At 46.7% G+C, this 144,179-nt stretch overlaps 1 protein-coding gene and 1 pseudogene across 2 annotated transcripts; both read right to left on the reverse strand.

The window, feature by feature from the left end:
- Nucleotides 1–1,852: 1,852 nt before the first annotated feature.
- On the reverse strand, nt 1,853–18,021 carry LOC141243146 (cytochrome c oxidase subunit 5B, mitochondrial-like; annotated as a pseudogene).
- Nucleotides 16,021–66,694, reverse strand: LOC141243144 (uncharacterized). Of its 2 annotated transcripts, none has more exons than XM_073668895.1 (4): nt 66,318–66,694; nt 47,570–47,666; nt 16,731–17,141; nt 16,021–16,561 (listed from the first exon to the last, which is right to left on the reverse strand). In XM_073668895.1, exons 3-4 carry the CDS (start codon nt 17,139–17,141, stop codon nt 16,052–16,054), a joined length of 921 nt encoding a protein of 306 aa, XP_073524996.1. In that variant the 5' UTR covers nt 47,570–47,666; nt 66,318–66,694; the 3' UTR covers nt 16,021–16,051. The 2 variants fall into 2 exon arrangements, with proteins under 2 accessions (XP_073524996.1, XP_073524997.1); XM_073668896.1 differs by having other exon boundaries at nt 65,347–66,694.
- Between the last annotated feature and the right edge of the window lie 77,485 nt (nt 66,695–144,179).

The raw sequence follows: 144,179 nt of genomic DNA on the forward strand, positions 1-144,179 counted from the left end.
CTGATGTAAAGTAGACATGTGGGCAATGTTATTTATTAACTATTTTGTGTGACATCTCTCTGATGTAACGGCATAAAAATTAATTTTGAAAATTGCAAAATTTTCCGAGCTTTTCACAAATAAACGCAAGTGATATCGAAGGAATTTTACCACTATGATGAAGTACAATATGTCACGAAAAAAATAAACATTCTCAGAATCAGGGGGATCCGTTGAAGCGTTTGAGTAATTACCTCATAAAGTGACAGTGGTCAGAATTGTAAAAATTTGCCTAGTCATTATTGTGCAAACCACCCTCGGGGGTAAAGGGGTTCTGCCACCATAAAGAATACTGGTTAACCAACCAGAAAAGGTAGAAATAAATTGTTTTGTAATTTATAGTGATTCAAAATTATGCCCCATTCAAAAGATACCAAGCTTTCATTTTTTTGAATTCTGCTCTCTGGTGCCCCCTGACTTTATTCCAATATGTCCTGGTAGTGGGTGATCAGCTGGTCGCGTTTGCACAGTGCCTGTCATAAGAGCCCCCCCAAGTCCACACCCGCAGTGTGCACAATGTATTCTGTCACAAGTCTGACAGTCTGCTGTAAGCACAGTGTGTGATTCACCCCTCCAGAACCATCTCACCGGGAGGGGAGCTGTGAGTGCAGGGGGAGGGGGGTGAATCACAGACACTGTGCTTACAGCAGACTGTCAGACTTGTGACAGAATACATTGTGCACACTGCGGGTGTGGACTTGGGGGGGCTCTTATGACAGGCACTGTGCAAACGCGACCAGCTGATCACCCACTACCAAAACGGAATGGAACACCACCAGGGGGCGCCAGAAAGCAGAATTCAAAAAAATAAAAAAGTTTGGTATCTTTTGAATGAAGCATAATTTTGAATCACTAAATAAAATTATTTCCACCTTTTCTGGTTGGTTAACTGTATTCTTTATGGTGGCTCGATCCCTTTAAGGATAAGGCAACAACTTGGCATGGCTGACAGGGTTAAGCCGTTTAAAAATTCAATAGGAAAACACTCCCTTTTATCATCTACAACATGACTCCACCGTCAGCTGATTCTTTTCTCGGACTCACCTCAACATTAAGATCTTTATGTAGTAAGATTCTAATAGAATATCTAAAATTTTAAATAAAAACTCCCTTTAACAGTTGATCTCCACCCTGAAATGAAGAGTCAGCAACATCCGCTTCAGGGGGTGGGCAGTCCCTGCTGTACTCTGCATGTCCCCTCACCTTACAATGCACACCAAGTGCACTCTTGTCGGCTAGTCTCTTCCCATTAGGGCTAGCGAGGGAGCACACTGTGTGCATTGAAAGTACTACACAGTGACAAGGAAGCTCATACAGAGTCAGAATGGACAACCGTCACATGCTCCGTACAGCAGGGAATAACCCTACCCCTGAAACTGATGTCAATGATGACTCCGTGTTTCAGGGTGGAGACAGGGGCTGCGGCAGTGACCAAGCCAAGGCTCCCAGATAACCAGGAGATTCTGGGGATTCTCAAAAAATGTCATCAAAACAAAGTAGGTAAAAAAAAATTAGACTAAGAAGTCACTGCTGTTCCCTCTTTAAAGTCAATTAGAAGAGCGATTAGATTAGTACAATAGAAAGACATTTAGGATTAAAATCCTTATTAGTTTCGAACCACTCCTATAATTTATCCTGCAGAAGCCACTAGTGGAAGCCAGAGTGGAGATCCAGACCACAGAACGCATCTTGCCCATCCAAACTGCCAAATTCTTACAGACCTTTGTCAACTCCAATTCAAAGGATGGGAGAACGTTAGCTTTTTTAAGTATTGTTCTGTATGCACGACCAATGCTAATGAAAATAAAACACATTACAATATATCAAGTATTTAATAAAAGATTTTTTAACTTTAACATATGGCTGTCAATAGTAATACAAGTCCTCTTCAGTGTGGAAGCTCAAAGGACAACCTTGTAGTGAGAGCCACACTGTGGGCAGCGATTTACCTGCCCATCATGGGCCCAGAACCAGATAACTTGAGAATTATCTTCTTCACCTGGAAGAAAGAAAATGATAAAAGGTTATGTTTCAGTGCTTGAATTTATTGTACAACTACAAACTGAGTCCTTTAAAATTCACATTGGTGCCAGACTTCATCATGCTGCTGCAATATCCACCATTTTAAAAAATAATGGCATTTTCTCTGAGAACTTTCAACAACAATATACACAACTATCTGAACCTGAACAGGCATTGCTTAGGCGGCTGGAATATATGGACTTCTATAAATAGGTAAAGAGTGATTGCAGGGCCATTGGAATTATACAGTATATTTTTTTGTATTTTATACCAGTTTTCTAGATTCAATCCCTTTGAGCGGATTTCTGTGAGTTTATGGTCTTGTACATTATTCTAGATGTGTGTATGACCAGTATATCTAAACGTGGTAGTACCCCATATGGGGGTGTAAACTGCTATTTGAGCACACGGAGGGATCGGATGGGAAGGAGCGCTACTTGGCTTTTAAAACGCAGACTTTGTTTTAATAGATTGTGGACTCCATTAGCCAAGCCCTTGAAATGCCAGAACAGCAGAAACACCCACCACCCCCCGGTGACTCCATATTGGAAACTCCACTGCCTAAGGAATTCATCTAGGGGTGTAGTGAGTATTTTGAACCCACAGGTGCCTCACAGAATTTTGCGATATGGGGACATGGAACTAACATTTTAGTGGTAGAACTGTACATTTTTTATTAGCTGAAAGTTTGTCATTTACACAAGGGTTATTAGGTGAAACTGGACCCCATAATTTATTGAGCAATTTCTCCCAAATGCAGCAATGCCCCATATGTCATCAGAAGTTACTGTTAGGCCACACGTCAGGGCTGAGAAGGAAGGAGCGCTATTTGGTGCACAAATTTTGCAGGTGACATTTGCGAAACCCCGAAGGTGTCAATAGAAAAACGCACAAAATGACCCCATTTTAGAAATTGTACCTTTCAATGAATTCATCAACAGCTGCAGTAACTATTTTGGCCCACAGGAGTTTGCTTTGCAACATACACGCCAGGCTTTTTTCCCCTTGAGAATTGCAAATCTGCCACTTAAATGCCCATACATTGTGCCCCCATACAGTGTAGTAGCCCCATATATTGTGCCCAGCTTGAGCTTATGGAGACATACACCCCGTAAATTGTTAAGTGCACTCTCCCAGCTACAATAATGCCAAACATGTGGCCGCTTACTGTGGTTTTAGGCATAGGGGGGCTCAGAAGGAGGGGAATTTGGAAGCACAGATTTCACTGGATTTTATTTGATGGGTTGGGATCCGTCGCTTTTCAAGAGTCTTTGTTCTACCAGTAATGTGGGACCCCCTATGTTTCCAGTGACAGATATCCTGCACAAAACTCCACTCAGGTCTAAGTTAGTGTTTTATTGGTAATATTTTGGGGGACATCCCTTGTTTTCAATAGAAGGCTGGGATCATATTATTGTGTTCTACACTAAGCACTTACGCTGGAGTTTCCGTGTAAATCCTACAAAAATGTGATTTAGATGAAACCCCCCAATGCAACCGCTCTCCATAATGAGGCAGGTGGAGACACTTTGGACTCAGTTTGGCATCTGTTCCGGTGGTATCCATCTTGAGACATGCACAGAACAGTGGTCACCCACACTTGTGCGCTAAAAAGACACCTAAACTGATGGGACTTTGGTGGAACACAGACCAGATGGAGTCCAAAGTGACCACCTGCCTCATTATAGCGAGTGGTTCAGTTGGGGGTTCTATCTGAATCACATTTTTTGGGGAATTTACACTGAAACCCAGACGCAAGTGCTCAGTGGAGAGCGCAGGATAAATGTGAACCGAGCCTTATTCAGATTATTGGGAATCAGAATGAACAAAAACAGCAGTAAAATAGTTTTTAAATTTTACGCAATTTTCGTGTGGTATAAGTGATAAGACTGCTTTATTATTCTGTTCAATACATTTACAGCGATGTCAGATTTATAAAAAAAAAAATTTTGGTCTACATTCTGAGAGCAACAACTTATCTGGCCAAGAGCTGTACGAGAGCTTATTTTTGCAGGAGGAGTTTGATCCTTTTTTAAGTACCATTTTGGGATACAGAACATTCTTTTGATCACTTTTTACACAGATGCAGGATGAACAAAAAAACAAAGAACAGCAATTCAGTTATTGGTTTTATATATTTTTATGTGGTTCACTGTGTGGTAAAAGCTATTAGTAGTAAGAATGATTTATTGTTTGGTTCAGTATGATTATAAGGATACCAGTTTTAGCTCTTTATGCTTTGCTACTTCTGCACACTAAAAACAATATTTTACAAACATTAATTTGTTTTTGCATTGCCATATTCTAGAAGCTGAAACTTATTTACCACAAGAGCTAGGTGGGGGATTTTTCTTTGTGGGAAAGTTAAGAGTAATTATACTTTATTTAATCCTTTTACTTTAACCTAGTACCACTGTGGAACATGAACATTTCTCACCAATTCCTGGTCCCATACACTGCAGTACTCACGTAGTACTCACAATACAGTGCATGAGACCTGTTAGATGTTCACTGACTCAGTCTGTTAGACACTGCCATAAAGAGGGTCCAACAGGCCACTGTACCCCGAGGTCATCTGATGACCTCAGGGTGCAATGCAAACTATTGGCACCCACGATTACAATCGCGATGAGCAGATAGTGTTAAAGAGGGAGTATTCTCCCTTTTAACCACTTAGATGCTGCTGTTGTGATTGACTGTGGTATCTGATGGGTTAATTGGCATGGTGTACATATCTGGCACACAGCCCAAAGTGACATGTGCTCATGACAAATCTGTACAGCTTTCAGGGGTTAATCACCCTTTCTATAAGTTTTACACTGAAATGAAACGTGTAGCAAAGAAACTTACATATGCAGCCCACAAGTCTCTGCTTATTGACTGGTGGCACAATGTGTGGATTCTCTTTGGTTCCTGCATAGGATTTTGGCTTGAGGACATTAAAAGGATCCTTAAAAAGACAAAATGAGTTGTAAGTGTTATACCACTTACAGGTGCATCTCACTGAATTAGAATATCAAAAAATGTATTTATTTCAGTTCTTCAATACAAAAAGTGAAACTCATTATATAGAGTCATTACAAACAGTGATCTATTTCAAGTGTTGATTTCTGTTAATGTTGATGATTATGGCTTACAGCCAAAGAAATCACAAAAGTCATTATCTCAGTAAATTAGAATACTTTATAACAGCTTGAAAAATGTTTCCTCTTGACAATACCCCATAGAGAATCTATGGGGTTAAGGTCAGGCGAGTTTGCGGGCCAATCAAGCATAGTGATACTGTTTGTAAACCAGGTATTGGCACCTGTCCACACTGCCAGAAGTACCAAGTCCTGCAGGAGAATGAAATTTCCATCTCCAAAAATCTTATCAGCAGAGGGAAGCATGAAGTGCAATAAAGTTTCCTGGTAGACGGCTGCGCTGACCTTGGTCTTGATAAAACACAGTGGCCCTACACGAACAGATGACATGGCTCCCCAAACCATCACTGATTGTGGAAACTCCACACTAGACCTCAAGCAGCTTGGATTGTGGCCTCTCCACTCTTCCTCCAGACTCTGGGACCTTGATTTCCAAATGAAATGCAAAATTTACTTTCATCTGAAAACACCACCTTGGACCACTGAGCTACAATCCAGGTCTTTTTCTCCTTGGCCCAGGTAAGACGCTTCTGGCGTTGTCTATTGGTCATGAGTGGCTTGACACAAGGAATGCGACACTTGTAGCCCATGTCCTGGATACGTCTGTGTGTGGTGGCTCTTGAAGCAATGACTCCAGCAGCCGTCCACTCCTTGTGAGTCTCCCCAAAATTTTTGAACGGTCTTTTGTTAATAATCCTTTCAAGGCTGCGGTTATCCAGATTGCTTGTGCACCTTTTTCTACACACTTTTTTGTTCCACTCAACTTTCCATTAATATGCTTGGATTCAGCACTCTGAACAGCCAGCTTCTTTAGCAATGACCTTTCGTGGCTTATCCTCCTTGTGGATTGTGTCAGTGACTGCCTTCTGGACATCTGTCAAGTCAGCTGTCTTCCCCATGATTGTGGAGCCTACTGAAACAGACTAAGGGACCCTTTTAAACGCTTAGGAAGCTTTTGCAGGTGTTTTTTATTAATTATTCTACTTTACTGAGATAATGAGTTTTGTGTTTTCATTGGCTGTAAGCCATAATCATCAACATTAAAAGAAATAAACACTTGAAATAGATCACTATGTTTGTAATGACTATAATATCAGTTTCAGCTTTTGTATTGAAGAACTGAAATAAATTAAATTTTTGATGATATTCTAATTTTGTGAGATGCACCTGTATATGTAAAGAACACAAACGTTTATTTAAAGACACTGAACAAAATAATTTAGCAATGTCTTGTCATGAATCCAGATACACTGAGAGATTCCTGCAAAGGACTCATTATGGACTTTGACCTTAATCCACATTTGTATAAGAGGTCGGTCATTTGCTTTACTTCTCCTGGAAACAAAGGAATAACTGGAACAAGGCCTGAAACTCATGATAGGCACTGCTGTACTTACATGGTTGATCCACTGAAATCAGCACAATATATCCCATGCACAGCTATACAGTACATTGCCTAATCTCAGACCTGCACTATTTACCGTGTGTTGAAGCAAGACCACCATCTTATAATAAGGTCTGGAAAGAAGCTGTCGTAGGACAAACTTATTATAATACTCCTGCCAGCAGTGATCAATGTAATGGAGGCCAAGTATGTCAACAGCAGGAGAAACCCTTCCTCCCCACTATGATGTCTAAAGTGATGGGTACATGGTTAGCACCCCATTCTGCTTTATGACATCCATATGCACTGAGGACCTGTGGAGAGGGTGCATGAGAAAGAACGTAAAAAAAGTAATCTGGTGGCATTACCCCTTGAGTTGTTGCCACATGACAGATGTTTGGAGTCCTTCACAGTGAGAAGCAAGGTAGAACAACGTTATTAAACGATGCTGCCAAAGTATCATTAAATGGGTTGTCCAGGGCCATTTTATTTTTACTTTGGGAAAAGGAAGCTGGCTGTCAACAGAGCAGAAGAGAAGAAGCTGCTCTGTTGACAAGACGTCCGTGGAAGCCGCTGAATCGCCAGCAGGAGCAGTCTGACCGCTCTGTGCTGGCAGAGACAGACACCAGGCACAGACAGACAGTTAGCAACTACCTGCCTGTTAGTTTTTAGGTCATAGTAAAATAAATAAATAATAATAATAAAAAAATTCTTCTCATGCCTATTTGTGGATACGGCCATCATTCCTAGACTACATATCCCATCCTGTTTTATACGCTGGAAAAAGTATCCAGTTTCTCCTAGTTCCCCACTCTGTAATAGGGTCCTGGCTTCAAATCCCACCAAGGACAACATCTGCAAGGAGTTTGTATGTTCTCCCTGTGTTTGCGTGGGTTTCATCTAATTTACTCCCAAACTTCAAAGACATACTGATAGAGAATTTAGATTATGAGCCCCAATGGGGTCAGTGATAATGTCGGTAAAGTGCTTCGGAATTAAAGGCGCTATATAAGGGATTAAATAAAAAAGCGCGAAGAAATAGGACCTGGGAAGCATGACTACAGAACACAGAAGTGACCAGATGTGTGTTCCCTGTGGCTAGACTGTCTAGCAGGTCACTAATAATGCCCCATATACACCGGGGTGTGACTAGCAGCTACACCAATAAAGTATAGGGGATGTCACCAGGACCCAAACTTTACATCACAAGCACAAGACCTACAGATGCATCTGAAGACGGGGACCCCTCTTCAGCCAGTTTCACTTTGTCCCAGACTCATCAAGTGTCACCAGGTTTCTACTGTAAAACCTGGAATCTCGCTACATTTTTGCACAACTTTTTGTTGCTGAAAGCAAATAGTTTCTTGACACATGTGTGTCCCAGCCAGCTTAGACAACTTTGAGAAGTGGGCAAAGCCAATGTTTGTTCCTCTAAACACACAAGGATATTAAAAGGTTTGTCAAAGACTTGACAACCCCTTTCTTAAAGGCTGTATTACCCGGTATAAAACAAACTCCAGTTTCACACCAGCGTCGTTCCAACAGTGTCAGCAATAGGTCTCCCGGTCCCATATGGAATAATCAGCAGCCGCTAACAGGCTGCTTCGCTCACACTTCCTGGAGATGAACTTTGGACATCAGAGGAAAGTGTGAGAACAGTGGCCCATTAGCAGCAGACTGGCTGCAGCACTCACACGGTATACAAATATCATGGGAGACCAGGGAGACCCAGCACTCACATTGCTAGAATGGCACCCGCACAGGAGGGGAGTTTGTTTCCATTTTACACTGAGGGATATAGTAAGGAGGGTTTGTCCACTACTTGGCACAATACAAGAAAATTGTAAAAAAAACAAAAACAAACAGTAAACACAAGGAGTAAGATATAAGTGTGTGAACATGGCTCAGCCTGGTCCTAGACGCACTCTAATGGAGGGGAGTAGCACTCTAATGGAGGGGAGTAGCACTCTAATGGAGGGGAGTAGCACTCTAATGGAGGGGAGTAGCACTCTAGCATCCCCAGTTGTACATTTCAGTCTTAATTATCTTCATTAGGTCATATACCTCTCCCTTCTTCAAAGCGTTCAGGACCTTCCTCTCCAGGCCCGTCGCCTACTCCTCATCAGTGGGGATACCTAAACAGAAAAGACACAAAAAGGACAGATCATAGCAAGAATACTACAAAGAAAAAACAAAGTGACCTGAAAGTGGCTGATAACAGAGGACAATAGCCAGCAGAGCTGTGTGACAATTCAGTCTGTACAGAGGGTACAGTAGTGGAAGTGTAACCTGTGCAGGGGCTTGGCAGACCCCGTGCACAAGGTCACAGTCCTGGGTGTCACCTGCTGTCACTGGAGCAGTGAGTACGTGCTGATGGGCGGCGCACATTACTACACTGCTGCAAAGTCACATACACTGTCCCGTCCTATGCCCTTCACAGGGGACACCGCACACTCCAGCCTCACACCTAGTAAAGGCCCTGTCACACATAACGAGATCGCTAGCGAGATCGTTGATACGTCACGGGTTTTGTGACGCAACAGCGACATCGCTAGCGATCTCGCTACGTTTGACAGGTAGCAACGATCAGGCCCCTGCTGCGAGATCGTTGATCGTTACAAAGCTCCCTGGACCATTCCTGGGTCGTTGCACTCCCGCTGGGCAGTGTGCATCGCTGTATTTGACACCTAGCCAACGACCTCGTCCAGCGATTCAGAACTGAGACACGTAGGCGTGTATAAATTGGACTATTCCGCGCCCCTCGTCCCCGATTGGTGGTCGCTACGGCGTTCTCATTTCCGGACGCGCATAAAGAAGGCAACAGAATAGCGATTCCGTCCTTTGTTTCTGACCTCGTGCTTATTGCAGATCCTACCAGAGTTCTCCGGGCTGCTAATATCCGTTCATTGGACTAGTGCTGATTTTTGCGGATCATTGCAGCGTTCTCCAGCTGTGACTCCGCTTTGAACATATCAGACATCTTTAGTAAGGTAGGTATTGTTTGAGGTCTCAGATGCGTTTCCATTTTTTAATCTTTTATCACACATTTACTAATTATCTGTTATCTTTGCTTTTCAGGGAGGGAGGGCTTGGCTTCTATTTGTATATATATATATGTATGCTTTTGCATGGGCAGATATTTTAGGGGTCTCATGCACATGCACCCACACAGCGCATTTTCTGTCATGCTCACTAACAGAATGGAATATGGTTTTCCATGATATTTTTTATATACAGTTTCAATACTTCTGTTAATTGTTTTGTTGAAAGTGTTCTCATCTTTTCATGTTATGTTTGCAGTTTGCACATCATGGACGACGGGCAGTGTGCTATTGTGGTTGCTGCATTGCTGGTTGAGGAAGCTCGGCGTCAAGATGAGGCACGAGAGCTACAGAGGCGTTCCAAACGAAAGCGTCGCATGTGGACCAGAGAGTGGCTGCAGAAGAGGTCTGAATTGTCCCACATGCAACTTGTAAGAGAGCTTCAGGAGAAGAATCCTCATGATTTCCGCAACTATCTGAGGATGTCAGAGGAATCTTTTAAAGAGTTATTGGAACGAGTTACGCCACGTATTCAACGGAAGGATACAGCGATGCGTGCTGCCATTCCGGCAGATGAAAGATTGGCAGTCACACTGAGATTCCTGGCCACCGGACGCTCACTCCAAGACTTGCATTTTTCTGCAGCCATTTCAAGGCCCATGCTCAGTGTTCTAATCCCGGAGACATGTAATGCAATTTACCACAGTCTATGTAGTTACATACAGTTTCCCAACACGGAGGAGGAATGGAAAAAGATTGCCTCTGATTTTGAGCAGCTGTGGCAGTTCCCTAACTGTGGTGGGGCTTTGGACGGGAAACATGTCCGAATCACTCAGCCACCAAATAGCGGATCCTATTTTTATAATTATAAGGGCTATTTCAGCATCATCATGATGGCCCTTGTTAATGCCAATTACGAATTTATAAATGTAGATGTTGGCATGAACGGCAGGGTTTCTGATGGTGGTGTTTTAGAGCACACACTTTTTGGAGAGCGATTGGACAAGTGTGACCTACACTTGCCTCCCAACTCAAAGACTACAGGTAACCTTAATTTTGTTTTTGTCGGCGATGAAGCCTTCCCACTTCATCCCAATCTTATTAAACCGTTCCCCCAAAAAAGTCTTACCCAGGAAAGAAGAATTTTCAATTATCGTTTGTCAAGGGCACGTCGTGTTGTCGAAAATGCCTTCGGTATCATGGCCAACCGCTTCAGAGTTTTTCACACGCCAATTAACATGAAGCTTACATCAATAGACTCTGTTGTTTTGGCCTGTTGCACACTTCACAACTTTCTTCGTCGACGTGATGCAATTACGTACTGTCCGCCTGGCTTCGTGGACTCTGTGGACCTAGCCAATGGGGAAGTGGAGCTCGGTGAATGGCGTTCAAACGATCCTGCAATTGCAGGCCTTCAACCAGTGGGATATGGCAGAAACACCCAGGATGCGAAGACCAGCCGCGACAACTACTGCCAGTATTTTAACGGTCCTGGTGCTGTTACTTGGCAACATCAGAACTTATAGTGGGCAACTACTGACAATTATACACTACTTTCAGTTTTGTATTGATTTGTGTAATAAACTGTGTTTAACTTTGCAAAAGATTTGTTTATCATTGTTTCAATAGTAAGGGCCCGTATACACATACGTGTACTCCAGGGGCGGACATAGGAATCATGGGAGCTCATAGCAGAAGTTATAATTGGGACCCCCCCACAAAAAAAAAAAAAAAAAAAAAAAAGGAAATAATTGTTGGGGACACAGAAGAGCAGATCCCACAACCTTCCAGCCTTTCTTCCTTTCTGAACTCCTAAATTACTCTTTCATAGCCCCATAAAAATGTGATGCCAACAAAAGTGTCCCCCTTAACACAGTATGATACCCCGATGGTGACTTCCTCCTTTTTAGCCTCCACATGCACAGTGTAATGACCCTAATGTATCACATGAGCCATGTATGAGGGAGGTGGAGTCGGAGTAATGGAAATTGAGGAGTCGGTTTGGCTTATCGACTCCGCAGCCCTGTATACCAGGATGGGAGAGCACACAGTATAATGCAGCCCCCCATAGGGTAAAAGGCAGCCCCAGTCCTCCAGTATTATCAGTACTGACTGATTTACAAAAATATATAAATACATACTTACCACTCCGTATTCCCCGCTGCTTCAGTCTCTGCAGCGCGTCTCTCTCATCACGACAGCAGCTGGCAGCTCCACTGTCTGACACAGCGTGGTGCATCGTAGCAGCGTTGCCGCGCCGCTGTTTGATTAACCGCCACCCACCGGCACTGTACTCAGTAATGGCTGCGTGTAGTGTGTTGTGCGGCTGTGCCTTGTAGTAATGCCGCAGCAGGGCCCACTCAAGCACAATTAAAGGTGTTGGCCATGTCTGAACACAGTGGCAGTGGGCGGTGGCGGCAATCAAACAGAGGAGCGTGGGGTACAGAATGGGGGAGACTGCTATGGGGTCCGCTGGCTCACGGGCCCCCTACGGCCACGGGCCCCATAGCAGTTATGTGGCCTGCCACCAATGGCGGTACGCCACTGTTGTACTCGTATGTATACATCCATATACACATCCATATACACATACATATTCAGATACATAAAAATCTACACCCATATCCACACTTATATACAGATAACCAGCTATACACACACATACTCACAGACACAGAAGTATGCATACCGACATAAAAATATAGATACATATTTCTACATAAAACCACCTAAACACCAGTGTTCCTGTGTGACCGTCACAATAGAGACACTGCTGCGTTCTACAGATGTCGCATTATCAATACAGCGTCTCTAGTCCGACACGCTAATAATTCAAGTCACAATAGGGTTCTCTAATAAACCGCGGGTTTATTGGCGACGTTCATGCGTCGTGGGCGTGGTTACCGACGTTCATGCGTCGTGGGCGAGTCTAACGACGTAGTTGCGGCCTAGCTTATTAAGAGCATTATGGCATCCAGGGTCAGGGCATCTCCTTGGGGTGATGCTGAGGTGTGCTACCTTGTGGAGCACCTGGATGCACTTGATTATGAGTGCCATGTGCACTCTGAGCATCCAGTGCTCCATAAGCAGGCGGTGCTGCAGAGGATCGGTCGGGGCCTGGTCCGGAGATTTGGGGTGCAGCGCTCTGCTACCCAAATCCGTAAAAAGCTGGCGGACCTGAAATATAGGTCTGCCGACCGAATCGTCAGCATCCGGTCACGGTCCCTGCCCCGCAGTGGTGAGTGGTTTTAAAATATGTTAACACAATACATGGCAGCACATTAGTTACAACTGCAATCACCTTAGGTATCTAATGTTATTTGTTTTCCAGCACCTGCAGCCCCAGAGCCCCCAAGGGAGTCACCTCCAGCCCTGGAGCCCCAGCAGCATTCCTCTGCCAGCTCGCCAGCATCACTCCGTGATATAGGTGCAGCTTCATCTTTCGGTAATGCTTTGACATAAAATACGGTCCATACAACTTGGAAAGTTTAGGGCTGTCATGTACTATTAAGTGTTGTGTCTTTCTCTAGCCGGTGGTGCCAGGGGATCGGGGTGGTCCTTAAGCTCGTCATCATCCGAGCAACCTGAAAACCGTAAGTGTTAAATACCAAACATGTACCTGATAGGCTGTGTGCCCACGATGCGTTTTTTAAGGTGTTTCTGCAGCGTTTTTGCTGCTGTGGAAACGCATTAAAAGCGCATGGTAGAAGGTCTGCCATGTTCCCCAATGATAATCCGCATGTGCTGTGCACATGCTGCGGAAATTTCCGCTGCACATTATCATTGCGGAAAAAAACGCAGCACTACCAATTATTTTGCATAAGGTGGTTTTTTTGCGCCGCCATTGACTTGCATTATAATGCGCCAATTCCGCAATACTGCATCTGTACTTGCGTAATTAGCGCGTTCTAATGTGTGGATGGTACCCGGGTGTGGTGCATCGTGGGCACATAGCCTTAATTTGATGAATGTACAGAATTATTGGACTTTTAAGTTTAACTATTACCTCCGTAGAAATCCCAACACTACAAGATCTCCTGGCGTCACAACGGAGACTGAGTGAAGAGATCCACCAGCACGGAGTGATGCTGGCAAGATTTGTGGCAGCCCATGACCGTCACGGCAGCCAATAAATTCTTTTTTGTTATGTAGTTGATATTATTTGGTTGGTTATATTTTTTATATTTTTATAAAAAAAAATTAGTTTATATCCACTATTGTCTACACTTTGTTACATCTAATCCTATCCTGTGTGATACTGCCTGACGGGTTGTGTATCTAATCCTATCCTGTGTGATACTGCCTGACGGGTTGTGTATCTAATCCTATCCTGTGTGATACTGCCTGACAGGTTGTGTATCTAATCCTATCCTGTGTGATACTGCCTAAAGAGTTGTGTATCTAATCCTATCCTGTGTGATACTGCCTGACGGGTTGTGTATCTAATCCTATCCTGTGTGATACTGCCTAAAGAGTTGTGTATCTAATCCTATCCTGTGTGATACTGCCTGACGGGTTGTGTATCTAATCCTATCCTGTGTGATACTGCCTAAAGGGTTGTGTATCTAATCCTATCCTGTGTGATACTGCCTGACGGGTTGTGTATCTAATCCTATCCTGTGTGATACTGCCTGACGGGTTGTGTATCTAATCCTATCCTGTGTGATACTGCCTGACAGGTTGTGTATCTAATCCTATCCTGTGTGATACTGCCTAAAGAGTTGTGTATCTAATCCTATCCTGTGTGATACTGCCTGACGGGTTGTGTATCTAATCCTATCCTGTGTGATACTGCCTAAAGAGTTGTGTATCTAATCCTATCCTGTGTGATACTGCCTGACGGGTTGTGTATCTAATCCTATCCTGTGTGATACTGCCTAAAGAGTTGTGTATCTAATCCTATCCTGTGTGATACTGCCTGACAGGTTGTGTATCTAATCCGATCCTGTGTGATACTGCCTAAAGAGTTGTGTATCTAATCCTATCCTGTGTGATACTGCCTGACGGGTTGTGTATCTAATCCTATCCTGTGTGATACTGCCTGACGGGTTGTGTATCTAATCCTATCCTGTGTGATACTGCCTAACAAGCAGTGCAGGGGCAGTAAAGCCCACTCCAAAGTCGGCTTTCACACCCTCCTGCTTATTGATGTTATCAGCTGAAGTTGTGTAGGGGCAGGAAAGCAGTCTGAAGTAGGCTTTCATTGCCGCCTACTTATTGATGTTATCAGCTGAAGTTGTGTGGGGGCAGGAAAGCCGTCTGAAGTCGGCTTTAATAGCCGCCTGCAAATTGATGTTATCAGCTAAAGTTGTGTGGGGGCATGAAAGCCGTCTGAAGTCGGCGTTAATAGCTGTCTACTAATTGATGTTATCAGCTGAAGTAGTGTAGGGGCAGGAAAGCCGTCTGAAGTCGGCTTTCATTGCCGCCTACTTATTGATATTATCAGCTGAAGTTGTGTGGGGGCAGGAAAGCCGTCTGAAGTCGGCTTTAATAGCTGTCTACTAATTGATGTTATCAGCTGAAGTAGTGTAGGGGCAGGAAAGCCGTCTGAAGTCGGCTTTCATTGCCGCCTACTTATTGATATTATTAGCTGAAGTTGTGTGGGGGCAGGAAAGCCGTCTGAAGTCGGCTTTCACAGATGCCAGCTAATTCAAGAAGAAGAGAGAAGAGGAAAGAATAGGAACATAGTATGAAAACTATAAGGAAGACCTAACATGTTGATCCAGAGGAAGGAAAAAAAAAACCATGCTCCGTTTTGGGAAAAAAAATTCCTTCCTGACTCCACATACGGCAATCAGACTAGTTCCCTGGATCAACGCCCTATCAAGAATCTAGTATATACAACCTATAATCTGAGTCAGACTCATGGTGCATGGTATGGCAGATCATTGCCATACCGTGCACCATGACTATGACCCCAAAGACTAAAAGAAGGGAAGTAGGAAGAGGAGGGGAAGAAAACCAGCTGTGAAGAAGACCAGAGGACACAGGGAGAAGACAGAAGACAGGTGATAAAGCCTGGAGCCGGAGGAGGAGAAGGGGAGGAGGTGATCACCAGCGGAGAGCAGGGATGGGAATAGACGGTAGAGAATGGAGGGGAGGGAACGGAGATTGGGAAGGGATCGGAGGGCAGGGGTGAGGGGTCCCACCCTCGGGAAGAGGTAAAGCAGAAAATAAGGCAACCAAAAAACATTTTTATTTCAATCAGGGTGAGATCAGAGGGCAGGGGTAAAGTTAAAAAAGAGGACAATAAAACTTTTTTTTATAAACAAACAAAAATATAAACAATTTTAACAATTTAAATAAGTATTAAATTAACAATATTTACAAAATGATAAAAAAAAATTGAAATGAAACATCACTACAGTTCTTCATATCGATTACCTGTATTTGTGTATCCGTGCCTGGGGGAAACAAAAGAATCAGAACACATGGGATACTGTGGGGGGGGGGGCAAGGCTTTGTGGACGCCGGATCCTCTGCACTGGTGTGCTGTGAAGTGGGTCCGGCCTATGGGTCCAAGAATGTTGTTGAAAATGGCCAGGGTCAATCAGAGTATGTACAGTAGACGTTTCATTAAGTTCACCGGCTGCCGCTTTATTTAAAGTCTCAAACATGACCCTTTCTGCATGCGCCCTCTGTCGGTCATCCAGCCTCTGTAGTCTCTCGCCAGCATATGTTGCAAAGCTGTCCCGCTTGGCCTGGGTCTGCAGAAGTAGAATCTTGTTCGCCAGAGATACTAGACCTGGCGATGGCGGCAAGCTGGCCTTTCTTTTCCTTGATTTTCTCTGTCGCCGAGGCACAAGGTCTTCACTTGTAGAGGCCATAGGGTCTTCATTCACCGATGCCATAGGTTCCTCATTCCTTGACATAACACTCGCCTCCTCCATACCACGTTCCGTAGCCGAGATGTCGTCATCTTGCCGATGGTGCTGTGGGAACACAAAATTAAAGTTAAGATTTGGTTACAACATCCAGCAGGTATGTTATGACCAGCATGGGTACACGTGCACTAAAAAACAAATATGAGGGGCGGCTAAACTATGGCATGTACATTGAAAGTATAAATGCTATTTACAGGGAAGCAAAGAAGGTACTTACATCTTCAACAGGGGAGTCAGTCCGTATGTCGGGGTCTTCTTCCGGGGTCGGCCGCATCGTACACGCCATTCGCCGAGGTAGCTCCTGGTCACGGGTGAAGGCAAGCAAATCATAATACCATAATGTCGGCACATAAACCTCATCTGTGCCGGTACCTGACTTCTTTGATTTCTCCACCCGGTTGAGTTCTTTCTTATATACGGTGCGTAGACCCTGGATCTTTCTCTTCACCAGCTCTTCATCCACCTTCTCGTTGGGGCCATGCCTTTTAAAGAGGGAAATCAATTGCTGGTAGGCCTCCCTCTTTTTCTCTCTATTGCAGTAGTCTGTTGATTTTATTTGCCAAAGGCACGGCAGGGAGCGGTACAGGTCAATCATTTCCCTCACAAACTCTTCACTTTTGAAAGCCATCTGAAAAGGATAGCAATACAGTGAGCATACATGAAACATTTTAAAACAAAGTAAAAAGTACTACACACCATTTGCTGACTAAAAATGGCCTCCAATGTATAAGCAAATGTATACTTATTGAGTGTGATAAAAATCCACTAAAATAACTTACCGTGGAAACAAAGCGATACAGTGCCTGAAGAACCCAAAAGTCAATGTTCAGTCACAGCTGAAGAAAATCCACAAATGAATGGAATCACAGCAGTAGAACGCAACTAGGATCCAAAAATCAGGACGCTGACAAGGCTTCAACAAATCCCAGATGGACGAAACTTGCCCGGAGAACACTGCTACGATCCGAAAGCAGAGCGCAGATAGGAACAAGGGAGCGGAATTGCCCCAACGTCGCCTTTTTTAAAAACCCGGCCGCCAATCAGAACGCAGTAGCGTCCACCAATCGGAGATGAGTGGGCGCGGAAAGGTAATTTTATGCACGCCTTTCTGTCACAGTACAGTCCCTCAAAGTGTGTATCGTTGAGTGTGGATCGTTGAAATAGCTGCTGTGTGACAGCGTCCCAGCGACCAACGAGATCGTTAGTTAGATCGCTGGGGCGGCCGAAATCGTTGGCAAGTTATACATGTTTGACGGCTCCCGAACGATCTCTCCAGCGATCTCAAAACTGTGACGTAGTAACGATCTCGCTAGCGATCTCGTTATGTGTGACAGGGCCTTAATACACAGCAGTCCTCACACCACACACAGGAGGCGGCCACAGTCCACCATGGCTGTCATACCCACCTCCAGCGCTCATTGCTCTGACGCATGGTCTGCTGAGGCACACGGTCCCTGCACTCCGGGGCACAGCGCGACGGACGAGCTGAGAAACCTCCAAGAAGCCATGACTGCTGCACCTCACAGCCGACAGCTGCCACTACAGCGTCCAGGGCGCGGGGCAGTGCGCATTTATACCCGGGACCATACCAAGCGCATAGCGGAGGGGTGCACCGTAACAAGGCAGCGAGCAGAGAGGCCGTGTCATCTCCGTATATGGCCGTAATGTGCTGTACCCGCGGGGTTATTGCTGGTGCTTAATTACCACATGTAAAGGGAGTCAATGACAGGTGGAAACGCCATTTGTTCTCTAGTAGTAGCCGCCCAATAAAAGTGACCTCATCAATGGGAAGAATTGTTTATAAAAAGCAGCAGCTTTGTGATTTACTTGTTTTTAAAAAATCCTTTTCATTCTCAAGGAGAGGAGGAATTTTAGTTTTGTTTACTGCTCGTTGCCTAGGTTACCGGCCACTGCTGTGCTAGGAGTGCAGCGCTTACAAGCTGTTTTCTATAGAGCTTGTACACACTGATTTGAGGCTGCCCGGATTTAGTACCCTGCACTCTCCGGGGCTGCAGCGGTAAAGATGCCTCATGTGTCAGCATCGGAGGGTGCACCATTTGGGTTCAGCAATGCTACATTGCCACATGTCTGACCTGTCAATCAAGCAGGACAGCATCGGCAACCGGGCAACCGGAAGTCGGGAGGATGGGGATCGGGGTGCTGAAGATCAACGTGGAGACAACCTCTTTATTATCTACCTTGAGCGAAGTTCACACACAGTTTTCTACATGGATATTGTGTCAGATCCACTCCAAAATCCACGTAAAAAACTGCTTCAGATACTCTGACTACTCCTCATATTCATTGCTGTGGAATATCCACACGGCTGTTCATATTGTGAATTATTTTGAGAGTTTTTCTGACTAAACATTAAAAACCTCACTGCACAAAATAAAAAATAATAATAATTAACGTCACTTCTGTGAGGCGGATTCTCATGGAAGCTTCTCCAAACTCGACACTGTCACAGGCTGCAAAAGACCATAAGGAGAAAATACTTCAATAACGCTTCAAGAAAACAACCCCAAAACAAAGAGAAAAAGCAACGCAAATTCCTCCGGAAAATCTCATTGGATTTTCCGCTTCCAAAAAAGACATAGTTTTGTCATTTCTGTTTATAGCCAAAGCCTGAGAGATACGACGCAGGACAGAGCCCAGTGGTGCCGGGCGGACTATTATAATGGGGTACTATAGTTTTTGCCTGGGGTGCTGCCAGGACTTTTGGTGAAAAGGATTTTCTGAGAATTATTTGTTTACCCCCGAGGCTTCCAGAGGTTAAATGGGTATTCCAGATTTGGAAGACCTCTGTTCCCCAGCTGCAGTTTATTTAAAAAACAAGCAAAATGCGCTCTACTCACCCTCCACAGGTCCAGCGGTGACTCTCTGCCGCTGCTCTTGGTGTTTGTTATTGTGGGTTTCTGCTGCTGCCCCTTTCTGCACCAACTAAACCTCAGAGCCCAGTGATAGGCTATGTGCCCACGGTGCAGAAATGAAGCTGAAATTTTCCGCAGCATTTCTGCATGTCCTTGGCAGTAAAAACGCATGCTGATTTTACACGCGCTTTTGATGCATTTTTACTTGCGGATTTGCCATGCGTTTTTCAAATGCATTGTATAGGCAAATCCGCATGCTGAAACGCATAAAGAATGGACATGCTGCGTTTTTTTCCACACCTAAAATCCGAGCAGAAAAAATCCTGAGATGTGCAATGTGCTTCAGCTACATTTCCACACGGAAAAAAAAAACACACAAAAAACGCACCAAATCTGCATCGTGGGCACATAGCCATAGGCTGCAATGGCGAGGAGCTGAGAGCCCTTCATAAGTGGCAGATGCCCAGTATGCGATACAGAGCCGGCATCTTTCTCTGACAGCTTTGGCTGGAGCTAGCTCCGATCGTTGTCGTCAACCATTTAGATGCCTCTTTTCCCTATTTAAAAATTAAGAAAATACAAAGTTGAAATAAAAAAAACATTTACTTAGTATTGTCGTGTCCAAAAAAAGTCTAGTTTATCAAAATATTAAATTATTTAAACTGTATGTAAAATGACAAAAAAATATATCAAAAGTTCAATTATAGCAGGATCCTTCCTTCTTATATACAGGTGCATTTCACAAAATTGGAATATCATCAAAAAGTTAATTCATTTCAGTTCTTCAATACAAAAAGTGAAACTCATTATATAGAGTCATTACAGAATGATCTATTTCAAGTGTTGATTTCTGTTAATGTTGATGATTATGGCTTACAGCCAATGGAAACACAAAAGTCATTATCTCAGAAAACCAATCAGTATCTGGTGTGACCACCATTTGCCTCACGTGGTGCAAACACATCTCCTTCGCTTAGAGTTGATCAGGTTGTTGGTTGTGAAATGTTGGTCCTCTCATCAATGACTGTGCAAAGTTGCTGGATATTGGCAGGAACTTGAACACTCTGTCGTGTACGCCGATCCAGAGCTATACTGGCCGTGCAAATCCCACCAAGGACAGCATCTGCAAGGAGTTTGTATGTTCTCCCTGTGTTTGTGTGGGTTTCCTCCGGGTTCTCCGGTTTCCTCCCACACTCCAAAGATATACTGACATCGATGATAATGTATGTAAAGTGCTGTGGAATATGATGGCGCTATATCAGCAAGGTATAATAAATAAATAAAATTAATGCAATTTTATTGTGCATAAGAAAAAAGCTGCTCATCACTAGCGAATGGTGCGTCCAATCTCCAAGGTCACAGTGCTGGCAACACACTGCAAGAAACTAACTGTAAGTTTAGCCAAAACTCAGTACATTTCTATATGAAAGACACAGCTACCAGGGGTGGATTAAGGGTGGCCAGGGCCCCGGGCAGTTCAGATTGTGTGCCCCCCCCCCATGTGAGGGGTCATGCGGTCCAAGTACAGTAACGTGATCAATGTCATCATCATATACCTGAAACCTATAATATGTAAGTAGGATGTACGTCACTCTTTATAAAAATATGGTGCCAGAATATGATAACACTCCATGTACTCAAAGAAGAAAAAATCCGGCACTCAGAGTTTCAGAAAAAATTCTGATTCATTAGTAAAGCAATCCAAAAACAGATCAACCATCTATCTGCAGGTCAATAGTGTTCTTCAACCTCACAGATTTCCTTTAAGAGCTTCCCTGCCGCCTGCTTTCTCACTAGATAAGAGCTGTTACCTCTGCAAACAATCTGACTGATCCTCAAGGCTCGGCCTTTTTTTAACTCACTCAGGAACCTTCGCTGAACTTGCACTTTCTCAATACTTCCTATAATCAGTGGAGTAACTTGAAGCTCATGGGCCCCAATGTAAAAGCTCCAACAGGGCCCCCAATTATTGCAAGTCTTTAATAGTATTGGTCTTTTCATACAAACCAAAGGGACTTTTTGGGCCCTCTAGGCTCTAGAGTCCAGATGTGATTGCAACCCCTGCACCTATTGTAGTTATGCCCCTGTCTATAATTGCTGACCCTTCTGCAATAAGCCCCACTCCTGACAGTGCTTGACCGCGTATGCCATATTGAAGAATTTTATGAAAAAAACACTAGTAAATGCCACAAAACAAAAAAGAAAAGTGACTTGAATAAATCACAAATGATGAATCGGGCCACAGTGTTTGTATTTAATGAATCTCCAGACTCTGCTATAATTCTTTGACAAAAGGGAAACCTCCATCACCTCAGTATTAGCCCCAGTTACTGCAAATGCCCAAAACAGACTCAGGAGCTCATGCAGGCACAATGTCTAACCAATAAATGTCAGACTAAGGGCCAGAAACCAGCACGTTCCGACATGAGAACGGCCGGTCTTGGTGAATCGCGGCTAAATCTTTACTGGAAGGTTTCCCATGTAAGAGGAATGTGCTGGCTGCAGTGAGGAGGTCATGTGACTGCAGGTGATTGGCAGTTACTGGTCGCTCCTGACATCTGTAATGTTATCATTTGTATCTCAGGTGACAGTTGGGAGAGAGCGACGCAGCGACTTGTCTACAAGGAGCATCCGCAGAGTTTTCAGCCTTAGAAGCGCAGTGTTTTGTCATATTTTTCCCTTTCCTTCCCATTTGTACCCTCCCCCATTTCCCCTTTTATCATTTTTGCTGGATTGACTGGATTACATCATCCGTTACTGGTCATCATGTGGCAAGTATCATTCTCTGTGCCCCATATACAGTTCACAGAGCACAATACATTCACATTACACAGTGTATACACAGAGATGGGAACAGAACTGCTCACATTATATGATTGGGACGAGCTGTATAACAGATTTATAACTTTAGAGTCTTAAAAGAAACCTCTCTGCAAAAATATAAATCTGCAGATAAAAGCTGTTTTATACAATGTGGGTCATCTAATTGGAAGTGGGGAAAAATGAAGTTGTATTCTCCCTGCAGCCGCTTGTTTCCTGTTCTTGGGCAGCACCGGGCAGTGAGCAGTCAGCGATCACTACACTGTGAGCGAGCTGTAATCTCTCCCTTCTTTCTCATTGACATCCTGCTCTATGGATGTCGGAGCGGTGGATGTGATTACAGAGCACTCAGTGTGTAGAGATCACTGACTCTTCACTGTTCGAGCCCTAATGACTGGAAGGGAGCGGCTGCAGGGAGAGTGTAACTTTATTTTCTCCCTGCAGCCGCTCTTCCAATTAGATTGCTGCACATGTTTAATATAGTATTTATCTACAAATGACTCCTCTGCCTGCAGGCTATTGCCGTCTGTCTGCAGACAGGCTCCTTCTATGGCAGGTATACCCCTCATGTTTGATGTTTCTATGGGACCTGACCAGTAAGACAATGTTCACATCATATATAGACATTTGTTAACGTACACATTATTTATGTTTTTATGCTAAAAGGATGCGCCTGACTGGTATATAATAAGTCTATTAAAGTCATCAAATCTTCCTGCCCTCTCCCCTCCCTAGTTTTTTTTTAACCCATTCCCTTTTCTGCTTTCTTTCTCCACCTTTTCCTGTTTATTGAGGGTGGGCTGGAAAAATGATACACAAGTGTTGTAAAATGTACATGTTTCTACAAAGCGATTTTATAACAAATAAAATTACTATTAATAAATTAAAAAATAAAATATCTTAATAGTATTGTAAAATATCTTAAAAAGACAACATCTGCAAGCAGTTTGTATATTCTCCCCGTGGGTGCGTTGATTTCCTCCCACACTTCAAAGACAGACCAATAGAGAGTTTAGATTGTGAGCCCCAATGGGGACAGTGATGATAATATCTGTAAAGCGCTTTGGAATTACTGGCACTATATAAGTGAGTAAAATTAATAAATTGTATACTATTTTTTGCAATGGATAGAAGGGACACAAAAAAACAATAATTAAGTCAATATAGCGAGTCATAAATAAATGTCATAAAAGATTAACTGTATTGATCAAGTAGAAAGGTGTAGTGGACATACAAAAAACAGAAAACATCATAAATAAAAATAGTGTATATGAAAATGTAAAGGAGACTCTGTGCTTAGTAGAAAATCACAAATATAGTATATTGAACGTAACCATCATCAGAAATATATATAAGGAAATATGTATAAAAATACATATATAATATTAATGATGCAATCATAAGATACAGTGTGTATGGTGACTAAATAATGGTCAAGTATACAAGATTGGAGTAAAAGGTAAAGATATTCCCATATATTGCATGGTCAAATAGTCAGCATACACTCAGGATGGATGGGAAAAAATTAGTTTAGCACATACTTGGTTCACAGCAGGAGCTCCCTTGCGATGCGCTGACCAGAACACGCATTTTGACAATGTCTTCATCAGGGGGTGGCATCATTATAGGAAGAGGGAGTATAACAATGCAGCACTAGCAAATAGGAGAGGGACGCGGCGTGTATTGGTGCATGCGCAAACTGGTGACATCCAGGAGCTTGCCAACACTGGTGTCACGTGACCGGCCGTGTCACAAACTGGGTTGAGACGAAGAACCAGATGTGCATGCGTGCTGCCGGGTCGATCTGCAAAAGTAGTCTAGCATTCATAGTTGAGAGAAATGAACACTGTGCATAGTGGGAGCGTAATACTCAAAAAAGGCCACAAGATGGTGCACAGGAGCATTGTATTAACTGTATACAGCACAGTGGAGAGACCACATTATGCGATATTAGAAGGATATTAAGATTGTTTCTTATTTATGGCATATTAATGATAATATCTATAGTGACAAATACAGAAATATACATGGCTCTATATGGGTAAGAGTGCAATATTAGGGGTATGACTAATTGATAACTACAATTAAGGGTGTTCCTGGGTGTGGAATCTATATGTCCATAGTGATATCTACAATTATGCTATAGATCACACCCACTACATATCTTCACCGCCACAGAATTATTGTTGTACTTTCTTCCATTGAGACCAACAGTTGTGCTCAAAAGTTTACATACCCTGGCAGAATTTTTCCTTTCTTGGCCTTGTTTCTGAGAATATGAATGAGAACAAAAAACTATTTCTTCACTCATGGTTATTGGTTGGGTGAAGCCATTTATTGTCAAACGAATGTGTTTTCTCTTTTTAAATCTTAATGACAACCAAAAACATCCAAATGACGCTGATCATAAGTTCACATACCCTGGTGATTTTGGCCTGATAACATGCACAGAATTTGACACAAATGGGTTTGAATGGCTACTAAAGGTAACATCCTCACATGTGACTTGTTTGCTTATAATCAGTGAGTGTGCATAAAAGCTGAGTGAGTTTCTGGGATCCAGACAGACCCTTGCATCTTTCATCCAGCCACTGACGTTTCTGGAGTCATGGGGAAAGCAAAAGAATTGTCAATGGATCTACGGGAAAAGGTAGTTGAACTGTATAACACAGGAAAGGGATACAAAAAGATATCCAAGGAATTGATAATGCCAGTCAGCAGCGTTCAAATTTTAATTAACAAATGGAAAATCAGGGGCTCTGTAAAAGCGTAGGTAGACGGTCATCTAGACCAACAAAAAATGCGGCCACAACTGCCAGGAAAATTGTTCAGGATGCAAAGAAAAACCCACAAATAACATCAACTGAAATTCAGCACTCTCTGAAAACTAGCGGTGTGGCTGTTTCAAAATGCACAATAAGGAGGTTCTTGAAGAAGAATAGGCTGCATGGTCGAGTCGCCAGGAGAAAGCCATTACTGCGCAAATGCCACAAAGTATCTGTCCTACAATACGCCAAACAGCACAGCGAGAAGCCTCAAAACTTCTGGAACAAGGTAATTTGGAGTGATGAGACCAAAATTGAACTTTTTGGCCACAACCATAAACGTTACATTTGGAGAGAGGTCAACAAGGCCTATGATGAAAAGAACACCATTCCTACAATAAAGCACAGAGGTGGATCGCTGATGTCTTGGGGATGTGTGAGCTACAAAGGCACTGGAAACTTGGTAAAAGTTGAAGGAAAGATGAATGCAGCACGTTATCAGCAAAAGCTGGAGGCAAATTTGCACTCATCAGCCTGGAAGCTGCGCATGGGACCTACTTGGAAATTCCAACATGACAACGATCCAAAACACAAGGCCAAGTCGACCTGTCATTGTCTACAGCAGAACAAAGTGAAGGTTCTGGAGTGGCCATCTCAGTCTCCTGACCTCAATATCATTGAGCCACTCTGGGGAGATCTCAAGCGTGCAGTTCATGTTAGACAGCCCAGGAATTTACAGGAACTGGAGGCTTTTTACCATCTGAGAAAAAAAAGAACCTCATCAACAACTACCACAAAAGACTTCAAGCTGTCATTGATGTTAGAGGGGGCAATACACGGTATTAAGAACTGGGGTATGTGAACTTTTGATCAGGGTCATTTGGATGTTTTTGGTTGTCATTAAGATTTAAAAAGAAAAATCACAGTAGTTTGACAATAAATGGCTTCACCCAACCAATAATCATGAGTAGAGAAAAAGTTTTTTGTTATCATTCATATTCTCTGAAACAAGGCCAAGAAAGGAAAAATTCTGCCGAGTGATGTAAACTTTTGAGCACTGTATATGGTTTACATTAATGATATTTCATGCATATGTCACTAAGTTATGGGTGTGTGGTTGTCATCCTTTATTAATCATGTGTGTGTATTTTATATGATCGTCTAATAAAGTGTTTAACTTTTTTGCCAAAAATTCCTATTTGTCTGATTGCTATACATTGATTATTTGGAGTGGAATTAAACATTCACCCCCATTTTTGGGCCATAATATGGTGCAGGTGCATTTTTTCCTAAAATGTACCTAGTGAATCTATTGCTATTAATATGTCAGTGAGCGCCATCGATACTCCTGCGCCCTTTAACACCATCTGCATACAGCGCATCTTGTCTCCCTGGTCATATGTTTCCATCCCACATAGACATGTTGCTGAACTCCAGATTGTACTGAAGAAGGCCAGATATAGGTCGAAATGTTAATTTATGCACACAGAGGAACCTGTATAAGAAACACATTATTTTCACATATACTTGGAGTGCCAAATTCATTTTTTATTTTGTTATTCATAGTCCTCCATATAGTATAATGCACCCCCCATAGTCCGTACTGTGCGCTGTGGGGATTCGCTGGTTTCTGAGCCACGACCGGAGGGTAAAAAAAGCATAATTTTATTGATACAAGTCTTAAAACATACAAACATAACACCCCATAAAAAGACAGAATACAAACTACCTATTTAGCTTTGAAGGGTCAACTCCAAGCAGCCAAATTTAAAATAATGGACTAATGCCCAATGTTATCACCATTAAATTACTATGCTGTACAGTTTAGCCCAACTAAAGTGCTATGCTGTAGGTACTATTTCTATAGGTACTATTTCACCTTCCAGCACAAAAGGTCATAGGTAACAAGAGAAGGGGGCCACCTAAATTACTCTGGGGGAAAAAAAAACCTCTATAATCAACGTGTACCCTTTACACTATATCAGGACACATAAATTTTACCTGAAGTCATGGTGACACCTTATATGGCAGCAAAGGAGGGTACGCATGTGTTATATATACTCATGGCTATGGCCTGGCCAGTGGGCGTGGCCTCACTTCCATACAATTGTATGGAGCGAGGCCACGCCCTCTAGATGACCACAACCACTGTCGTAGCACGGCCTCGCTCTATGCAAGTGTATGGAGCGAGGCCACACCCTCTAGATGACCACAACCACTGTCGTAACACGGCCTTGTTCTATGCAAGTGTATGGAGCGAGGCCACACCCTCTAGATGACCACAACCACTGTCGTAGCACGGCCTTGCTCTATGCAAGTGTATGGAGCGAGGCCACACCCTCTAGATGACCACAACCACTGTCGTAGCACGGCCTCGCTCTATGCAAGTGTATGGAGCGAGGCCACACCCTCTAGATGACCACAACCACTGTCGTAGCACGGCCTTGTTCTATGCAAGTGTATGGAGCGAGGCCACACCCTCTAGATGACCACAACCACTGTCATAGCACGGCCTTGCTCTATGCAAGTGTATGGAGCGAGGCCACACCCTCTAGATCAGGGGTCCTCAAACTTTTTAAACAGGGGGCCAGTTCACGGTCCCTCAGACCATTGGAGGGCCGAAATATAGTTTTTAAAAAAAACTATGAACACATTCCTATGCACACTGCACATATCTTATATTGTAGTAAAAAAAACAATACAGGAACAAATACAATATTTAAAATGAAGAACAAGTAAAGTTAAATCAACCGGTATTTCAATAGGTAGGTAACTGTACCCAATAGGCAGCATATGTCCTCAATTGGCAGGTAAATATCCCCAATAGGCAGCATAGGTCCTCAATAGGCAGGTAAATATCCCCAATAGGCAGGTAAATATCCCCAATAGGCAGCATAGGTCCTCAATAGGCAGGTAAATATCCCCAATAGGCAGGTAAATATCCCCAATAGGCAGCATAGGTCCTCAATAGGCAGGTAAATATCCCCAATAGGCAGGTAAATATCCCCAATAGGCAGCATATGTCCTCAATAGGCAGGTAAATATCCCCAGTAGGCAGCATAGGTCCTCAATAGGCAGGTAAATATCCCCAATAGGCAGGTAAATATCCCCAATAGGCAGGTAAATATCCCCAATAGGCAGCATAGGTCCTCAGTAGGCAGGTAAATATCCCCAATAGGCAGATAAATATCCCCAATAGGCAGCATAGGTCCTCAATAGGCAGGTAAATGTACCCAATAGGCACCATAGGTCCCCAATAGGCAGGTAAATGTACCCAATAGGCAGCATAGGTCCCTAATAGGCAGGTAAATGTCCCCAATAGGCAGGTAAATATCCCCAATAGGCAGGTAAATATCCCCAATAGGCAGCATAGGTCCTCAATGGGCAGGTAAATGTTCCCAATAGGCAGGCTGTTTCCCCCTTATAATGCAATATGCAGGCTGTTCCACCCCTTATAATGCCCCATGCAGGCTGTTCCCCCCTTATAATGCCCCATGCTGGATGCCACCCCCCATATAATGCCCCATGCAGCATGTCACCCCCCCCATATAATGCCCCATGCAGCATGTCACCCCCCCATATTATGCCCCATGCAGCATGTCACCCCCCCATATTATGCCCCATGCAGCATGTCACCTCCCCCCCATATTATGCCCCATGCAGGATGTCCCTTTCCCCCCATATTATGCCCCATGCAGGATGTCCCTTTCCCCCCATATAAAGCCCCATGCAGGATGTCACCCCCCATATAATGCCCCATGCAGGATGTCACCCCCCATAGAATGCCCCATGCAGGATGTCACCCCCCATATAATGCCCCATGCAGGATGTCACCCCCCATATAATGCCCCATGCAGGATATCACTCCCCTGTCTTTATAATGCCCCATGCAGCATGTCACACACCCCCGTATAATGCCCCATGCAGCATGTCACCCCCCCATATAATGCCCCATGCAGCATGTCACCCCCCCCATATAATGCCCCATGCAGCATGTCACCCCCCCATATAATGCCCCATGCAGCATGTCACCCCCCCCCATATAATGCCCCATGCAGGATGTCACCCCCCATATCATGCCCCATGCAGGATGTCACCCCCCCATATTATACCCCTTGCAGGATGTCACCCCTCCATATAATGACCTATGCCTCCATACATTAAAAAAAAAAAAAATATCCAATACTCACCTCACTTCTCACTTGCTGCCGCTGCTCTACTCTGGTCTGGACTCCAGCGTCGCCCCGCTCTGCGCTGCCTGTGACGACACTCGGGAGGGCGCAGTGTAAAGACGTCACCGCACCCTCTGACCTGAGACCTGAGACGTCACAGGAAGCGCAGAGCAGGAAGACAGCAGATCTGCAGAGGCACGGGGACAGGTAAGTATCCGCCTGCCGGGGCCCTGAGCAAGCGGGGGAAAAGGGCGGGCGATGACACCGCTCCCCTCTCCTCCGCCCATAGCCCGGCGGGCCGGATAAAAGTCCTCCGCGGGCCGTAGTTTGAGGACCCCTGCTCTAGATGACCACAACCACTGTCGTAGCATGGCCTTGCTCTATGCAAGTGTATGGAGCGAGGCCACACCCTCTAGATGACCACAACCACTGTCGTAGCACGGCCTTGCTCTATGCAAGTGTATGGAGCGAGGCCACACCCTCTAGATGACCACAACCACTGTCGTAGCACGGCCTTGCTCTATGCAAGTGTATGGAGCGAGGCCACATCCTCTAGATGACCACAACCACTGTCATAGCACGGCCTTGCTCTATGCAAGTGTATGGAGCGAGGCCACACCCTCTAGATGACCACAACCACTGTCGTAGCACGGCCTTGCTCTATGCAAGTGTAGGGAGCTAGGTCATGCCCACAAGATGGACCCTGGCCAGGAGTATGTATTACACATACAGTACAGACAAAAAAGTTTGGACACACCTTCTCATTTAAAGATTTTTCTGTATTTTCATGACTATGAAAATTGTACATTCACACTGAAGGCATCACAACTATGAATTAACACATGTGGAATTATATACTTAACAAAAAAGTGTGAAACAACTGAAAATATGTCTTATATTCTAGGTTCTTCAAAATAGCCACCTTTTGCTTTGATGACTGCTTTGCACACTCTTGGCATTCTCTTGATGAGCTTCAAGAGGTAGTCACCGGAAATGGTCTTCCAACAATCTTGAAGGAGTTCCCAGAGATGCTTAGCACTTGTTGGCCCTTTTGCCTTCACTCTGCGGTCCAGCTCACCCCAAACCGTCTCGATTGGGTTCAGGTCTGGTGACTGTAAAGGCCAGATCATCTGGCGTAGCACCCCATCACTCTCCCTCTTGGTCAAATAGCCCTTACACAGCCTAGAGGTGTGTTTGGGGTCATTGTCCTGTTGAAAAATAAATGATGGTCCAACTAAATGCAAACCTGATGGAATAGCATGCCGTTGCAAGATGCTGTGGTAGCCATGCTGGTTCAGTATGCCTTCAATTTTGAATAAATCCCCAACAGTGTCACCAGCAAAGCACCCCCACACCATCACACCTCCTCCTCCATGCTTCACGGTGGGAACCAGGCATGTAGAGTCCATCCGTTCACCTTTTCTGCGTCGCACAAAGACACGGTGGTTGGAACCAAAGATCTCAAATTTGGACTCATCAGACCAAAGCTCAGATTTCCACTGGTCTAATGTACATTCCTTTTGTTCTTTAGCCCAAACAAGTCTCTTCTGCTTGTTGCCTGTCCTTAGCAGTGGTTTCCTAGCAGCTATTTTACCATGAAGGCCTGCTGCACAAAGTCTCCTTTTAACAGTTGTTGTAGAGATGTGTCTGCTGCTAGAACTCTGTGTGGCATTGACCTGGTCTCTAATCTGAGCTGCTGTTAACCTGCGATTTCTGAGGCTGGTGACTCGGATAAACTTATCCTTAGAAGCAGAGGTGACTCTTGGTCTTCCTTTCCTGGGGCGGTCCTCATGTGAGCCAGTTTCTTTGTAGCGCTTGATGGTTTTTGCAACTGCACTTGGGGACAATTTCAAAGTTTGCCCAATTTTTCAGACTGACTGACCTTCATTTCTTAAAGTAATGATGGCCACTCGTTGTTCTTTACTTCGCTGCTTTTTTCTTGCCATAATACAATTTCTAACAGTCTATTCAGTAGGACTATCAGCTGTGTATCCACCAGACTTCTGCACAACACAACTGATGGTCCCAACCCCATTTATAAGGCAAGAAATCCCACTTATTAAACCTGACAGGGCAGACCTGGGAAGTGAAAACCATTTCCGGTGACTACCTCTTGAAGCTCATCAAGAGAATGCCAAGAGTGTGCAAAGCAGTCATCAAAGCAAATTGTGGCTACTTTGAAGAACCTAGAATATAAGACATATTTTCAGTTGTTTCACACTTTTTTGTTAAGTATATAATTCTACATGTGTTAATTCATAGTTTTGATGCCTTCAGTGTGAATGTACAATTTTCATAGTCATGAAAATACAGAAAAATCTTTAAATGAGAAGGTGTGTCCAAACTTTTGGTCTGTACTGTATATACCGTCAGGTCCCGGATCAGAAACCAGCGGATCCTCACAGCGCACAGTGCGGGCTCTGGGGGAATTCATAAGTCAGCAGTCAAACAGAGTGACTACAGACTTATGGATTTGAACCAGACAACCCCTTTAAATATTTTATATCTTGTGTAGGAGATGAAGCATGAGGAGCCTAAGAATCATTTGATCTTCTGCGTAAGAAATGAAATGGAAAGTGCCCGCTATATTCTCTAATGTATTCACCAGATAATGTGGCTTTATTTGTAAACCTGAGGGGTCTCCTGAAATCAGATTACTGTTTGGTTGAAAATAGGTTTGATGTTAAATATTTTATATTATGCTCCATCCATGAAGTCACTGATATACTTACAGCCATACCTCCCATACAGCCATACCTCCCATACAGCCACACCTCCCATACAGCCACACCTCCCATACAGCCACACCTCCCATACAGCCACACCTCCCATACCGCCATACCTCCCATACCGCCATACCTCCCATACCGCCATACCTCCCATACAGCCATACCTGCCATACCGCCATACCTCCCATACCGCCATACCTCCCATACCGCCATACCTCCCATACAGCCATACCTCCCATACAGCCATACCACCCTTACAGCCATACCTCCCATACAGCCATACCTCCCATACAGCCATACCTCCCATACAGCCATACCTCCCTTACAGCCATACCTCCCATACAGCCAAACCTCTCATACAGCCATACCTCCCATACAGCCATACCTCCCATACAGCCATACCTCCCATACAGCCAAACCTCCCATACAGCCATACCTCCCATACAGCCATACCTCCCATACAGCCATACCTCCCATACCGCCATACCTCCCATACAGCCATACCTCCCATACAGCCATACCTCCCATACAGCCATACCTCCCTTACAGCCATACCTCCCATACAGCCATACCTCCCATACAGCCATACCTCCCTTACAGCCATACCTCCCATACAGCCATACCTCCCATACAGCCATACTTCCCATACAGCCATACCTCCCATACAGCCATACCTCCCATACAGCCATACCTTCCATACAGCCATACCTCCCATACAGCCATACCTCCCATACAGCCATACCTCCCATACAGCCATACCTCTCATACAGCCATACCTCCCATACAGCCATACCTCCCATACAGCCATACCTCCCATACAGCCATACCTCCCATACAGCCATACCTTCCATACAGCCATACCTCCCATACAGCCATACCTCCCAAACAGCCATACCTCCCATACAGCCATACCTCCCATACAGCCAAACCTCCCATACAGCCATACCTCCCGTACAGCCAAACCTCCCGTACAGCCATACCTCCCGTACAGCCATACCTCCCATACAGCCATACCTCCTATACAGCCATACCTCCCGTACAGCCATACCTCCCATACAGCCATACCTCCCATACAGCCATACCCCCCATACAGCCATACCTCCCATACAGCCATACCTCCCATACAGCCATACCTCCCATACAGCCATACCTCCCTTACAGCCATACCTCCCATACAGCCATACCTCCCATACAGCCATACCCCCCATACAGCCATACCTCCCATACCTCCATACCTCCCATACAGCCATACCTCCCATACAGCCATACCTCCCATACAGCCATACCTCCCATACAGCCATACCTCCCATACAGCCATACCTCCCTTACAGCCATACCTCCCATACAGCCATACCTCCTATACAGCCATACCTTCCATACAACCATACCTCCCATACAGCCACACCTTCCATACAGCCATACCTCCCATACAGCCATACCTCCCGTACAGCCATACCTCCTATACAGCCATACCTCCCATACAGCCATACCTCCCATACAGCCATACCTCCCATACAGCCATACCTTCCATACAGCCATACCTCCCATACAGCCATACCTCCCGTACAGCCATACCTCCCATATAGCCATACCTCCCATACAGCCATACCTCCCATACAGCCATACCTCCCATACAGCCATACCTCTCATACAGCCATACCACCCATACAGCCATACCTCCCGTACAGCCATACCTCCCATACAGCCATACCCCCCATACAGCCATACCTCCCATACAGCCATACCTCCCATACAGCCATACCTCCCTTACAGCCATACCTCCCATACCTCCATACCTCCCATACAGCCATACCTCCCATACAGCCATACCTCCCATACAGCCATACCTCCCATACAGCCATACCTCCCTTACAGCCATACCTCCCATACCTCCATACCTCCCATACAGCCATAGCTCCCATACAGCCATACCTCCCATACAGCCATACCTCCCAACTTTTAAAGAAGAGAAAGAGAGACAAAGTTTGCAACGCACACAGTGCACCGTGGCAATTTCTAAACCATGCCCTTAACTACACCCATATCCACGCCCCAACCACACCCATTCAGCATTTCCGATCAGATTGTTTTCTACACAATTAAAAACAGAAAAAAAAATATTTTCAAAAAATAATGAATAAAATATAAAAGCTGCACATTACATGATAGGTCAAAATATTGTGCTTTTGGTTAATAGGAGCAATTAGAGAATACAGTCAACTTATTGTTCTGCATGTCTGCTGAACTCTTGAGAAGCGTTCCCCTCACCTCTCTTAACAGTGAGGTCAAATGAAGCCGCAGAATCACCGGCAGGAGCGTCCATGACCACTCTGTCGGCAGAGATCGGTGCTGGGCAGAACAGGCAGGTAGTTAGCAACTTCCTGCCTGCAAATTCTTAGCCCCTTAAGAAAAAATATACAAAAGTCCTGGATAACCCCTTTCATTGCCCCAATTAATCAACAGCACATAATTATTATCTGTGCGATTTTGGCCTTCAAGGAGCGTGGACCTGTCATGTTAGGGCTGTGTTCATATTGTGCTTTTGCCGCTCGTCTGTTGCTCCATCTGGGCTTCTGTCTGAATCCCTGAAATACAGGATAATAGCACAACTCATGAGGGGGCTGTTGACCTTAATGAAGCAGACGGGGTCACTTTGTGCTTTACCTGACCTCACTTTTAACAGTGTCCGTCTTACTGAGGCGTGCACAAAAGCATGGTCGATAGCACTTGTGTCCTCCTCAGAAAGGTGGACGCTGCCGAAGCTGAGGCTGGACAGAGCACAAAGTGTTTAACCAAGCGCAAAACAAGCAAGCCTTTTTATAAATATAAGGGCTCGCTCACACTGGCGGATAACATGGCCGACTGCTATGCAATGTTTTATCAGATAGCACTCTGCCCAATGTTATACTTTGGGTCGGTGCAGGTCTGCAATTTTTTTCTCATGCTGATTCAGGGCATGCTGCAGGTGGCTCCGATATTCGGATTATGAGCAGCCACACAAGTCTATGGGTTCAAGTGAAACATCAGACTGCACTTGGATGTCACCCGAGTGCAGTCTTATTGCCGTGGACGCTGGCAATGAGAAGATGGAGAAATTACTGTATATTCTCTGTACCTGTGCTGCAATAACACTAGGATCAGAATTTGATCTCAGTGTCAATAGCATAATCAGCTTGATTCTCTCGCATGAGAGAACATACGCATGTGTGAACGCAGCCCTAATGTTGAGGTACACTCTACTGTCTGATATGACATTGGGTGTGGAGACACAACTGAATACTGGCAGTAGAGTTAAAGGAATTGTCCAGTACTCAGACAAACCTTCTTAATTACTATATTCCACCTTGTAAAATAAAAGCAATCCGTACTCCCTTCCAGTGCTGGCATTGTTGGCGCCAGGTGTCATGTGACGTTATGCCACGTGAGCCTTGCAGTCAATCAGCGTCTGCTATTAGACCGCTGCACTCTCACTTTCTTTGCCTGAACCTTGGATAAATTGAAATAGTGAGAGTGCAGCAGCGTGATAGCAGCCACTGATTGGCGTTATGCCTTGTGAGCCCCAAGAAACCTAGCGCCGACATCACTGGAACTGTATTTTTATTTTACAAGGTGGACTACTTTATTTTAAAAGGGGTTGCCAAAATAGTGACAATCCCTTTAATATATAATCAAATGTATTTTTTTAAAAGCTTATACTTGCCTCCCGTGCTGGCACCGTTCCAGCGGTGTCGGAGGTCCCATGCTGTTGCTGTGACACGTGACCCTGGCACCCAATCATCGCTGGTGTCACTGTCCCCGCCTTCATACAAATTGAACACGAAGAGGAGGCCAGGGCTGCGGCTGTTTGCTCCCTTCCTCTTCATGTTCAGTCTGTACGAAGGCTGAGACAGAGACGCCAACGCTGATTGGGTGCCGGGGTAATGTGTCACAACAACCGCACGAGAACCCCAAGCACAGGAGGCAAGTAGAAGCTTTCTTATTTTATCAGTGCCAAACATTTAGATCAAGAAGGGGTTGTCCAGGCTTGAGGTTAATATCAGACTTTTGAATCCTCACAGCGCCTGCATTGCGCCCTGTGAGGATTCTCCAGTGCCAGTAGCGGACGCCCATGTGACCACAAGTATGTGATTTGCATGCAAGCAGGCACATGCTGAATGGATGAGTGCTGCCTCACTCATTGCAATTGTATTGAGCGAGACTGGACACGTCTAGTTGGAATGTGGCCGGGAGTACACAAACGCTCCCAACACCAGTGTGGGCGCTGTGAGGATTCAAAAGTATGACAGTAACCTCAAGCCTGGACAGCCCCTTTAATAAACTATGGGGAAAAAAAAAAAAAAATATATATATATATATATATATATATATATGTAGAGTACAGACCAAAAGTTTGGACACACCTTCTCATTTAAAGATTTTTCTGTATTTTCATTACTTTGAAAATTGTACATTCACACTGAAGGCATCAAAACTATGAATTAACACATGTGGAATTATATACTTAACAAGAAAGTGTGAAACAACTGAAAATATGTCTTATATGCTAGGTTCTTCAAAGTAGCCACCTTTTTCTTTGATGACTGCTTTGCACACTCTTGGCATTCTCTTGATGAGCATCAAGAGGTAGTCACCGGAAATGGTTTTCACTTCACAGGAGTGCCCTCTCAGGTTTAATAAGTGGGATTTCTTGCCTTATAAATGGGGTTGGAACCATTAGTTGTGTTGTGCAGAAGTCTGGTGGATTCACAGCTGATAGTCCTACTGAATAGACTGTTAGAATTTGTATTATGGCAAGAAAAAAGCAGCTAAGTAAAGAAAAACGAGTGCCCATCATTACTTTAAGAAATTAAGGTCAGTCAGTGCGAAAAGTTGGTCAAACTTTGAAAGTGTCCCCAAGTGCAGTTGCAAAAACCATCAAGCGCTACAAAGAAACTGGCTCACATGAGGACCGTCCCAGGAAAGTAAGACCAAGAGTCACCTCTGCTTCTGAGGATAAGTTTATCCGAGTCACCAGCCTCAGAAATCGCAGGTTAACAGCAGCTCAGATTAGAGACCAGGTCAATGCCACACAGAGTTCTAGCAGCAGACACATCTCTACAACAACTGTTAAGAGGAGACTTTGTGCAGCAGACCTTCATGGTAAAATAGCTGCTAGGAAACCACTGCTAAGGACAGGCAACAAACATAAGAGACTTGTTTGGGCTAAAGAACACAAGGAATGGACATTAGACCAGTGGAAATCTGTGCTTTGGTTTGATGAGTTCAAATTTGAGATCTTTGGTTCCAACCACCGTGTCTTCCTGTCTTCAGTTTCTTCCTGAAAATGATTGAAATCACAAATTCTTTGGTATTATTATCTTCATTTAATTTGTCTTCAATGAAAAAACACAAAAAGAATTGTCCTAAAGCCAAATTGGATATAATTCCACACCAAACCTAAAAAAGGGGGTGGACAAAAGTATTGGCACTGTTTGAAAAATCATGTGATGCTTCTCTAATTCGTGTAATTAACAGCACCTGTAACTTACCTGTGGCACCTAACAGGTGTTGGCAATAACTAAATCACACTTGCAGCCAGTTAACATGGATTAAAGTTGACTCAACCTCTGTCCTGTGTCCTTGTGTGTACCACATTGAGCATGGAGAAAAGAAAGAAGACCAAAGAACTGTCTGAGGACTTGAGAAACCAAATTGTGAGGAAGCATGAGCAATCTCAAGGCTACAAGTCCATCTCCAAAGACCTGAATGTTTCTGTGTCTTCTGTGCGCAGTGTCATCAAGAAGTTTAAAGCCCATGGCACTGTGGCTAACCTCCCTAGATGTGGACAGAAAAGAAAAATTGACGAGAGATTTCAACGCAAGATTGTGTGGATGGTGGATAAAGAACCTCGACTAACATCCAAACAAGTTCAAGCTGCCCTGCAGTCCGAGGGTACAACAGTGTCAACCCGTACTATCCGTCGGCGTCTGAATGAAAAGGGACTGTATGGTAGGATACCCAGGAAGACCCTACTTCTTACCCCGAGACATAAAAAAGCCAGGCTGGAGTTTGCCAAAACTTACCTGAGAAAGCCTAAAACGTTTTGGAAGAATGTTCTCTGGTCAGATGAGACAAAAGTAGAGCTTTTTGGGAAAAAGCATCAACATAGAGTGTACAGGAAAAAAAAAGAGGCATTCAAAGAAAAGAACACGGTCCCTACAGTCAAACATGGCGGAAGTTCCCTGATGTTTTGGGGTTGCTTTGCTGCCTCTGGCACTGGACTGCTTGACCGTGTGCATGGCATTATGAAGTCTGAAGACTACCAACAAATTTTGCAGCATAATGTAGGGCCCAGTGTGAGAAAGCTGGGACTCCCTCAGAGGTCATGGGTTTTCCAGCAGGACAATGACCCAAAACACACTTCCAAAAGCACTATAAAATGGTTTGAGAGAAAGCACTGGAGACTTCTAAGGTGGCCAGCCATGAGTCCAGACCTGAATCCCATAGAACACCTGTGGAGAGATCTCAAAATGGCAGTTTGGAGAAGGCACCCTTCAAATATCAGGGACCTGGAGCAGTTTGCCAAAGAAGAATGGTCTACAATTCCAGCAGAGCATTGTAAGAAACTCATTGATGGTTATCGGAAGCGGTTGTTCGCAGTTATTTTGGCTAAAGGTTGTGCAACCAAGTATTAAGCTGAGGGTGCCAATACTTTTGTCTGGCCCATTTTTGGAGTTTTGTGTGAAATGATCAATGATTTGATTTTTTCTTCATTCTCTTTTGTGTTTTTTCCTTGCAAGCAAATTAAATGAAGATAATAATACCAAAGAATTTGTGATTGCCATCATTTTCAGGAAGAAACTGAGTATTATCTGACAGAATTGCAGGGGTGCCAATACTTTTGGCCACCACTGTAATTCCACATGTGATAATTCATAGTTTTGATGCCTTCAGTGTGAATGTACAATTTTCATAGTCATGAAAATACAGAAAAATCTTTAAATGAGAAGGTGTGTCCAAACTGTTGGTCTGTACTGTATATATATATTTATATATATATATACATATACACTGTATATATACACATACATACATACATACATTTTTTTCACAGGATTTGTCAGCAGAAACATCATAAAAAATATCTTTGGTGGTTTTGCATATTTCCCAAGTTACAAGCAGAGCTAAACTGGGTGTGCTAGAACCCAGTAGCTCTGCCAAGCAGGCAACCATGTCATCCCCTAATCTCTCCAAATAACTGACCAAGTGAAAACAAACACCCCCAGCAGCAGCAGCTCCTTGCCGCTTCCTCTGAGTCCCCATGTGTACCTGCTTCTTCACCCCAGTGTCTGCTGCAGGCACACGGGGACCCTGAGGAGCAGACACAAGGGCTGTATCACCACTCATCTCCTCTTGCAGGCGCACAGTTGCTAATTCTAATTACCACAATAAACCTCATTTCAAGGCAGAAACATTACTGTGTCCAACAGTTATTACATATATCAAACTGAAATAGCTGTTGCAAAAACACCAATTTTTATAAAACATTAAGCTTAAGATTAATAGGGGTGCCCAAACTTTTTCATATAACTGTATGTACAACACTATCACGGAGGTTTTTACTCCTCTGAAAGGTGATACTAGATTTATTAGGTGAGTATTTGGATAGAGCACAATCTGCCAAGATGATGGGCCACGATTTTTCTAAACATTTCCTCATCAAGGAGGCTTGTGAAAACTCTTGATTTTACAGTTGTATTACAGTATTAACACTAGACAATCAGACCCCAAGTCCCTCAAAAAGAAAAAAAAATAAAGTAAAAAAAAAATTTAATTTTTTTTAAAGAATTATAAAAAAAATGTAGAAATTGAAAAACATTTGTGATTTTTCAGCTGCAGCAACTCCGTAAAAAATGCGATAAGTGAACAGAACATGATATCTACCCCAAAATAATATCAATAAACACGTCAGCTCGCCAGGCAAAAAACAATCCCTTACACCGCTCCATTCACTGAAAAATTAAACTAAACAGCTCTTGGAAAATGGCAATATCACTTTTTTTTTTACATAAAGAAGAAGAAAGAGAAGCGCACCTTGTGCAGATCAAACAGGACAAGTAAAGACTGAATGGTGGTATTACTCACCAGAGTGAGTTCATCTCAGGCACAACACTGAGCCAGGTAGCATGTATACTCCAGTTGGCCGCTCCTCCACCCACTGGATCCCGCTGGGAATCCAGGGATATAGTCAGGAAATGGCAAAAATCTTTAATATTTGCCTGAAGAAGGGGCTAGAACAACTCTGAAACGCATAGCAAATAATAAACTTTTAAAAAGTCATTACCTTAGTGGTATTGCGTTTTAAAAATCCTTGGCAGCGCTATTTCCAACAAACCAAATCCCCCATTTTCTGATATTTTTTTTCCAACTTCCAAATTTCATTTCATTAAATAAAAAAATATGTAAGTTTGGTTTTGTTGTAATCGCACTGACCAGGAGAATCAAACTGCTAGGACATTTTACTGCACAATGGATGCCATAAAAACGAAACCCAAAACACTATTGCTGAATTTTCCAGTACATCCCAAGGTAAAATGAAGGCTGTCATTCAAAAGTACAACTCATCCTGCAAAAAATACAACCTCAGATGGCCATGTCAGTGGAAAAATAAAGAAATCTTTTGGCTCTTGGAAGAAAATGAGGAAAACACATAATTGCAAAAATGAAAATTCGCCCTGTTCATAAAGTATTAAACAGAAAACCCACTGGACTGAATAAAGGCCATAACTGGTGTAAAATGCTGGGATCAGAAGAGTAATAAATGCTTCATGTTCAGAAAGTGAACTAAGTCCGTACCTCTGACTTCATGGCGCAGGGGAATATAGATTTGTACAGTCATCCTTTATCTTGTACTTATGTGATCGGGCATCAGATATTGTATTCTCTCTATTATATCCATTTACTCAGCACATTTCTAACCTTATGTTATGGTCTCACATTTTCACTTTATACTGGTGGCTCTGGAATATGACATATTCTTACACGTTTAAACATATTTTTATCTCTTCCCAGGAACCTGGGATCCACCTCCTTCCATTTAGAGATGGACCTCCAGCCACAGGACGATGGATGGAGTAACGTGACCACCATGATGGCGTCAGCATTGCTGGACTGCTACAAGAATACTGTCAGTGCCAGGCTCTTTCATCCATTAAATTGGCTGTGTAATGTATAAACTTGATTTCTTTATGAAATGTCCTAAAATATGAGTATCTCCTGTTATACTGTAGCCTCCACCACTCCACACTATGGAGCGTATCCTGAGGACCGCTGAGGACCGTGTAAGTGACAGCAACAGATAACACACCGTGACGTATCTATGAATCCAGACGCCCATATTTATCAGGCACAAAACATGCATCAGTTTATTTGGCATTATCACTAATCTACACAGAACCAAAACCAAACATATATAGAACCAGAACCCCAGCCTGACCCCAGAATAAGTGGAAGTGCCCCCTTACCTGCCTCAGAATAAGTGGAAGTACCCCCTCACTTAGCCCCAGAATAAGTGGAAGTGCCCCCTCACCTACCCCCAGAATAAGTGGAAGTGCCCCCTCACCTACCCCCAGAATAAGTAGAAGTGCCCCCTCACCTACCCCCAGAATAAGTAAAAGTGCCCCCTCACCTACCCCCAGAATAAGTAAAAGTGCCCCCTCACCTACTCCCAGAATAAATGGAAGTGCCCCCTCACCTACCCCCAGAATAAGTGGAAGTGCCCCCTCACCTACCCCCAGAATAAGTAGAAGTGCCCCCTCACCTACCCCCAGAATAAGTAAAAGTGCCCCCTCACCTACTCCCAGAATAAATGGAAGTGCCCCCTCATCTACCACCAGAATAAGTGATAGTGCCCTCTCTCATACCCCCAGAATAAGTGGAAGTACCCCCTCACCTACCCCCCGAATAAGTGGAAGTGCCCCCTCACCTACCCCCAGAATAAGTGGAAGTTCCCCCTCATCTACCCCCAGAATAAGTGGAAGTGCCCCCTCACTTACCCCCAGAATAAGTGGAAGTGCCCCCTCACCTACCCCCAGAATAAGTGGAAGTGCCCCCTCACCTACCCCCAGAATAAGTGGAAGTGCCCCCTCACCTACCCCCAGAATAAGTGGAAGTACCCCCTCTCCTACCCCCAGAATAAGTGGAAGTGCCCCCTCACCTACCCCCAGAATAAGTGGAAGTGCCCCCTCTCCTACCCCCAGAATAAGTGGAAGTGCCCCCTCTCCTACCCCCAGAATAAGTGGAAGTGCCCCCTCACCTACCCCCAGAATAAGTGGAAGTGCCCCCTCTCCTACCCCCAGTATAAGTGGAAGTGTCCCCTCTCCTACCCCCAGAATAAGTGGAAGTGCCCCCTCACCTGCCCCCAGAATAAGTGGAAGTGCCCCCTCACCTACCCCCAGAATAAGTGGAAGTGCCCCCTCACCTACCCCCAGAATAAGTGGAAGTGCCCCCTCTCCTACCCCCAGAATAAATGTAAGTGCCCCCTCTCCTACACCAAGAATAAGTGGAAGTGCCCCCTCACCTACCTCCAGAATAAGTGGAAGTGCCCCCTCTCCTACCCCCAGAATAAATGGAAGTGCCTCCTCTCCTACCCCCAGAATAAGTGGAAGTGCCCCCTCAGCTACCCCCAGAATAAGTGGAAGTGCCCCCTCTCCTACCCCCAGAATAAGTGGAAGTGCCCCTCACCTACCCCCAGAATAAGTGGAAGTGCCCCCTCTCCTACCCCCAGAATAAGTGGAAGTGCCCCCTGCCCTACCACCAGTATAAGTGGAAGTGCCCCCTCTCCTACTCCCAGAATAAGTGGAAGTGCCCCCTCTCTTACCACCAGAATAAGTGGAAGTGCCCCCTCTCCTACTCCCAGAATAAGTGGAAGTGCCCCCTGCCCTACCACCAGAATAAGTGGAAGTGCCCCCTCTCTTACCACCAGAATAAGTGGAAGTGCCCCCTCTCCTACTCCCAGAATAAGTGGAAGTGCCCCCTGCCCTACCACCAGAATAAGTGGAAGTGCCCCCTCTCCTACCCCCAGAATAAGTGGAAGTGCCCCCTCACCTACCTCCAGAATAAGTGGAAGTGCCCCCTCACCTACCTCCAGAATAAGTGGAAGTGCCCCCTCTCCTACCCCCAGAATAAGTGGAAGTGCCCCCTCACCTACCCCCAGAATAAGTGGAAGTGCCCCCTCACCTACCCCCAGAATAAGTGGAAGTGCCCCCTCTCCTACTCCCAGAATAAGTGGAAGTGCCCCCTCACCTACCCCCAGAATAAGTGGAAGTGCCCCCTCTCCTACCCCAGCATATATTGCTCATGTCATCTAAGTGATGTCTGATCTTTCTAGCTCTTCAGGAACCTGTTCAGGACAGAGATCACCCTGGAGGAGGTAAGAGCCTCACATCTACATGATAAGACATTCCTCACAGGAGCAGGGAAACATCAGCTCACACTGAGGTCGGGTGCACAGAAGTGTATGCAAATCATCCGGTTACACCCAAAAAAATATGATGATTTTTCATCTGTATTGTCATCTATATGTCCATTTTTATTCACATCCATATGCAATCCATAAGTTCATTCTCACACACATAAGCGGAATTTAATACATAATAAAGATCAAATACAGTTTCCTATCTTTATTATTGTAACATATCTGTGAAATCACATGACATAAGGATGATAACTCGTATGTGATCGATCTGTTACACTCATTGCCCTATAATGGGTGAGGCTGATCCAGAATAGCAATCACAGTAGTGCATGCTGGGACCATCAGTCCGTGAGTAAAAATGTTCAAGTCAACAACCTCGTAGACTTGAACTGGTCCTTGTGCTGTCTGTATGCTATTAGTTTTGCAAGACTAAGTTCACACAAGAATATGCAAAAATATCGTCCGATTTTCATCCTGAAAAGCAGATACTTTTTATCTCAATTTTCTTCCGTGCGGCATCGATATTTATACTTCAGTTTTGAAAATTTACAAGATGAAATCCAGTTTCTTATGTTAAAGAATTGTTTGTATCCATAAAAATCTTACGCTATATGGATGACCCATATGGGATCCAATTTTTTTGCACAGCCATAGACTTGAATAGGCGAGTCTCATCCGACCTATGGAAGAAACTAATGGACGCTGAGATGTTTTACAAGTGGAGATTCAGTCCATGAAAAAAACAATGAAACAAAATAAACGCTCCTATGAACTAGTGGAATCACATTGGTCCTCGTGCCGTCCGTGTGACGTCAGTTTTTTCATGGACATCACTCAGACCGATAATAAAGTTGTGTGGACTCGGCCTGACGTTCAGGGGCTGTGGCTGTTTTGTCACAGCGCTCTGCTATTTTTGCTGGCAGAAACGATGCAGATCTGAAGAAATCCTTAACCTCAGTAACAAAAGCAGTAATTTTCCAGATCCCACCAATATTTGATGAGGAATTTGGCACAGATACAGAGGGGAAAATAAGTATTTGATACACTGCTGATTTTGTAAGGTTTCCCACCTACAAAAAATGGAGAGGTCTGTAATTTTTATTGTAGGTACACTTCAACTGTGAGAGACAGAATCTTAAAAAATCCAGAAAATCACGTTCTATGATTTTTACATAATTAATTTGCATTTTATTGCATGAAATAAGTATTTTATGAAATAGAAAAACAGAACTTAATATTTGGTACAGAAACCTTTGTTTGCAATTACAAAGGTCAGACGTTTCCTGTAGTTCTTGACCAAGTTTGCAGACACTGCAGCAGGGATTTTGGCCCACTCCTCCATACAGATCTTCTCCAGATCTTTCAGGTTTTAGCTCTGTCGCTGAATAACATTGAGTTTCAGCTCCCTACAAAGATTTTCTATTGGGTTCAGGCCTGTAGACTGGCTAGGCCACTCCAGGACCTTGAAATGCTTCTTACGGAGCCACTGTTTAGTTGCCTGGGCTGTGTATTTCATGTCCTTGTCATGCTGGAAGATCCAGGAATGACCCATCTTCGATGCTCTTACTGAGGGAAGGAGGTTGTGGTCCAAAATTTTGCGATACATGACCCCATCCGTCCTCCCTTCAATCATCAATATGGTGCAGGCGTCCTATACCCTTTGCAAAACTGTCCCAAAGTATGATGTTTCCTCCACCATTCTTCATGATTGGGACAGTGTTATTGGGGTTATAATCATACTTCCTCCTCTAAGCGCGGCGCGTGGAGTTGATATCAAAAAGTTTTATTTTGGTCTCATCTGACCACATGACCTTCTCCCATGCCTCCTCTGGATCATCTAGATGGTCATTGGTGAACTTCAAACAAGTCTAGACAAGTGCTGGCGTGAGCAGAAGGACCTTGTGTGATCTGCAGGATTTTAATCCATGACGGTGTAGTGTGTTACTAACGGTAATGTTTGAGACTGTGGTCCCAGCTCTCTTCAGGTTATTTACCAGGTCCTCCCCTGTAGTTCTGGGCTGATTTCTGACCTTTTTCAGAATCATCTTTACCCCACAAGGCGAAATCTTGCATTGAGCCCTAGACCGAGGAAGATTGACAGTCATCTTGTGTTTCTTCCATTTTCTAATAATTGTGCCAACAGTTGTTGCCTTCTCAACAAGCTGCTTGCCTATTGTCTTATAGCCCGTCCCAGCCTTGTGCAGGTCTAAAATTTAATTTTGCCCCTGGTGTCCTTAGCCAGCTCTTTGGTCATGGCCATGGTGGAGAGGTTGGGGTGTGATTGATTGTGTGGACAGGTGTCTTTTATACACGTAACAAGTTCAAAAATGTTCAATTAATACAGGTAATGAGTGCAGAGTAGGAGGGCTTCTTAAAGAAAAACTAACAGGTCTGTGAGAGCCAGAATTCTTGCTGGTTGGTAGGTGATTAAATACTTATTTTCATGCAATAAAATACAATTCAGTTTTTTGAAAATCATACAATGTGATTTTCTGGTTTTTAATTTTAGATTCTGTCTCTCACAGGTGAAGTGTATCTACGATAAAAATTACAGACCTCTCCATTCTTTGTAAGTGGGAAAACTTGCAAATTCGGCAGTGTATCAAATACTTATTTCCCCACTGTATATGATAATGTATAATGTGCAGTGGGAGGGCAGATACATATAAAGAATGAGACCCGATTTGGCTATTAATAAAAATGTTTGTAACAGAAACCACATGAGTCGAGTTCTTTCAGATCTGTTACTAGAAAACAGATTATTAGTAATTTATGTTTTTATTTCCTCATTGCAATAGATAAGACACTATGGATTACGGATCACCGAACACCACGTAAGTGATATGAGCAATTCATATCATTAAAGTGTATTCCAACTGTACAGCAGAGATATAAGTACACAGGGGAAAATGTATCAAAATGAGTGGTTTACGCACCAGTCGTGATCCAGTGCTGGAGTAAGATGTATCAAATTCATCTTTCATCGCCTATGCCAAATATGTGTATTTTTGATTTTTTTATTGTATTATTTTGAATGGGGCTAAAGGGGGTGATTTGAATTTTTATCTTTTTTTAAACTTTTTTAATATTTCTAAAACCATTTTTTTTACTTTTCATTTGCTTTTATAAACTCCCTAGGAGACTTGAAGCTGCGATCATCTGATTGCTTGTGCTACACATAACAGAGCTGCAGCCCTGCTATGTGTAGCAAAAATGATCATCTGCTATGAGCGCTGGCCACTGAGCGGCGCTCATAGCAGACGGGCAATGACCAACCACAAGGGTCTCCTGCAGACCCCGGTGTCATGCCAACTCATTGGCGCCCCGTGGTCATATGACAGAGGCTCTGATGGGTGGAGCTGATGGGCGCTTATGGCACGGGCATGTTAAATGCCGCTGTCAGCGATTGACAGTGGCATTTAACATATTAACAGCCGCGGTTTGATCGTAATCCCACCCGTGGCTGTTAGGAGCACTTGACAGATGATCAAATCAGCGATCATATGCCTGAAAAGATGCGGGCTCAGCACCAGACCCCGCATCAAAGATTATTCACTTAGGTCACTCCGCTCTGTGTTATGTACAAAAAGTAATGTTCTGAAAAATCTAAATTGCAACATATTAGGCAATTGATGGAAAGGGCACAACATTATATATATATATATTTGTGTGTCTACAATTTATGGTACATGAAGCATAAACCAACTGCATCAAAGCTAGAATATAAAAAAAAATCACAAATACACAGAGAAAAACACCAATAATATCATAGTGCAGATCTGAGAGCGCCCAAACATTCACCCAATACAATTTCTAATTTTATTCTTTTCTTCTATAAGGATCAGGATGCGGAAGGATATGACGACGATGACGGGGTAAGAGCCCCATTGGCACCATAGTCTACACAAGTGCTTCCTTACCTATGGCCCTGCAGGCATCTCTAAGCTATACCTCCTAGTATGCAATAATATCAGGAATTAATAAAATGGTTGAAATTAAAGGGGTTGTTAAGCCCAGGTGTAATTTTCAGCAGAATGCAGAATCCGAACAGTATGTAATGTTCTACTGACATGACCAATTATATGCAAATCACATAGTTTTGGTCACATGACAACTGCTTGATCCGGCACGCGTAGCTGAATCCTGACAGTGTGTTAGGATACAATGCTTTATGAAAATTCCACCAAGGCTACACAAGCCCTTTACAGTATCAAAAAAAAATACAAACAAACTAATTCTTACCTGTTGTATTGCAGCCTATCTACATGAAGCTGGATCAAGGCATCAGGATCCCAGAGGAAGACGTAAGTGATTATACAGCGTGTATCTTCATACTGAACTGAAAGGACATGATTTACATTAGCATCATGTAGAGGAAAAAAACTGGAAATGCCCTTATATTTGGTTATAGTAGTTATATACAGATCCCCATCACTACACGTAGTATTTATACCTACACACAGCTGGTTATATATCAGTATCTCCCCCATCTCTCAGCTGATGCACTTCTTAGCCCCTCGGATTATTACACATACAGAACGGCTCCAGGTCACAGGCCCTGATTCATCATTGCCTTTGCGCCTGTTTTTTGACTACTTTTGTGTGTTTAGCTTCTTTTTTATTTTGCATATTATTCGTTATTTTCTTTGAGCCTTTTTTGAAGTCTATTTTTTATGTGCTTCTCTGTTTTTGTTTTCCGCTTTGTGGCGAGAGTCTGGTAATTCCAGATGTTTTATCCTGATTCATCAATTGAAACCTTTTCAAAATTTGCTACAACTTTACTTCAGTCCAACCATTGTTGTATTTTAAGTAAGCCAGTATTGAGTGCAATTTTTAGCGCCAAAAGTGACAAAAAAAAGTTCAAGACAAAGAGAAAACCCATTTTTAACTTTATACCAAATTCATGTATCTTGTTCACCATTCTGACATACTTGACACCAAAAAGGCATTTAGTTTATTATTATTAGTTATTTATTATCTTTATTGTGTTCATAGGAGCAAGAGACAGAGCATATTCCACCAGAAGACGTCACTACGACAGTAGAGGAAGAACCTGTCTCAGGAGAAAGCAGCACAATTACAGAGGAGGAGGAGGAGGGGGAGGAAACAACCTGCTGCGCCTGGCCCTACATTCCATCAAGAAGGATGATGAGAACAGCAAGGGCCAGGATTGCCTCCTTCATAAACAATCTGTTGAGATAAGGCTAAGTATAGGTTAAATATAGGTAAGAAATTATAAGTATATTATTCAAAAAAAATTTAAAAATAAGAAAAAAAGTATAAGTATAGGTAAGCTAGTATAAGCATAGGTAAAAAAAGGATAAATTAATTAAAAAAGGATAAAAATAGATAGAAAAGGATATACATAGGTAGGAAACGATAAGTTTAATTAATCAAATAAGAAGTGGTCTTCAGCACCTAACCATTAAGCAATAGGATTCAGGCGGTGCAGTGCTTTATAAAGTAATTGAGTATCCAATATGCAGAAAAGAAGAAAATGTAGCGCTCACCAACTTCCTTAAGAACAGCCTTTTAATGCAAATAGCAGGACATAGGAGCGGCGTGCAGTGGGTGTGGGGGATCAGAGGACGACGGCCGTTTCGTGTCTTAGCTGACACTTCCACGGGTCCAGAGTGAGGGATGTTGTGTAACTTCTTCCTTTTTAGGGCTGTGCAACAGTACATGTCAATACATACACAATGTAAAAAAATACATTAAAATTCAGTTCTAAAATTTAAATCACAGAAACACTGATAGATCTATTCTATCGTTTAGACCTAATAGGCCCTGGGCTGATGCATTTATGATCCATTTAGCCTCTCTCCTTAATAGATATTTGTTATGGTTCCCACCTTGCGGTGAATATCTTACTTGTTCAAGACCTGCGAATCGCAATATTTTGGGATCTGCTCCATGGCATTCCTTTATATATGTTTGATCAAATTAGGAGAGTCTTTATTAGTATATATAGAACGAAAATGTTCACGGATGCAGATAAGCAAGAGTCGAATGGTTTTACCATTATTATAAAAATGACAGGGACAGAAAATTACATAAATTACATTGTTTGTTGTACAGGAAATAAAATCAGATACTTTATGGGTAATAGGTCCTATTCTCAGCGGATTTTCAGTTACATGATATTGACAAAAAGAACAATGGCCACATTTAACTTTGCCTCTTAAATTTTGCCTATCCAGCCAGTTGTTATTATTTGCGGACATCCTATGTCTAACTAAAATATCACCCAAATTATGACATCTCCTATAGGAGAATAGTGGTTTTCTTGTTGCCGTCTCCTTTTAATCCTTATCCTCCTCTATTATATGCCAATTCCTTTTGATTGCGGTGTGTATAATGTCATCCATAAAACCCTGTTTAAATGGGAATATAAATCTGCGATTATCTGTGTTAGGTGTTTTGAATTTGTTTTTTTCCCTTGGAGTAATTCTTGTTCATTGATGGCATTCACTTTGTGAAGAGCAGATTCAGAGCTACAGAAGGATATCCTCTTCTTATAAATCGGTGTGTGAGCTCTTTAGCTTGTTTTTAAAAATTCCCTTTGTCATTATTTATCTTCTGCAAATATTGGCTATATGGTAACCCTAATTTGATGTGCTACTGATGTGCACTGTTATAGTGTAACAGGGTACTTGTAGGTTTTTTATATGCCCCTGTGCAGATTTGCCCATTTTCTACTTGTAATTTTACGTCAAGGAATTCCAAAGAATCCCCACCATACATTGATGTAAAACGCATATTCTCAGAATTAATGTAATTTAAGTAATCCACAAACCTAAAAATCCTCTTTTGTACCTGCCAATACTATTAAAAATGTCATCCACATATCTTAAATTGCTTTTATGTATTTCAAATAGGGGTTTCGATTGTGCTTATGTATTTGCTCTCATAATGGGCTAAAAATAAATTTGCAAAAATGCATGCTGAAGGCGTGCCCATCGCTGTACCTGGTTTTTGAACATACCATTTTTCCATAAACTTAAATGCATTGTGTGAAAGCATGAGGTCAAGAGCTTCTGATATAAAATAAATAAAGGTTTGGCTCTTATTCATATTTTTAAGAATATTTTGAATTACCTCTATACCCAATTTTTGGAGGATATTTGTATACAAATTTTTAACATCGATAGAGTTGAGGGTGAAGTCCTCCTGCCATTCAGCATCATTAATGGCTCTTAAGACCTACCCTGTATCCTTTATATACGATGGTATATTTGGTAAAGAGAGGTTTTAAGAGCCAATCCAAATATTTGAAGAGGGGTTCTGTGATCAACCCTACCCCAAACACTATGGGTAGCCTGGGGAACAGTGGAATTCTTGAGAGCCATTAATGATATTGAATGGCAAGAGGACTTCACCCTCACCTCTATCGATGTTGAAAGTTTGCATACAAGAATCCCACAAAAATTATAGAGGAAATTCAAAATATTCTTCAAAATACCAATACGAACCAAACCTATATTAATTTTATATCAGAAACTCTTGATGTCATGCATTTAAGTTGATGGAAAAATGGTATGTTCAAAAAACAGGTACAGCGATGGGCACGCCTACAACATACATTTTTGCAAATTTATTTTTAGCCCATTATGAGAGCAAATAAATAACCACAATCGTAAACTCGATTGTAATACATAAAAACGTATTTAAGATATGTGGATGATATTTTAATAGTATTGGCTGGTAAAAAAGAAGATTTTTTATCTTGTGTTGATTACTTAAATGACACTAATTCTGAGAACGTCATCAATGTATGGCGGGGATTCTTTGGAATTCCTCAACGTAAAATTACAAGTAAAAAAAATCTGCACATGCATATAAAAAACCTACAAATACCCTGTTACACCATACAGTATACATCCACAGCACACCAAATTAGGGTTACCATATAGCCAATATTTACGTCTGCGGAAGATAAATAATGACCAAAGGAATTTTAAAAAACAAGCTAAAGAGCTCACACACCGATTTATAAGAAGAGAGTATCCTTCTGTAGCTGTAAATTCAGCTCTTAACAAAGTGAATGTCATCACTGAACAGGAATTACTCCAAGGGAAAAAACCCAAATTCAAAACTCCTAACACAGAGAATCGCAGATTTGTATTCACATTTAAACCCGCTTCTATGGATGACATTATACACACCGCAATCAAAAGGAATTGGCATATAATAGAAACTGATAAGGATTTAAAGGGGATAGCAATAAAAAAATGACTATAGGAGATGTCATAATTTGGGTGACATTTTAGTTAGAGATAGGATGTCCGCAAATAATAGCAACTGGTTAGATAGGCACAATTTAAGAGGCAATGTTAAATGTGGCCATTGTTCTTTGCCACATTTGGCAAAGTAATGTGATTTATGTAATTTTCTGTCCCTGTCATTATTATATTGATAAAACCATTCGACGCTTGTTTATCTGCATCCGTGAACATTTTCACTTTACTGTATATATACTAATAAAGGCTCCCTTACTTTGATCAAACATATACAGGAATGTCATAGAGCAGATCCCAAAATATTGTGATTCGCAGGTCTTGAACAAGTAAGACATCCACCGCAAGATGGGGACCATAACAAATATCTATTAAGGAGAGAGGCTAAGTGGATCATAAATGCATCAGCACAGGGCCCATTAGGTCTATTCTATCAGTGTTTCTGTGATTTAATCTTTATAACTGAATTTTAACTTATCTTTTTTACAATGTATATGTATTGAAGTGTACTCTTGCACAGCCCTAAAAAGGAAGCAGTTATACATCATCCCTCACTCTGAACCCGAGGAAATGTCGGCTAAGAAGCGAAACGGCCGTCGTCCTCTGATCCCCCGCACCCACTGCACGAAGCTCCCATGTGCCGCTATTTGCATTAAAAGACTGTTTTTAAGGAAGTTGGTGAGTGCTACATTTTCCTCTATTGATTATATACAACCAAGGTAAATACAGAAAACACTAAGGGCCAATACACATTAAAACCAGAAAAAGTGCACATAGCAGTCGAACCCAGTCGTAAAGACTCACCAAATATTATCAAACAAATGTAGAAATAATGCAAGCTCCTTTACTATAAAAGTAAGGGGCGGGTATATATGATGATAGACTCCCCCACCTGAGTAGATGTACCTAGACACAGCCTATATAATGAAAAAGGCACAGGCGGGTATATAATGAACAACGCCCCACATACATATGTCAGAATCCAAACCCATGTATTACCTCAAGGAGCCACAGGCCGGGACCAAAGCGCTGCACACGTCCCCCGATGCATGTTTCGGTGTGGAGCCTTTCTCAAGGGATACTAAATACTACTACATGCTAGCTATAAATAGGGAAGCACCGCTAATAGCAAGCCAATAGCATCGCGTGCGCCTCCCTCCTCCACCACGCCCATTCTGGAGATTGTATTGTCATGGGTACTATGGGCGTCTGCCCATAGTGCTCCACGCAGTACCAAATATGACGTAAACCACCTCACCCAAAGTTTTGGCTAGTATGCTCGAAAAGTGTAGTGTTCATGCCTGATATGACGCAGAGCGCGTCACTGTAACGAAGATACATGATGGCGTGGACCTCATGATGCCAAAGGCCGGCATGCATTTTGGGACCCTGACACCTCTGCGTACGGGCATCACGCACAAAAATCATCAATGGGATCAGGCCAGGGACACAGATATATATCTCAGGGACAGGGGGAGGAGGAAAAAAATCAAAACAATAAAAAACATACAGTCTCCACATAATACAACATAATATGTTAATTACAACACATTAAGACAATTTTTCACATAAAAACATAATGTTTGATACCCACAGATCACAACTTGCAAGAAAATGAAAACACATACATGAAGCACAATAAAGTACCCATATATAAAGCACATCCCGATATATATTCATATTGCACCTAGAAGGATAATAAAAAAATTAAAAATACCCCAACATGACATAACTGGCAACCAATCACACCATATAAATAGACGTTATCCCATCGTAACCATATTATATTATAATTCATGTATAATCCTAATCACATTGCCACATGTGTCATATGGATTCACGATACATTACCCTCAAAAATATATCCATAGGCTGGATCACCTACCCACAAAGAATAACTATTAATACAGCTACAATTACTTTAACATAGGAGATTGTCCCTTATAGATCCATCCATGACACAGAATTCTTGAATAGTCAAGGATCAATTGTAGCAGGAGAGATCCAAAGCCGATAGATGTGTATCAGAACAGATGTAGCCCATTTCCTGCAATATTCACCATATGGTGGAAGCAGATATCATCATGGAGACTATATTCATAAAGGTGTTCCATCCACAGCAGGTAAGTGTAATATAATTAGCATAAGACCTAAAACAATATATGACAACAAGAAGAAATTAAAATCATATAAAAATATATACCATAAAATGTGTAAACCCAGATGACAAATAGGTAAAACAGCAAGCCACGGATCACAAAAATAGGACAAACTAAGGTTTTTGTTAAGCCCAGAAATATGCAATGTTTTCAGGATCCAAATCCATCAGGATTCCAATTGCTCGAAACGTTGTAATATGGGACCTCCACGTATGTTTGCCTCAATAGCTTCAATGTCTCTAACCCTCAAAAGCCTTGCATTGCTTTGATGATAGAGTTTAAAATGGTGCGGGATGGTCTTCAACATGGATGCGTCCGTGTGCGGCCATTATACCCAAAACATGCTCACAAACTCTTACTTTGAACTCGCCAATTCAAAGTAAGAGTTTGTGAACATGTTTTGGGTATAATTGCTGCAGCTGACCACACGGATGCATCCATGTTGAAGACCATCCTGCACCATTTTAAACTCTATCATCAAAGCAATGCGAGTCTTTTGAGGGTTAGAGGCATTGATGCAATTGAGGCGAAGATACATGGAGGCCCCATTTCACAATGTTTCGAGCAATTGGAATCCTGATGGATTTGGATCCTGAAAACATTGCATATTTCTGGACTTAACAAAAACCTTAGTTTGTCCTATTTTTGTGATCCGTGGCTTGCTGTTTTACCTATTTGTCATCTGGGTTTACACATTTTATGGTATATATTTTTATATGATTTTAATTCCTTCTTGTTTTCATATATTGTTTTAGGTCTTATGCTAATTATACTACACTTAATTGCTGTGGATGGAACACCTTTATGAACATAGTCTCCATGATGATATCTGCTTCCACCATATGGTGAATATTGCAAGAAATGGGCTACATCTGTTCTGATACACATCTATCGGCTTTGGATCGCTCCTGCTACAATTGATCCTTGACGATTCAAGAATTCTGTGTCATGGATGGATCTATACGGGACAATCTCGTATGTTTTAGTAATTGTAGCTGTAGTAATAGTTATTCTTTGTGGGTAGGTGATCCAGCCTATGGATATATTTTTGAGGATAATGTATCGTGAATCCCCCTATATGACATATAAGGCAATCTGACTAGGATTATACATGAATTATAATATAATATGGTTGTGATGGGATACCGTCTATTTATATGGTGTCATTGGTTGCCAGTTATGTCATGTTGGGGTATTTTTGATTCTTTTATTATCCTTCTAGGTGCAATATGAATATATATCGGGATGTGCTTTATATGTGGGTACTTTATTGTGCTGCATGTATGTGTTCATTGGCTTTGTATTATTTCTATGCGTTTTCCTTTTCTTGCAAGTTGTGATCTGTGGGTATCAGACATTATGGTTTTATCTGATACATTATCTTAATGTGTTGTAATTAACATATTATGTTGTATTATATGGAGACTGTATGTTTATTATTGTTTTATTTTTTTCCTCCTTCCCCTGTCCCTGAGATATATGTGTGTCCCTGGCCTGATTCTATTGATGATTTCTGTGTGCGGTGCTTGTACGCAGAGGTGTCACGGTCCTGATATGCATGCCGGCCTTTGGCATCATGAGGTCCTCGTCTGTGAGTGACTTTGATGCCGACATCGTCATGTATCTTGGTTACAGTGACGCGCTCTGCGTCATATCAGGCAGGCGCACTACACTTCTCGGGCATACTAGCCGGAACTTTGGGTGAGACAGTTTACGTCATATAAGGTAGTGCATGTAGCACTATGGGTAGACGCCCGTAGTACCTATGACAATACAATCTCCTGAATGGGCGTGGTGGTAGAGGAGGCGCACGCGATACTATTGGTGTGCTATTAGCGGTGTTCCTTGTTTATAGCTGGCATGTGGTAATATTTAGTATCCCTTGAGAAACACCGAAACGTGCGTCAGGGGACATTTGCAGGGTGGTGGTCCCGGTCTGTGGCTCCTTGAGGTAATACATAGGTTTGGATTCGGACTCTCATTCAACATATGTATGTGGGGGGTTGTTCATGATATATTATATAGGCTGTTTCTAGGTACATCTACACAGGTGGGGGAGTCTATCATCATATATACCCGCCTCTTTTATAGTTTAGAAGCTTACATTATTTCTACATTTGTTTAATAATATTTGGTGAGTTTTTATGACTGGGTTCACTGCTATGTGCACTTTTTCTGGTTTAAAAATGTGTATTGGCCCTTAGTGTTTTCTCTATCTACCTTGGTTGTAAATAATTAATAAGGTATTTTCTACATATTGGATAAGTATATTTAAAATTTAGTAAAAATAAGAAAAAAAGAATAAAGTATAGGTAAGTAAGGATAAGTATACAGAATTTTTTTTTAAAAAAAAGATAAGTATAGATAGAAAAGAATAAATATAGGTAAAGTAGGATAGATTTAGTTAAATGTAGGTAAGAAAGGATTATATTTAAAATTCAATAAAAAAGCAAAAAATTTATAATTATAGGTAATAAAGGATAAGTATAGCTAAATATAGAAAAAAATAATAAGCATAAGTAAGAAAGAAAAAGTATTGGTAAGTATTGGTAAGCAGGTATAAATATACGTAAATATAAAAAGAAAGGATAAGTTTAAGTAAGGATAAGTGTAGGAAAGATAGGTTAAGTATAGGTATGAAAGAATAAGTGTAGGTAAGTATAGGAATGAAGTATAAGTATAGGTAAATATAGGTAAGAAAGTAAAATGTAGGTAAATATATGTAAGAATGAATAAGTATATTTAAAATTCAGTAAAAAAATCCTAAATAGATATAGAGATAAGATAGGAATATATGCATTAGATATGTATTAAATTTTTAATGTAAAAGGTTTGACAGGGCCCCATCCAGTGCTGATGCAGCAGTGAACCAGGGATTAGCCGATCGCCAGTACTTGGGGTCAGGAAGGAATTTTTCCCCTGTAATTGGGGTTGTTTTGCCTTCCTCTGGTTCACATCCTTTTTATGCAGTAAATCTTATAAATGGCACTGGATGATTAAAATAAAATAAATTTGATAATAGATAAGAATAAAAATGATTAATCTCTATTCCTTGTGTCTGTGTCTTTTTTGTATGCTGTTCATTCTGCTGAGACTAATATTTTAATTTTGGACTGCCGTAGTGAATATTACAAATGGCAAAGAATTAAGAGTTAATCGTATTTTGTTTTTTTGCTGGGAGTTGGGTCACATGATCTCGCTGTCGATTTTTCCCATCATGACAATGATATTATGGCCATCTGTCATATGGTTTTCCCAGACTAATGTCACTGCCCCAGTATGCACCAGATCATCAATCACATGTTGTACATGGGTTAGTGCTAACATCATTAGCTACTGCTCTTTACCCCAAGTGCAATCTCTCTACACTAAAGTCTCTGCATATCACAAATCATGTAGAGGATGATCAGATTTTATAGTCACTGTACTAACCCCACAGTAGCACCAAACTGTGCACCATTTCAGTAGCCTCAAGCCCATGACATATGGAAATGTAGACCTGGTGCAAGAGGATGTAATGGGAATATAATACATTAGTGCAGCAAAGGATGTATTGGGTGGATATAGATGGAAAAGGAGGTGTCATTGGCCTTACATAACAAGGAGGTATAGTGGCAGAATAAAGATGCTGAACTGGTACCACGACCATAAACCTGAAAGCAAATGAATGGCAAGCGCTCAGGATAATAGGACTTGAAAAAAACCCACCAAAACAAGAAAACAAAAATGTATTGAAATAAGCTTCAACACAAAAACTTTTCAGGTTTAGCATTTTTTGACTAATAGAAAATCCCTTTAAACACTTAGTGACCAAGCCAATTATGTCCTTAATGACCAAGCCTAATTTTACAATTCCGACAAGTGTCACTTTATGAGGTAATAACTCTGGAACGCTTAAACGGATCCCACTGATTCTGAGAATGTTTTTTCATAACATATTGCACTTCATAACAGTGGTAAAATTAATTCGATATGACTTGTGTTTATTTGTGAAAATAATGGAAATCTGGCGAATATTTCGCAATTTTCAAACATTTAATTCTTATACCCTTAAATCAGAAAGTTATGTCACACAAAATAATTAACAAATAATATTTCCTACATGTCTACTATACATCTGCATAATTTTTTAAACTTAATATTTTTTCTTAAGAAGTTGTAAGGGTTAAAAGTTGACCAGCAATTTCTCATTTTTCCACCAAAATGTACAAAACCATTTGTTTTGGGACCACATCACATTTGAAGTGACTTTTGGGGGCCTATATGACAGAAAATACCGAAAAGTAACACCATTATAAAAAGCTGCACCCCTCAAAGTCCTCAAAACCACATTCAAAAAGTTTATTAATCCTTCAGGTGCTTCACGGGAACGAAAGAAATGTGGAAGAGAAAAAAAAGGGACATTTTACTTTTTTTCACAAAAAAAATTATTTTAGCCCCAGTTTTTTTTATTTTCACAAGGGTAACAGCAGAAAATAAACTCCAACATTTGTTGCATAATTTCTCTTGAGTACACCGATACCCCATATATGGGGTAAAACTACTGTTTGGGCACATGGCAGGGTTCGGAAGGGAAGGAGCACCATTTGACTTTTTGAATGCAAAAATAGCTGGAATCAAGAGAGGACACCATGTTCCATTTGGAGAGCCAGTGATGTGCCCTAAATTTTTTATTTTCACAAAGGTAACAGGAGAAAATGGACTCCAAAATTTTTTGTGAAATTGCTTCTGAGTATGCCGATACTTCATATGTATAGGAAAACTATTGTTTGCTTGCACAGCAGGGCTCGGAAAGGAAGCTGTGATGTTTTGGAAAGCAGACTTTGAAGGAATGGTCTGCGGGCGTCATGTCGCATTTGGAGAACCCCTGATGTGCCTAAACAGTGGAACCCCCCACCTCACCCCAATTTACCACATTTTGGAAACTAAACTCTTCAAGGTATTGATCCAAGGTTATAGTGAGTTTTTTGAACCCACAGCTACTACACAGAACTTGATAACATTAGGTCGTCATATTCAAAAAATGTTTTTTTCATGAAAACATACATTTAGCCAGAAAATGTTTAATTTTTACAATGGATAATAGGAGAAAACAGACACCATGATTTGTTATGCAATTTCTCCTGAATGCCATATGTGGTCAAAAACTTCTGTTTGGGTACATGGCAGGTCTAGGAAAGGAAAAAGCACCATTTGTCTGTAATAGGTTATCAATGCCCTGTCGCATTTGGAGAGCCTCTAACTTGCAAAAACAGCAGAAACCCCTCCACAAGTGACCCCATTTTGGAAACTAGTCCCCTCAAGGAATTCATCTAGGAGTGTAGTGAGTAGTTGAACTCATAGGTGCCTCACAGAGTTATAACATTGAGATGTGAAAATATGACATTTTTGTGGTAAAAAAGTAGTTTTTGTATTTGTTGCAAATTTTAAGGTATATAAGGGTTAATAGGTGAAACTGGACCCCATAATTTATTGTGCAATTTCTCCCGAATGCGGTGATGCCCCATATGTCATCAGAAATTAATGTTAGGCCACACGTCAGGAGTGAGCAGGAAGGAGCGCTATTTGACTTTTGGCACACAGATTTTGGTAGAATAGTTTGCGGGCGACATTTGCAGAGTCCCAAAGGTGCCAGAACAGCAGAAAAACCACAAAAGTGACCCCATTGTAGAAATTATACCTCTCAATTAATTAATCTATGGCTGCAGTAATTATTTTGTAACATCCACGCCAGGCTCTTTTCTGGAGAATTGCAAATATGCCAGTTTAGTGCCCATACATTGTGCTCCCATACATTGTGCCCAGCTTAAGTGAGCACTCTCTACTAAAGTAATGTCAAACATATAGACGTTTACTGCTGTTTTGGCACAGTAGGGCTCAGGAGGAGGCACTTGGATTTGGGAGTGCAGAATTCACTGGATTTTATTTGAGGGGATGGGAGCAATCGCTTTTTCAGAGCCTTTGTTTAATCAGTAACGTGGGAACCCCCTATAGTTCCAGTGACAGATGACAGACCTGAGTGGGTGCTGGTTTTATGCGGGATAATTTAGCGTTTTTATTGGTAACATTTTGGGTACATTATATTTTTCTATCGCTTCCAGGATAAGGCTGGGATCACATTCTTGTGTTCTACACTGAGCACTTGCGTCGGGTTTCCGTTTAAATCCCACAAAAATGCAATTCAGATGAAACCCCCAACGGAACCACCCACCATAAAGAGGCAGAAGGAGACAGTTTGGAGTCCGTTTGGCGTTGGCTCCAGTGGTATCCATCTTTTTAGGCATGCACAGATCTGTGGTTGCCCACACTTGTGCGCTAAATAGATGCCTAAAATGATGGGACCTCGCCGAAACAGAGACCAGTCCAAAGTGTCTCCATCTACTTCATAAGTGAGTGGCTTCATCTGGTGTTTTGTCTGAATCGCAGTTTTGGGGAATTTACAAGGAAACTCCAATGTCAGTGCTCAGCTGAGAGCGCAGAACAAATGTAAGCCGAGCCTTATTCTGATTTTTGGGAAGCAGAATGAAGAAATAGACAGCAGTTCTAAAATAGTTATTTTTATTTTTGCGCCATTCGATGTGATAAGGCAGATTTATTCTTTGAATCGATGCAATTTCAGCTATAACAGATTTATATTGTTTTTTTTTACGATTTGCTATTTTTTTACACACTAGAAACATTATTTTACAAAAATGAATTTGTTTTTGCATCGCTATATTCTGAGAGCTGTAACTTTTTTTATTTTTTTCCCGAATGAGCCATATTATAGCTTATTTTTTGCCGGATGGTTTGGCGTTTTCATTTATACATTTTTTTTTTTTTACATATCACTTTTTGATCGCTTTTTATTCACTTTTTTGTCGGTATGATGAAAAAGCGACATTTTTGGCATGTTTTTAATTATTATTTTTTACGGTGTTCACCATATGGAATAAATAACATGCCAGTTTTATAGAGCGGGCCATTCCAGATGCAGCAATACCAATTATGTGTGTTTTTTTGTTTATTTTTGTTTTATCGCAAACACTGCGTTTTGAGTGGCGAAACACATTTTTGTGATTTGTGTGCACTCTAGCGTTTGTTTTTTTTTACATACTTTATTTTACTTTTTGTCTCCAAGTCCCACTGTGGGACGTGTATAATTTCAGTTTGATCACTGGTTTCATACACTGCAGTACTCGTGCACTGCAGTGTATGACGCTGTCAGTGTCTCATTGACTGTGCCTGTGAGACCCAGCTTATAGCTTTTGTTGGGTTTTTCAGCGTCACAAATCTGCAGGAAAATCTAATCTCTGGCAGGAAATCAGCTGCGTCAAAAACGCAGGTTTTGCTGTGTTTTTTGCAATGTTTTTTTCACTGTCCTGTCACTATTTATGCATGTACATAAAGTTCTGTAAAAAAAATCATTCTATGTTGCCATCAAAAATGCTGAAAAAATGCTGATGCAATTTTTGGTGCATTTTTTCGGTGTTTTTTTCACCACCCTTTAATTCATATGGGTGAAAAAACGCTGACATGCTCTATTGTCAAGACGAAGATGAGATGCCAGACCCAACAATGCTTGATTGCTATCAAAGCAACCTGGGCTTCCATAACACCTCAGCAGTGCCACATACTGATCGCCTCCATGCCACGTCACATTGATGCAGTAATTGATGCAAAAGGAGACCCGACCAAGTATTGAGTGCATTTACTGAGTATATGTTTCAGTATGACAACATTTTGGATTTTAAAATAATTTTTCAAGCTGGTGTTATAAAGTATTCTAATTTACTGAGATAATGACTTTTGTGTTTTCATTGTCTAAGCCATAATCATCAACATTAACAGAAATAAACACTTATAGATCACTGTTTGTAATGCCTCTATATAATATATGAGTTTAACTTTTTGTATTGAAGAACTAAAATAAATTAACTTTTTAATGATATTCTAATTTAGTGAGATGCACCTGTATATCACTTGTCTACAGGACATGTTCAATAAAGTTATTTTTTTCACCAAAAAGGTAGCAAAAGTGCAAGAAACACGCAGGGTTGTGTTTTTTTCCAGCATTTTTGCATTTACTCATTGCTTTCTGTGATGAAAAAACGCAGCAAAAATGCTGAAAGAATTGACATGCTGCAGATTTCAAAAGAAGCAGCAGTTTTCCAATTCAATCAGGAAGAAAAGCAAGTGTCTGCATGAGATTACTGAAATCTCATAGCTTTTTCTTGGGAGTAGCACAGGGCCCAGATCCTACAGCTTTATAGCATAGAGCCTGCTTGTGGCCTCACACTCCTTACCTAAGTAATTCTTAGGGCGCAGGTAGACGGAAATATAAATCGAACAGAGATTGGAAAGCAGAGCACAGACTGGCAGGAGACTCTCCGACCCGAACATGACAGCTCCTTAGAAACACATGAAGCTGTCACGCTTGGCTCGGGCGTCCGCTGGCCAGTCCGTGCACTGTGTTCTGATCTCGGTCTGTTTGACTGTTACTCGGGTGGCAGGTAACCGAGGCAACGAGCTGTAATCTGTAAAAGTAAAAATCCTTCCATATTTGAGAATTTAAAAGACATTTAAAAAGAGTTACATTGCAAAGTAGCTTGTTGTTACAAACAATTTGCAACTTTAACCATTTAAGAACTTTAGACAGCTTCTTTAGATAGTTATACAACATATATTCAGGAGAGGCGTCATCAGGGCTGTGGAGTCAGTAAGCCAAACCTCCGACTCCTCAATTTCCATGACAACAACTCTGACTCCGACTCCCTCATACATGGCTCATGTTTAAGTGATAAATTTACTGTAGCACAGATTCATCTCAGCTAAAAGTCTAGACCCTTAGATCAGGAATAGGACAGACATTTATAGGACATTTCATAACTTTCCCAAATTCTTATGAAAAAAATATTCCCCACAAACTGCATTAAACTACTGTGCCCAATTTAATGTACATTTTAGGAGATGGAGTCAGACTATTTTATACCGACTCCAAGTTTGACTCCACCAAAATGGACACCGACTCGACTCCACAGCCCTGGTGCGGTACATGGGGTGCGGTACATGGGGTGCGGACTGTACGTGATAGAGCGCCACAAAGGAGGGGAAGGTAAGGGGAAGGTAAGCACTCCTTAGTAGAATTGAAGATACATGGAATTTTTACTGTAGACAGTGAGGGGGAGAGGTATTTATGGGCACAGTATGGAGGGAATATAGTGTGGGGAGGGATACTGCAGATGGGGACAATTTGGAGGCTACAGTTTATAACGCAGGTACAGTGTGGAGGGTGGACAGTGTATAGACCATAATTGTTAAGGGGGGGTGGTTTGACTGTTTTGTTCATAAAGAAAGCCAGTGTGGCAGGCATAGTTCATGGGGAAGGGATGGGGTGGCATAATATATAAGGGGGAACGGTGGGGAGGCAATATTTTATAGGAGAGGAGGTCATGTATCATAAGAGGGACAGTGCGGGTGTCACTTTTTGGGGCAGAAAGCACAGTGAGGAGCAATTATTTATTTAGGGCACAGCATGGGCAGCTATTTTTATTTTGTTGGCATTATAATGACACTTTTTATTTTTAAGGGCTCTGTGTCAGGATGTGCTGCCAAATTCTGTAGAAGAGGGACGTCTGCGGAGACGAGCTATAGCGACGTGACCAGATGAAGAAGAAGAGGAGAAGAATGACAATCAGAGGAGATTTCACCTATGATGTACCGGGATCTAAGGAGGCATTTACACTGGTCAATCGCAGCACTTAAATGACCACTGACCGGTTTTATGAAGCCGATTGGCAGTCATTTATTAACCTGTTCAGACTGACCAACTGCACCTTCATGTGCAGAAAGCCATCCTTAATATGATATCTCTGTGCACATAGAATAAAAATGTACTTGGCAGCTCGTTTACACTGGATGATCTGCTGCCGAGAACAATGATATTTAAGTAAGCTGAAAAGGGTATTCCCATTTCCAAGACCCTATCCCAATATGTAGTATTTGTAATAATTATAGTATGAGCAAATACCTCTAATTAGAAATATAGTATAGTTTTTCTGATTTGCTATGTCCTTTCTTCAAGTAGAACAATGATATTTAAGTAAGCTGAAAGGGGTATTCCCATTTCCAAGACCCTATCCCAATCTTTCCTCATGTGCAGGGCATTGCAGGACCTTAGGTATCCACGGTTATGACCGCTAGCGGCAAGCTGTCACTATGTCAGTAGTCGTAGCCATTAATACCTAAGGTCCTGCAATGCCTACACTTGAAGAAAGGACATAGCAAATCAGAAAAACTATACTATATTTCTAATTAGAGGTATTTGCTCATACTATAATTATTACAAATACTACATATTGGGATAGGATCTTGGAGATGGGAATACCCCTTTAAAGGGAATCTGTTCCATATTTGACCTTTCTAAACTATTAATATGGGCATACAGATTATAGACTGCTGAGGAGAGTGATACCTGTATGTCTCATATCAGATGCCTTGCTGTTGATAAATCATCTTTTATTACTATATATAAATGAGTTCTTCCAGGCTATGGGGAGGATGCTGCCTGCCTGGAAGAAAATGCTGCCTCCGCACTTTATGTCCATGTTTCTCACTTCCCATCAGAGTCACTCAGTACCTGTGACGTCGGCTGCTCGAGAGGAAATCTCGCACATGAGGATTACTGTTCTCTCCGCAGTCTTCCATCCTTCTATAGACACAGGCATGACTTTGTGTGGTTGTCTACCAGGAATATCAAGTTGAAGGTTCCTTTCTGGAAGCTGGGGCCAAGATTTATTGGTCCCTATAAATTAACCAACGTCATTAATTCAGCAGCGTTTCGTCTTGAGCTACCTCAGGCCCTTAAGACCCACAATGTGTTTTACAGGTCTCTACTCAAGAAATATGAAGAACCTCTTGAGTCCTCTCCCCTGCCGCCGCCCCAATCATGGTTGATGGTAATTTGAAGTTTCAAATTTCGAGTGCTGTGGATTCTCGTCTCCAGCGTCGTTCCCTACAGTACTTGGTGCACTGGAGGGAAAGGATGTGGGTTTCGGCATAAGAGGTGAATGCCCCTAGGCTAGTTAGTTTGTTCCACACCTCTCATCCTGAGAAACCTGGAGGACTACATGGAGGCCTTTAAACTATATGCAAGCAATTTTACAGTGTGAAGGTTTGTGTAGGGTCCATCATGCTGTGTGGGGGCACAGTGTGGAAAGATGTGGGACCAATATATTGCATGTATTCCCATTATACTGCATGGAGGGCTGTGTGGGTGTCACAGTTGTGGGATTATAAAGTGTTGGGGTCACAATACTTTTCCAGGGCAGTTGAGGAGTGGGGTACAGTGGGGCCTTCATACTTTACGAATGCAATGAAAGGGGAATGTAGGGCTTTAGTAGGAGAGAAAATTATAGGGCACACAGTACCACACAGTAGGTGGTGATGTATTATACTGTATGGACTATGGGGGTGCATTATACTTGTGAATACCCGGGGTCTTCCGTGGGCGTAATGCTACTCAGACAAGGCAGAGTGAGGATAACACAGTGTGGCAATACTTTATTGAACCACAAAGTGGACAATAAACACAAAGAACAGTCCCAGCAAATACCCAAGATGGTACAACATTACACAGTCTTACCTTCCTTCTCCGCCCACCTGGGATAGAACATCTGCGAATTTGGAGACTTCCAGGGCCGACTACCTCAACCAGTGGCCCCCAGCTTCTGGCAAGCCCCCACAGAGACAAGGTAGTGGCAAGTTTAGGAATCTAGCAGTCCATCGAGGTACAAGGCCAGGAGACTCAAGGTTCCCACCCTCACCTCTCCGAAAGTTTCCATGGGGCCAGATGACCGGCGGGTCACAATCTGGCTTCTCCGAATGTCTCCATGGGTTGCAGGCAACTGGTGGGTCCCTCCTGGAAACCCCAAACAACATATCCATGGGGCCAGGTGACTTCCTTGTCCCACACTGGTCTCCCCAAAATATATCCATGTCTCTCTGATGGTCAATGGAGCAGATCCGAATCTTTCCAGTCAGGGCCGATACCCTTAGGCTAGAATCATGTAAAATCCAAATCTGTGTCTCTTTGGATGCCATGCTAAACATCTACTTTCCTAAAGGATGTCTCTCATTCTCCTTGTAAAGTCTTTTTGATGCTCCTTGATTCTGCCTGCAGCACTATAGACATCCCTGTTTATATTTACATCTGTGTAAGGTCATCAGTCACAGGTAATTAATTTACATAGTTGGTATCACAGGGGCTATGGTAAATAAACATCTAGCTGACTTTTAGTACAATTTGTCATTAGCATAGTAAATATGATTGTTTCCAAACGAATAGAATTCAACATTCAGCGTTATACAAATACTGGTCTGTGTTAATCAACTAAAGAAGAACACAGGTTAAAAAGTCAACATAAAAATAAAGGTATACTGCTTTTGCCATCAGAAAGTATGTCTGGCATAATTAAGATTTTACGCTGTGTAGTCACATTGCTCCCCCAATCTTAATTAGCCAGACATGATAGGATCCCAATCATCCTTCTCCACTTATTGGAGACAGTCCATCAGCATGTCTTTAAGCACAGACACGAATGTAAGAGGTCTCACCTTCATGAGAACAAAACTTTGCATCATCCAGTTTCCTCAGAGTATATTCCATGTCCTCCTTGCAAATAAACTCCACGCGCAATTGACACGAACAGACTGGTATTCATTGCATCCACACATACCGTCCTCTGCATCCTGTGGTTCCTGAATTAAATCCGATGAGTGTCGGTCGCTTGGTATTCAATCCGTTAAAGCTGGCACAGCTCCTGTAGTTGCAGTTTCTTATTGCTGCTGTATATCCTGTCCAGTCCTCCTCCCAAGGTGTTAAAGACGGGAGGGGATCTCGCTTCTTCTCAGGTAGACGAATTAGAAATAAGGATTTCCTATAGGTATGACGCTTCAAATAAGACACTCACTATAGACTGTCTCAAGAGAATGATTCTGTTTATTTTAAGATGTAATGTAATTATATACCCCAATCAACGTGGGTTGTGCTTTGATACATGCTATGAGATTATGTAAATAATATGTTATCCTTGGCGTAAAATAATTAAATAACAGGTGCTTGTCAATACATCTGCAGGATATTCATGATGTATGATACTCCCAACATCCTTTCTCACTGATAATACTGAATACAGTCCAGGTCATGGTGAACTTAGGGAGTTTCCTGGTGGTGATATATTGGGACTTTATTTTGTGTACAGACATAGGACAAGTATGATAATTATAAACCAATGAGCCAATTCTTATAAAGGTCATGAGAACACTACAAGAAAACAGAACAAACAAAAGTATTGCTAAATAAGGATTATCTGACTGAAAAACAAGTCTTCTTAAAGGCAATGATTTGAAGCTGAACCATTATTTTAACAATTCCCCTCTTTTTATCATCTTGTCATACTGTCTGTCCCTCATGTCCCTACCTAAATTCTAGGCCTGCAAATTAACCCTACTTCACGCCATCACGGGGCTTACCCTCCGTATGTAGTGGGATGCCAGTCCTACTGCGCATCCGTTCAAATTAATTTGTTATCAGACCCACTGTCCCTTACTTTCCCTACCATTTTCTGAGTATAGTTGCTATATGTATAGAGGGATTGTCAGGTATATGTCTACTTTAATATAATAGACTGCTGTGTATATACAACTACAAGTTATATGTTCGGTATCTTTGAGTAAATAGTAGCTGAGAGTTTAGCATCTATCAGGTTCCATCCTCTGCTAGTAGGATTTGCTTTTCAGACCAATGGCTTTGCGCAGAACATACAATCCGATAAGGCTATGTGTCCACGATGCAGAAATGAAGCAGAAAATTTCTGCAGCATTTCTGCATCTCCCTGGCAGAAAAAACGCATGCAGACTGTGCATGGGTTTTTCCTGCAGAATACATGCGGATCCACATGCGGATTCACTTGCGTTTCCGCATGCAGATTGACAAGCGCTTTCCATGCGATAGCATCACTTGGAAAGCGCTTGACAACTAGGTCACACTGTATAAATCCATGCAAACAGCATGGATTTATACAGTGTGAACCGTAAAAATTAAAACAAATAAAGCTATACTCACCCCCGAGGCCCCGGCGTATGCTGCAGCGGTCGTCCTGGCTTCTTCCGGGTTGCCGGCACATCGCGAGACAGAGCGGAGAAGGGTCTGCGGTCACATGACTGTGACGTCACCGCAGGTCCTCAAGCGATGCCGGCATTCAGAGAGAAGCCGCCGGACAGGTGAATATAAACTTTATTTGTTATTTTATTCTTTTTTTACAGGTACAATGGTACCCAGGTCTGGATGAGAGTCTCCTCTCCTCCAGAACTGGGTACCATCCGCACATAGAGACGCATAGAAGCCGCTTGTAAAAATGTACAGTCGCGGTTTCTATGCGTCTCAATGCAAGTCAATGGCGGGAGTTCCGCTGCGCTTCCGCAAAATTAAATGACATGCTGCTGATTTTTGTACGCAGCATAAACGCTGAGGAAAAATCCGCAGCATGTGCATAGAACATGCGGAATCCCCTTGGGGACCATGGGGTGCGGATTACCTAGCGTTTCACAAGCTTTTCCGCTGCGGAAATTCCGCAGCATAAACGCTTGAAAAACGCTACGTGGGCACTCAGCCTCAGTCTGCTGCAGTCATCTTGTTGCAGAAGATGCATTCTCGCTGTGCTGTGGTTATTATTGTACTTGGGTTTGTTTCATTTCAGTGTCTGTATCAATTTTATGTTGGGATTTACCTGGAAAACATTTACAATTAGAAGCAAGAATTTTCTTTATCATCATCACAAAAAGTTTTATGATTATTGCAACCACCACTATTATAAACACAGCCTGGATCAAGAAATGTATGACACCACTTATCCACCCTCCAACTCCCCTAAATAAGTTTAAAGGATTCATCCAAGCGAGCCACTCGGGTAGTGGTAAATTATCTAAGGCCTAAGGCATTTGCCTTCCACACACCTTCTTTGATCCGTTGTGCTTGTTCTATATCATGTGTGACTTGCATTAAACCAGTGGGATTTATAAAATGGCAACATGCTGGACCTACAACCTGGCAAAAACCTCGTTACGAGGCAGTAAGCTAGTCTAGCACCATAGAGTGTTGATTAGTGATCATTATCAGTTGTTTCATGTAGGCGGATTCCACATTAATTGCATCAAATAAATAATCAGTTATATTATCAAAAACGTCCCCCAGCTCCTCTATCATCTGGGCATTTCTCATTGTGCCAAAGTTTACCCCCAAGGGACCAGTTAACACCATTCCTGCCTTGAGATACCAGGGTGTTACCATGAGATGTTTTCTCGGGGGGGGGGGGGGGAGTTATACTCCTTTTTGCAAGCATATGGCTGGGCACATTCTTATAGGGGAAGTCTTCATCTTTCCAAACCCATGTGGCAGGCTCTAATCTAGCCAATGTACAGGTGCCTTCTGCACCTTTGGGTATCCATCGGTAGGCCTTGTCCCCAAATACTATATATACGCCCTTTGGCAACTGAAATTGAAATTCATTTAAAAATGCCATAACGATAGTTACTAAACGTACTGTTTTTGGGTATAAACACCAAGAATCCTCTAAATCGGTAGTGACTGCTCTATAGTATTGGAGAACCAAACATTGGGATTGGGTGTTAATACTTATGGACATTTCGGATGCACCATCTCCCAATTGGCCTTCCCTTGTTTCTTCATCTATATATATAGCTCCTCTTTCTGTACATTGGTGGGTATCTCCTAAGGTAAAGAGGTGTTCCTTTGTCCAATTCCTATGGATATGCCTTTCCAGGCAAGTTGGTTTACATTGCTGGCCACCTTTACTGACAACATAAGGGGCAGGGTTTTTTGCTGCGAAGCTGAGCTTCAATTGTTGATCAGGTATTTTTCCCAAGTAATGTCTATTACTTTCCTTGTTTCTCCAGGTACCATCAAATTCCGCAAATTCATATATATTATTTTTGTCTTTGTTAGTTAGTGGCTCGGTCAAATTGACCTGAAACCAGGGCTGTTTGGTCCATCCCGTAATTGGCAGAGCTGCTAAAGTTTTACTCTCTGGGGACGGTAAATTTAATGCATACATGTCCCAACATCTTTCCCTAAGGATCTCATCTTCAGGGATGGGGGTTGCAAAATAGGGCATAGTTTTTGCAGCTATGGGGGCATGTGTGCAAATCCAACAATTTGAAAGATTCCTAGCCCGGGCTACATAATCATGATATTTTACAAACTTATTACTCCACTGTTTTGTTTGATCATCATCCCACTCTATTGGTATCTGGGCACCCCTTTTTCCTTGGAATGACACAAGTAATATAACCACATGGAGAAAGTAATACTTCCCAAAGCCCATTCTTTTGGTTTAATTCTTGTAGAACTTCTTGCAATGTGAAGCGTGGATCCAGGTGGGTTTTCCCTCCACCTTTACTGACGTAGGTTTGTCAATTGGATTTGGTAAGGTCCTTCAAATCGTGGATCCAAGCTTTTGCTTATGTGTTTTCGTATCGTCACCCAGTCCCCAGGGTTGAGGCTGTGCGTGCCTTGCAAAGAGGTAGGATCTGGAATGGAACTGAAAACACGGTCATGAATCTGTTGTAACACAGTTTGCAAAGCTCCCACATATGATGTCATATTTGAATGTAAGGCCTGCAACTGTTGAGGGAAATAAAGCCCAGTCTTTGGTGGTCGCCCAAACAATATCTCATACGGACTGAGACTAGTTTTCCTCATTGGGGTTACTCTAACAGAGTACAACGCTATGGGGAGGCACTCAGTCCAGGGCTTTCCTGTTTCTGCCATTGCCTTTTGTATTTTTGATTTGAGTGTACCATTCAGTCTTTCCACCCTACCACTGCTCTGTGGGTGGTAGGGAGTATGGAAAGACTGTTGGATCCCTAAGGCGTCCAAAATTTCCTGACAAACTTGAGAAGTGAAATGGCTACCTCTGTCACTTTCTATCACCTCAGGGACTCCATATCTGCACACCACTTCAGAGAGCAGATTCTTGGCTACTGTTTTAGCTTTAGCTTTTGCAACTGGCCAGGCCTCTGGCCATGATGAGAATAAGTCGATACAGATGTAGCACCCTGAGGATTCGGCTGCTACAGGGGTATTGCACCTCAACCCAGAGGTGTGATATTCCACTCCCGGGTAAGGATGGAGTGTGGAACTGAGCTCGGTAGGCTGCATGCACTACACACATCCCATTTCCGAGGAACAGACCAACGGTACTCCCACTTAGAAATGTGCAGGTACGACCGAGTCTGTTCCTGGCTGGAGTGGGAGGGGGGTGGTACATCCCAAGTAGTGTAGGGGCAGATAGGGGGAGCAGCCTGGGTAAAGATAGGAGCTCATTGGGTGCTGGTCACCTGAGCTCACACATAGAGGGAGTATATAAGGTGGGCACCATCTAAGATCAGGGTCAGTCTGTGAGAAGGCGGTCAGTCTGTCAGCCTTTGCAGAGAAGTCAGAGGAAGAGGAGCAGAGCAGCCCCAGAGAGAGAGAGAGAGGAGAAAGCAAGAAAGACCCAGAGGGGACAAAGAGAGGACTCTGAGAACCCAAATTCAATCCCCGGGTGAAGAGTCGGCAATAGGGTACCGGATCCCAAACTGGTGGGGGCAAAAGCACACCCTAGCCAGAGACCGGAGGCCGTGGGCAGGATCTGCCACGGCCACCCACCACATCCACCCCGAAGGCAAACCACATGTAGGGTCAGGGAACCCAAGGCCAAGGGTCTCCCAACAGAAGGCCCGAGGGAGCTGGACCTAGGTGGATCACTAGTGGGGACGGCCAGAGGAAAGGACAGAAGGAGAGCTCAGGGTCACGCTCCGGACTTGTTTGGGGGTTTGCTGAATCCAGGACCTGGTGGACGCAGCACGGCTCGGGTGGTCACTTGAAGCTGGAGTGACCGGAACATCAGCAGTGAGTAAATACCCTAAACTGCACAACCCGACTCTGTCTTCATTTAACATCTATGCTGCACCACCACAACCCCCATCCTCTGCACCTGACCCCCTGAGGCTATACCCCACCCGTTGGGGGTTATACTACCAAAAGCTGCACCAACACCATCAGCCTCAGCGGACCCTGCTGCAGCGGCGGCCATAGTGACCGCAATACAACGGGTGGCGTAGTCGACATTAAGAACTTTATAACATCTGTAGGACTGCCACATACTCTGAGCTTGACACCCTGGGCACGGACCGGGTCACAGCCACTCGGAAGACTACAACCCCCATCTGATCCGGCTCCGGGTATTCCCCTAAAGAATATGGCCCAGGGGGCGCGTCAACTTTGGCGTAGTCGGCAGGATCACGTGCCCGCAACACCCGGGTACTGCGTGCCTGAAGAAAAGAACAAGTTTACCTCAAAAAGAAGTCTCCTGCCTGTTCCGGAGGGTCCCCGCCATCGGACTCCGTCACAGATCGATTCCCGCCGGTTGTCCGCCATTAACAGCTTTTTCCCGCCATCTGCAGAGTTTCCCGCCACTGGGAGACGATTCCCGCCATTTCCAAAGGTTTCCCGCCTTGGAAGAGCGGACGCCATTATGGGCGTGCCAGAGGGTGGCAAGAGGCCACCTCCCATCGTGGGCCAGGACCGAAAATGGCGCCAAAAGTGGAAACCGCCCCCACCAACAGAGACTGTGATGCTAGAGGTGTCTGTCAGCGTGAAAGAACTGCCCCTGGAGCTGACAATGACCAAGTGGCCCCGGGACCGCCCTCGAAGTGGGAGGACTGAGAAGGAGAGAGCAAAGATGGGTGTCGCCTGGAGCAGTCTGGAGCGAGCGCACCCGGAGGCAAGAAGCCTGGAGAAGAGTTTCGGAGGAGCTTACCCGGAGATGGCGAGAAAGCAGAGCAGCACCGGCCCGTTGGCCAGGAGCCTGCTAGAAACAGAAGAAGAAGAGCAGAGCAGCACCGGCCCGCTGGCCAGGAGCCTGCTGGAAACAACAGAAGGAGAGCAGAGCAGCACCGACCCGTTGGTCAGGAGCCTGCTGGAAACAACGACCCCACTAGGCCTAGTGGAGGTCCTAGCACAGCTCCCCCGAGATCGGGAGTGTGCGCAGACCGCTCTGGAGGGCCTCGCAAGGAGGATGGCCCGGGTGCAGCGAGAGACGTTGGCGGAGTGGAGCCGTGAGATGGCCCAGCGGACCGAGACCCGTCAGCGGAGCACGCCACCCAAGACGAGGAGACAGACCGCCTCTGAGGATGGCGCGGGAGGACTCAAGGCCGGAGACGGCGCCGAGAAGGGAGCCGAACGAGTGGAGGCAGGTAAAGGGGACGTCTATACCCCAAACCGGGAAACCGCGTACCTGCCCCAGCTCCCCGTCGCAGAGCCCGAAGTCTATCCTGCCGTGCCCGTCGCTGCAACGTCACCGCCGCAGACTAGGCCTCAAACGGGAGCCGCGACCCCTGTGACGTCACACGCCTCGACCCCGAGCGTGACCAAGCAGGAAGTACCACCAGCCTGGTCGCAAGGCCTAGTACCCCCGGGCGCCGCAATACCAACAGCGCCCCCTACCTCCGCGGAGCCCCCGGCCTGGTCGCAGGGCCAAGTAGCCCAGGGCGCCGCCGTCCTTACGGTGCCCTTCACCTTCCAGATACCCCAGGCCTGGCCGCAAGGCCCGGGCAACCCGGGCGCTAACACCACCGCACCCATAAGACCAAGAGTGCCGCATCTGGGAGAGGACCTGTTTACCCAACACACGTGCCCGGATGGGCAGCCTTTCATCTGGCCCCAGGAATATCGTGAACTGGAACGGCAGAGGAAGGCTGGGGCCATGTGTGCACCCCTGATCCCGGCTCCAAAGCCCGTAAAGAGGATCTCGCCCCCGCTAGAGGAAGCACAGTTTGAGTGGGACCCCACCGGAGAAGATCTCATGGGGTTCACTCAGGAGACTCGGGCAGCTGCAGCGGAGCGTGCTGAGTGCTGCCGCCAACAGCTCGAGGTCTTCGAGAGGGAGCGGAGAGAGAGGCGGGTCCGGGAACAGCAAGCTCAAGTAAGGAGCGCGGAGCAGAAGAGCCGGGCCAGGAGAGACCCCCGTGCAGCGCATAGTCCCCGCACCATCGGGACTGTGATCAAGTTTAACATGCAGCATGGGTGGGGCTTCATCCGAGACCACCGCACCCTAGGCGACGTCTTCGTGACCAGGAGAGACGTTGAGTCCCACCTACCGGAGGGACACAGAGGTCGTGACCTTTACATCGGGGACGAGGTCACCTTCACCCGGCACAAGTGTGCCAAAGGACCCTACGCCCTCCATGTGCATCGCCTGACGGAGGAAGAGCTGCGGTGTGAGGAGGAAGAACAAGAGGACCCGGACGGGTCTGAAGCTAAAGGTAACCACCAAGAAAGAGCAGGAGGACGCCGTCGTTAAGTACAGCAGAGTACAAGCTGTATATAGTTGCCCGTCGGGGCACAGTGAACTGTTGCTAATATAGTCCCCGTTGGGACCAGCATGTGTGAACTGTTTACCCGTATTTCCCTTAATTCCCACTGACCGAGGACTGAGAGCGGTCATCCCAATTCCCATTACCTGGCCGAGGACTGAGAGCGGCCATATCCCTGTAAATAGTTGCGCTTCCTAAAGCGCCCCCTACCGGTTTTATAGGAAAACCATTTTTCTAAGAGACTGTCGCACTTTTCCCGGACACACGTTGCACAGTGTCCGGAGGAGGAACCAGAAAAAGAAGAAAGAATGTTTATATGAAAAGTTTTATATGATGTTTTATTATGTTTATGTTTATGAAAAAAAATGTATGTTTGGTGTTGTTTTTGTCTTACAGCCCGAGGACGTGCTGTGATTTACCAGGGGGGAATGTAGCACCCTGAGGATTCGGCTGCTACAGGGGTATTGCACCTCAACCCAGAGGTGTGATATTCCACTCCCGGGTAAGGATGGAGTGTGGAACTGAGCTCGGTAGGCTGCATGCACTACACACATCCCATTTCCGAGGAACAGACCAACGGTACTCCCACTTAGAAATGTGCAGGTACGACCGAGTCTGTTCCTGGCTGGAGTGGGAGGGGGGTGGTACATCCCAAGTAGTGTAGGGGCAGATAGGGGGAGCAGCCTGGGTAAAGATAGGAGCTCATTGGGTGCTGGTCACCTGAGCTCACACATAGAGGGAGTATATAAGGTGGGCACCATCTAAGATCAGGGTCAGTCTGTGAGAAGGCGGTCAGTCTGTCAGCCTTTGCAGAGAAGTCAGAGGAAGAGGAGCAGAGCAGCCCCAGAGAGAGAGAGAGAGGAGAAAGCAAGAAAGACCCAGAGGGGACAAAGAGAGGACTCTGAGAACCCAAATTCAATCCCCGGGTGAAGAGTCGGCAATAGGGTACCGGATCCCAAACTGGTGGGGGCAAAAGCACACCCTAGCCAGAGACCGGAGGCCGTGGGCAGGATCTGCCACGGCCACCCACCACATCCACCCCGAAGGCAAACCACATGTAGGGTCAGGGAACCCAAGGCCAAGGGTCTCCCAACAGAAGGCCCGAGGGAGCTGGACCTAGGTGGATCACTAGTGGGGACGGCCAGAGGAAAGGACAGAAGGAGAGCTCAGGGTCACGCAACGGACTTGTTTGGGGGTTTGCTGAATCCAGGACCTGGTGGACGCAGCACGGCTCGGGTGGTCACTTGAAGCTGGAGTGACCGGAACATCAGCAGTGAGTAAATACCCTAAACTGCACAACCCGACTCTGTCTTCATTTAACATCTATGCTGCACCACCACAACCCCCATCCTCTGCACCTGACCCCCTGAGGCTATACCCCACCCGTTGGGGGTTATACTACCAAAAGCTGCACCAACACCATCAGCCTCAGCGGACCCTGCTGCAGCGGCAGCCATAGTGACCGCAATACAACGGGTGGCGTAGTCGACATTAAGAACTTTATAACATCTGTAGGACTGCCACATACTCTGAGCTTGACACCCTGGGCACGGACCGGGTCACAGCCACTCGGAAGACTACAACCCCCATCTGATCCGGCTCCGGGTATTCCCCTAAAGAATATGGCCCAGGGGGCGCGTCACAGACAAGCACATATTCATAAATGCCTACCTTCGGGAGCTGAATGAAATCTATCTGAAGTCGCTGAAACGGGTATAATGGTCTCACAGTGCACTTTGGTGGCACTTTCACCGTTTTTCCCACATTGTGACATGCACAGATGATGCATCCCTGTATGAATTTAACAGCAGCATAATGGAATCCTGGTGCTACCCAATAAATCTTTACCTGACTTACCATTGCATCCTTGGACTGATGGGTTGGTCCATGAGAAAGAGTGCACATCATAGAGTACAGGGATCTTGGCAGACAGTGTTTTCCATCTGCTCTCCACAGTCCATCCTTTCCCTGTTTAGCTTAGCGTTTAGTCCATTCTTCCTTTTCTGGTGCAGAGGCCTGATCCTGTAGGCTCTGCAAGAGATCCAGGTCCACACTCCCAGACACTTGCACAGTGTATGCTTCTACTCACACTCCCAGACACTTGCACAGTGTATGTGTGACACCCCAGGGGTCTGGTTGCCACAGTAATAGAGATATTATGTCTGAGAGCAAGTGGGAGGTTTCTCTGGTCAGGAGCCCTAAGCATGCAACACGGCCCACCCAGACCTGGGAGGGGAGGAATCTGCCCTTATAAACTGGGTCTGGGGCGGGATTAGGTCAGTCAGAGCCTGGAGTGAAGTTCCAGACACAGGGAAAGTGACAACAGGAGCTCTGTAGGAGCAGGAGTGAATGCCAGAGGCTGGAAGCTAGAGAGCTCGCCTTGGCTGAAGACACTAACACCGGACACGGAGTCCGAGGCTGTGGGGACATCCAGGTCCAGCAGCAGAATCCAACTAGCAGGGGATTCCATGTCCTCTGGCCTTAGAAACCCGAAGGCATGGTCACAAGCAAGGGACCAGCACCGCCATCGTGAAGCGAAGGCTAACGGAAGGCCCCAAGTCACCGGCCATACGGGTGAGCACCACACGGTATACTCAGGGACGTCGGCTACTTCTACCCGCATAGAGCAAGGTAGCCAGGAAAGAGTGCAGATAGTCGGGGAGGCCTACAACTCCACCTGGCCAGGGGAGATCCTGCTTGCTCACAGACTGACCAGGCCCCTACTGCTAACCAGTACTCCCGGGAGGGTCTGCTTTATACCATCAGTAAAGACCCTGAACTGCACCACACGTCTCTGTGATTCCTTGCCGCACCAGCACCATTACTACTGGGACGCTCACACCATCACTCCCATCATCCACCTTAGCTGCCCTGAGGCAATACTTCTCCCGTGGGGAGTTATCCCATACTCGGCTGCGCAAACAACATCAGCCTCAGCGGTCGGCAGCGCAGCGGCGGTCCCCACTGACTGCAATCCACGGGTGGCGTAGTCGGACATTGTTCTTACTTAAGGCCGCCACTGGTTTGACCGCCCTGGGCACGGACCGGGTCACCGCCACGGAGAACTACAACCCCCAGCGATCCGGCTCCGGGTATCCCCCTGCACAGCACAGGCCCAGGGGGCGCGTCATATGTTTCTACTGGGAGGGGCAACAGGGCTGCAGCTTTTGCAGCTGCATCCGCCCTCCTGTTTCCCTCAGCCTCTTTTGTGCACTCTTTGGTGTGAACTCCAATGCTCTGTGGAGTTGTGCTACTGCTTCTGCATTCTTTATTGGTTTACCAGAAGAACCAATAAACTTTCTGCTTTTCCATATGGGACCATAATCATGGCAAATGCCAAATGCGTAGCGACTGTCTGTAAAAACATTCGCAATTCTGTTTTCTGCAATTATACATGCTTCAGCGAGTGCTTTTAACTCAGCTTCCTGGGCAGACATTCTAGGGGACAGTGCCTCATCCTTTAATACTTCATTTTGACTGACTATGGCATAGCCTGTATGGGGCTTCCCATCTAGGTAGTATCGGGAGCCATCTACATATAGCTCTAGATCCACCTCGGAAATTGGTGTTTCTTGTACATTGGCTAATGGTTTAGTTTCTGCGTCCATTAACTCAAAGCAGTTATGCTCAAGGTGTAATGTTTCATCATCAATTGGTTCAGGTATTAGTGTGGCAGGGTTAAGAGTTGTACACCTTCTGATAGTGACATTTGGGGGAGTCAATAATGCCACCTCGTACTTGGTAAATCTGCTCATGGACAGGTGTTTTGTCCTGGCCTGGAGCAGAAGCTCCTGTACTGAATGGGGAGCTTGAATTTCTAGTGCATTGTCTAGCACTATATCAGCCACCTTTTCTTTCAACATTGCACAGGCGGCTACTGCTCTGATGCATGAGGGTGCCCCCTTTGCAACAACATTGAGCTGAGCAGAGTAGTATCCTAGAGGACGATGTCTACCTCCATGTTTTTGGGTGAGCACACTTTTAGCATGCCCCCCTGATTTATGACAGTAAAGGAAAAATGGTAGGCCGTAGTTGGGGATTTCTAGTGCTGGTGCTGAGAGAATGGCGTCCTTGAGCATTTGAAACCCCTGTTTTTCTTCTAGGGTCAGCAAATAAAGCTGACCCTTATTGCATGCAGAGAGCACGTCAAATAGGGGCTGAATCATGGCAGATGCAGTAGGAATCCACTCTCTACAGTAGCTGACCAGCCCCAGGAACGTTCTTAATGCGCTGGAAGTTGTTGGTTCTACAGCCTGACTGATTGTTGTTGTTTTTTTTTTCCATTCTGGAGTGATATGTTTGAGTGGGAAGGAGATACAATGTCCTAAGAACACTACTCTTTCCTTTGCAATTTGCAGTTTTTCCTTGGATACCTTGCAACCTTCGTGGTACAAGAAGATTAGTAAAGATAATGTCTCTTTTAAACATACATCCTTACTTGGGGTACACAACAGTAGATCATCCACATACTGAAGTAGCTGAATGTCTTGATTCTCAGGATGCCAAGAGAGAAGTACTCCTGCCATTGCCTCTGAGAACATGGAGGGAAAAGTTGCTCCCCCCTGAGGCAACCGGGTCCAGCAATACTGCTTTCCTCCATGGATGAAGGCAAACAGCAGCTGGCTCTCAGCATCTATTGGCACTGAGAAGAAAGCATTACTGAGGTCAATCACTGTGAAAAATTTTGCATTAGATGGAATTTGATTTAATAGGGTATGTGGATTTGGTACTATGGGCGTGTCTACAACCATTAATTTATTAATCTCTCTCAAATCATGGACCATACATTCCTTGATTATACCTTTTTCTAGGTATTTATTCACCTGTAGTGCAATTGCTTCTGTTTGCTACTTGCTCAGGGGAAATTGTCTCATACGTACCGGTGCAACACGAGGCTTCAACCTAATTGTCACTGGGGTTATTTTTAACAGTCCAACATCCGTTTTATCTTGTACCCATAGTACGGTTGGTACGTTACCAGGCATCTCCTGTATGTCGTCATCGAGACCTGTATCCACCTCCTTTTCAAGTTGAATTATTGACATCATTGTTGATATTGTTGTTTCAGATAATGGACCTGCAATGGTAACACCTTTCTTTCCAAATTTAATGATCGCATTCATTGCATTAAGAATGTCTGCACCTATTAAATTTCTAGGATATTTATCTGAGACAAGTAGATGGGTACATAAGTCAATAGCATGTGCTATCTTTAACATTTACAGGTTCAGTTTCCTTTAGATGTGACCCTTCTCACCATACCCAAAACAGAAACTCTTTGTTTACAATCCTCTGGGTCCATTTTTTTTTTCTTGTCTACTCTTCCGCCTAAAGTAGTTCGACTGGCTGATTTCACTGTGTCCTTAATAGTGTCCTGAAAGGCATCTGGGTGTATATTTACCATAATTGAGGTGACCTTATCTTTCTTTTTCTCTTATTTATGGCCTGTTCTAATCCTCTGAATGTGGATATTGACTGCTCCAAGGGGCATATAAGCATTCTGGGTGCAGCTTAAACACCTCTGCCCTGAGGTCTTCTCTGAGACTAGTGATAAACATATTTCTCAGAAACCCCAATTCCCTTGGATTATTCAAATTATAATCATGATCTGTAAACACAGCTACACACCTAGCATGAAATTTATCAAACGTTTCCTCAGGTTCTTGGAATATCTCTGGCATCCTTTCTGCCATTATTTTAGTGACTGCATTTAACCGGAGGATAAACTGTTTCCCCGATTCTAGGGTCTTAGTGTCACCCGGTAGCGCTCCTATTCCGTCTCCTACATGGACCTGTTTAACCTTTTCCACAAGTGGTACTCCACCATTGAGACTACAGAGCGGTACCAGATCACTCCAAGTGGCATCATAGTTCTCAGCTACCCCTTTCACCGCCTTATAATATCCTATCGGATTCTTATACATGTCTGGAAAACTATTTGCCATGGACAATTGTTCTGACCTAGACCACGGTTTATACCAAGTAGTGGTATCAGTTTTCACCTGTTGTTCACCCTGTGTGCCCGTGGTTGTCTGTGTAATAACTAGGAATGCAGCAGTCTCTGGTTGTCCTCTAACAAAGTTACAAGTTTTACACTCTGATTCTGCATTGCTGTTATTATCCTGACATCCAGGGCAAATCCATGTTTGAGGCTATGTGCCCACGATGCAGAAATGAAGCAGAAAATTTCTGCAGCATTTCTGCATCTCCCTGGCAGAAAAAACGCATGCAGATTGTGCATGTGTGACACCCCAGGGGTCTGGTTGCCACAGTGATAGAGATATTATGTCTGAGAGCAGGTGGGAGGTCCTTTGGTCAGGGATCCTGTGCATGCCACACCTCCTGCCCAGTCTTGGGAGGGGAAGAACTTCCCCTATATAAACCCGGGGCTGAAGCAGGGTGAGCAGTCAAGGAAAGTAGAGACAAGAAACAGTCACAGGAAGAAACAGCAGAAGCTCAGTGGGAGCAATACTACTACAAGTCAGGGGCTGGCAGCTGCAGAGCTCGCCCTGACTGAGAAGCTTTCTTACCGGACCCGGCGTCCGAGGCTGTGGGGACTAACTCTTACCCAGCAGCAGAAGCCGACCGGCAGGGGATTTCAGGTCCTCTGGCCCAGAAACCCGAAGGCACGGTCACACGCGTGGGACCAGCACCGCCATCGTGGAGCGGAAGCCATTAGAAGGCCCCGAGTCACCGGCCATACGGGTGAGCACCACACGGTACACTCAGGGACGTGGGCTACTTATATCCGCTTCTAGCAAGGTAGCCAGAAGAGTACAGTCAGTTTGGGAGGCCTACAACTCCGCCTGGCCAGGGGAGATCCCATCTGCTCAAGGACTGACCAGGCCCCGTTCACTAGCAAGTACTCCGGGAGGGTCTATCGTTGTTACCAGTAAAGACCCTGAATTACACCGCACCGTCTCTGAGTGGTTCCTGCTACCCCCATCATCCACATCTGCTGCCCTGAGGCCATACCCCTCCCGTTGGGGGTTATACCATCATCGCTGCACCATCCATCCACCGGCCTCAGCGGACTGTCCTGCGGCGGCAGCTCCATAGCTGCATTCAACGGGTGGCGTAGTCGTCCTACATCTACCGCTGTTACATCGCCGCTCAGTTTGACTCCCTGGGCACGGACCGGGTCACCGCCACGAGACTACAACCCTCAAGAGATCCGGCTCCGGGTAAGCTCCCGCGTGCGCCGCAGCGCGACACAGGCCCAGGGGCGCGTCAACTTTGGCGTAGTCGGCAGGATTTCGTGCCCGCAACCACCGGGTACTGCGTGCCTGAAAAAGAGACTTTTAAAACTTACCATCCGTGAAGTTTTCCCGCCATCGGTGAAGATTCCCGCCATCCGGCGCCATTTTCAGCCTTCTTCCCGCCATCTGTGAAGATTCCCGCCATCCGGCGCCATCTTCAGCCTTCTTCCCGCCATCCGTGGAGTTTTCCCGCCGTTGGACGCCATCTTGAGGACGCCGCGCGGGAAGAAGAGGGGCGTGGACTCCGAAAGCGCGCGAGAACTGAAGCCCCGCCTCACGTCCGGACGTTGCGTAAGGTCCTGGAAGGAGCCCAGCAGACGCCGACGTCACCGGAGCGCGACGGAAAGTCCTCAACCCTGACGATCTACTACGGAGCCGCGGCCTACGGAACAGGATCATCGCAAGGTAGGCCACGGTCCACTAGGGGGGAGGAAGATGTCGGATGCGGAGGAGAGCTTCACTGCCTCAACCCCCGCCAGCGCCACCGCTGCTGCAGTTATGCCCTTCACCATGCCCTATATTCCGGGAGCAGCTTGGCTACCCCAGTACTCAGGGGAGTCACATACCCTGCATGACTTTAGAGAAAAGCTGGATAGCCTCTTCCAGGTGTACCCCCTCACAGAAGAGCAAAAAGTGAGCATCCTGGTGGCTCAACTAACCGGGGCAGCCAAAAGGGAAGTAAAATCCTGGCCACCTGGGAGGAAGACTGTCGCAGGGATACTAACCCGGCTGAAGGATACCTTTGATACCCGCACCTCAGCCGAGATTAAGCTTAGATTCTACGGGTGCAAGCAGCGAGCGCATGAGAGTATAAGGGACTATGCACTAAACCTACAAGAGGCCCTGAGGGCCATTAAACAGACCGACCCTGATGGAGTGGGAAACGAGGACAGGCTGTTGACCGAACAATTTATAGAGGGACTATATTGTAATGCCCACCGAACCCAGTTGCGGGCGATGGCCTTACAGGATCCCCATCTGGCCTTTGCACAGTTCAAGGACAGAGCCATCCGGGTGCTCCGAGAACCGGCACCGGGTGGCGTTGTGACCCACAGGCGCCCAGCTATCACTTACCACCAGGAGGCGGCGCCCTTGTCGGCAGGGCCTGTGGGAGCTGATGCGCAGGCTTTGGACAATGACCCAGCTCCAGACCTACACCATCAGGTCCAAGAGCTAGCTAAGAGCGTTGCTGCGCTAACCCGAACTGTGCAGTCTTTACAGGTTTCCACCCCAGGGAAGATCCAGCTGGCATCCGGACCGGAGGACATCCCGTGGCGTCGACCAAGGAGGACCCCACCGGCCAGAGGAAGACCCAGTGACCGATACAGCGAAGACGGACGACCCATCTGCCGCCGCTGCAATCAACCCGGACATATGGCAAGGTACTGTTCTTTAAACGGGCACAACCTGGGGTAGAGGGCCAACCCCCAGGAAAAAGATCACCAGGTCCATCGAACTGGCGCGACAGATATGTGGGAGGACGTCCAGTCTTGCCTGTGGTACTGGATGGCATTCCCATGAGTGCCCTACTGGACACCGGGTCACAGGTCACCACCATCCCGTACGTGCTCTTTAAGCAGTACTGGAATGACTCGGATATTACCCGCTACCCTGACGACGACTTGAGTATCATCGCCAGCAATGGCCAGCCCGTGCCACAGATCGGATTTAAAGAGGTGACCATCAAAATCGGTAGAGTCGAACTGGCAGCACAGGGACTGATCATTGTAGATATTGACAAACATGAGAGTCACCCAAAAATAACTCTAGGAACTAATGTAATTGAAAATTGTCTTGCAGAGGTGATTTTCCTTTTACAGCAGGTTGCCAAGAACGCCAGCTCCGGCGAGCAGCGGGTGCTCCAGAAAGAGATCCGGGCACTGATGCGACGGCAACAGGTGGAACTCTCCGGCGGTGAGATTGGTAGCGTAAGAATGTGTGACCCTTTTCCTATTGCCATGCCCCCAAAAAGTGAAATGATGATTTGGTGCCGGGCAGCTATTGGTCTGAGAGGTAGAGATTACCAGGCAATGGTAGAACCAGTTTACTCGGACAGTAGGCCCACCATTTTGACAGCACGGGGGGTGGTTGATGTACGCCATGGGAGGGTGCCCGTTCGCATAATAAATATCGGGGAGAGGGAAGTGTACCTGCCCCGGTATGCCACGCTAGCCAAATTATATACCATTAACCAAAATTCTATACAATCTGTGGAACCCTTGCCTCCATCTCACCCGGAGGAAGGTAACGGCTCTAAGAAAAACATGGAGGACTGGTGTCAGCAACTACATCTGGGTACTGACTCCACTCCCGCACACCAGAAACAAGGAGTCTATCGGGTGGTTCAGGAGTACGAGAGAGTGTTCAGTAAACACCCGTTAGACTTCGGGCGAGTCAAGGGGGTAGAACACCACATCCCCACGGGAGACCATCCTCCTATAAAAGAGAGGTATCGACCCGTACCCCCTGCCCACTACCAACACGCCAAGGGGATGCTTAGAGACATGAAGGAGGCTGGGGTGATCAGGGATAGCTGTAGCCCCTGGGCAGCTCCACTAGTCTTAGTCAGAAAAAAAGACAACACCATGAGGATGTGTGTAGATTACCGGAAAATCAACCGTATCACACACAAGGATGCGTACCCCTTACCAAGGATAGAGGAGTCATTGGCTGCTTTAAGATCTGCTAACTTCTTCTCTACCTTGGATCTCACTAGCGGGTACTGGCAGGTTCCTGTAGCAGAGGCGGACCGGGAGAAGACCGCATTCACCACCCCGATGGGACTTAGCGAGTTCACCTGCATGCCGTTCGGACTCTGCAACGCACCAGGAACCTTCCAACGACTAATGGAGTGTTGTCTGGGCCACAGAAACTTCGAGACGGTCCTGTTGTACCTGGACGATGTCATCGTATATTCCAAGACGTATGAGGACCACCTGAAACACCTGGCGGAAGTGTTCGAAGCTCTGGCGAGTTACGGCCTAAAGGTGAAACCCTCCAAGTGTCACCTCCTGAAACCAAAGGTGCAGTACCTGGGACACGTGGTGAGCGCTGACGGAGTGGCTCCCGACCCTGATAAGATCACCGCAATTAAGGAATGGCCAAGCCCCTCCAGCGTAAAAGAAGTGCGGCAGTTCCTCGGGTTGGTAGGCTACTACCGAAGGTTTATTCCCGGTTTCACCAAAAAGGCAGCACCTATGCAGGACCTCCTGATAGGCCAGTCCCGGAAGGCCAAGAACCAGAAGCCGCCCTTCAAATGGGAGGAGCTGGAAGAAGAGTCCTTCCGCCAGCTGAAGATGGCCCTCACGGGGGATGAAATCCTGGCGTACCCGGATTATAGCCAGCCCTTTATCCTCTACACCGACGCCAGTAACATCGGGCTAGGAGCCGTACTGTCCCAGATCCAGCAGGGGAAGGAACGAGTAATCGCCTACGCCAGCCGAAAGCTGCGACCCACCGAAAGGAACCCCGAGAATTACAGCTCATTTAAGCTAGAGTTCCTGGCCGTAGTATGGGCAGTCACCGAGCGCTTTAAGCATTACCTCGCTTCTTCCCGGTTCACCGTGTACACGGATAACAACCCGTTGACACACCTGGACACGGCAAGACTCGGTGCCCTGGAGCAGAGGTGGATGGCCCGTCTGTCCAACTACGAGTTCACAATCAAATACCGGGCAGGACGCTCCAATACCAACGCGGACGCCCTGTCCAGGATGCCCAACCTGCCGGACGGAGGAGAAGATCCGGAGGGACTGGAAGAAGTTGAACTCCCTGCGTTCCACCGTCATGGGACTATTCAGTATTCCCACCAGGTAAGGAGTAAGCAGACTGCTACGTTGAACCCCTTACCCCACTACAACTGGGCGGAAACGCAAGACAGCGACCCTGCCGTCCGACTGGTGAAGGAGATGCTGACTCGGCCGGAGGCTCGCCTTGAACCAGACGCTCCGGAGGAAGCCAAACAACTATGGGCAGAGAAGAGTCGACTGTTCCTTTACAAAGGGAAGTTGTGCCGCAGAATGGTTAACTCCCGGACGCATGAATTACTCTGGCAAGTAGTGGTGCCACGAAGAGACGCAGCCATGGTGATGGAGGCATACCACGACGGAGCGGTTCCACTGGGTAGGCATGAGGGGAACCATCGAGAAGTGGTGCAGAGACTGTGGCCCGTGCAATCTGAGAAGGAAGGACCGTGCCAGCCAGAAGACTCCCCTGCAGTCCATCGTCACCCGGCAACCGTTGGAACTGGTAGCCTTGGATCATGTAAAACTGACCCCAAGCAGAAGTGGCTACGTCTACGCGTTAACCATCGTGGATCATTACTCCCGGTTTCTGGTTGTCGTCCCCGTCAAGGACTTAACGGCTCAAACAGCAGCTAGAGCCTTCCAGCAGCACTTTTGCCGTCCACACGGGTACCCGGACCAAGTGCTGACGGACCAGGGACCTGCCTTTGAAGCGGAGGTCTTCCAGGAATTCTGCAATCTGTATGGCTGCCGGAAGATAAGGACGACACCCTACCATCCGCAAACTAATGGACTTTGTGAGAAAATGAACCAGGTGGTAATGGATCTTTTAAAAACGTTGCCCCTGGAAGAACGCAGTCTGTGGCCTGAGAAGTTGCCCGATCTGGTGGACCTATACAACCACATCCCGGTAGGTTCCACCAACTGTACCCCGGCTTACCTAATGAGGGCAAGACCTGGTAAGTTACCTGTTGACCTGGAAATGGGAGTCCTGACACCCGAGGACACTTCACCAGAAACAGACTGGGACACAGAGAGGCAGCAGCAGTACCGGAGAGTACAGGAGAGCGTGGAGCGAAGTCTCTGTCAGGCTAGGGAAAGACAAGAGAAAACTTACAACCAGTATGCTCCCGCTGTTCCCCTGGTACCCGGAGAGCAGGTCTTGAAGAGGAAGAGACGGCTCCACAAGTTGGACGACCAGTGGAAAAAGGACCCGTACACCGTACTGCCCTCAAGCCACGAGAACCCGAAGGTTTGTACCATCAGTAAAGACGGAGGGGAAACCACAGCTATTGTATCCCGGGACCACCTGAAGAAGTGTCCCGAACAACTGAGGAACCCTGAAGAGGAACAAGAAGACCATCGACCCGTAGAGGAAAGGGAAGATATGGTTAGTACTGTGCTCGGGGACTTCCCTCGGTCTTGGACTCAAGTCAATGGTGCAGTTGTGGTACCCGTACTCACCTTCCTCCAACCAGCATCCCAAGCACCTACGGAGCAACAGGTAGAGCTGGAAGAGCAGCCGGTCCAGGAGGCAGAAGACTCCACACAAGCAGAACAGGAGGATCAACCCTCTGTTTATAGTGAGCCTGCCGTACCCCTAGTGAGACAAAGAGCCGGTAGACAGCTGCCCAGTTTACCCTTGACAGCTCCTACACCCTGTAGTTCAGGGCCAGACAGTCAGCTCCGTAGGTCCACTAGGGCCACTAGAGGCCAGTTACCCGCACGCTGGAGGATTTGAAGTGTATAAATTGTTTTATTTATATTTATCTGTGTATTGTTGCTTGTGTATAATTTTGTGTTTCCAGTTATTTTTAGGAATCCTTGGTGGATTTACCGGGAATCCTTGTACATGGTTGGAGCGTAACCCAGGATGGACTAGAGACTGTTAAGGACTCGGGGTAGGACAGACCCCTACCTGGTTACGTCTCCCTGTTTTGGTGAAATGGACACCTTGCTTTCTTCAAAGACTGCACCCGGTTACGGACATGCCGTGACCACCTTTATGTGTTTCTTTATTGTATTGTTATTGTTATATCTTGTTATGTTTTTCTAAAATATGTTTAGTCCCGGAGTACTAAATTTCACTAGGGGGGAATGTGACACCCCAGGGGTCTGGTTGCCACAGTGATAGAGATATTATGTCTGAGAGCAGGTGGGAGGTCCTTTGGTCAGGGATCCTGTGCATGCCACACCTCCTGCCCAGTCTTGGGAGGGGAAGAACTTCCCCTATATAAACCCGGGGCTGAAGCAGGGTGAGCAGTCAAGGAGAGTAGAGACAAGAAACAGTCACAGGAAGAAACAGCAGAAGCTCAGTGGGAGCAATACTACTACAAGTCAGGGGCTGGCAGCTGCAGAGCTCGCCCTGACTGAGAAGCTTTCTTACCGGACCCGGCGTCCGAGGCTGTGGGGACTAACTCTTACCCAGCAGCAGAAGCCGACCGGCAGGGGATTTCAGGTCCTCTGGCCCAGAAACCCGAAGGCACGGTCACACGCGTGGGACCAGCACCACCATCGTGGAGCGGAAGCCATTAGAAGGCCCCGAGTCACCGGCCATACGGGTGAGCACCACACGGTACACTCAGGGACGTGGGCTACTTATATCCGCTTCTAGCAAGGTAGCCAGAAGAGTACAGTCAGTTTGGGAGGCCTACAACTCCGCCTGGCCAGGGGAGATCCCATCTGCTCAAGGACTGACCAGGCCCCGTTCACTAGCAAGTACTCCGGGAGGGTCTATCGTTGTTACCAGTAAAGACCCTGAATTACACCGCACCGTCTCTGAGTGGTTCCTGCTACCCCCATCATCCACATCTGCTGCCCTGAGGCCATACCCCTCCCGTTGGGGGTTATACCATCTACGCTGCACCATCCATCCACCGGCCTCAGCGGACTGTCCTGCGGCGGCAGCTCCATAGCTGCATTCAACGGGTGGCGTAGTCGTCCTACATCTACCGCTGTTACATCGCCGCTCAGTTTGACTCCCTGGGCACGGACCGGGTCACCGCCACGAGACTACAACCCTCAAGAGATCCGGCTCCGGGTAAGCTCCCGCGTGCGCCGCAGCGCGACACAGGCCCAGGGGCGCGTCACATGCGTTTTTCCTGCAGAATACATGCGGATCCACATGCGGATTCACATGCGTTTCCGCATGCAGATTGACAAGCGCTTTCCAGGCGATAGCATCACTTGGAAAGTGCTTGACAACTAGGTCACACTATATAAATCCATGCAAACAGCATGGATTTATACAGTGTGAACCGTAAAAATTAAAACAAATAAAGCTATACTCACCCCCGAGGCCCCGGTGTGTGCAGTAGCGCTCATTCCTGTCTGGTTCCCGGCTGCCGGCATATCGCGAGACAGAGCGGTGAAGGGCCTGCGGTCACATGACTGTGACGTCACCTTAGGTCCTCAAGCGATGCCGGCATTCAGAGAGAAGCCGCCGGACAGGTGAATATAACTTTATTTGTTATTTTATTCTTTTTTTACAGGTACAATGGTACCCAGGTCTGGATGAGAGTCTCCTCTCCTCCAGAACTGGGTACCATCCGCACATAGAAACGCATAGAAGCCGCTTGTAGAAATGTACAGTCGCGGTTTCTATGCGTTTCAATGCAAGTCAATGGCGGGAGTTCCGCTGCGCTACCGCAAAATTAAATGACATGCTGCGGATTTTTGTACGCAGCATAAACGCTGCGGAAAAATCCGCAGCATGTGCATAGAACATGCGGAATCCCCTTGGGGACCATGGGGTGCGGATTACCTAGCGTTTCACAAGCGCTTAAATTCCGCAGCATAAACGCTTGAAAAACGCTACGTGGGCACCCAGCCTCAGAGCGTAGTGCTATTGTTCCTCTTAGCTGCTGAGTGCGGGAAGGGGCTGTGGGCTGCACGTGTGTGCCTGCGTTCTCCTCTCCACCGTCCTCCTCACTGGCAACTGAGCTGATAGCTAGATTTTCCCTTTCTCTCTCTTTATCCTCAACCCCCCAAGTCCCGTCCTTGCCTACTTTTAGTTTTAAAATTATTGTCTCACGTGGAGTCATGGATGGGGATGGTGTCATATGCAAGTGAAAGGATCTGTCACTATCTGTAGTAGATGCAGTACTATGCGGGGAGAAAATTGATAGGGGTCGTTCTCGGGAGGACTTTGTTTCCTCTTTGTTGGGGTGGAGAAACTATCAGTAGACCCAGATGGGATCCCTGGAAAATGGTTTCCTATAGCGTAGGCGGGGGGGTTCTCAGGTGTACCTGGACTGACTGGGAGTGACGGATACAAAATGTGAGAATACTGATAGCCCTGTTGCTGTGGCATCAGGACGGGTGTCTGATACTGCGGCATCAGAACGGGTTGTTGGGCATATGTGTAATGAGGTGAGTGCTGTGGCTGTGATGGTGTAAAGGGTTGCATCATGGGTGGTGGTGGAGAGTGTAGAGCCTGGCCGGTTGATTCATCCATATACGGGATAGTGCTAGCACTATGCGTGGTTGCTGGGGAGGTAAAAATCTCGGACAATGATTTTTCTTTCTCAACACTTACACTTGACTCTGACCTATCACTTGGCTCTAATCTATTCTCTGACGGAGCGGAGGGCGCAGCCTGGATTGGACCTTGTTCCCGACTAGGTGTCGGGGGTTGTATGGCATGAGATCTGCTTCTGATCACTACCTGATCAGTTTCATCGTCATCATCGGGAATTAAAAAGGGATGATGTCTCTCACTAGTTCTCAACCAGGCTGCAACCTGTGCTCCGTAATCATGCTTATCAATCCATTGTGAATGTTCCTGACTGAACCGTTTCCATCTCTCAGCATCTAGGCATCCCTTGGCTGGCATACCAGCCCTTTTCAATATCTTTGTTGCATCTTTTACAGCTGCCCTGCTGTGCTCCCTTCTCACAAGATCACACATGGTGCACCTCGGATCCTTATTCCTTGATCTGGAGACTCGAGCACCCATAACAGGATTTGTCAAGGGTTGCGATCCCTATCTTCAATATCCTGCTATATAATCAGCTGGGTCAACCAGTCAGATACGTTAGCTGGTTACCCCTGATTCAATCAGCTGGATCAACTGGTCAAGTACGTTAGCCAGTTACCTCTGATTCGAGGACCTTAAGCTGAACTTCAACTCTTTGCTCTGCTCTGATGCTGAGACAAGTTCGTCTAAACAAATAAATGTAGACTATTATAAACAAAACCATTCCAAAAGCAATCGCTATATATTCTTCATACATCTGGGTCAGAGTCCTCACTTGAAAAATATCCTACGTCTATTCCTGAGTCCGTGTCAATATTGGCAAGATAATTATCATGAGTAATAATATCCTGTCACACAGGCATATACCATCTGTTTTCTATAATATACTGCCACTCTTTACCTATAGTGTGTGGATGTGGAACAATATGGCAGGGAAAACTCGGTATGTAACGTTACTTCTCCTATACTGGTGTGCACTTACAGGGTACAAATGTATTCTTTCTAGAAATGAAGCAGTATCCCTACGATGAGGCTTTCGCTTTCTCACTACTGTAACCGAGCACAAACACTTTTCACAAGTCATGTATGCTTTTCCAGCCTATCAATTATTCATTTCTCTTAATCACCACTTCAATCATTAACACCTCCTCATTCTCCACCACAACACTTCTCGTACTCCAATTCCTATTAAAATTTTCTAGGGCAACTGGGCAAAATAACTTTATATCCTGTGAATCCTGGATTCTATTTATTGCTCTAGCTGAATCAATATCACAATATTCATAAATGGTATAAGGTTCAACAAAACAATGACTGTTAATATTCACATATACTAACGTAAGGAATGTATTATCTTCCTCCCGTAGCCCCCAACCTTCAGATTCCACACTAATCTCGCAGCTTCCTAAAATGCGTGACAGCTCCATTGTTGTATTTGCTAACCAGAGTACTACACACGCATTCAGCACACGTCATCTAATCACTTATATCTCGTACATTTTTGCTATAATAAGCATGAACTTAACACAGTTACACTTAGCATGAACGTTAGTTAAGTTGGAAGCAGCAATGATTGGGGATGTAGAAGTACTATATATATATTATATGAAATAGTTAATGCATGCAAAAATACAGATATATGATATAGTATTTGAATGAGTAATTTTCCAGTTATGTGAAATTGTTAGTAATAATATATATTAAAAAAATTAATAATAATAATAATAATAAAATTGCTACCTGAGGGTTTCCCGTTCAAGATCCCGGAGACTGACCTAGATCGACCCCACCTTTCCCGGAGAGAAATATGCTCAGAGTGTTAAGGCCACTCACTTACCCGGCCGGGGTTTGTTTCTGTTCGGGATAGGGGTAAAACTGTTGTTCAGTCTCAGATGAAATTAAAAGGACAAAAAGGAAATAGATCTCGCTGAAGGGCCTCCAACTGTGGCTGGTGGGGTTGGACATGGTAGCATCCGAAACCCGCTGTGTATGCCTCACCTATTGTCTGCTGGGTCCGTCTATGTGCCTCCTTGGATGTGAAGCTCTTTGGATGGTGTGTGCCAACACCAGTTTCCTGCAGCTCCCCCAGATCTGCTGGGCTGAGTAGTATCCCAGCGCTGCCACCAAAATGTGAAGACCCAGGGTCTTCTGTGGGCGTAAAGATACTCATACAACACAGGGTGAGGGTAAAACAGCGTGGCAATACTTTATTGAACCACAAAGCGGAAATAAACACATAGAACAGTCCCAGCAAATACCCAAGATAGTACAACATTACACAGTCTCACCCTTCCTTCTCTGTCAGGCTGGGATAGAACAGCCCCCACAGAGAGAAGGTAGCGGCAAGCTAAGGAAGCTAGCAGTCCATAGAGGTACAAGGCCAGGAGACTCAAGGTTCCCACCCTGACCTCTCTTAGAGTTTCCATGGGGCCAGATGACCGGTGGGTCACAATCTGTCTTCTCCGAATGTCTCTGTGGGTTGCAGGCGACTGGTGGGTGGGTCCCTAATGGCAACCCCAAACAACATATCCATGGGCCGGTTGACTTCTTGGTCCCAACCTGGCCTCTCCGAGATGTATCCATGTCTCTCTGATGGTCAATGGAGCAGATCCGTATCTTTCCAGTCAGGACCATACCCTTAGGCTGGAGTCATATAGAATCCAAATCTGTGTCTCTTTGGATGCCATGCTATCCATCTACTTTCCTGAAGGATGTCTCTCATTCTCCTTGTAAAGTCTTTCTGATGCTCCTTGATTCTGCCTGCAGCACTACAAACATCCCTGTTTATATTTACATCTCTGTAAGGTCATCAGTCACAGGTAAGGGGTAAAAGTGCATGGCTCACCAGTAGTGATGAGCGAATGTGCTCGCCACTGCTCGGTACTCGCCCAAGCATCACGGTGCTCGACAAGCTCGACAAGCTCGGCACTCGGCGAGCATTTCCAAGTTGCTCGGGCGGGAACTCGGGTCCCCGCCCTGCATATTTGGCGCAATTTAGAGAGCCAGTGAACATGCAGCCATTGCTTGCCGCGCACTGTAATGCCATAGCCATGTTTGTTGTGGGCATTACAGTGATTGGCTGGGCACACAGCGTCATCAGGTCTATATAAGACCTGGCGCCGCTATGCTCGTCACAGTCTACCCCGGAATCAGGCAGAGTAGGGAGAGCTGCTGCTGAGTCAGGGAGAGATTTGCTTGTTTATAGTTAGTATAGGTATTCCACAACATACAGTGGGTACGGAAAGTATTCAGACCCCTTTAAATTTTTCACTCTTTGTTTCATTGCAGCCATTTGGTAAATTCTAAAAAGTTCATTTTTTTTCTCATTAACCCCTTTACAACCCAAGGTGGTTTGCACGTTAATGACCAGGCCAATTTTTACAATTCTGACCACTGTCACTTTATGAGGTAATTACTCTGGAACGCTTGAATGGATCCCCCTGATTCTGAGAATGTTTTTTCATGACATATTGTACTTCATGATTGTGGTAAAATTTCTTCGATATCACTTGTGTTTATTTGTGAAAAAAATGGAAATCAGCACAATTTTGAAACCAATTTTTTTTTATTAGGGAGCTATAAGGGTTAAAAGTTGACCAGCGATTTCTCATTTTACCAACAAAATTTACAAAACCATTTTTTTTTAGGGACCATATCACATTTGAAGTCACTTTGAGGGGTCTTTATGACAGAAAATACCCAAAAGTGACACCATTCTAAAAACTGCACCCCTCAAGGTGCTCAAAACCACATTCAACAAGTTTATTAACCCTTCACGTGCTTCACACCAATTAATTGAACCTGAAAGGAAAAGATGAACATTTAACTTTTTTTCACTAAAATTTTATTTTAGACCCCAATTTTTTTATTTTCACAAGGGTACCAGGAGAAATTGGACCCCAAAAGTTGTGTAATTTCTACTGAGTACGTTGATATCTCATATGTGGGGGAAAGCCATTGTTTGGGCGCACAGTAGGGCTTGGAAGGGAAGGAGCGCCAATTGTCGTTTTCAATGTAAAACTCGCTCTAATTCACAGTGGACCCCATGTCGCGTTTGGAGACCCCCTGATGTGCCTAAACAGTGGAACCCCCCAACAAGTGACCCCATTTTGGAAACTAGACCCCTTAAGGAACTTATTTAGATGTGTGGTGAGCACTTTGAACTCCCAAGTGTTTTGCAAAAGTTTATGACGTAGAGCCAAAATAATATTTTTTCCACAAAAACAATGTTTTAGGCGCAATATTTTTATTTTCACAAGGGTACTAGGAGAAATTGGACACCAAAAGTTGTTGTGCAATTTCTCCTGAGCACGCAGATACCCCATGTGTTGGAGAAAACTACTGTTTGGGCGCATGTCAGGGCTCGGAAGGGAAGGAGTGATGCTTTTGAATGCAGACTTTGATGGAACAGTCTGCCGGCGTCATGTCACGTTCTCAGAGCCCCTGATGTGCCTAAACAGTGGAAATGCCCAACAAGTGCCCCCTTTTTGGAAGTGATAGCTGATTTTTGAATTCTATAATGTAGTGTCATACGTCAGTTGTGTAGGACAACCTGACGAACACTGCACAACTGACGTATGACAACCTGACGAACACTACGTCAGCTGTGTAGTGTTCGTCAGGTTGTCATATGTCAGAAATTAATTTAATAGTCCATGGAAGTATGGTACCTTTTGAAGCAGTCTTTGATGCACAGGCCAGGTTTGTCGGGGCAGGTGTCACATTGATTGCGTATTCCCCTTTTATAACACACTCGGCACCTCTTTTGTGACTTACCTTTTTTTGTGAGGGATCTGCCCCGGGAAATGCTGGCCTGGTACAATTCGAGGTCCTTCAGTTCCGGAACTACTGGGGCCTGCTCCGTCACCGCTGCTGACAAGCCCAGGGGATGGGGGATGATTCGGTTGCCCTGGCCTTTAACCTTAAGGAGGTCGCGGTGGTCGGCTCCCGGGCCCGTACTCTGGGGTCTCTCTTTAAAAAGGCGTTGATAGATATTAAGTTTATAAAAGTTCGTGACGCCACCTATGGTTTCTGATGATATTCACCAGCGCTGCGCAGTCCACTGAGGCCGGTGATAAGGCAGCTAGATGGTATGGCTCCCCACAGGTGGAGCTAGGCCTCAGGGCAGGGTACGGACGGGGTATGCAGGACGAAGAGACTCTGTCGGGTCAGAGCAAGAACAGGGATGGACACAATAGTCACTTCAGTACCTTTTACTGATGGAAATTCAGGCACTCCCCGGAGCACTGTAGGGTGAAGGGTGTATGTCCGGATCCTCCCCAATGAGCAGGTTTTGGGCCTCCTGGTTCTTGCTGCTGCGTAGTAAGTTTTTGACCTGCCTGGAGCTAGGCCTAACTTTGTCTCTGTCCTGCGCTGGCTGACCTTGTGGTAGGGCCTTCTCTTGGAGTGCACGTTCCCGACCTACGGGGCCTATGTGTCTCCTGGCTCTGGTACGTATCAGCACTTTAGCGATCCTGGGACTTGTAGTTCTCCAGGGATTACGGTTTATCTTACTGGGTCGTGGAGATCCCGGCAAGCTTCGGACCCGGTGCCCGGTAACTGCTTCTTCGGGGTGAGCTAGTTAAGCTCCTCTGCCTCCTATGAACTAACTCTCTCTACTTTTTCGCCTTCGGCCTACTCGGACCCTCAATAGGCTACTCACACTAACGGCAGCTTGCCGCGTTTCACCGATCTTATGGCGCCGGCACACCTAAAGCTCACCTCTCTAAGCTACAAGGAGTCTTGATCTGGAAGCTCCACTGCAGGATAGCAATTGCAGGAGCTGGAACAGGCTTTTGTCCTCTGAGGTAACTCCTCTCAGGCTGTACTGGACTCACTGCTATACCAGAATAGACTCTGGACTGATTGACTGCTGCCTGGCTCCACCTTCCCTTTTATATCTCCCTAACGGGCACCCTCTGGTGGTCTGAGGTGGAAGGTGGAGATGTGTGAATGGTTATGGGGGCCTCTTGTGGAGGAATCCTTCAATACACCCTTCTAGGATCTGTGATACCAAGCACAGATGGGCTTCACATTCCCCCCTAGTTAAACTCAGCACTCCTGGGCTGAAGTACATTTTATAAAAACAATAACAATAAGAAACATAAGCAATACTAGAACATTCTTCCCGTTATGGGAGGCACGAATCTTAAACGTTGCATAACAATAACAAAGCAGAGTGTCCTCAGAATCCAAGTCTCTTGTGGTGAGGTTCCCAAAAAGGATGTCCATCTCACAAGGTAGAGTACTTTGGTGGTTTTGAGGGACCTGTCCTAAACCCTCTACGTAGGCCCTGGGGTGGCTGCAGGGCATGAAGATCCCGAATCGGACCTCCACACGTGCCACTCCAGACAGGTTTTCCTTCTGAGGTCACCTAAAGGGCACTCCAGGGAGCGCAATTATATACAATAAAAGTTTTTGGGCTGCACACAGTCCTCAGCCACGCAGTTCTTTGGTAAATAAAGAAGTAAATAGGCAAAATGTCGATATCACTTAAACTGTTCAAAAATAAGCAGAACACAAAATAATGTACATTTGCATGGGAAATACACAATTATGCAGTACATTACAATTTAATATACAATACCCCAGGGGTAACTATCTACACTTTCAGAAATTTTAACCATCTACTGCATGTACCTAGCAGGGGGTTTACCTCTCGTGCTACGTACTGATCTGCATAGTGCTGTGGTTGGTGGAGTGTTAGTGTCTGTATCCTCAGTTACTCTATCAGTTCTACGTGTGACCATGTTGTAAAACTGCCTTAACCTTTCTCTTGGACTGGCAAGTCTACCATTGCATGGGCCCTCTTGCTCTGCTCCTGCCGGGGATCCTTCATCCGGGGATACTTCTTGAGCTGGCTCTTCTGCAGCACTTACAGGTACAACTTGCTGTGGAGGGTTTTTGGCTATTCATAGAATTGGAGTACTGGAATGATTACTGCACCTCCTATCTGAGGCCAATCCGCTGGGAAGTCTCCAAGGTCAGTGTGTATCACTGTTTCTTTAGGTTCTTCCTGGGTTGTGAGAGACACTTCTTCATGGGGTTTCAGTAATTCTGGACACAACTTTAAGTGGTCCCTGGACACTGTAGCAGATGTTCTTCCTCCATCTCGACTGATTATGCATGTCTTTTTGTTGTCAAATCTTGACGGTAACACAGTGTAGGGTTCTTTTTCCCACTGGTCATCAAGTTTGTGGTTACGTCTTTTCATTTTTAGTACTGTTTCACCAGGTGTGAAAGGTTCTGCTGGTGCGTTTTTGTTGTAGTGCATTTCCTGCTTTTCTCTCACCCGAGTAAGACTGTCCTTGACACAAGCTTGTACCCTTCTGTACTGCTCTTGTCTGGTGGTGTCCCAGTCCTCAGTGGTCATATCAGCTTCAGGTTCAACAACACCAAGCTCCAAATCCATGGGCAGCTTTCCTGGCCTTGCCCGCATGAGATATGCCGGAGTGCAATTGGTGGAACTGACTGGTATATGATTGTACAGATCCACTAGGTCTGGTAGTAGGTCTGGCCACTGGTTTCTCTCCTCAAGTGGTATGGTCTTTAGCAGGTCGATGATGATGTTGTTCATCTTTTTGCAGAGACCGTTTGTTTGTGGGTGGTAAAGTGTAGTTCTTATCTTTTTACACCCGTAGAGATTGCAGAACTCCTTGAACAACTCAGCCTCAAAGGCCGGGCCTTGGTCCGTCAGCACCTGCTCAGGGCATCCATGGGGTCTGCAGAAATACGCTTGGAACGTTTTTGCTGCTGTCTCTGCTGTCAGGTCTTTGACAGGGGTGACCACCAGGAAACGTGAGTAATGATCCACCATAGTCAGAGCATAGGAGTACCCTGACCTGCTGGGGGAGAGCTTGACATGGTCCAGGGCCACGATCTCCAGGGGCCGAGTCGTCTTGATGGGTTGCAGGGGTGCCTTCTGGCTGCTGAAGTCCTTCCTTCTTAGGCCGCAGGGTCCACAGTCTCGGCAACACCTTTCAATGGAGCTGCGCATTCCTACCCAGTAGAATCGACATTTCAGCAGGGTCTCTAGCTTTTTCCAGCTAAAGTGCCCCGCCTGATCATGGTAAGCTTCCAATACCATCTGGATGTCAGTCTTCGGGACCACTATCTGCCATACCATCTCGTGGGTTCTTGGATTAACGTACCTCCGGCACAGCTTTTCACGGTAGATAAACAGCCGGCTTCTCTCGTTCCACAGCTGCTTTGCTTGCAGAGACGCATCTTTCTCCAGGGAGGCACCTTCTTGGGTTATCAGCTGTTTGATGCGGCTGACAACCGGGTCGCTGTCCTGGGTCTCTTTCCAGCTGTGGTGAGGAAGGGGGTTTAACGTCTTTTCACTCGGCTTCCTGGAGGCTCGTTGCTCATGGATCATCCCACTCCGGTGAAAGGCCGGTAGCTCTATCTCTTCCTGGTCATCCACTTCTTCTTCTGTGTCTGACTGGTGAGGCATCCTAGACAGAGCATTGGCGTTGGCGTTCTTGCGGCCCGCCCGGTATTTAATTGTAAATTGGTAGTTTGACAGCCGAGCCATCCATCGTTGTTCCAGAGCCCCCAACTTAGCTGTTTCAAGATGGGCCAAGGGGTTGTTATCAGTAAAGGCAGTGAATTTGCTGGAAGCCAGATAGTGCTTGAATCTTTCAGTGATGGCCCAGACCAAGGCCAGGAACTCCAACTTGAAGCTGCTATAGTTCTCTGGGTTCCTCTCAGTCGGACGGAGCTTCCTGCTTGCGTATGCGATGACTTTCTCTTGCCCATTCTGCTTCTGACTTAAGACAGTGCCCAGGCCTTCGTTGCTGGCATCCGTATACAGCAGGAACGGTTGGCTGTAGTCAGGGTAGGCTAGGATCTCATCACCTGTCAGGATCGCCTTCGTCTCCTGAAACGACTCGGCTTGCTCCTTACCCCAGTGGAATGGAGGGTTTTTGCCTTTGGGGGACTGCCCTACCAGGAGGTCTTGCAGAGGAGCTGCTTTCTTTGTGTAGTCCTTTACGAACCTCTGGTAGTATCCTACTAGTCCCAAGAACTGACGCACCTCCTTGAGGTTCTTCGGCTCCAGCCACTTCTGGATGGCTGTGACTTTCTCCGGGTCTGGTGCTACGCCTTCCGGACTGACAATGTGCCCCAGGTACTGTACTTTCCTCTTGAGCAGGTGGCACTTTTAGGGCTTCAACTTCATCCCGTACCGGGACAGTGACTCAAATACCTCTGCCAGGTGTTTCAAGTGGTCCTCGTACGTTCTGGAGTACACAATTACGTCATCCAGGTAAAGTAACACAGTCTCTAAGTTGCGGTGTCCCAGGCAGCACTCCATCAATCTCTGGAACGTTCCAGGGGCATTGCAGAGTCCAAACGGCATGCTGTTGAACTCGCAGAGTCCCATCGGGGTGGTGAAGGCCGTCTTCTCCCGATCCTCCCCAGCCACAGCTACTTGCCAGTATCCACTAGTGAGGGCAAGGGTGGAAAAGTAATTTGCAGACTTCAAGGCAGCTAGGGACTCCTCTATGCGTGGGAAAGGGTATGCATCTTTATGTGTAATGCGATTTACTTGACGGTAATCTACACACATTCTCATGCTCCCGTCCTTTTTCCTAACCAGCACTAGGGGAGCCGCCCAGGGACTACAACTATCTCTAATTACTCCCGCCTTCCTCATGTCACTCAGCATTTCTTTTGCCTTCTGGTAGTGAGCTGGGGGTATAGGCCTATAGCGTTCTTTGATTGGGGAATGGCTGCCTGTGGGGATATGATGTTGAACCCCCTTAATCCTCCCGAAGTCTAGTGGATGTTTACTGAACACCTGCGAGTATTCTTGTACCACCCGGTGTACACCCTGTTTTTGATGGGCAGGAGTGGTGTCTGTCCCAACATGGAGATGTTGACACCAATCCTCCACCTGGGTTGCAGGGTCATTATCCTCTACTTCCTCTGGTGAGGTTAAGGACTCCGCCTCATGAATGCAGTTATTATTGACAGCATGTAATTTGGCAACAGTGGCATAACGTGGCAGTTTGACCTCATCTTCCCCTAGGTTAAGAAGACGGACGGACACTCTCCCATTACGTACATCTACCACTCCCCTGGCGGTTAAGAGCGTGGGTCTATGCTCGGAGCAAAGGGGTTCTACTACCGCCTGGTAGCTCTGTCCTCTAAGACCTATGGCAGCTCTACACCAGATGAGCATTTCACTCATTGGGGGGATGACAATGGGTATGGGGTCGGTTACCCTCACATTACCGATTTCACCATCTGTCAACCTTACTTGCTGTTGATACATCAGGACGCGGATCTCCTTCTGTAGCGCCCTCCTCTGTCCTGGTTTGGCAGTGTCAGCTATCTGTTGGAGTAAGAACACAACCTCTCCCAAACAGTTACCAACAATGTTAGTGCCAAGTACCATATATGGGTTGCTGTCATCAGGGTTAGTCTCCACTACAATTAGTCCCTGGTCCTTCAGCTCCACTCTCCCCACCTTTACAGTCACATTCTTAACCCCGAGTAGGTTAAGGGGGAGTCCATTTGAAGCATATACAGACAAATTTGGAGCTGGCGGACGTAGATCGTCCATGGACCAGAACCTCTTGTAGAGGACTTCAGGCATGATGGTTACCTGAGATCCTGTGTCCAGCAGGGCATGCGTCGGGATCCCGTCCAGTACAATGGACAGGAAAGGTCTTCCTCCGACGAACCTGTTGTACCAGTCTGATGGGCCTGGTGAGTCTACTCCTGGGTGGCAGCCCTCGGACCCAGGGTTTTCTCGTTTAAAGGACACTTCTGGGCGAGGTGTCCGGTCTTGCGGCATCGGTAGCAGGTTGGTTCCCTCGGTGGGTGGCGCTGGTCACTGGTCCTTGGCGAGGGTGGTTTTGGCCTCCTCCTTCTCCGCATCCAGGGGACATCCTCAGGGCTGTCGGCTAACAGGATCTTCCCTCCTTCCTCGGGCTCCATCCGCAGCTGCAGAGCACTCAGCACGGTGGTCAGAGTTTTGCTCAACTGACGCACCTCAGAGCGCAGACTGTCCAGTTCTTTAGGGGACGTTGCTGGGACTTTAACTTCAGCAGCCACTGGGGATAAGGTGGGTGTAGCAGGCACTGGAGTAGCCCCACCCTGGTAACGTTGGATGGCATTTGTTTCCAGGGACTGCAGTCCTTTTATAGCCATGTCCTTGAGATTGTCAAAGGTGGCATCCGGATGATCCAGGGACCACCAACGCACAGTCCTGCTCTCCTCTGGAGACTTCAGTCCCGGGACAAACTGTTCCTTCAGCATTTTGTTCTCATTCTCAATGCTGGTTGGACTAACCTGGTTCAGAGCCCGCAGGGCCCCTTGGAGACGCCAGGCGTAGTCCCGAACATTGTCCTCTGGTTGTTGGGAGCAGCTGTAGAACCTCATCCGGAGGTCCGCCTCAGTAAGGTCGTCAAATACAGTCTGTAGTTTTTGGAATATTGCGGACACTGACTCCTGGTCTGTGGCTGACCATGTTTCCACTTCCCGTTCCGCAGCACCGGTCAGTTGTCCTAATACAACGGCAGCTCTTTGTTTGCCGGTCATAGAGTACATGTCTAAGATACCACATATCTTCCGCTTGAATCCAGACAGGGTATCTGGTTTGCCGTTGTACTGGGGGAGCCACTTTGCTCCAGGAATGTACGGTAAAGTCATAGGAATTACAGGTGTTACAGGCGCTGCTGGTGGAGCGGCGGCTTCTGCCTGCCCATTATCGGGCGCGGGCTGAACTTCAGGGACGTGGACCGGTAGGTCGGCGTTCTGCTGCTCGACAGACATCTTAGCGCCCCCCTAGTTAACCGTGGCCTACCTTCTGATTTGTCTTCCGGTAGGCCGCAGCTCCGCAGGTGACGGTTATCTTCAGGACCTTGCGTCGCTTGCGTCCTACATCAGAGCGTTCAGCGATGCTCCGTACAGGACCTGGCGCTTCCAGATTTGACGTTGAGGCGTGGGGCGTGTCCGGGACTTCGCGCTCTTTTGCAGGTACGCCCCTTATTTTCCCGCGGTTACGCCCTTCTTTTTGCTCAACAGCCCAACAATGGCGGCTATCTTCACCACAACTTTACGTACACAGTTCAAAATAAAGGCGCACAGTACCCGGTGGCAACGGGCACAACTCCTTCAGTTGCCGCAGGCACGCAATCCTGTTCGTGACGCCAGAAGAGAGATGACAAGCCCAGGGGATGGGGGATGACTCGGTTACCCGGGCCTTTAGCCTTACGGAGGTCGCGGTGGTCGGCTCCCGGGCCCGTACTCTGGGGTCTCTCTTTAAAAAGACGTTGATAGATATTAAGTTTATAAAAGTTCGTGACGCCACCTATGGTTTCTGATGATATTCACCAGCGCTGCGCAGTCCACTGAGGCCGGTGATAAGGCAGCTAGATGGTATGGCTCCCCACAGGTGGAGCTAGGCCTCAGGGCAGGGTACGGACGGGGTATGCAGGACGAAGAGACTCTGCCGGGTCAGAGGAAGAACAGGGACGGACACAATAGTCACTTCAGTACCTTTTACTGATGGAAATTCAGGCACTCCCCGGAGCACTGTAGGGTGAAGGGTGTATGTCCGGATCCTCCCCAATGAGCAGGTTTTGGGCCTCCTGGTTCTTGCTGCTGCGTAGCAAGTTTCTGACCTGCCTGGAGCTAGGCCTAACTTTGTCTCTGTCCTGCGCTGGCTGACCTTGTGGTAGGGCCGGCCTTCTCTTGGAGTGCACGCTCCCGACCTACGGGGCCTATGTGTCTCCTGGCTCTGGTACGTATCAGCACTTTAGCGATCCTGGGACTTGTAGTTCTCCAGGGATTCCGGTTTATCTTACTGGGTCGTGGAGATCCCGGCAAGCTTCGGACCCGGTGCCCGGTAACTGCTTCTTTGGGGTGAGCTAGTTAAGCTCCTCTGCCCCCTATGAACTAACTCTCTCTACTCTTTTGCCTTCGGCCTACTCGGACCCTCAATAGGCTACTCACACTAACGGCAGCTTGCCGCGTTTCACCGATCTTATGGCGCCAGCACACCTAAAGCTCACCTCTCTGAGCTACACGGAGTCTTGATCTGGAAGCTCCACTGCAGGATAGCAATTGCAGGAGCTGGAACAGGCTTTTGTCCTCTGAGGTAACTCCTCTCAGGCTGTACTGGACTCACTGCTATACCAGAATAGACTCTGGACTGACTGACTGCTGCCTGGCTCCACCTTCCCTTTTATATCTCCCTAACGGGCTCCCTCTGGTGGTCTGAGGTGGAAGGTGGAGATGTGTGAATGGTTATGGGGGCCTCTTGTGGAGGAATCCTTCAATACACCCTTATAGGATCTGTGATACCAAGCACAGCTGGGCTTCACACTGCCAAATATCAGGGCCTTGATAACTGTCTCCTGGAAGTGAAGATACGACGTAGAAGTCTGGCCTGCACATTGTAACAGAAGGAAAGCGTTGTGCATTGCCATCTGTACAATGTGCATGGCCAGCTTCTTATACCATAACTTGGCCTTTCTCAAAGCACTGTACAGCTGGAAGACTTGATCAGAGAGATCAACTCCCCCCATGTACTTGCTGTACCCCACTACACAGTCTGGTTTGTCGACCTGTGTAGTGGAACCTCGTACAGTGCTGAGGGTGCTGCCATCACCATGTATGGTGGTCAAGAAAAGGACATCCCTCTTGTCCTTGTACTTGACCACCAACAGGTGGTCGGTACATTGGGTTCTGCTCTCACCCCTTCTGAGCAGCTGCCCAATTAGCGTCTTTGGGAGACCTCTCTGATTTTTGCGGTCCGTAGAGCAGGCTGCGGTACCTCGCACAGAGAGGGACTTGAAGAGCGGGATACTTGTATAAAAGTTATCCAAGTACAGGTGATAACCTTTATCCAGCAGTGGGTGCACCAAGTCCCACACAATTTTCCCACTCACTCCCAGAACAGGGGGGCATTCAGGGGGTTCAATCCGAGAGTCCTTCCCTTCGTAAACTCTAAACTTGTGAGCGTACCCTGAGGTACTCTCACACAGTTTATACATCTTGATTCCGTACCTAGCCCTCTTACTGGGCAGGTGTTACCGGAATCCAAGTCGCCCCTTAAAAGCGATTAAGGACTCATCCACACAGATGTCCCTTTGGGGCACGTACACTTCAGCAAACTTGTTGTTGAAGTGTTCAATGATCGGCCGAACTTTGAAAAGATGATCAAAGTTCAGGTCATCGCGTGCAGGACACCTTGCATTATGTTACGGATCCGGGTGGTGGAACCTCTGTGCTGCGGTGCAAGGAGGGGCCAGAGGGGCATGACTAAGTATCAACTCGGTCCTACCAAGGTCGCACGGCGGCCCAGTCGACTCCGTGAACCAGGGAGGAACTGAGCAGAGGGATCAAGTGCCACTCTGGGACCGACCTTGTATGAGAGCAGGTGACTCCCACGGGTCAGAAGGCAGGAACTGGCCGGAACAGCGGATGAGCTTCGGCAGGCAGGCAGACGGGTGGTCCGGGTAAACAAGCAGGCTGATTAGGCAGATAGCCAGGCAAGCGTACCGGATAGGCAGGCTGGCGGGCACTACAGGTAGACAGGTAGCTGGCAGATGCTTCCAGGTAAGCAGGCAGGCGGGCACAACAGGTTACAGGCAGGTGCTTCCAGGTAATGCAGGCTGGCGGGCATGGCAGGTAGCAGGCAGGTGCTTCCAGGTAAAGCAGGCTGGCAGGCACGGCAGGTGACAGGCAGGTGCTTCTGTGTCACCTTGGCCTGGATGCCACAAAATGTATTAAAGCTGTGTCTGAGAGCAGGGGGGAGGTTCTCTAGTCAGGGGAACATTAGCATGCAATGCCTCCTGTCTCAGGCCAGTAGGGGGAGCTGGCTGCCCCTATAAAAGCTGGTACTGGGGGCAGGGTTAGAGAGAACTTGAAGGCCTGTCTCAGGACTGAGACTTGTCCCAGAGCAGAGCAGGGACAGACAGTTGCACTGCACCTAAGAGGAAGTGTGGCAGGAGGAGAGCCACAAGCCAGAGACAAGAGGCGAAGTGAGCCTGTCTTGGCAGATAGAGGACTTAATCTACCAGACTTTGGTGTCTGAGGCTGGGAGGATTCTACATCCTCCAGCAGATAACCAGTCCGCAGGGGACTGTATGTTCCTTGGCCTAAGAAACCTGGAGGCTCTGCCACAACAGAAGGGACCAGTAAAGCCGTACAAGGCTGGGAGCAGAAAGGAACCCACGTCGCAGGCCATACACGCGAGAATACACGGAAAGCTTGGAAACGTGGGCTGTTACCCTATAACGAGGAGATAGCCAGAAGGAGCACAGAAAGCACGGTAGGCCTACACCCTCACCCTGACCAGGGCCAATTTCCCCGTTGCTCTCAGACATCCAGGTCCCCTCCTAGCTGGGACTGTTTGTGGGTCAATTTACCTGTTCTAGTAAAGACCCTGGACTGCAACCTGTTGTCTGCGTGCTCCTTGCTCCTCCAGCACTATCAGCACTGGGACTCTCACTACCATCACTCCCAACATCCATTATACTGCCCTGGGGCCGCACTCTTCCCGTGGGGAGTCACACTACCCTAGCTGCACACCTCATCAGCCCCAGCGGTCTGCATGCCGCGGCGGTTCCTAATAACCGCAATCCACGGGTGGCGTAGTCGGACATAATCATCAGCACATAACGGACTACCACTGGCCTGACCACCCTGAGCCACGGAACCGGGTTGCCACTACTACTCCCATCGTTCCCCTACTGCCCGGATCCGAGTGCCCCACGGCCCAGGGGGCGAGTCAGATTTCGTGCCCGCAACCACCGGGTACTGCGTGCCTGAAAAAGACTTTTGTAACTTACCTGTGGCGAAGTTTCCCGCCGTCCGGAGTCGTTTCCCGCCATCCGGAGCCGATTCCCGCCATCAGACGCCATCTTGGACCGTTTCCCGCCGTCTTCTGCCATCTTCCCGCCATCCGCAGCTGCTTCTCGCCATCGGACGCCATCTTCAGGACGCAGCGCGGGAAGAAGAGGGGCGTGGACGTGAAAACCGCGCGAGATCCGAAGCTCCGCCCCACGCACCGACGCTGCGCAAGGTCCTGGAAGGGAGAGAGAGCGACGCTGATGTCATCAGGACGCGACGCAAGGTCCTCATCCAGAGCAGCAGCAGCGGAGCCGCGGCCTACAGAAGAGGATCGTCGGAAGGTAGGCCGCGCTTCACTAGGGGGGAGGAAGATGTCGGACACGGAAGCGCCCACTACCACCAGCGCAGCTGCAGCAGCGGTGATGCCCTTTTCCCTGCCCTACATCCCTGGAGCAGCCTGGCTGCCCAAATACTCAGGGGAGCCCCATGCCCTAACTGACTTCAAGGAAAGGCTATACAGTTTGTTCCACGTTTATCCCCTGACAGAGGAACAGAAGGTCAGCATATTAACAGGGCAGTTAACTGGCGCAGCCCAAAGGGAGGTAAAATCATGGCCCACTGAGGAGAAAAGCACTGTGAAGGGTATTCTGGCCCGGCTGCGGGGTACTTTTGACACACGTACCTCCGCTGAGATTAAAATGAGGTTCTATGGATGTAAGCAGCGGACACAGGACAGCATCAGAGACTATGCCCTAAATCTGCAGGAAGCCTTGAGGGCTATTCAACAAACTGACCCTGGCAGTGTGCAGGAAACGGATAAGCTGCTAACAGAACAATTCATAGAAGGTCTGCTGTCTAGCGCCCACAGGGCCCAACTGCGCCTCATGTTCTTTCAGAACCCTGACCTGACCCTTGCCCAATTTAAGGACAGGGCCATAAGGGTGCTCCGTGAATCTGCAACCAGTGGCGCTATAAACCCCCGGCGCCCTGCTCTCACCTACCACCAGGAGGCGGCGCCCTCCTCTATGGACCCCGTGGGGGCTGATGCACAGGCCCTGAACCAAGCCCCGTCGAAAGACCTGCACCACCAAGTCCAGGAGCTGACCAGGAGCGTCGCGGCGTTGACCAGGACCGTCCAGGCGTTGCAAGTGGACCCGTCAAGACCCATCGAGCTGGCTTCAAGTCCGGAGGATGTCCCGTGGCATCGACAGAGGAGGATCCCGTCGTTCTGAAGGAGGCCCACAGACCGCTACGCAGAGGATGGACAGCCCATTTGCCGTCAATGCAACCAGCCCGGACACATTTCCAGGTACTGTAATTTAAACGGGTCCAACCTGGGGCAGAGGGCCAACCCCCAGGCATAAGATCACCAGGCCCTTATAATTGGCGTGATAAGTACGTTGGGGGCGCCCGGTTTTACCCGTGGTGCTGGACGGTATCCCCATGAGCGCCTTGCTGGATACTGGGTCGCAAGTAACCACTATCCCTTATGTACTTTTTAAGCAGTATTGGACTGATGCTGATATCACACGGTATCCAGACAGTAACTTGAGCATCATCGCCAGTAATGGCTTACCCATGCCGAGGATGGGGTTCAAGGAGATGACCATTAAAATTCGCAAAGTTGAACTGCCGGCACAGGGAGTGATTATTGTGGACATTGACCGTCGTGAAAGTCACCCTAAAATAACTGTGGGTACTAACGTAATTGAAAATTGTCTTTCAGAGGTAATTGTAATCTTACAACAGGTGGCGGTGAATGCTAGTTCCAGCCAACAGAGAGTCCTCAACAAGGAGATAAAAGCCCTGATGAGACGGCAGCAGGTAGAACTGTCTGGTGGTGAGATCGGTAGCGTAAGACTGAGTGACCCATTCCCCATTTCCATGCCTCCCAAAAGTGAAATGATGATCTGGTGTCGGACTGCAATCGGGTTGAGAGGTAGAGACTACCAAGCCCTGGTAGAACCCGTGTACTCAGACAGCAGGCCCACCATTTTGACAGCCCGGGGGGTGGTTGATGTCCGTCATGGGAGGGTGCCCGTCCGCATCCTCAACATTGGGGAGAGGGAAGTACACTTACCCAGGTACGCTACACTCGCCAAACTGTTTGTTGTCGAACACAAAGCTATCAGGGCCGTGGAACCCTTGCCTCCATCTCCTCAGGCGGAGGGTAATGGCTCCCAGAAACAAAAGGAGGACTGGTGCCAGAAACTCCATGTGGGTGCTGACTCCACTCCCCTGCACCAAAAACAAGGAGTCTACCGGGTGGTACAGGAGTACGAGAGAGTCTTTAGTAAGCACCCGCTAGACTTCGGCAGAGTAAAGGGGATAGAACACCACTTCCCCACAGGGAGCCACCGACCGATAAAAGAAAGACACAGGCCTGTACCCCCTGCACATTATCAGAACGCCAAGGGCATGCTAAGAGAAATGAAAGAAGCTGGGGTCATTAGAGACAGCTGTAGCCCCTGGGCAGCCCCCTTGGTTCTGGTGAAAAAGAAAGACGGCACCATGAGAATGTGCGTCGACTATAGACAAATCAACCGTATCACCCACAAAGACGCATATCCGCTGCCTAGAATAGAGGAGTCTTTAGCCGCACTAAAATCAGCTAACTTCTTTTCTACTTTGGACCTTACTAGCAGGTACTGGCAGGTTCCTGTGGCAGAGGCTGACAAGGAAAAGACCGCCTTAACCACCCCGATGGGACTGAGCGAGTTCAACTGTATGCCTTTCGGGCTCTGCAACGCACCAGGGACCTTCCAGCGGCTGATGGAATGCTGTCTAGGGCACCGAAACTTCGAGACGGTTCTCCTTTACCTGGACGACGTGATCGTCTATTCGAAGACCTACGAGGACCACCTAAAGCACCTGGCCGAGGTGTTCGAAGCCCTGGCAGGCTATGGCCTGAAGGTGAAACCATCGAAGTGTCACCTGTTGAAACCAAAGGTCCAGTACCTAGGGCATGTGGTAAGCGCGTAAGGAGTGGCCCCCGACCCTGACAAAGTCACGGCAATCAAGAGCTGGCCAAGCCCCTCGAACATCAAAGAGGTGAGACAGTTTCTCGGGTTGGTAGGCTACTACCGAAGATTCATCCCCGGGTTCACTAAGATGGCAGCTCCTATGCAGGACCTCCTGATCGGACAGTCTAAGTCCAGGAGTCAAAAGCCACCCTTCAAGTGGGATAAACCGGAAGAGGAGTCCTTCCGCCAGCTAAAGATGGCCCTCACAGGGGACGAGATCCTGGCCTACCCTGATTATGGCCAGCCTTTCATTCTCCACACAGACGCCAGTAATGTGGGACTGGGAGCCGTACTGTCCCAAAACCAACAGGGCAGAGAACGGGTGATCGCATACGCCAGCCGGAAGCTGAGGCCCACCGAGAGGAACCCAGAGAATTACAGCTCCTTCAAGCTAGAATTCTTGGCGGTGGTGTGGGCCGTGACGGAACGCTTCAAGCATTACCTGGCCTCCGCAAAGTTCACCGTGTACACGGACAACAACCCATTGACACACCTGGACAATGCAAGACTGGGTGCCCTAAAACAGCGGTGGATGGCCCGTCTCTCCAACTATGACTTCGTGATCAAATACCGGGCCGGCAAAACCAATGCCAATGCTGACGCCCTATCGAGGATGCCTCACTTACCTGAAGGTGACGAAAACCCAGAAGAGCTGGAGGAGGTAGAACTCCCCGCGTTTCACCGGTATGGAGCCGCTCAATACTCCCACCGCGTGAAGGAGGAGGATCTAACAACCGTGATGATCAATCCCCTACCTCACCACAGCTGGGCCGAGACCCAAGATAGTGACCCTGCCATCCGCCTGGTGAAAGATCTGTTGACCCAGGAAGACGCCCGCTTAGATCCAGATGCCCCAGAGGAAGCCAAGCAGCTATGGAAAGAGAAGAGCAAGCTGTTCCTCTACGAAGGCAAGTTGTGCAGAAGGATTGTCAACCACCGGACGCACGAGCTGACCTGGCAAGTCGTGGTTCCAAGGCGGGATGCAGCTATGGTCCTGGGGGCTTACCATGACAGAGCGGGACACTTCGGTTGGAAGAAACTGGAGTTCCTTCTAAGAGGAAGGTTCTTTTGGGTCGGCATGAGAGGAGCTGTAGAAAAATGGTGCAGAGACTGTGGCCCTTGTCACCTAAGGAGGAAGGACCGCGCCAGCCAGAAGACACCCTTGAGGCCCATTGTCACCACGCAGCCTCTTGAGCTGGTAGCTCTGGACCATGTCAAATTGGCTCCCAGCCGGTCAGGATACATCTATGCCCTGACAATCGAGGACCACTATTCCCGTTTTCTAGTGGTGGTCCCGGTAAAAGACTTGACAGCCCAAACAGCGGTCAGAGCCTTCCAGCAATATTTCTGCCGTCCACACGGGTATCCGGAACAGGTCCTGACAGACCAGGGTCCAGCGTTCGAGGCTGAAATCTTCCAGGAGTTCTGCAACCTCTATGGCTGTAAGAAGATTCGTACAACGCCTTACCACCCCCAAACCAACGGGATGTGTGAGAAGATGAACAATATAGTCATTGATCTCCTGAAGACATTGCCCCTGGAGGAACGCAGCCTGTGGCCAGAAAAACTGCCGGACCTGATAGACCTATACAACAATATCCCGGTGAATGCTACAAACTGCACCCCGGCTTACCTGATGCGAGCTAGACCAGGTAAGCTGCCCGTAGACCTGGAGATGGGAGTCCTAATACCTGAGGACACCTCCCCGGATGCGGACTGGGATACGGAAAGGCAACTGCAGTACAAGAAGGTACAGGAGAGTGTGGAGAAGAGCCTGGCCCAGGTGAGAGAGAGACAAGAAAAACTCTTCAATCAACATGCCCCTGCTGGTCCCCTAGAACCTGGTGAGCAAGTCCTAAAGCGAAAAAAAGAAGGCTACATAAGTTGGACGACCAGTGGGAAAGGGAACCCTACACCGTACTGCAGTCTGACCACGACAACCCAAAGGTGTGCGTAATCACCAAGGACGGAGGAGAAACCACTAGTGTCGTCTCCAGAGACCACCTCAAAAGATGCCCCGAGCAAGAGGACAAGGAAGAAATGATCAGCACCGTTCTCGGAGAGTTCCCTCAGTCCTGGACTCGCATAAATGATGCCATAGTGGTACCCGTCCTGCATTTCCTGCAACCGGCACAGCAACAACCAACACCAGAGCCGGAAGGTGAAGAGGAGCAAGCGGTTCCAGAGGCAGAAGAGTCTATACCAGCAGCCCAGGAGAGTCAACCCTCTGCTGACAGTGAGCCTGCCATGCCTGCGGTAAGCCAAAGAACCCGCAAACAGCTGCCTGCCCTACCTGTACACCCAGCTGGTAGCTGTACCCCTAACGCTAGTGGGGAAAGCCCGGTTGGTCCACCACCAGACAGTGGGCTACGTAGGTCAACCAGGAGCACAAAGGGGCAGATACCCGCTCGCTGGAGAATATAGAGCGCGCTAAGATTGTAAATGACCCTGTTGCCAAATGTTGAAATGTTTGCCAAGTTACATGCATGTTTGGTAATTCTGTGTTTCAGTTTCTTGCAGCTACCGTAAGGACTCAACGGTTATGGACTTTTTGTAACCGGGACCTTGTAGGGACTGCGTTCGGAGCTTAACCAAGGAATGAACTAAGACTGTAAAGGACTTGGGGTAGGACAGACCCCCACCTGGTTACGGCTCCCCGTTGTGTTGGTGATATGGACACCCGGTCACAGGCCACACTGTGACCTTAAGAACTCAATTTGTGCGTCGTCTGTCTATTAATGTTTTATGGTTATGCATATTGTCTTTGTTTACTGTTTAGTCCCGGAGTACTAAATTTCACTAGGGGGGAATGTGTCACCCTGGCCTGAATGCCACAAAATGTATTAAAGCTGTGTCTGAGGTTCTCTAGTCAGGGGAACATTAGCATGCAATGCCTCCTGTCTCAGGCCAGTAGGGGGAGCTGGCTGCCCCTATAAAAGCTGGTACTGGGGGCAGGGTTAGAGAGAACTTGAAGGCCTGTCTCAGGACTGAGACTTGTCCCAGAGCAGAGCAGGGACAGACAGTTGCACTGCACCTAAGAGGAAGTGTGGCAGGAGGAGAGCCACAAGCCAGAGACAAGAGGCGAAGTGAGCCTGTCTTGGCAGACAGAGGACTTAATCTACCAGACTTTGGTGTCTGAGGCTGGGAGGATTCTACATCCTCCAGCAGATAACCAGTCCGCAGGGGACTGTATGTTCCTTGGCCTAAGAAACCTGGAGGCTCTGCCACAACAGAAGGGACCAGTAAAGCCGTACAAGGCTGGGAGCAGAAAGGAACCCACGTCGCAGGCCATACACGCGAGAATACACGGAAAGCTCGGAAACGTGGGCTGTTACCCTATAACGAGGAGATAGCCAGAAGGAGCACAGAAAGCATGGTAGGCCTACACCTCACCCTGACCAGGGCCAATTTCCCCGTTGCTCTCAGACATCCAGGTCCCCTCCTAGCTGGGACTGTTTGTGGGTCAATTTACCTGTTCTAGTAAAGACCCTGGACTGCAACCTGTTGTCTGCGTGCTCCTTGCTCCTCCAGCACTATCAGCACTGGGACTCTCACTACCATCACTCCCAACATCCATTATACTGCCCTGGGGCCGCACTCTTCCCGTGGGGAGTCACACTACCCTAGCTGCACACCTCATCAGCCCCAGCGGTCTGCATGCCGTGGCGGTTCCTAATAACCGCAATCCACGGGTGGCGTAGTCGGACATAATCATCAGCACATAACAGACTACCACTGGCCTGACCACCCTGAGCCACGGAACCGGGTTGCCACTACTACTCCCATCGTTCCCCTACTGCCCGGATCCGAGTGCCCCACGGCCCAGGGGGCGAGTCACTTCCAGGTAAGCAGGCGGGCAGAGCCCATAGACAGACTGGTGGACTGGACTGCAGACAGACTGTCGGGCTGGAGAGTAGTCAGACTGGCGGACTGGACTGAAGATCAGACTGGCAGACAGGACTGACTTGCAGAGGACCTGAGGGCTGAAGCAAAGTAAGAATCACAAAGCACCAACCTTGCACAAGCACCTCCATATTTGAGGAGGTGCCTTTTATAGGGGAAGTCCTCCGTCCATTGGCCGGCGACTTTTTAATACAACGTGCGCGGCCCCTTTAAGAGGGAGGGAGCGCGCGCGCGTACGCCCTAAGCACAGAGCCGGGGAAGCTGCGTGTACCAGCAGCAGCTGCAGGGAGGCCGGAAGACGGCGGAGCAGGGCCGCGGCGGTAAGGGGGACTGCGTCTCTGCCGGGCAGGAGGCAATGACGCCGATGCTACACATTATCTTGGTAATGCAAGAACTTGTGGATGGCCTGAAAACGTTTCCGGATCATGACCATTCTGAACACTGGAGTGTTATACAAAACGTCAACACTCCAGTATTGCCGAAGATCTGGCTTCTTCAGGATCCCCATGAGAAGGACCAGGCCCCAAAACTTCATAATTTCTACTGCGTCTACAGGAGACCAGTTAGAAAATGATGAAGAGGGTTTTTGTTCCAAAAATTGATGAGCGTATAAATTAGTTTGGCCCACCATGAGGTTTACAAAACCCTCAGAGAAAGTCTAGTTGTGTGAGGCCGGTGGTGTCAAACTTGATTCCTGATTCCGCCACAAAATCAGAAATCAGTGGCTCATAATTTTTGGGGAGCGAGGTCCATATGGGATCAGTAGTGGGGAGCGCAGGATCATCTTCTCTCCTGTGACGACTGCGGGCGGTCCAGCAGCACCTGAGGAGGAAGAGGAGGAAGAAGAGGAGGAGGAGGAAGACAACGGGGAGTTGGAAAAATAAAAAAATGTGAGATCCTCGCTGTCAGTGTTGGAGGCAAGAAAAGCATATGCCTTTGTGATGCCTCATGCTCGAAAAAGCCCTTTAGTTTACCCTGGGTGATGGGGGACTCGGAGTCGGGTCCTGAGATGGAGAGATGGGGTGCAGCCGTGGCCCGGACCCGACCCGTGCTCAGGGCCGTCACATTAAAAGAGATGGTGTGGGCTCATCCGGGTTGAGTGGCTGATTAACGACTACGCCACCTGTGGCACCTGGTGAAGGCCACCAGCGCCGCCGCAGTCCGCTGAGGCATGGTGTTATGGCGGCTAGAGTTCTTACTACTCCCCACAAGTGGAGCAGGGCCTCAGGGCAGAGGGACAGGAGGATGGGGGTAGTCGTAGAGGGAGGCGGGCGCCGCGTCTCGCAGTGTGGCGCAGAATAAACAGTCCGGAGGCCATAGGGGTGAACTTCCAAGGCTTTATTCACTTTAGAGATGGCAGAAGGAAGGCGACTCCCTGCTCCCCGTGGAGTCCTGCGGTCACCAGGGACGGGGGTCCGACAACCTCCGAGTAAGTCCAGCATTCAGTCAGGACCCTACACCAGAGTGTTCCTGAACTACAGACCGAATCCTTTCCTGTCCGTGTGTGTGCAAATAGGCCAGGTCTCCCTCTGAGCTCCTCTCAGAACAAGGGCACGGGTAGCAGCTCCGCTCTGTCTGATACCCGGTGGGATCCTCAGGGTACCCCTTTTGCAGCCGGAGTCCCTCTGAATATATCAGCATGGCGAGGACGGGTGGCGTACACCGCTCCGTCTGCATCCTGCCTGGGATCCATTTGCAGTGGAGCCACACTCTTGAGCTCCGGGCCTTCTTGGTCCTGGTCATTGGCCGGGTTGAGACATTCCTGGTCTACAACCTGCCCCTCGTCCCAAGGCTAAGGTACGAGGGCTGTGTCCCTTGCCGGTGCAGGCCCACACAGGATCTGCACTCCGGGATGGAGGTCACAGTTACACACAGTATATGACAGCACAGAACGACCAAGACCAAAAATGGCTTTTTATTAAATATGAAATTTAAAGTGTAACTAACTTGTAAGTCCTCCACCCTCACCCACTAACTGGTTCCCCTAACTCTTGGCTCCCCAGTCTCCCTGTAACCAGGGGAGCAGCACCTAGTGCATACTAGCCCCCTCTGGTGGAGAAGTGTGGTGTTGGATGCAAAGGTTGGGTCACGACTATCACACTGTTCTTACCTCAGAGGAGGAACACTACACTCCATTAGAGAAGTGCAGCATCCCTGTGGCGGTCGAACCCTCAGGGGCGCCACACCTTCTCCGCTGAATAGCGAGTTTGGGATGAACGGGACATTTTTTATTTATGTTTGTTGCGCATTTGTGTCAGTACTTTATTTAGAGTGTGTTGAAAAAAGGAAATATAGTATGTGGTGCAAACAGCGAGCACGAGTGTGGATTGGTGAACTATGTCACCGATCAACACTCGGCGGCTGCTGGATGTGCACAAGGATGTGTGGGGAGTGGGAAGAGGGGAACTGGGGTGGATGAGGGGAGATCAGAGATGGACTTACCAAAGTCTTCTCTGTTCTTCTTTCAGCAGCAGGACCGGCGCTGGTGACCGGGAGCCCGGCGCTGGTGATCGGGAGCCCGGAGCAGGAGGAGACCGGGAGCCCAGAGCAGGAGACCGGGAGCCCGGAGCAGGAGACCGGGAGCCCGGAGCAGGAGACAGAGACCAGGAGCCCTGAGCAGGAGACCGGTACTGGAGGTGGAGATCAGAACCAAGAGAATTAACAGGGACACTGGGGTGAGGGGGATTGGGGTTTGAAGGGGGTAAAAAGATAGGGGAGTGGGGAGAGAGGGATTGGGGTGGATGAGGGGAGATCAGAGATGGACTTATCAAAGGGTGAGCAGGATCAGGAGCAGGACCGGAACAGAAGACCCGGAGCAGGAGACCGGGAGCCCAATGCTGGAGACCGGGAGCCCAATGCTGGAGACCGGTACTGGAGCTGGAAACCAGAACCAAGAGAATTAACAGGGACACTGGGGTGAGGGGTATTGGGATGGGAAGGGGGGTAAAAGGAAGGGGGGGTGGGGAGAGGGGGATTGGGGTGGATGAGGCAGGATCAGCAGCAGGAACGGAACAGAAGACCCAGACAGGAGCCAGAGCCTGGCGCTGGTGACCGGGAACCTGGCACTGGTGACTGGGAGCCGGGGGCAGGAGCCCGGCGCTGGTGACCGGGGGCTCGGAGCAGGAGATCGTGAGCTCGGCGCAGGAGACCGGGAGCCGAGCTAGAGACCGGGAGCCGAGCTGGAGACCGGGAGCCGAGCTGGAGACCGCTGCAGGACGCACGAAAAAAAATGGTGGTAAGGGGGGTGAAAAGAGGGGGAGGGGGATTGGGGTGGATGAGAGGAGAACAGTCTTACCAAAGTCTTCTCTGTTCTTCAGCAGGATCAGCAGCAGGATCAGCAGCAGGCTCTGGAGCAGGAACCACAGCAGGTCAGGAGCAGGAGACCCAGGACGCCGGAGCAGAAGATCCAGGAGCAGCAGCAGCGACTGGAGCAGGTGAAAAGATGGTCTTGTGGTGTCACAGAATATTCTGTGGCACTACAAGGCCCAGTGACAGAAACATCAGACGTGACCGCTCTGCAGAAATCCTCACCAAGTGTGAGGGTCTGCAGGGCGGTCACAGGGGGGTGAGAGGTGGAGGTCACCACCCAGTCACCTCCCGTTCAAGTAATCTGATTGGAGCAATCGATGATGACATTGATCGCTCCAATCAGAGTACCTGAATACAGATGACCGGGCGGTCACAGGGAGGTGTCACCTCCCTGTGACCCCCTGTGGTGCATGCTCTGCCCCAGTCATCTGATTGGTGACATTTATGGCTGTCCACCAACGTTCACCATCCAACCTGACAGAACTGGAGAGGATCTGCAAGGAAGAACGGCAGAGGATCCCCAAATCCAGGTGTGAAAAACTTCTTGCATCATTCCCAAGAAGACTCATGGCTGTACTAGCTCAAAAGGGTGCTTCTACTGAATACTGAGCAAAGGATCTGAATACATATGACCATGTGATATTTCAGTTTTTCTTTTTAAATAAATTTGCAAAAATTTCTACATTTCTGTTTTTTTTCAAGATGGGGTGCAGAGTGTACTTTAATGAGAAAAAAATGAACTTTTTAGAATTTACCAAATGCCTGCAATGAAACAAAGAGTGAAAATTTTAAAGAGGTCTGAATACTTTCCGTACCCACATATATCCATCTGAACTAACAGTCCTTCTGAGGACTAATCCATGTGCATATTTTCAGTGGTGAAAGTGATAGCAGGAGTTAGGCATGCAGGCAGTCTGACACTAGTCTCACACTAGGTCTCTGTGAAGAATAGTATTAGTAAATTACAGGCCTGCTATTTAAAACCGTGGTTCTCTATGAGACGTATCACATATATAACTGTGTTCCAAAATCAGCCCTTTCTGCTTTTCATTTCGCTGCAGTGTGTCGGTCAAGCTATTCACACTAAGTCTCTGTGAAGAATAGTATTTAATAAATTACAGGCCAGCTATTTAAAATCGTGGATCTCTGTCAGATGTATCACATATAACTGTGTTTCAAAATCAGCCATTTCTAGTGAACGTGGAAAATATTGTCCTCCATTTAAAATGGGCAAGGTGCGTGGCAAGGGACGGGGAAGTGGACTTGACGGTGATGGTGCATGCAGAGGCCGAGGCCGTGGGCAAGCTGAAATTGTACCACAACAAACACCCACATCTTGTTGCCCGACCTTCCTGTCCCAATTGCTATGGGACCACAGCACACCACTATTGAACCCAGAGCAATGTCAAAAGGTTGTTGGTTGGATAGCAGATAATGCTTCCAGTCACTTTGCCACCACCACCCTGTCTTCCACACGGTCAAGTCTCAGTAGCTGAGACGTGCAAGGAGACAAGGACGTGGACGTGCTTGCTGATGGTGCTAGTTGAGAGTGTGCAACGACACGTGCAGGGCAGGAGGCATCTTTGCATGCGCCATGGACAGTGGATTGGCGTGCACGCACAACAGCGGAAGAAGCCCACTTAGTAGGGTGCTTTGCTGACATGTGCCTGATCATGCTGGTGGTGGTCAGGCTGCTAGTTTTGGTACCCCTGCTGATGCTGGCCTGGCAGGTGGTGCAAATGGCCTTTTTGGGGTTATCGGCAGAGTCTTTAAAAAACAACCAGACTCAGGAAGACCTAACAGTTGTGCTGGCAACTTCCGTCGTGTTGGTGTTACGGGGAACGCTTTTGTGGCACCCCAGGGGTCTGGTTACCACAGTAATAGAAATATTACGTGTGAGAGCAAGTGGGAGGTTTCTCTGGTCAGGAGCCCTAAGCATGCAACACCGCCCGCCCAGACCTGGGAGGGGAGGAAACTGCCCTTATAAACTGGGTCTGGGGCGGGATTAGGGAGTCAGAGCTTGGAGACAGTTCCAGACACAGGGAAAGTGTCAGCAAGGAGCTCTGTAGGAGCAGGAGCGAGTGCCAGGGGCTGGAAGCTAGATAGCTCGCCCTGGATGAAGACATTAAGACCGGACACGGAGTCCGAGGCTGTGGGGACATCCAGGTCCAGCAGCAGAATCCAACCGGCAGGGGATTCCATGTCCTCTGGCCAGAGAAGACCGGAGGCACGGTCACAAGCAAGGGACCAGCACCACCATCGTGAAGCGGAGTCTAACAGAAGGCCCCAAGTCACCGGCCGTACGGGTGAGCACCACACGGTATACTCAGGGACGTGGGCTACTTCTACCCGCACACAGCAAGGTAGCCAGGAAAGAGTACAGATAGACGGGGAGGCCTACAACTCCACCTGGCCAGGGGAGATCCTGCTAGCTCTCAGACTGACCAGGCCTCTACTGCTAGCCAGTACTCCCGGGAGGGTCTGCTTTATAACATCAGTAAAGACCCTGAACTGCACTGCACGGACTCTGAGTTATTCCTGCTGCGCTCGTGCACCATCACTCCCATCATCCACACTAACTGCCCTGAGGCTATACTCCTCCCGTGGGGAGTCATCCCGTTCTTAGCTGCACACACAACACCGGCCTCAGCGGTCTGCCTTGCAGCGGCGGTCCCCACTGACCGCAATCCACGGGTGGCGTAGTCGGACTATTATCTCACTAATAAGACTGCCACTGAACTGACCACCCTGGGCACGGACCGGGTCAGCGCCATGGAGACTACAACCCCCAGCGATCCGGCTCCGGGTATTCCCTGCACAACACAGGCCCAGGGGGCGCGTCAACTTTGGCGTAGTCGGCAGGATTCAAATCAACCCGCCCCAACGAGTATTGCGTGCCTGAAAAAAAAAGACTTTTGCACTTACCTAGGAGAAGTTTCCCGCCGTCCGGAGTCGTTTCCCGCCATCGAACGCCATCTTGGGTCGTTTCCCGCCATCTTCTGCCGTCTTCCCGCCAGCCGCGGCCGCTTCCCGCCATCGGACGCCATCTTCGGGACGCCGCGCGGGAAGAAGAGGCGCGCGAGATCCGAAGCTCCGCCCCGCGAACTGACGCTGCGTAAGGTCCTGGAAGGGAGAGGGAGCGACGCTGACGTCACAGGAGCGCGACTCAAGGTCTTCAACCCCGACGATCGACTGCGGAGCCGCGGCCTACGGAAGAGGATCATCGCAAGGTAGGCCACGGTCCACTAGGGGGGAAGGAGGATGTCGGATACAGAGGGAAGCTCCACCGCCACAGCTGCCGCCAGCGCAACCGCTGCTGCGGTCATGCCATTCACCATGCCCTATATCCCGGGGGCAACCTGGCTACCACAGTACTCAGGGGAGTCACATACCCTAAGTGACTTTAGGGAAAGACTGGATAGCCTCTTCCAGGTATACCCCCTCACGGAAGAGCAAAAAGTGAGCATCCTGGTGGCCCAGTTAACCGGGGCAGCCCAAAGGGAGGTAAAGTCCTGGCCACCTAGGAAGAAGAGGACTGTCAGAGAAATACTAGCCCGGCTGAAAGACACATTTGATACCCGAACCTCAGCCGAAATAAAGCTCAGATTTTACGAGTGAAAACAACGGGCACACGAAAGTATAAGAGACTATGCTCTAAACCTACAAGAGGCCCTGAGAGCCATTAAGCAGGCAGACCCTGACAGCATGGGGAATGAAGACAAGCTGTTGACCGAACAATTTATTGAGGGTCTACTGTGCAATGCCCACCGAACCCAGTTGCGGGCAATGGCCTTACAGGACCCTGACCTGGACTTTGCACAGTTCAAGGACAGAGCCATCCGGGTGCTCCGAGAACCGGCACCAGGTGGCGCTGTGACCCACAGGCGCCCTGCTATCACTTATCACCAGGACGCGGCGCTCTTGTCTGCAGGGCCTGTGGGAGCTGATGTGCAGGCTTTGAACAATAACCCGGCTACAGACCTGCACCCTCAGGTCCAAGAGCTGACTAAGAGCGTTGCCGCGCTAACCAGAACTGTGCAGTCTTTACAGGTCTATTCTCCAGGAAAGATCCAGCTGGCATCCGGACCGGAGGACGTCCCGTGGCGCCGACTGAGGAGGACCCCACCGGCCAGAGGAAGACCCAACGACCAATACAACGAGGACGGACAACCCATCTGCCGCCGCTGCAATCAACTCGGACATATGGCAAGGTACTGTCATTTAAACGGGCACAACCTGGGGTAGAGGGCCAACCCCCAGGCATAAGATCATCAGGCCCATCGAGCTGGCGTGACAAATATGTAGGGGGATGTCCGGTCTTGCCTGTGGTACTGGATGGCATTTCTATGAGTGCCCTACTAGACACTGGGTCACAGGTGACTACCATCCCGTACGTGCTCTTCAAGCGGTACTGGAATGACTCGGACATAACCCGCTACCCAGATGACGACCTGAGCATTATTGCCAGCAATGGTCAGCCCGTGCCACAGATAGGATTTAAAGAGGTGACCATCAAGGTCGGTAAGGTTGAACTGCCGGCACAAGGACTGATCATTGTGGACATTGACCGTCGCGAGAGTCACCCAAAAATAACCCTAGGTACTAACGTAATCGAAAACTGTCTTGCAGAGGTGATTCTTATTTTGCAACAGGTTGCCAAGAACGCCAGTTCCAGCCAGCAGCGTGTCCTCCAAAAAGAGATCCGGGCACTGATGAAACGGCAACAGGTGGAACTATCTGGTGGTGAGATTGGTAGCGTGAGAATGTGTAACCCGTTCCCTATTGCCATGCCCCCGAAAAGTGAGATGATGATTTGGTGCCGAGCAGCTATTGGTCTAAGAGGTAGAGACTACCAAGCAATGGTAGAACCTGTCTACTCAGACAGTAGGTCCACCATTTTGACAGCACGGGGGGGTAGTCGATGTATGCCATGGGAGGGTGCCCGTCCGCATCATAAATATCGGGGAGAGAGAAGTATACCTGCCCCGGTATGCCACGCTAGCCAAATTGTTCACCATCAACCAGAACTCTGTACAGGCCGTGGAACCCTGTGGTTACCACAGTAATAGAAATATTACGTCTGAGAGCAAGTGGGAGGTTTCTCTGGTCAGGAGCCCTAAGCATGCAACACCGCCCGCCCAGACCTGGGAGGGGAGGAAACTGCCCTTATAAACTGGGTCTGGGGCGGGATTAGGGAGTCAGAGCCTGGAGACAATTCCAGACACAGGGAAAGTGTCAGCAAGGAGCTCTGTAGGAGCAGGAGCGAGTGCCAGGGGCTGGAAGCTAGATAGCTCGCCCTGGCTGAAGACATTAAGACCGGACACGGAGTCCGAGGCTGCGGGGACATCCAGGTCCAGCAGCAGAATCCAACCGGCAGGGGATTCCATGTCCTCTGGCCAGAGAAGCCCGGAGGCACGGTCACAAGCAAGGGACCAGCACCGCCATCGTGAAGCGGAGGCTAACAGAAGGCCCCAAGTCACCGGCCGTACGGGTCAGCACCACACGGTATACTCAGGGACGTGGGCTACTTCTACCCGCACACAGCAAGGTAGCCAGGAAAGAGTACAGATAGACGGGGAGGCCTACAACTCCACCTGGCTAGGGGAGATCCTGCTAGCTCTCAGACTGACCAGGCCTCTACTGCTAGCCAGTACTCCCGGGAGGGTCTGCTTTATAACATCAGTAAAGACCCTGAACTGCACTGCACGGACTCTGAGTTATTCCTGCTGCGCTCGTGCACCATCACTCCCATTATCCACACTAACTGCCCTGAGGCTATACTCCTCCCGTGGGGAGTCATCCCGTTCTTAGCTGCACACACAACACCGGCCTCAGCGGTCTGCCTTGCAGCGGCGGTCCCCACTGACCGCAATCCACGGGTGGCGTAGTCGGACTATTATCTCACTAATAAGACTGCCACTGAATTGACCACCCTGGGCACGGACCGGGTCAGCGCCACGGAGACTACAACCCCCAGCAATCCGGCTCTGGGTATTCCCTGCACAACACAGGCCCAGGGGGCGCGTCACTTTCTCACCTTGTGTCTGTGGCCACCACACCGCTTCTTTCTGCCTGTTGTGGTGCTACGCCTCCCTCCCCCTGTGTGATGCTGTCCTTGCTCTGCATATCCCCCTGCCAGGTTGGGTCAGTTACTATATCATTCACCACCTCGTCTTCCACTTCCACACCCTGGTCCTCCTCCTGACTTTCTGGCAATTGTGTCTCATCATCATCATCCACCTCTTGCGACAGTAATTGCACTTTCCCACCGTTGCCTTCATGTGACCGTGGCTGCTCAAATATTTGGACATCGCTACACGCATTCTCCTCTTGACTCGCTTGAAGCTGGCTGGGTGAAAGGCCCGAATCTACAAATGGAAAAGTGAACAGCTCTTCTGAGTGTCCAAGTGTGGGATCATTTGCCTCCGGGCACTCGGCATGGTGGGAGAAAGGAGGATCAGGGTTAGGAATATGCGGTCCAGACTCACGGCTACTGAGACTTGACCATATGGAAGACAGGGTGGTAGTAGTGGTGGCAAAGTGACTGCTATATAACCAACAACCTTTTGACATTGCTCAGGGTTCAATAGTGTTTTGCTGTGGTCCCCTAGCAATTGGGACAAGAACTTCGGGCGACAAGATGTGGGTGTTTGTTGTTTGTTTGTGAGACCTAGTGGGAATAGCTTGACCAACACACTGCAATGAAATGGAAGGCAGAAATGGCTGGTTTTGGAACGCTGTTATATATGATACGTCTGACAGAGAACCACAGTTTTAAATAGCAAGCCTGTAATTTACTAATACTATTCTTCACAGAGAACTAGTGTGAGTAGCTTGACCGACACACTGCAAAGAAATGGAAGGCAGAAATGGCTGATTTTGGAACGCTGTTATATATGATACGTCTGACAGAGAACCACAGTTTTAAATAGCAAGCCTGTAATTTACTAATACTATTCTTCACAGAGAACTAGTGTGAGTAGCTTGACCGACACACTGCAAAGAAATGGAAGGCAGAAATGGCTGATTTTGGAACGCTGTTATATATGATACGTCTGACAGAGAACCACAGTTTTAAATAGCAAGCCTGTAATTTACTAATACTATTCTTCACAGAGAACTAGTGTGAGTAGCTTGACCGACACACTGCTACAAAATGAAAATGTAAGCCATTATTTTCCATGTTCAGTTCAAACTTCTGGATTTTTATTGCTGTAATATCAGGATTAAGATAAAAAAAATTGGCCCTGGCCCCTGCTATATGAGGCTATGTCTACAAATATATGTCAGAACAGCAGCAGCAGACAGAATGTTCAATGGACCCTCTTGTGCTGTATCATGCACTGCAGTCGGCCACATACACTGCCTGCCTGCCTAACTCCTGCTATCAAATTCACCACTGAATATATGCAGCTGGATTAGTCCTCAGAAGGACTGTAAGGCTATGTGCCCACGATGCATGCAGAAAATTTCTGCAGCATTTCTGCAGTCCTTCGCGATTTGCCGGCAAAGGAGAGCAAAGCGCTGCAGGGGCCATCATATTTTATTCTTTTTTTTCACAGGAACAATGGTACCCAGGTCTGGATGAGAATCTTCTCTCCTCCAGACCTGGGTACCATCCGCACATAGAAACGCACATAATCCGTGTGTACAAATGTACTGACGCGGATTATATGCATTTCAATGCAAGTCAATGGTGGCGATTACACTGCGTGTCCGCAAAATTAATGGACATGCTGCGGATTTTTGAGCGCAGCATAAACGCTGCGGAAAAATCCGCAGCATGGGCATTGACATTGCGGAATGCCATTGGGGACCATGGGGGACGGATTACCAAGCGTTTTTTAAACGTTTATGCTTCATAAACGCTTGAAAAACGCATAGTGGGCACACAGCCTTAGTTCAGATGGATATATATGTTGTGGAATACCTATACTAACTCTAAACAAGCAAATCTCTCCCTGACGCAGCAGCAGCTCTCCCTACTCTGCCTGTTTCCGGGGTAGACTGTGGCGAGCATAGCGGCGCCAGGTCTTATATAGGCCTGATGACGCTGTGCGGCCAGCCAATCACTGTAATGCCCACAACCAACATGGCTACGGCATTACAGTGCGATGCAGGCAATCCCTGCATGTTCATTGGCTCTCTAAAGAGCGCCAAACATGCAGGGAGGGGACCCGAGTTCCTGTCCTAGCAACACCGAAATATTCGCTGAGCTTTTCGAGCACCGTGATGCTCGGGCGAGAACCGAGCAGTGACAAGCACGTTCGGTAATCAATAAATAGTACCAACCCATAGAAAAACAAGTAACATGTTAGTTATTCTCCACAGTGAGGGGAAAAATAGTTAATATCAATGAGTGATATATACTTCAAAAATGATACCATTGAAAAATACAACTCAAAAAAAAAAAAAACTTCCACAGGCCTTAAAGGGATTTTCCAGGAATTGTTTTTTTTCTTTAATTTCATAGTCTTTCAAGGGGAAATATTAAATACAGCTTTACATACTCTTCCCTGCTCCTGTGAAGGATTATCAAAACTGCCTCCCCTCTTTGTTGGTAGGTGGGAGCAGTGATGTAACGTCATCAGTGCTGCAGCCAATCATTGGGCTCAGCAGCTCATGCTGTCTGCATTGACAGAGTCACTGAGCCCAATAATTAGCTGTTGATGTGAAACCGCCAGTGCAAAACAGACCAGAGGCAGGGGTGAAGAGCTGAAGTAGATGATAAGTAATGTTCAGTTTGATATTTTCACCTATTGGGACTCTAAATAGGCTTTGTACTTAAGGGGTTAAGAAAAATCTGTGGAAGGAAAAAAAATACCAAATAAACGACCCCTATTTACTGCATTTCTACAAAGTACTGTATTTTGGAAGTATGTACACAGTTGTAATCAAAATGATTTAATCACCACTGCATATTAGGTTTATTAGTAAAAATGTACAAACTTTCTGCTGTTTGTGGGAAACAAACAAATGAAACAAACACTATTTACATAGCTCAACACAACTAATATAACAAGTGATATCTCCAAATTCATCAAAAAAGATGATTTTTAATGACTATTGCAGTCTCAGAATTATTCATCTCCTTTGTGACAAACATCCTTATTACTTATTTATTTTACTTTCTTTTATAGCTCCATCATATTCCACAGCACTTTACAGATATTATCATGACTGTCCCTGTAACACGGGTACTTTAGATGCAGTGACACAGAAACACAGAGCAGACAATACGGGGTTAATAAACGGGGGGATTTATAAGAACAAGGTCAATCTCCATGCAGGGAGCAACAAGGAAAATATGGGGGAAAAACAAGGGAAATAGCAGGTGAAAGTCTATGGCTGTGTGCCCACGTAGCGTTTTTCAAGCGTTTATGCTGCAGAATTTCCGCAGCGTAAACGCTTGTGAAACGCTAGGTAATCCGCACCCCATGGTCCCCAAGGGGATTCCACATGTTCTATGCACATGCTGCGGATTTTTCCGCAGCGTTTATGCTACGTACAAAAATCCGCAGCATGTCATTTAATTTTGCGGAAGTGCAGCGGAACTCCCGCCATTGACTTGCATTGAGACGCATAGAAACCGCGACTGTACATTTTTACAAGCGGCTTCTATGCGTCTCTATGTGCGGATGGTACCCAGTTCTGGAGGAGAGGAGACTCTCATCCAGACCTGGGTACCATTGTACCTGTAAAAAAAGAATAAAATAACAAATAAAGTTTATATTCACCTGTCCGGCGGCTTCTCTCTGAATGCCAGCAGCGCTGAAGGACCTTCGGTGACGTCACAGTCATGTGACCGCAGGCCCTTCACCGCTCTGTCTCGCGATATGCCGGCAGCCGGGAACCAGCCAGGAAGCAGCGCTGCAACCACGCCGGGGCCTCGGGGGTGAGTATAGCTTTATTTGTTTTCATTTTTACGGTTCACACTGTATAAATCCATGCTGTTTGCATGGATTTATACAGTGTGACCTAGTTGTCAAGCACTTTCCAAGTGATGCTATCGCCTGGAAAGCGCTTGTCAATCTGCATGCGGAAACGCATGTGAACCCGCATGTGGATCCGCATGTATTCTGCAGGAAAAACGCATGCACAATCTGCATGCGTTTTTTTCTGCCAGGGAGATGCAGAAATGCTGCAGAAATTTTCTGCTTCATTTCTGCATCGTGGGCACATAGCCTATAACTAACAGTTCACAGTCTGACAAGATGTAGCAGAGCCGAACCGGTTGTAAACGTCAGTTTGTACACTTAGCTGACTCCGGCTCCTCACAAGGCAGTCGCCAGCAGATGCAGGTGATGATTTCTTCAGGCTTCCCCGCCCAAACAATGCTCCGTCTTCTGGCAGCAGCGGGCGGTCTCTGGTTTTACCCGCTGAGCCCCTAGTCCATAACACGGCACCTTACATGCCTCGGCTCCACGGACACTGAGTCCCTTGTCTCTATAGTCGTGCTTGACTCCTCCGGTCCACTGCACCCGACTCCTGATCCCAGTACTCGAGCCAGGAGCCTGGATCATCTCACACTGTTCTCCTGCGCAGGACTCAGCTCCGCTTTCCAGCCAAAACGTCCTCGTCTCTTCCTCTCTCTAGTCACACCAGGAGTCCCTTGATCACCTGACCTCCCAGCTCTGTCTCTGGACACCCCCCACTTCCCAGTCACATGACTCCTGTGCTCGCAGTCTGTCTCCCCCCTGCAACAGGAAGTACAGCCCCAGCAGTTCCAGATCCCTTGCTCTGAAAGAACTTACACCCTGGTCTTCCCCCTTACATCCCCATTGGAGCTCACAATCTAGATTTCCTATCAGTATGTCTTTAGAGTGTGGGAAGAAACCGGACCCAAAGGAAACCCACACAAACATGGGGAGAAGATACAAATTCCTTGGAGATGTTGTTCTTGGTGGGATTTGAATCCAAGACTCAAGAACTACAAGGCAGCAGTGCTAATCACACTGAGCCACTGTATTTTGTATTATGTCATGCGAATTGTGTCCTGCGTCTTAAAAATATTAATGTAATGTGATCAGTGTTAATAGTATTGTGATGTAATATGAATAGTGTAATGCGATAAACATGTTAATGATGTTGGTAGTGTATATAATTGACCATAGTGTAAGTTGGAGTTAAAGGTTGGGACTAGGCCACAGTGGGAGGGGCTAGTATAAGGGAAAGTGACAGCTTCCTGCTAGGAAGTCCAATAGGGTCGAGAGTACAAAGTGAGCGGACTAAAAGGTCCATAGTGAGCAGTGCTGCATTGGAGGTGGACCCTGAATGAGAGGAAACTGAAGGGAAGGGATAGTGAGATCCTGAGGAAAAGTGACTGTAGTATCGGCGTCTCTGCCCTCTGACAGGCAGAGACGCCGTCCCTCTAACCGCCACGCTCCCCGCCCGGCGTCCTCTGGCGCTCCTGCATCTGCTGCCGGTGCGCGCAGATTCCCTGGCACTGTGATCATCCTAATGAGTCCCCGGCCAATGACCGGAGGACCTCCCATATAAAGGGCACCTCCTCCAAAATGGAGGTGCCCGTGCAAGGTTGTAGCTTTGTGTGTTTAACTCTGCTTCAGCCCCCAGGCCCCGCTGCTTGCCTGACTATCAGTCCAGCCCGCCAGCCTGACTACCAGTCCTGTCCGCCAGCTTGTCTACCCTCCAGCCTGACAGTCTGCTTACAGCTCCGTCTACCAGTCTGTCTATGGGCTTGGCCAGTCCGCTAATACGGAGCTTTAACGTGCTACCTGTCTCCGCCAGCCAAGGACACTCTCCAGCACGACGGTCTGCCTACGGTCTACCCGCCAGTCTGTCTATGGGCTAGGCTAGCCTGCCTACTTGGAAAACCTGCATGTTACCTGGAGGCTCCTGCCTGCACCTGCCGTGTATACCTGACAGCCTACCTAGAGGCTCCTGCCTGCACCTGCCGTGTATACCTGACAGCCTACCTAGAGGCTCCTTCCTGCACCTGCCGTGTATACCTGACAGCCTACCTGGAGACTCCTGCTTGTTGTGCTCATCTGCTGTACCGGTCAGTCCCTGCCATCTGAACTGTGGGAGTCACCTGCTCTCTTACAAGGTTGTCCCCAGAGTAGCACCTGGTCCCTCTGCTCGGTCCCTCCCTGTTCACGGAGTCGATTGAGCCGCCGTACGACCTTGGTCGGTCCGAGTTGATACCTAGTTACGCCCCTCTGGGTCCCTCCTTGCACCGCAGCACAGTGGTTCCACCACCCGGATCCGTAACAGTGACTGATGAGACAGAGTGGCTTCCCGGAGACGGGTCCTTGGAGTGGACGCCAAGCCACGAGACCTTGGGCTTGTAACGCAGAAAGAAATGTCCTTAACAGAACTTTCAAACTGGGACTAATGTGGGTCCCGAGCAGGAGCTCCAGGGCCACAGTAGTGGAAGAAATAGGATGCGGAACCGCTGAACAAGTAGCGGAGGCTTGTTAATCAGGACCGCTGCGTTAAAGCTGGGTTGTGGCGAAGTAGGGAGAAACAGCAGATATAGAAAGCCCTGGAGTATACTACAGAGGAATGATACTGTGTGGAAATTGCTTCATACTGTAAAGGAAACGTCTTTAAGACTTTGTACCCGCTATCCCTTTTATATAACCCTGATCAAGTTGCCATTCAGTAGAGTTTATTTTCTAATGATGGCCTCTCTCATTGAACTGTGAAACATCTGGTTCTGGAAAACCAGCAACATTAGCTACATTTTGCCTGCATGGGTGTAAGGATCTCACAGCACAAATCCACACACCCAGCCAGGACCTTCACTTTCATGTAATGTGCCGGGGCGCTGGAGACGAGTGCCTCGCCCACGGCTACTGCTCCACGCTGTGTTACACCACCATGCTGCTAACTCTACTTAGTAGAATTGCAATGGTGATAGCCAGCCAGACATAGCTTCTGGAAGCATTCTTGGGGAATCTTAACCCATTCATCATGGTCTACAGGTAACTAATTTTCTTGGCTTTCCATGTTGCAACCGCCTTCTTCAAATCCCATCAAAAATTTCTATGGGCTTCAATTCAGGCGACTGTGACAGCCACCTGAGAATCTTCTAAGACTTCTTCTGAAACCATGCCTTGGTGGACCTTTGGGATCATTGTCCTGTTGGATAGAATAGTGTAATAATAGAATTGGTGCGAATTGATTTTCAGGACCCAATCAATTGGCCAGGTCAGTAATCTGTGTCTGCTCTAAGGGCGCCCTGAGAACCGCCTCTTGCCTAACGGCATCTTCGGCTCCTCCGGCCTGGCACCACATCATTGTTGGAGTGTGATGTACATGTGATGTCGCACCAGGCCAACTAATCAAAAAAAGATCCACCGATGCCAGGAGGTAAGAAGTGATATTCAGACCTCCCTTCCAGCAAGCACTGATTACGGACGTGGCCGATGAATTAGATCCTGTGACTTGGTTCGCACCAATTCTAAGACCACGTTCACACGTTCAGTATATGGTCAGTATTTTACCTCAGTATTTATATGCCAAAGCCAGGAGTGGAACAATCAGAGGAAAAGTATAATAGAAACACGTCACCACTTCTGCATTTTTCACCCACTCCTGGTTTTGGCTTACAAATACTGATGTAAAATACTGACCAAATACTGAACGCATAAATGTGGCCTAAGGTCGTAGACAGACAGCCGTATAACTCAGGAGAGGATCGCATCGCAATATTCGGACTGGCCGTCGGCTCCTGACCTGAGAGTGGCAGCATGTATTTCTCTGCAGCTGTCACGCTCAGGTCAGGAGCCGACAGCCAGTCCGAGGATTGCGATGCGATCTTCACCCGAGTTATATGGCTGCCTGTCTGCACCCTAACGCTCAAGCTTCATCTTCCTCAGGAAGACCCTCCACACGCTGCAGGTTTCCAGTGGCAGAGGAATTGTAACAAGCGTGTGGTCATGAAGTGATTTACTACAAATTGAATTCTGTTGTGTTTTTTACCAGTTTTATTTCTATGTTGATTTGCATATTACTAGACTGTTAGTTCTTTTTTGTTAAAATAATATAGTCAGTGATCATCAAATGTGAAATTTCACTTCAGATATGTGCACACAGGAGTGTTTGAGGCTGTATTGGAGCAGAGACTGAGCGGAAACTCTACAAATCCTCCTCAAAAACTTAGAGGATCTGCTGTGAAAACTGCAAAAAAGACTCGGTGTGCACATAGAAGAGGTGTTTCAGGATCAATATCCGGCACCCCCGCCGATTAGCTGTTTTCAGCTCTGGTGGCTGCCAGATGTAACCAGTGAATGGAGTGAACAGCATGGTCCGGTTCGTGGCCTATTGGCTGTTCATGAATATTTCAGCTCAGTTTTTATCCACTATGCAATAAGAGCTGCACACAGAACAGCCAATACACCGTGAACAGAGCTGTGGGGGTCTGCATGGGTCACTTTCACATCCCCCCGCTGCCAGAGCTGAAAACAATTGATCGGTGGGGTACTGCGTTCTGGGACACCATGCATCTGATACTGATGACCTATCCTAAGAATAACTTACCAGTATCTTAAGCCTGGAAATCCTCTTCAGATTACTACATATATGTTGTAGGTAGGCAGAGCAAAAACATTGTCTGCTGAGAGCACAGAATTAAAGGTGTTGTCCAGGCATACTGTAGTTACAATGTTTACAGTCCGCTGGAGCAAAAAAACAGCTGATCGGTGGGGGGCGCTGAGTGTCGGAATCCCACCAATCAGCTGTTCATGACCTATCCTGTAGATAAGTCATCAACACCATAAGCCCAGACTCCTTTACACCTGAGATGAGTGAATGTGCAGTGCCTTAATACTTGTGCCAACTTCATGTCAGCTCACTAGGGACATCTAGTGGTCGCTATCTGAAAGTACATTTACAACTGAAAAATAATCTGTTCGCTATTTTGACTCTCCAAGACCACTATCACTATTAAATGGGTACAAACTCAGGTGTAGTAGTAATAATAAATGTACCTTAGAAACAGAAGTTTTAATATCTCCTGCTTTGTTGCAAATTACTCTAATATCGTAGACTGGATGTTTCTTTAGCAGACGTGTATCGAGCACTGGTGGACACAGGCAGAAAAGGGCCCCTGTGCAAGAACAATATATGGGCCCTTTGCAGCCCCAGAGCTGCTAAAAATGCAAAATTGCACCTGCTTTGGAGGTAGAAATGGGCCCTTTTACCTCTTGGGCCTCTGTGGGGCCGCACAGGTTGCACCAATGATATGTCCGCCCCTGGTATCCAGTGATCTCCTCATAACCCCTCTCCTTTAGGTTAGATTGATGCCTCTGACCTCTCCTGCATCATCCACTGTTATATGCATAAACATCAATCAAATCTAAACAAAAAGGGGTCGCTGCTGAGACCACAGGATATTTGGCTACTAGAGAAACTGTGGAGGCTTTTAAAGGGAATCTGTCATCCCCGGGGACCTATCAGACCTCTAATATGGGCATACAGGTGATAGAAATGTAAGTCTATACATACCTGTATGCCTAATATTAGAGGTCAGCTTGCTTTGAAATGTCTTTTTATTCAGTTAGTTTTCTCATTCTTGAGAGCCGGGGAACGGACAGAAATCCCAAACTACTTTGCTAATTACAATGTTCCCCCCCTCCCCTGCCCTGTGACGTACAGTCTCGTCTTCCAGATCCCGCGCATGCACAAATCACCTATAACGCAAGGTGCACTTTTTTTTATCCCGGCTATATTTTTTCCAGCAGTGATCCTTCCAGACATTTAGGCCTCATTCAGAAGTCTGTTTTCCACATACTTGTTTTTAATGGATTACAAAAAATAATAAGAGGAATAATAAAAAGAATCAAAGTGCTGTATCATGATGCAGAGTAGACAGAGTACATAATTTCTCCATCTTGTCCCTTGTCTGAGTCCGTGGAAATTGGACTGCACTCAGATGACATCCGAGTGCAGTTCAATGTTTCACACTGATGTCATACAAGTCCATAGACTTGTATGCAAAATCGGCATGAGAAAAAAACACTAGTTGGCACTGCCCCACAGTATAACATTGGGCAGAGTGCTATCTGATAAAACATCGGACAGCACTCGGCCATGTTAAGCGGTCGTGTGGACGAGCCCTCAGTCTGAGCCTGCCATTGATAATTATGACTTGACACTATAGGTCCCATTATTTTCTTTGTGTTGTCAACCAGAGATTTAACAGAACGAGTATTTTTTAAACACATTTATACACAGATCGTTTATTCTTGTAATGATTTAATCCTATTTGTATCTCTATTTATACCCAGCTTTACGCATACAAGGACTCTATCTGTCTCACCCTTTTTTTACTGCATAGATTCATTTATCATCAGGTTTTTAATCTTATGTATTTTTATTTTTAATGATTTTAATGATCTTTTAATCTTATGTATTTTTAATAATGTTTGTGCTTTTTCACAATATCCCTCTACCCCTCACGACATTTATCAAGGGATGCGGTGATCTTTTTTTTTTAACTTAAAAGTAAGTTCAAGAGATAAATACGCGGCACATGGCAAATGGTGAAAATATACATTTTTCCCCAGTTAAGGTTTATTTTTTACAGCATTGACCATTTCATATCAATTACATATTAACTTTATTCTGTGGGTCAGTACAATTAACATAAAATCACCATTTACTTATGTTTTATGATGTCTGCATGAAAATAACACATTTTCAAAAACAAAACAATTTTACATTGCCATATATGGAGAGCCATAACTGTTAACAGATTTGTATGAGAACCTATTTTTTTGCGGGATGAGCTGTATTTTTTATTTTTGTTGTTATTTTGGAGTATAGGTGCTGTGAGGACCCGTGGTCTTCTGTGGGGTTAACGCTACTCAGACAACGCAGGGTGAGGGTAAAACAGCGTGGCAATATTTTAATGAACCATAAAGCGGACAATAAACACATAGAACAGTCCCAGCAAATGCCCAAGATGGTGCAACATTACACAGTCTCACCCTTCCTTCTCCGCCCGCCTGGGATAGAACAGCTGCAACTTTGGAGACTTCCAGGGCCGACTACCTCAACCAGTGGCCCCCCGCTTCTGGTGGGCCCCCACAGAGAGAAGGTAGCGGCAAGCTTAAGAAGCTAGCAGTCCATCGAGGTACAAGGCCACAAGACCCGAGGGTCCCAACCTGGCCTATCCGAGAGTTTCCATGGGGCCAGATGACCAGTGGGTCCCTCCTGGCAACTCTCATTGTCTCCATGGGTTCTAAGCAACCGGTGAGCCCCTACTAGCAACCCCAAAACAACATATCCATGGCGCCAGGTGACTTCTTCGTCTTCTCCTGGTCTCCCTAAAAGAATCCATGGTCTCTCTGATGGTTAATGGAGGAGATCCAAATCTTTCCAGTCAGGGCCATATCTTTAGACTAGAATCATGTAGAATACAAATCTGTGTCTCTTTGGATGCCATGCAATCCATCTACTTTCCTGAATGATGTCTCGTATTTTCCTTCTAAGGTCTTTCTGATGTTCCTTGATTCTCTGTCCCAAGTCTTATTCTGTCTCAGAAACACATGTCTCTTCTTAAATACACATCCACAGGTTAAGAATTAATGAGTTCACTAGGAGGAATATTTCTGTGTAGGCACACATAAACGACGGACCAAGGTTACGGAAGTGGCTTAGTGTCAAATAAAACTGTGGATTGCTACATAGTTTGTGTCACTCATTCTTTACTTTCAAAGTTGGGAAGTATGCCTCTGTGCCTCCATACCTAATAATGCCCCTTTTGTGCCTCTTTATTATAAGAATGCCCCATTTAATTTGGCAGTACCACAGAGCTCAGTGATTGGCTGCAGCGCAGTTGACATGAAGATGCAGCTGATTAAAAATGTCTGGAGCAGCAAAAAGCAGTGCTGGACCCCGGGTGAGTAAAAGCTCAGTTTGATCGGTTGTTTGTTTCCTCATGACCATCGTTGGAGTTCGGCCGTTTAACCCACTGGATGTAATAGAGTCAATAGTGACTGTGTCATTTAGAGGAAATCAAATTATATTTCCTAAAAAAAATGTTCATAATGTGCAAAAGTAGCAAAGCATAAAAAAACTAAACACATCTGGTATCACTGTAAGGTCGGGGCTACACGAGTGTGAAAAAAAATAGTGGAAAAAATTTGGATGATTTTTATCGATTTTGCCATCCGTATGGCATCATTCCTTATTTATAAAAAGATCAGAAATTTGATATAAATTTACAAAAAATTGCAATTTTCAAACTTTTAATGATTATCCCTTTAATCCAGATAGTCATACCACACAAAACAATAATAACTTACATTTCAATCATGTCTGCTTTCCATCAGCACCATTTGTAATATGTAAAAATGTTTTATTTTGTTAGCATTTTAGAAGGTTTAAAAATGGAGGAGTAATTTTTCATATTTTCAAGGAAATTTACAAAACTTATTTTTATAGGGACCTGTTCAGGTTTGAAATTACTTTGAGGGTCCTATATATTGGAAATCCCCCCAAAAGTGATACCATTTTAAAAACCGCATCCCCGAATTAAAAATTGAATTGCTTTCAGGTAGTTCATTAACCCTTCAGGTGCTTTTCAGGAATTAATGCAAAGTGGTATAACAGGAATGAAAAAGTTTATTTTCACCGCCTACATTTTAATAACTTCTGAACAGGCCACTATACGCGGCAGGCTCTAAGGCCGTTATTCGACTGCCATGGCGAACATCAGGACCGCACGATCAAGATCTCAGGGTGCCAATGTAGTTAAAGAAAAAGCCCCTACACTCTGTTAACCATCTAGATGCCGTAGTCACTATTGGCAGCAGCATTTAAGGGGTTAAATGGCTATAATCAGTGCCGACCCTGATCGTGGCTGATGCAGCAAGTTGTTAGCTATAGTGTACAGCTGATAGCTGCAGGATTGTCACCTGTCGGGGGATGCTAATCTCTTATATCGCAGGTCCGTAAAAAGACGTAATGGTGCTCACTATGGGGTTAAAAAAATAGAATTGTTTCTTAATCTGATGCTTTTTGTCACAATATACACATACACATTATACAGACACATGACTTACACATTATATATACACATATATACATGACCTTTAGATATACACATGACCTGTACATATATACACTGTATATACACAGGAAAAAATAGAAAAATGCTCCAAAGAACCAAAGGATGAATTAAAACAAGCAAAGTTTATTGTTACATATTAAGAATATGCGGGATACGGGATGAGGTGCCACACACCCCAAAGTAGATAGTCTTAAGTCAAGATACAGGAGGATTAGATGGTATTATGCCGTTTCTCCGCTTAGTGGTAAGTTGTGCTCCATTCTGGAGCCACAAATGGGAAACGCGTAAAAATCTTCTGTTCTTCAGCCGGAATTGTCTCGTTCAGGTCTTCACTGCGCGGTGCTGGGATCTGCTGTCTCATGCTGACATTCATGTTCCTTCTTATAATAACTGGAGATGGCGCTTTCCCTGTTTCTATGTCTGTCCAGTTTAGATTTGAAAATAAGGGGTGTTTTCTGATTTTTCCATTAACCCCTAGCCGGACATAATGGTCTTTGCAGAGTAGTTTGGACATAATGTCCACAGCATCGTGGTCAGTGAGGTTTTCATATGATGGTTCAGAGTAGATGACATTTCTCTCAATCTCTTCAGTGGTGTCTCCTGGAAATGGTGAGTCTTGGAAAATCATGTTGTACAATATGACTCCAAAGGCGAACCAATCTACACCTTCATCATAAGCGTCTCCCATGATCATTTCTGGGGCGCCATACCCAGGTGTTCCACTGAAATCTCTGGCATTAAATCTCTTATCAAACTCATAAAGAGATAGTCCAAAATCAGTAATCTTTATGTGGCCGTCACCAGTCAGCAGGATGTTATCCGGTTTTAAGTCCCGGTGAATGATGTCATTGCTGTGCAGGAATTGTAGGCCACAGACGATTTCTGCTGCTATAAAGGTTACAGGTTCCTTCAGGGGAATGGTACTATATATATAGTCATGCAGATCCCCTCCACTGGCCAGCTCGGTGACAAAATAGGCATGGTTTTCAGTATGAAACGCGGCATGGCAATGAGTTAAGAATCTGCTGTTGTGGCTAAGCTTCAGGACATGGTGCTCAACAAGGCATTCAGGGAAGGAGATAAGGCTTTCCTTCTTTATGATTTTAAGGGCCACACTTTGTTTCCGTATCTTATCCGTGGCCAGTACAACCTTCCCATAACTCCCTTCTCCAAGTATGCCATGGCAGATAAACTTATCCCTGGTGAGAGGGACAGTGGTCTTTATTTTTTTGCTACTGGGGCCACTAAATTCCTCTGAGATGTCATCTTGACTGGTGGCTGGATCTTCATGATGTTTCCTTTTTCTCCCAGTTCTCTTCTCTTCTGCTGCACTTTCATTACCTCTCGTGTTAATGATCCTGGTTGGACCCACAGTCTCTCTTTTCCTCTCTCTTGTACTCAGCTTTTGTAGATTGGTATCAGCTTGATTTGTGATGTATCCCACAAACTTGTCACATCTGTTTCGTACAGTGTCTAGGAAGGAAATATTCTGGGTTCCCTCATTGTCAGGTAATATTTGACCATCCTGCCCAGATTTCTTGGAGTCCATCTTCCTTATCTTTGCTGGAGGTTCCTGGTTATTTCCAGTGTCTTCTCCATCTGGTGTTTCTTTCCTTTTTCTCTTTCTTTTCCCTGTAAAGTCCATGTTGCATCAGGCAACAACAGGGCAATTATCCAAAAAACGTATGTAAAATTACTAAATGCAATCCACATGTATATTGTAGTCAAAGCCAAATACAACTAAAGCTCAATGGCTGCAGTCAGTTGTTTATGGAACTTTGTGGAATGTGATGTCACTGTGTCGGTGATGTCACACTCACTGTGATGTCAGCAGATGTATGTGAGTGTTCCATCACTGCTGAACGTGAAAGTCTCGGAAGGGGTGGGGCTTAGTCACCAATAGCAACCAGACTAGTCACACTATTATAAAAGAAGAGTTAATGACTTATAAATGACTACCTGGGCAGATCTGGCATTATGCAGACTGGAAAAGCTGGGTACTAACCTCTGTCTAAAATGTGACACATTGTTTCTGTAGGCTAAATATATACAAAAGGAAAATATTAGGAGTGTTATAGAACAACTCTTCATTTTTACATAACACTGGTTCAATTAAATTGATATTAAATAGGTTGCTGTTACAGTAATAAAAATATAAGGCACGAATGTGCTTAAAATAAAAAATGGTGGCATACTCTCCCTACACTGCCCTCGCACATCAAGCGCAGTCCACTTCGGAGATCGGTGACGACTCCTGAAGTGATGGCTACTTTTTTACAAAGTCAGAGAACCAGCGCAGCTAGTGATTGGCTGCAGCTGTCAGTTACTAGAAAAGTGAGTCCTGCGTTTTTTTCTCTAATGATGTGCTCTTCTAGTGATGATGGGAAGCAGTACGGTATACCACTATTTGTGAATTACTGGTGGACTGGTTACCACTACTGGAATCTAGGAAAATCCTTCCAGCAAAGAGCCAGCTCACGGTGTAGACAAAACGCATGAAGCTTATACCCAGACCCTCCATATGGCCTCCTTGGCTCTTGTGCACTGGCCTTAAAGGTTTTCTTCACCTCAGGAGCTCACCGTTTCCCTGCTGCCCAGCTTCCTTTTGTGCGGAGGTTGTGGCGTTGTTGTCGGACTGTGTGCACTTCGTTTCTGCAAGCAAAGTCATCCTTGTCTTACAGCATTGGAGGAGCTGGGTGGTCCTGAACCTGTCCTGATCCAGCAATCCAGCGAGCTTCAGAATTGCTCCTTGCCTAGTAGATTAGTTACTCCTCAGCTGTAAGCAATAATACTTAAAAATGACTCCATTCTTGGAGAGGATTATTAATAACAAGCAAATTGCAAAATTGCTTTTGCTTTTTTCAAGTGCTTTAAAATTGTACCCATTTATGATGAGACACCCCCTTCATAACATAGCTGCTCCTGTGGTAAGAATACGCTGCTCTTCTGTTTTATGCTTTTAAATTGAAAAATCAAACAAAATGAGAGCAAGAAATATATCAGAGCAGGGAAATCTAAATACAGTGAAGGAAAGAATTATTCCATCCTTTGCTGTTTTTGTAAGTTTGTCCACTGACAAAGACATGAACAGTATATAATTTTACGGGTAGGTTAATTTTAAGATTGAGAGAATATCCCCCCAAAAAAATCAAGAAAATCCCATTGTATAAATTAGATACATTTATTTGCATTTTGCAGTGAGAAATAAGTATTTGATCCCCTACAAACCATTATGAGTTCTGGCTCCTACAGACCAGTTAGATGCTCCTAATCAACTGGTTACCTGCATTAAAGACAGCTGTCTTACATAGTCACCTGTAGAAAAGACTTCTGTCCACAGACTCCATTAATCAGTCAGACTCTAACCTCTACAACATGGGCAAGACCAAAGAGCTTTCTAATGATGTCAGGGACAAGATCATAGACCTGCACGAAGCTGGAATGGGCTTCAAAACCATAAGTAAGACGCTGGGAGAGAAGGAAACAACTGTTGGTGCAATGAGTAAAGAAAATGGAAGAAATAGAAAATGACTGTCAATCGACATTGATCTGGAGCATCATGCAAAATCTCACCTCGTAAGGTATCCTTGATGATGAGGAAGGTGAGAGTTAAATTATGCAGATTTACATCAAAACTCTTCATTTTTACAAGAGGAAAATTAATGAAATACACTGTATTTTATTATGCAATTTCTCCCAAGAACGACAACATCTTATATGTGGTCATATACCACTTTTTGGACGCAGAAAAATAGGAGCGCCAATCTTGCTGGAATGGTTTTCAAAAGTGGCCAAGAGATATGAGTATAATGTAAAAATTGCAAACTTCATTAAAAATATATTAGATTTAAAAAATCATAAAACAAGATTTAGAAAGGAGGGGGCTGGAGACAGCACAGCTAGGGGGAAGCCACCCATGACCGGGGTTGGCCTGGAGGTTTCACTCCCCCCCCCCCCCGTTTTTGAATAAGGCTTTCTTGGGGATTGGATAAGGGGAAGTTGGGGGCGGGTAGTGGGAGAGGTGCATATATAGAGAAAAGTGCGGGAAAACTGCCATTCCCTGAAGAGCAGCAGACTGATTACCAGAGATGGCGTCCATTGAATCCCTGGTGGGTCAACTCAGAGACGTCGCCAGGTCACGGAGAGGGGGATGGCTGGAGGCCAGGGCCGGCTCCAGGTTTTTCTGGGCCCCGGGCGAAAGAGTCTCAGTGGGCCCCTTTAACACATACCACGATTCATGATGCAGAGATACAGCGGAGAAATATATATATATATATATATATATATATATATATATATATAGTACAATGCAAAGATTTCACTTCTTGCATTACATGAGTGATATCTATTGTAAATTCCACAATAGCTCAGAAACCGGTGAATCGCTCCACACAGAATACTGGCCCCCATATAAGGCTTCATACGGAATACTGGCCCTCATATAACGCTTCATACAGGATACTGGCCCCCATATAACGCTCCACACAGAATACTGGCCCCCATATAACGCTCCATACAGGATACTGGTCCCCTTATAAAGCTCCATACAGGATACTGGCCCCCATATAACGCTCCATACAGGATACTGGTCCCCTTATAAAACTCCATACAGGATACTGGCCCCCATATAACGCTCCATACAGGATACCGGTCCCCATATAACGCTCCATACAGGATACCGGTCCCCTTATAACTCTCCATACAGGATACTGGCCCCCATATAATGCTGCATGCAGGCTGTTACCCCCCACATAATGCCCCATACAGGCTGTCCCCCCCTTATAATGCTGCATGCAGGCTGTTACCCCCCACATAATGCCCCATACAGGCCCCCCCCTTTTAATGCTCCATGCAGGCTGTTACCCCCCACATAATGCCCCATACAGGCCCCCCCTTTTAATGCTCCATGCAGGCTGTTACCCCCCACATAATGCCCCATACAGGCTGCCCCCCCCCTTATAATGCTCCATGCAGGCTGTTCCCCCCCACATAATGCACTATGCAGGCTGCCCCCCCTTTATAATGCCCCATGCAGGATGTCGCCCCCCCCTTTATAATGCCCCATGCAGGATGCCCCCCCCTTCTCTTTATAATGCCCCATGCAGGCTGTTCCCCCCCCTCCTCTATATAATGCCCCATGCAGGATGTCCCCCCCCCTTTATAATGCCCCATGCAGGATGCCCCCCCCTTCTCTTTATAATGCCCCATGCAGGCTGCCCCCCCCCTCTATATAATGCCCCATGCAGGATGTCCCCCCCCCTCTATATAATGCCCCATGCAGGCTGTCCCCCCCCTCTATATAATGCCCCATGCAGGCTGCCCCCCCCTCTATATAATGCCCCATGCAGGCTGCCCCCCCTCTATATAATGCCCCATGCAGGATGTCCCCCCCCCTCTTTATAATGCCCCATGCAGGATGCCACCCCCCCTCTTTATAATGCCCCATGCAGGATGCCCCCCCCTTCTCTTTATACTGCCCCATGCCTCCATACATTAAAAAAAAAAAACAAATACTCACCTCCCTTCTCCTCACCTGCTGCCGCTGCCCGCTGCCCGCTGCTCGCTGCTCAGCTCCGAACTCCAGCGTTGTCGGCGTCTTCCCGTTCAGCGCTCCCTGTGACGGCTCAGGGGAGGGCGCAGTGAAAAGACGTCACCGCGCCCTCTGACCTGAGACGTCACAGGGAGCGCAGAGCAGGAAGACAGCGGATCTGCGGAGGCACGGGGAGAGGTAAGTATCCGGCTGCCAGGGCCCTGAGCAAGCGGCGGAGAAGGGCGGGCGCTGACACCGCTCTCCTCCGCCCATAGCCCAGCGGGGTCCGCGACTGCCAGTGGGCCCCTCTGCCTGCTCAGGGCCCCGGCATTTGCCCGGGTGCGCCGGGTGCTGACGCCGGCCCTGCTGGAGGCCCAGCTTTCTGCCTTGCTGGGAGCAGCTGAAAAAATGGAAGCGCCGTCCGGAGCTGTGCGAAGGAGCAGGAGGACCCGGCCCCCGGAGAGACTGTCACCGGAGGGATCAACGCGCAACAGGCGCAGGCTCCGGAGCCCCTCCGGGGACCCTGGGGGAGGAGAGCAAGACGGTGGGGTCCCTGCCCGCCGCGCTCAACCTGGCAGGAATCCATCTAGCTGGCCTGTTGGTGCTGCACGACGAGGAGCGCGGCCCGCACTGGAAGTCAGGGCCGCACTGGAAATGACGTCCGCACCGGAAGTGACGTCCGCACCGAATGTGCGCCCCCCGGGAACAGCGTCGCTGGAGCCGGGGTTCCGGGCCCCGGATGAGCGTCGATCGCGCACCGCAGCTGTGCCGCACAGGCCAGCTGCTACCAGCGGTGGGGGGCAGAACGAGGAGAGAGGGCCCAGGAGGATCGGGGGAACAGCGGAAAAAACGGCAGGCGCCATTGGCGATGCTCCTGTCGGGGCGCCTGTTGGGAGGACCACGACGACACCAGGGAGACAAGCATCTGCGAGCAGGCAGCAGTCCAGGGATCCACTGCTGCCTGGCTCACACAGAAGATGTGGAATGGAAGGAGCGGCGGGCGGCGACACCGCGCTGCCTGGCAGCGTCCGTTTAGGCAGCACGGACCAGGCCCATGTGTCTGGGTCTGGTAGCCGGAAGAGGCCCAGAGCTGCACCCAGGAGCATAAGACGGTCTGGCGGGAGGCGAGCGTCGAGGAGAAGACAGTCTGCAGCATCTGTGACCGTTCAGGTCCCCCCTGGTGACGTAGAGCCCAGGGGCGCGGACCTTGAGCGGCGAACGGACACTGAAGGATCTGATTCCAGCAGTGACCGTGACGGAAGTGGTGATCGTCAGGACTCAGGAATTCCAGCTGGCGGTGACACAGCACCTGCGCAGCTGCGTGAGTATAATTCTATGTCTCGTTTGTCGCCCGCAGGGGCTGTTTTGCAAGGGGGGGTAGTGGGCAGTTTGCAGGGATAGAGGGGAGGAGCTTAGGTGGTCCCGGGGGTGCAGAGGTATCGAGGATTAGGGATATCTTACATAGCATGTCACAGATTTTTCTTAGAATGGAGAGCGGGGCAGCGGGTGGATCAAGGGGATCCCCCGTAGGAGCCTGGTTACCAGGCCAGGAGGTGTTGCTTCAACCCAGTTGCGTTATGGTAGGGGTCTGCGGCGGGCACTGAGGAAGCGTCTACGGGCGTTTCGGTATCGGTTCAAACGGAAAAGGACAAGGGCGATACAGTAAAGCTGGATGATAGGGCAAAGGGTGAGGTGTATGTGTGCTTCAAGGGGCCACTGGGGGCACATTTAAAAAAAGAGGTGAAGGAGAAAATTTGGCGTGATGAATATGTCGAAATTTTCTCCCTCCTTCCCTTGGAGAAATTTAATTTAGACAAGGGGAGGAAGGATGATAGCAAAAAGGAGGAGGAGGAGAAGCGCAGGTGGCGCTTGATCCCTCAGACTTTTGCAAATTGGCTTCAAGCATTTGCTATATTGGGGAAAAGTTTCCAGAAAATTGCTCGGGTTTATTCTGTTACTTAGACGCGATTGGGGAAGCGCATCGTACTTACGGGGGACAAACATGGCTGAGGTACGATGAGCAATTCAGGCAGAGGAAGGCGGTGCGGCCTGAGATTAAGTGGGACCAGAAAGATATTGGCCTTTGGTTAAAAGTGATGGCCCCTGCTAGATACGGGCAGTCCTTTCACGGGAGCGGAGGAAGCGGGAGTCAATCGTCGGGAACGGGTGGAGGTAGTCAGGGAGGACAGGGAGGAAAAGAGAAGTCGGGAACGTGCTGGCAATTTAATGATGGCCAGTGCAAATATGGGAACGGCTGTAAGTTCAAGCACGTTTGTTCCCATTGCAATGGGAGCTCCCATGGGGCAGCAAAATGCTACAAAAAATGAAAAGGAAGGATGTCTGTGGGTACCGGTCAAGGGGGTGACTCCAGTGAATCTGCTAGGGATGGCCCCCTTTCTAAGTAGATATCCTGATCAATCGAAGGCCAGGATTATTAATGATGGTTTTTTGGAAGGTTTCAGGATCCCGCCTCCTGGCCATACGGTTCCTTTTTCTGTTAAGAATTTGAGGTCTGCTTTGTTGCATCCAGAGGTTGTCGGTGTTAAGTTGGCGAAGGAGGTGGAGTTAGGTCGTATGGCGGGGCCTTTTGATAGTCTACCGGTTGAGGGTGTGATCATTTCTCCTTTGAGGGTGGTGCCTAAGAAGGAGCCGAATAAATTTCGCCTGATCCAGCATTTGTCGTACCCGAAAGGTTGTTCGGTCAATGACGGTATAGCGCCGGAATTATGTTCAGTTGAATACACATCATTTGATGATGCGGCTGTGTCATGGGTTCGTAGGTATGGGCTGTAACATACCTGGCGGCGTCCTTGCATAGTGGTCCATCTCCCACTGTGCAAGAGCGCGCACTTGATCTCCAGTCCAGTCTGCTAGCCTGGCTTCCCTCCATGCTGTCTGTTTGCTTCTGTTTCTGCTGCTTAAGGGCGGTGCCCGATCACTTCCTGCTTTTTGTACCTGCTGCAGGCACACCCCTTGTGCGTCCTCAGCCTATTGCTGTCTGTCACCTGGTATTTAAACCAGCTGCTCCAATTAACCCATGCCTGAGCATTGTGTTTCATTCAGTGTGCTCTCTCACTCTGAATGTGCCAGGTCCCCTTCTGTGTTTGCTTGCCTGCCCTTCCTGGAGGCTGTATTTCCAGGCCTGTCTGAACTCGCTCCTTGCCTGTTCGTTCCGTCTTCTAGGGGCCGCATACCTAGACCCGCTCCTGTCCTGTCTGAACACGCTCCTAGCCTGTACCTCCCGCCTTCTAGGGGCTGCATATCTAGACCCGCTCCTGTATTGTGCTACTGTGTCTGTTCTTGTCTGTATACTCTTCTAGCCTGTTTCCTGTGTTTCTCTATGTCCGTACCTTTCCTTTTTCTGCAGAGTCTGAACTCGTACCTAACTCCTGCTCGTTGTCACTGTACTTCCGTTTGTGAGTTTGTGGTCCACTCGCTACTTCACTGTAAGTACCCTGTGGGTATCTGGTTCTGCCTTTCCCTTCCTGTCTGTTCCGTGTGTACAGAGCCCTGTCCCCCCTGCTCTGCCTTGCTCACCGCTCCGGTGGTTCTAGCCTGCTCTGCCTTGCTCACCGCTCCAGCGGTTCTAGCCTGCTCTGCCTTGCTCACCGCTCTGGCGGTTCTAGCCTGCTCTGCCTTGCTCACCGCTCCGGCGGTTCTAGCCTGCTCTGCCTTGCTCACCGCTCCGGCGGTTCTAGCCTGCTCTGCCTTGCTCACTGCTCCGGTGGTTCTAGCCTGCTCTGCCTTTGCTCACCGCTCCGGCGGATCTGGCCTGCTCTGACCCTTTGCTCACTGCTTCGGCAGTCTTGCTCCGCTCTGACCCTTTTCTCACTGCTCCGGCAGTCTTGCTCCGCTCTGACCCTTTGCTCACTGCTCCGGCAGTCTTGCTCCGCTCTGACCCTTTGCTCACTGCTCCGGCAGTCTTGCTCCACTCTGACCCTTTGC

This window comes from Phyllobates terribilis, unplaced genomic scaffold (assembly GCF_046119375.1).
Source record: "Phyllobates terribilis strain yellow unplaced genomic scaffold, ASM4611937v1 Scaffold_1147__1_contigs__length_390069, whole genome shotgun sequence".
Classification (NCBI taxonomy): domain Eukaryota; kingdom Metazoa; phylum Chordata; class Amphibia; order Anura; family Dendrobatidae; genus Phyllobates; species Phyllobates terribilis.

What these genes read in the sequence shown, in the direction of transcription:
- LOC141243144 (XM_073668895.1), bottom strand. Translation starts at nt 17,141, where the DNA reads ATGGCTTTCAAAAGTGAAGAGTTTGTGAGGGAAATGATTGACCTGTAC. An exon ending in CTGACTCCCCTGTTGAAGAT is followed by an intron (nt 16,562 to 16,730) that starts GTAAGTACCTTC and finishes GTGTTCCCACAG; the next exon opens with CACCATCGGCAAGATGACGA.